General features: G+C 39.5%; 8 protein-coding genes across 15 annotated transcripts; 3 read left to right on the forward strand and 5 right to left on the reverse strand.

The window, feature by feature from the left end:
* The first annotated feature begins 4,555 nt into the window (after positions 1-4,555).
* On the forward strand, positions 4,556-41,187 carry slc44a5b (solute carrier family 44 member 5b). Of its 6 annotated transcripts, none has more exons than XM_044361468.1 (23): positions 4,556-4,886; positions 19,055-19,103; positions 24,965-25,038; positions 26,880-26,964; positions 27,319-27,403; positions 27,537-27,650; positions 28,906-28,966; positions 29,070-29,193; positions 29,369-29,413; positions 31,037-31,120; positions 31,499-31,611; positions 31,818-31,949; positions 32,320-32,419; positions 32,529-32,621; positions 32,842-32,929; positions 33,472-33,734; positions 34,197-34,291; positions 34,388-34,491; positions 34,637-34,710; positions 35,147-35,217; positions 35,921-36,009; positions 37,154-37,238; positions 37,537-38,186. In XM_044361468.1, the coding sequence occupies exons 1-23, from the start codon at positions 4,850-4,852 to the stop codon at positions 37,650-37,652; spliced, it is 2,181 nt and encodes a 726-aa protein (XP_044217403.1). In that variant the 5' UTR covers positions 4,556-4,849; the 3' UTR covers positions 37,653-38,186. The 6 variants fall into 6 exon arrangements, with proteins under 6 accessions (XP_044217403.1, XP_044217404.1, XP_044217405.1 ...); XM_044361469.1 differs by lacking the exon at positions 29,369-29,413 and adding an exon at positions 29,738-29,770 and having other exon boundaries at positions 4,557-4,886; XM_044361470.1 differs by lacking the exon at positions 37,537-38,186 and adding an exon at positions 38,997-41,187 and having other exon boundaries at positions 4,559-4,886.
* A 413-nt stretch (positions 41,188-41,600) lies between these two features.
* LOC122989120 (LIM/homeobox protein Lhx8) lies at positions 41,601-49,323 on the reverse strand. Of its 2 annotated transcripts, XM_044361799.1 has the most exons (9): positions 49,154-49,323; positions 48,408-48,485; positions 47,802-47,927; positions 47,468-47,589; positions 46,645-46,865; positions 46,021-46,124; positions 44,929-45,024; positions 43,277-43,466; positions 41,601-42,136 (listed from the first exon to the last, which is right to left on the reverse strand). In XM_044361799.1, exons 1-9 carry the CDS (start codon positions 49,232-49,234, stop codon positions 42,060-42,062), a joined length of 1,095 nt encoding a protein of 364 aa, XP_044217734.1. In that variant the 5' UTR covers positions 49,235-49,323; the 3' UTR covers positions 41,601-42,059. The 2 variants fall into 2 exon arrangements, with proteins under 2 accessions (XP_044217734.1, XP_044217733.1); XM_044361798.1 differs by having other exon boundaries at positions 48,408-49,323.
* An 8,887-nt stretch (positions 49,324-58,210) lies between these two features.
* erich3 (glutamate-rich 3) lies at positions 58,211-73,505 on the forward strand. The gene is made up of 14 exons (XM_044361117.1): positions 58,211-58,430; positions 60,231-60,324; positions 61,476-61,601; positions 61,715-61,786; positions 62,078-62,206; positions 63,932-64,090; positions 64,277-64,486; positions 65,076-65,256; positions 65,481-65,667; positions 66,182-66,414; positions 66,547-66,693; positions 66,929-67,300; positions 68,593-68,727; positions 68,836-73,505. The coding sequence occupies exons 1-14, from the start codon at positions 58,411-58,413 to the stop codon at positions 72,357-72,359; spliced, it is 5,589 nt and encodes a 1,862-aa protein (XP_044217052.1). The 5' UTR covers positions 58,211-58,410; the 3' UTR covers positions 72,360-73,505.
* tnni3k (TNNI3 interacting kinase) lies at positions 73,279-86,180 on the reverse strand. The gene is made up of 25 exons (XM_044361118.1): positions 85,785-86,180; positions 85,356-85,464; positions 85,166-85,251; positions 84,759-84,856; positions 84,333-84,443; positions 84,127-84,225; positions 83,851-83,989; positions 83,487-83,631; positions 83,302-83,406; positions 83,062-83,156; positions 82,805-82,954; positions 82,635-82,718; positions 82,483-82,539; positions 81,830-81,922; positions 81,692-81,749; positions 81,385-81,579; positions 79,973-80,077; positions 79,828-79,880; positions 78,834-78,886; positions 78,289-78,421; positions 77,882-77,991; positions 76,489-76,548; positions 76,218-76,387; positions 74,018-74,097; positions 73,279-73,802 (listed from the first exon to the last, which is right to left on the reverse strand). Exons 1-25 carry the CDS (start codon positions 85,822-85,824, stop codon positions 73,723-73,725), a joined length of 2,508 nt encoding a protein of 835 aa, XP_044217053.1. The 5' UTR covers positions 85,825-86,180; the 3' UTR covers positions 73,279-73,722.
* Positions 86,181-86,850: 670 nt separating this feature from the next.
* Positions 86,851-90,233, reverse strand: fpgt (fucose-1-phosphate guanylyltransferase). The gene is made up of 4 exons (XM_044361119.1): positions 90,046-90,233; positions 89,739-89,906; positions 89,238-89,330; positions 86,851-88,509 (listed from the first exon to the last, which is right to left on the reverse strand). Exons 1-4 carry the CDS (start codon positions 90,116-90,118, stop codon positions 87,104-87,106), a joined length of 1,740 nt encoding a protein of 579 aa, XP_044217054.1. The 5' UTR covers positions 90,119-90,233; the 3' UTR covers positions 86,851-87,103.
* A 1,425-nt stretch (positions 90,234-91,658) lies between these two features.
* On the reverse strand, positions 91,659-102,121 carry acot11b (acyl-CoA thioesterase 11b). Its single transcript, XM_044361564.1, has 16 exons — positions 101,904-102,121; positions 100,190-100,388; positions 99,397-99,466; positions 98,938-98,998; positions 98,744-98,845; positions 98,522-98,657; positions 98,278-98,431; positions 97,893-98,012; positions 97,587-97,725; positions 97,393-97,448; positions 96,607-96,673; positions 96,421-96,504; positions 95,911-96,044; positions 94,971-95,102; positions 94,639-94,765; positions 91,659-94,484 (listed from the first exon to the last, which is right to left on the reverse strand). The coding sequence occupies exons 2-16, from the start codon at positions 100,377-100,379 to the stop codon at positions 94,284-94,286; spliced, it is 1,773 nt and encodes a 590-aa protein (XP_044217499.1). The 5' UTR covers positions 100,380-100,388; positions 101,904-102,121; the 3' UTR covers positions 91,659-94,283.
* A 1,691-nt stretch (positions 102,122-103,812) lies between these two features.
* ssbp3b (single stranded DNA binding protein 3b) lies at positions 103,813-117,827 on the forward strand. Of its 2 annotated transcripts, XM_044362207.1 has the most exons (18): positions 103,813-103,997; positions 104,704-104,776; positions 104,947-105,008; positions 105,097-105,181; positions 111,484-111,573; positions 112,708-112,782; positions 113,023-113,085; positions 113,183-113,246; positions 113,341-113,414; positions 113,673-113,737; positions 113,836-113,884; positions 114,168-114,203; positions 114,314-114,368; positions 114,454-114,518; positions 115,668-115,746; positions 115,913-115,941; positions 116,039-116,140; positions 116,362-117,827. In XM_044362207.1, exons 1-18 carry the CDS (start codon positions 103,942-103,944, stop codon positions 116,389-116,391), a joined length of 1,152 nt encoding a protein of 383 aa, XP_044218142.1. In that variant the 5' UTR covers positions 103,813-103,941; the 3' UTR covers positions 116,392-117,827. The 2 variants fall into 2 exon arrangements, with proteins under 2 accessions (XP_044218142.1, XP_044218143.1); XM_044362208.1 differs by lacking the exon at positions 112,708-112,782.
* Positions 117,828-121,104: 3,277 nt separating this feature from the next.
* On the reverse strand, positions 121,105-132,471 carry dio1 (iodothyronine deiodinase 1). Its single transcript, XM_044361508.1, has 4 exons — positions 132,027-132,471; positions 131,803-131,946; positions 122,413-122,612; positions 121,105-122,023 (listed from the first exon to the last, which is right to left on the reverse strand). Exons 1-4 carry the CDS (start codon positions 132,361-132,363, stop codon positions 121,958-121,960), a joined length of 747 nt encoding a protein of 248 aa, XP_044217443.1. The 5' UTR covers positions 132,364-132,471; the 3' UTR covers positions 121,105-121,957.
* Positions 132,472-133,251: the final 780 nt, after the last annotated feature.

Raw genomic sequence — 133,251 nt, forward strand, 5'->3', positions numbered from 1 at the left:
TCCTCCTACACACTTCAACTAGTTCCCCACAGGGCTGTGTCCTCTCACCCCTGCTCTTCATCCTCCACGCTGATGACTGCAGGTCCATCCAGCCAAACTGTCACATGGCCAAGTTTGCTGACAACACAGTCCTCCTACCTTTGCGTTCAGGCCCCTCACATCACCACAGCTCAGCTCTTGAGTTTGTGGAGTGGTGTGACAACTCCTGCCTGGAACTCTATGTGAATAAGACCATGGTAGTGACCTTCTCCAACAAGCAGAGGGGACTGGCTGTGGCAGTCATCACCACTATCCATGGGAAGCCCATTCAGGAGTACAAGATTAGGGCAAATTTCAACAGGTTATCGAAGATTGTGTACAGGTACTTATACCTGGGCACAACCTTCAACAACAACACAGAGGAGATCCTCAGGCAGTGCTAACAGCTGCAGTATCTTCTGAGGAAGCTCAACTCCTTTGGGGTCAGCAAATCCTCACAACATCCTCACAACATTTTACTACTCCTTCATTGAGAGCGTCATGACATTATCCTTCACCTGCTGGTTCCACTCCATCAGAACAGAAACCGCCTGCAGAGCACAGTCAAAGTCTGCTCCAAAATTATTGGACTCCCTGTCAGAACCCTCTCCACCCTATGCGAGCAGTAGATGCTAAAATAAGCTGGTAGGATCCTACAGGACTCTTCACACGTCCTGTTCCCTGCATTTTATTGGCTCCCCTCAGGACGCCAGCTTCACTGCCCAAGCTGCAGGACACTGCTACCAATGCCTATATATTATAGAACTACATATCAATACCTATACCGTATATACTATACTATACTATTTTGCACTATTATTAATATTATATTAGTATCATAATGTTTATAGCTTATTTTTGCACTGTATGCCATACAATGCATAACTCTAAATCAGCACTGTTGCATTGTATGTTATGTGTTTTTTTTTTAATGTATTTTTTCAATTTTTAATTTTTTCCTGTATTGTATTACTTGTTAATTGTACTGCTCTGCGTGCCTTTGCAATTGCCCCTCGGAGACAAATAAAGTGATTTGAATTGAATTGAACTGAATAATGCTGTAGAGTTCAGCCCTGCTCATGTAAAACAATAGAAATGAGATGTCTATGTTGAAAAAAGAACATAGCACAAGACAGTATGTTATCAACTGGGCTATAAAAATCTAGGGTCCATCTGGCTGTGGTATCAGTCTATTTATAGCATCAAAACCCAACTGCATCAGGCATGGATGAACAGACGTTCAAAAGATACATTATAAATTCACAGAAAAACATAGGACTGAGAAATAATCTCTTTAATTGCTGTGTCTACTGCCCATATATGTTTTTATTGCAGTGCCCCTTTCTCTATTATTGTATAATTCATCTGACTGCTTTTTGAATCAGACACAGCAGTGCCTCTCAAACCTGGCAGCTAAGATCTCTGTGTTATTTGTTTTTAACAGTTCTGGGCCATAAGAATTTGAAAACCACTGTCCTAGGCCATTGTCTCTGAGCCAAATTGTTCTTTACCATGTTGCACTTGGCAATAATGTGATTCTGATTCTCCCAGTGTGTAACTGGCAGCATTCCTGTCATATCAACATATGATCTGTCTCAGGGAAGTCAATCTCTTCTTAATGACTGGCCTTTGGCAACCTGAGCTCTCATTACTCTCATCCACAAAGCAGTAAGATAGACATCACTTTAGATGTCAGTGTTTAATACAAATTACCTGTCCCATTCCTAATCCAATCATACATTAAAGGCATGAAATATTAATGTAATAGATATTCTCTCATTAAAAAGAGATAATATGGCAAGTGTAATTCTGGTAACATACCCGGTTGAATGCCTTTGGCTGCAGCTGTCACAGATAAAACATGCTTCTTACTTGATCTTACTTTGTCACTGCTTCAAAAAAAACCCACCCTGCAGCTCTTGGATCTCCCTGTTATTGTACATGATCTCTAGCCTCTGCTGCCACTTTCTGGTCATAGTCACTGCAGTGGACTCTCAAAACCCCAAATCAATGTGTGTCTGTGTGTGTGAGTGCAAATATAAATATGGTACATACAGAAGTGCCGTATTTAGGCACGATTTAGTTCTCATCTTGAGTATTTTCATTGGGATTCAATAGTTGTACTCTTCTTCAAGTGGGAAATATTGCACATTTTACTCATCTACATTTATCTACATTTACTTTGCAGAACAATATTTTCCCTGCATAACATATGAACTCATACAATGGGATTTGAACTACTCAACAGAGGAGAAAATTAATTAGATTCACCTGGATCACCCACAACAAATTGTGTTATCTTTACATGACATAATAATGAATCAAGAGGGCCCATTTCTCAAATATACACTCAAGTTTTCACGTATACATATTTCCTTTATCTGTACTTAAAGACCCATGGAGCACCAAACAGGAGTTTTCACTTATTTTTGCCTAATTTAGCACTTAAAGACAGTGCTTCTGGCCCTTTTATTAGTTCTGTTGCTCTTGTGTGATGACTTTAGACTGAACCTGACAGATGTTTTTTAAAAAGATTACCTGTAAGTTCAACATTAAGGAGTCATGATGACTTAACTTGCATATGAGCCCTTTTCCTTGAAAACATTTATGTCATGGTTCAAACCAGTGATGGAAGGTAACTAAGAACATTTACTCAAGTACTGTACTTATGTACAATTTTGGTGTATGTGTACTTTACTTGAGTATTTTCATTTAATGCTACTTTATACTCCCACTCCATTACATTTCAGAGGGAAATATTGTACTTTCTACTCCACTACATTTATTTGACAGCTTTAGTTACTTTTCAGATGAATATTTGACACAATGGATAATATAACAAGCTTTTAAAATACAACACATTGTTAAAGATGAAACCAGTGGGTTCCAACCTTTTTGGCTTTTGACATCTCACAAAAAGCACTATGTAGTCAGGGTCACATTTCAGATGTATATGAGTTGTTAACAGCTCCACCAAATTGTGATTTTTCCCTGTAAACTTCTCACATGGTTTCTTTTCAATAAATGTTCAAATGATCCAATATTTCACCCCCAAAAAATAATGGATTAGAGAAAACGTCCAAAAACTAAAAACATATTTGTCTATCATCAACTTTGTTTTTTCTTCTTTTCTCTCCAATTAATCATCTCACGATCCCTCAGATTTATCTGATGACTCTTTGGAGGGGCCCAACCCTGAGGTTGGGAACCACTGGACTAAACTTGCTAACTGTATATAAAGTAGTTCAAACTAGCTCCACCTCCAGCAGCTACAACAGTAACATGCTGCTTACACACTGATGCTTCAGTATTAATAATCTAATGATGAGGGAGGGACGTAATGAATACTTTCACTTTAATGCTTCAAGTACATTTTGCTGCTAATACTGTACTGTAATGTACTTTTACTTAAGTAGGGTTTTTCATGGAGTATGTTTGCATTGCTGTACTGGTACTTTTACTTAACTGAATACTTCCTCTACCACTGGTTCAAACTGAAGACGCAGAGAGAGCAAGAGAGAGAGAGAGAGACAATGTGGCAGAATATCTGACCACAGTGATTGACACTAAACAAAGAAATACCTTGACAAAGTGAAGACTCAGTGAGCACAGCCTGACCATTGAGACAGGCCGATACGAAAAAACATGGCTCCCCAAAGAGGAGCGGTTCTGCCAGCCGTGCAAGGAAGACAAAGTTGAGACAGAGCTGCACTTTCTAACAGAATACACAAAACTCCGGCCAGTCCAATCAAATACAAACATCCTGAATTTGACCACATAACCAACATAAAGAAAATACCAATCCTATTAGGAGAGGATGCTTCAATCTAGCAGCAGAGTATGTCTTTACCTGCCACACTTTAAATATATATATAAACTATTATTATTATTATTATTATTATTATTATTATTATTATTATTATTATTATTATTATTATTATTTTCATTGTTGCTGATATCCATTGGTTAAGTCCAGCTTTCTGCTTTGGCCACACTTTTTTCTCCTTCAAGCACGATTAATGTAATTTGCATTACATTACAAACTATTGTTGACATGGTTGTTGTATTCAATAAGGTTAACATAATGTTTAATTGTTTGTATGTTAAAACCTGTACTTTTCCCTGTTTGTACTACCTTGTACAATGTGCTTTGGCAATACTGTACCTCTATGTGGTCATGCCAATAAAGCCTCTGTGAATTGTACTGGATTGAACTGAAATTGAGAGAGAGGGTAAGGGAGAGATAGAGAGAAAGATCGGCAATGTCACAGAAATTCCAGCTGGGGTCAGTGTTTCTCCACTGACGCCTCAGTGTGGACAGATAAAAATACTAGCTGCAATATTGGCTGTATTATTAATCATCCAAAAAAAAAAAGCTACTCGGAAATCACCACTATTCTTGCAGACACAGCCATTATACTAATCCCTGTGTTCTTTAACATCGCTGATTTAAATCCTACACATGTTCATGTCAGCTGACAAACTTGCATATAAGCAGTGTGCGTTCGTGCTTTAAATCACATCCTAACAAAGGGAAACAGGACACCCAGCTCAGCAGCAGCAGCAGCAGCAGCAGCGCACGGTACTCAGCGTCCCCTTTAAGACCGTTTTGGAATAATTAATGACGTCGCGCTGTAAACACGACTGACGCTCAGCTGCGTGGCCGAAGCATCCTCAGACTAAAAGAAGACCGAGACCTCTGAACGCTGCTGTGTTTATTTCTCGACAGGACCGCGGAAAGGCACTACAATAACTGCGGTTCACCTCGACTCTCATATGCGGTCTCCAATTCCAAGACGACAGCGCTGCATTATTTGTCCTACTAAGTGCCATGGCTAGAAAGACGGACATCCCCTCCTCTTACTATGGTGAGTCGGGTTCGTCTTTGTTGTAAACGGCAGGATATATTTTTCCCCCTCTGTAACGTTATGACAACACAGGATACAACGTTATCATCTGTAGTCCGAATGATATTTGACCCCTTGCTGTGCTTTACAGGACGGTTAGCTAGCTTACATTGTCAGTTGCTAACTAGAGGCTATTTAACGGTTGGTATCAAATACGCAGTAACCTAACGGCAAGTTACTCTAACGGTTTTTTAAAACGGCTGTTATACGTTACATTAGAAGAATTAGCCTACTTCTCACCCTACACTGTCTCAAAAATCAAAACACCCTTTGTTAACTCCTGTTATATAATTTATTTATTTATTTACCCTTAACTGTTTACCTTTTATTACAAGTGTATAAAAACAATTTCTTATCTCCACATTCCCCTTTGTCACCTCGTCACTACTGTAACGTTAAATGCCAGTATCTTTCCTCTGTACTGTTCTCTGCCTGTTTTTTCCGATTAATTGATTGATTTTAAGGTCATGAAGCCTAAAAATGTCATGAAATTGCTTTTCTCCTAACGCCAAGATATTCAGTTTATTAGCCACCATAGAAAGGCAGATAACTTCTAATCATTATGAAGCTGAAATTAGGGAATGTTTGTCATTTTTTGCTCAAAATAGTTTTCAGTGATTTATTAATTATCAAAAATAGTTTACAGATTAATATTCTGTTCACGGACCAGTCGACTAATCGTTTCAGTTCTAACGCTAATTAATCTTTAGCCTGAATGTGTTAATGCTAGCTAACTTACAGTTGCTAATTAAGTTAATAAATGACTTCAAATACGCTTTAACAGTAGAATAACGTTTTTTAAACGTTAATTATGTTGAAATAAATAGCGTAATGATTTTTTTCTTATTTCTACCCCTGCATTACCTCAAAAATGATCTGTATCCTTAGTTAACCCCAGTGATATTAACTTATTATCCTTGTATTATTTACCAGGTGTATACTGTAAAAAGTGCTCATAATAGGAGACTGTTAACAGCAATACATTTTATCTCCACTTTCCTTCCTCACTTCATCCCCACATTGAGGATAATTACAACATTGTAACAATAGCAGTGCAAGTGTGCAGGTGGTAATTAAGGTTAAAAGCAATGTCCTCTCTTAATGGTTTTAGTAACCAGGGATTTGTTTTTGCCTCTAAGTGACATTTTTGATTCTCCAGGCGTATGGATATATTTAATCTGTGGGCAGATTTTTTGTCCATTATCCTGCCTGAGTAATCATGTTGTTTATCAAAGCACTGTAATCCTTTATCACTGCCAGATGCCACACAGTCAGCAGACAGTGTCTTTCTTCTGAAACAAAAAGTTACTTACACTGGTGATTTTAACCAGACAACTAATCAGGCTACAACCAGAATATCATGGGAAACAAACGATCCATTGAAACCCAGACGCTGACAGGGCAACTCAGGGTTGCTTTCAATGAAACACTCTTTTACAAAAACATTGCTGAACAAAATCAAAAACATTAAGCTCCACAAAGGATGAGGTTTCAGGCTTTACTAGTTGTTGTTGTGTGGCTGTACTCATGGTGTAACTTCAGTCATATATACACTGATCCAGTGCACTCACCAAAAGGAGACTAAAAATGTAGATCTATAAGCTAATCAGTGCAACCCCAGCTATAATACAGAACTTAATGTCATTGTCATTTTGTCTACATTTCTTCACTGCACTGCATTTCTTCAAGTTGCAAGATGACAGTGTACCGCAACATCAAGCTTATCAGTTCAACATCATTATCAGTCCACACTCGAGATGACTATGAGGGAGGCTTGAACCTTAAAGGACAGTAGCTGTACTGTCTCAGAGTGACATTGGCATGGTCAAGTCTCTCGGTGGGGAAAGCTACTCTTATTTCCCCACATGCTGAACCCGTGTGTCCCTCAGATCTCATGACTCCAGCACTCTGCCAATCATGACTGCAGCTTGTCAGCTGTAGTTGATTCTCACTGCTCTCCGCAGACATGCAGCGCACCACCGGGGCCTTCAAACCCTATGACTCCCCATTCACAAGTTCAAACTGGTGCATTACAATGTACCATGAACCTGACGTTAGAGATTATCTGTAAAGTGTTGTAAGTAAACAGCTCAGTGCAGGTTTGGAGTGAAACACAATGTAGAGCCTATGTGTCATTATTATTATTATTATTACCATTATTATTATTATTATATACATTATTTAGATACAGCATGTGCATCATTATCCTGCCTGATACATACATTTACTTGCATTATCGTCTATTGCTTCAACTCAAGTGCTATTCTCCGGAGAATAGCATATAATATAGTGAGACTGCTTAATTAAGGAACATAATTTTGTCCTAACAGCGTTCTATGATGGCTCATGAACTGAATATCTTTGGGTTTCAGGCTGGTGTTAGAACAAAACAAGCAATTTCATGGCATTATTGGGCTTTACGAAATTGTGATGGGCATTTTTCACTATCTTCTGACCATATAATCTACCAATTAATTGAAAAAATCATCAGATTACAGCATAGAGGAAAGATATAGTTATGGTGCCTCCTTGTGTTTAGGTCAGCTGCTTTATGTTATATGCTCCCTGGTGCTTTCGTTCCATCAGCTAGCTTGGCAAAAGAGTAATTCAGAGATTGTCTTTGTTTTTTGTTTTTTTGGTCTCACAACTGAGCAAAGAGCAAGATAAATTCTACACCAGGTCCCTCTACCCCATAGTGTTGTCAAAATTATGTTGACAACCAGGCTAATGTTTCACAAAGTGATTTGTAAATGTAGAGTGTAAAGAGTCACTGGTAATGTACTCTGTTTTTTTCCCCCTCTAATTTCAAAAGATGTCCATGATACCGTTACATGTAGATACTTATTTCTAGTTATGCTAGTTGACTCATCACATTACAGTAACATCGATTCACTCAAGAAGAAATAGAAAAAGCAAGAGACAACCATTTTTTTTACGAACAATGACCACAGGGCATGTTTTGTGGAAGGAGTTCTAGTCCTACTTTTTTTCTCAACTGGAAATCCTCCCACTATCTTTAAACTTATCATATTTCTGGGAAATGTATAGTGATATTTGTATAGCAAAGTGCTTTACCAGATACTAAAATAAAAGTTGTTAGATGATAACTTTTAATTGAATTTTTCCTAGCCCTAACATGTGGTATGTAAATAGCATATCCTGTAATGAAAAGCAGCAAAAACATGTGAGGAAGCCTAAGTGAACTAATGTTTTTAGCAGCTAGTCAAACTACCTTCCTTCCCATCATTTACGGTCAACAGATTTCCACCTGCACTACATCCCAGATTGAAGTGTACTTTTGAGGCTAGTACATTATATAATGTTTCTAACTATGTAGCAAGTGTTCATTGGGTTTATGCTGTCCTGCAGAAATGTTCAGTCAGTCAGAAAAGTAGAAAAATAGCTCATAATCATTCTGTGACAGGTTTGTAAGTAACAATTTAGATATGAGTTCCATTCACCACAGAAAGTGTTGAGTCGGGCACACAGTTAATTAACAAATTTCTCGCATGGGCAGCTTCCCTAAACGCTGCATTTTTATACAGAGTCAATGCAAAAGGCCTGACAGAAAGTGGAGAGCTTTGGTTTAAAATCAAACGTTCACAGCCTTTTCCTGTGAAATTGCAGTCAGAGAAGGTTGTGGATCAAATGGCTCATTTTGCACCCAAGACTAAGTGCTATTATGGGCTTTTTATGTGTCACTGTCCTCTGCAAGTACTCGTTTCAAATGAAGACTGATGCTCACTCTGTAGTGCTCCTACACATTTTGTTAGTCTTTATGGCATTTCTGCTCATTATTTTCAACAAGGTTATGTTCCTTTGCTGCTAATTTCATGTGTCTTCCCTCAAGGGATAGCTGTGTAAGTATCAGTGAAAGTATAAAGTATATTAGTCACACTAATACTAGGGTGAGTCAGTAAATAATTTCGGAGATTCACTTCTGCACAGAGGCAAGCATTGGATGGTTATTTGTTCGAGTCTATGAAAATAGGACATTTAACTCTGAACTGGCTTTTTAGGCAACAGCAAGCATTTGTACGGCAAATTTCCAATTTGCCTTACAAATGTAGTCCGTGTTTGTTTATGTCCAGAGGACTAAGTGACATTGACAGTGACATATTAAAGACAACCTAAAGATACACTGAAAAATGAGCAAGAGATGCAGCTACATTCATGCTAGACACGTAGGTGTCGAACAGTGAGATTTGAAATGACATCTGATAGGTCTAATATGCTAAACGAGGCAGCTAGCTTTATCGAAACAAATTAATCATTACCCTAAGAACACAAAGAGACATGATGTTCTGGTGTTGTAAACATGCTTTGTTGCACAGGAGGTAAGGAGCCTTGCATTGTACCTTGCAGGTTTGCTTAGATATATCAGTATTTCAGTGGCTTTGAGGCTGATCTGAGTTTGATGTGCGCAGATTGCTGAGTGGCAGAGGTTAAGAGGATCCCCTGTTGGAGAACACAGGCAGTAAAGTGATATAATATCATTGGCCAAATAGGGACATAGGGCCTCCCTCAGGGTGTAGAAACAAATTGTACTTATAATTAAAGGAGAATGTCACATGGTTTAGGACCACATCACTGACATTCACTGACTTACTGAATTTGTAGACTTTCACTTGTCATTTGAATATGATGTTACATCCACACAACATTCAGCTGTTTAGTAGCCTTTGTCATAGCAAAGTGCAACCAGTTCAAAAAATATACAATTAAACAAACAGCAGGGTTGTGGTAGTGAAAACATGTTTGAAATGTTTAGCAGCAAAGTTTCATCATTCTTACCATGGGAAATCTGGGCCCAGTTGCATCCTGACTAACATAAAACTTGTTCAACTTTGATATGCAAAGTGAGATGAAGATTTCTCTGTGAACATACACGGCAAAAGATGCCATCTTAATTAGTAATTTAGTCCATTACATAGTTTTCCTAAAACATGCAAATAAGTCTGCCTACAGGGTGAGATTATTTACAGTATTCTGTTTCCAGTGCAGATCGACTTGTACATAATTTAAGGATACTAATGGAGTGATCTACTGTATTCTGTCTTGATTTTTCAAGATACCGACACTAATTTGTAAACCATAGCAGACTGAGAGGAAACTGTAGGAAAGTACAGAATAAGTGGAATCTTCTTGTTTCAAGCAAACAAGTCTTGAATACTGATTATGAAATGAAAGGACACTGTGTGCACTCGTAAAGGTGTGTAGATGTGTTTAAGTGTAGTTGTAGATATCTGTGTTTCATCACTTCGGTGTGTGTATTGCATATTTGGATATCAAGATGTAGCCTATCCTTTTATGTTCAAGTCCTAAATCCTGGCCAAAGCCAGTTGCGTCTGTCACGGATCCACAGTAGCTGTACCGAGTCTTGCTTCACAGGAACACAGGGCTGCCACTGGCTTGCCTGGAAGCTCCCAGAGAAGTAACCAAGGTCACAAAGGTCCAGCAACAATACTGCTGCTTCTCCGCTCAGAGCAGCAGGCTAGCTGTCAGCGTCTGACACTCTCAGATGCTAACTCCCCTCCTGGGGGTCGAATCTCAACTCTGAGCTCACTATTCTTGGATTTTGAGAGGATGTCAGCTAGCACTGTGTTTTTGCTTTTCTCTGAAAATATGCACAGTACATACTGTTTATGTACTGTTAGGAGTTAACCAAGAGGGCTAGAAAGCCAGATATGCCAAGTATACTGTCCTCTATCATCTGCTAATAGTTGAGAGGTTCCCAAGGGACACTGCTAAGTAAACCTAAACCAGAGATCTGGATGTTGTTGTCTTGTTTCAATAAGGAGGCAAGCACTTTAAAGATTGTACTGTTCTCCAGAGAGGGAAAATAAGAGCGAAGCTCTAAGGATGTGTCTGGATACAGAAGGGCGATAGAAAAAAGGCAGTGAAAAAGAGTGATAGTGTTTCTGTGTAATATGTTTCCACTTTAAAATTATGAAAAAAGTGAGCCATTTGTAGCTTTTTAACTGCGTTGATTCTTTCCAAGATGGACTCCCAATCTATTTTTTTATAGGGAAGTGTGGGAGAACTGTGTGATTATGATGCTGTTTCCAATTCATCTGTGCGTGTGTGTGTGTGTGTGAGTGAGAGAGAGAAAGAGCAAACGCAAATAGCAACACAGAGCACGTGACCACATTGAACATACCCAACATATGTCTAGAGGTAATAAATCTCAGTCCTCAGAGAAGCGATATAGGCTATTCAAAGCCAATCAGAGCGTTTCTGTGACCACGGTAGTAAACAAACATGGTGTTTGTGGAGGAATGTGTACTGCTGTACCTACTGCACAGAAGACAGAAAGAAAAAACAGAGAAGATGCGATGTGGAGGAAGGATGGAGACTTCCTGTCTGAATGACGAGGTGACAAAGGTCAGCTAGAGCTTCGACAGACTGGTCAGCATGATTGTTTTGAGAGGGAGTGAACCCAAACGAAAGGGGTCAGCTTTCCCTTGTTGTTTCATGCTATAGCAACTCTAGCTGCAACGCTCAGACTGAAAAATTTTCTATCATATGTGAGAGAGTGTTGCCTGTGTGTGTGTGTGGGTGTGTTTTGGGAAAGATGATGATGTGAGAGTGCTGTCTGATTCAGCTGTGAAACTTTGACCTCCTCCTAGTCTCTTATCCTGCTCCAGCTTTTCTGACCCCTTTATCTTTATGGTAGTGATCCACCCAAGCAGCTTTGTTACTAATGTGCCATGCAACCCTCACTATTGTTGCAGGAGAAACCTGAACACTGCTTGTTTTTAAATAGAGACCTGAGGAAAACACAAAGCTTAAAAAATGTGTTTCTGCTGTTGCTTTCCTCAGTGAATTGGCTGAAGCCAGTACTGTTATCAAATATGAATGAATATACAGTACTGTAAACAGCATTCAGCATTACACTCTGTGCCCATCCCGTTGAGCAACATTATTATGCTGAATTTTTAACATTTCTGTTTTCTCCTTTTTTTTACTTGTAGCTGGATTTTACACTCCTCTAGCCCAACATAGCTTTGACAGAAGTGCAGTCTTACAGCACTTCACTCCCTCCAGGACTTGGAACTGTTTATGAATCAGCAGAGTGAAAACAACAAAAAAGTCCTTCCCAAATGGCCCCTCTGACCCAACCCATGTAGAGCACCTGCAGTGTTCGAGCTGTTTGCCTGACCACGGTATGAAAGAGGCCTGTGTTGGACAGTGGAGCCTGGGCACACTGGTGCCTGTGTCTGCCCATGTTGATGTGTCTGTGTACTGGATGTGTTTACAGAGACTAGCTGAGAAATGCAGGGAAGGGGGGCTGTGGAAACGAGAGAGAGAGAAAGTGAAGAAAGTTTTATTCTGGAGGGTGTGTTGACAACACTGTGCTCCATATGGTTAATAATCCTAACCATTTTATATTTGGTAATTATGTGCTTTTGCAGACCCTCAATTTCTTGATTTAGATTTAAAGATTTCTGGTACGGGTATAGGCTGATGCCCTTTCATTTACTGGTGATCTTTTCTATCACATGAGCAATCTCATCTCAGAGTATCTGCAGTAATATTTGCCACATAAAGTCTATGTGACTCAGTAGATGTGCACATAATCCCTGAGCAGTCTAACCTTGTGATAAAGTGAGCCACAGGAGATAAGTGTGCAATTTTTTCTCATCACAAATTGTGAAATACAAAGCGATGAACTGCTTCTGTGACTTTCCCGTGAAGCTTTATCACTCCAGGCTGGGTTGTTACATCTGGCTGTCTTCCAGCACAGGCACTCTGAAGTTGATTCTCAGCAGTCAATCTCTGCACATACTTCAGATTCTGTCTGACAGCAGGTACAGACTTCAAATTGAGGCATTGTCACAGTGCCTTTCAGTCTTTTTTGAGAGCTTTTATTAAACCTCTTTTGGTAGTAGGCTTTTTAACACATTTTTATGTGTCACAGACTTAGTTTATGATGTTAGCTCCTCACTACTGTAAATTGATCCATAGATCTTGTTGCTATGGCAGACTAGCTGCAAATGCAAATGGTATTGCGGAGCAAAGATTACTGCCAAAGCCTTTGTCTGATCCCGATGTGTAAATCCTCACCCCATCCAGCCTCATTGCCTCAGAGCCCTTGATTACCACTATGATTGTTATGTTATGCGTAAATCTTTCAGTCACAGCAGTACACGGCGGCATTATCTAACACTATGTCAATTGAAGAGACGAGCAGTTAGTGGAGCTAACAGCAACTCTAGCTGTCCCAGTGTAGCATGCCTGCCAGGCTTTTTCCAAATGTTGTTGACTACAGACCCTCATTCAGCCTGACCACAGCCAGCAGCACACATCCAGTCCACCAGCCTCATCTCCTGCACTGGCATACTGCAGTGCAGTCTAAACAGCCGTCATCTAATGCAGAGTCTGCTGGTGGCCCGGCATCACTGATGATTTTCAGTACTCTTTTTAACCCTTCATTAAAATCTGTTTTGTGGGCCAGAGTAAAGTACACTGGTCTGGTAAAAGTAATCAAGCTGATAAAGTGAGTAGGAACTGCAGCTAAAGCTAAATTTAGCTTAGCTGAATAAGCACACGCTTCGTCACCTGAATGTTTTTGGTTTTAGTTTGCTGTACACTATATTATAAAATGTTTTTTGTTTTTGGAGAGTACACATGCACAGTCACATGTTGTGTATTTAAGTTCCCTTTGTCATATTGTATTGACATTCTTGTGTTATGGGTTTTGATCAGCGTAATGACTGCCCTCATTTTTCATCAGTCGGCAGGGGAACTACTATACTGGCAGACTTCACAACACTAAACAGTAGGCTCATCAAGAAACCACTGACATGATTCTGAAAAAATCTCCACTCTCTGACACTTGCTGCCCCACAATCTGTCCTCTCACCACTGGCTCTCCTTGATCTCTGTGTGATTCAGCTTGCTCTTGCCATATGGACTAACCTATTTTTTTTACCACAATTGCCCCTGCACTGTGGGGATCTGCATTTGTTTTGAATATTCACACAACCTAGGAAGATCAATTAAAGCATTTTAAAATCTATGTATATGCAGCTTGCATAAGGCCCAGACTAGTAGCTAGCTACATATATATTGCTCACCCCCTACGGCTGTACATCTAATTAGCTCTAATGTGAGTTAATGTGATGCAGCCTGCTAGCCACAAAGGTGTAGCAACACTCACTGGGATATAAAAGCAATTGGATGTAACTTAAGGCACAACATAGAGGTGCAGTTCAACTCTGCCAGTACATTGTGAACAGTTGTTGACTTTAAGATGCCCAGTTTATGATCTGAGTGGTATGGAGCTATCTTCAGTTCATTTGCTTAAACTGAATGTAATTTGGGATGCTTGACCCTGGTTCTTGGCATTTGACCCACCTCAGGTGTCCAGTGGTAGTTGGTCAGTTTGCAACATGGTTCAAAGTCCCATATTGTATGAAGCTATTGGGGAAAAAATCAGCTTATCAGTCATGAATGTCTTAATCTGTATCATTATACAGGAATGTGTTTACAGTACACTACTTAGTAGAAATACAGAGTAGCATCCTCTTACATTCAATGCCATTGCTCTGCAAATGCCGCAGTGAGCACCTGGTCCGGTGACACTGTGTCCTTGGCTGAGGAATTCACACACTTAACCCAGAACATCTCCCATTTTTAGACCTGCAACACAACTCAAGTGAGTGACTTTCACTGACAGTCAAACCATGGCTGTAAATTAAGGTTTTTAACCGCAAGGACAAAAGAAAAAGGGACTTTGAGCCCCTCTTATCAAATACCTTAAAAGAAAGGTGAGTCATACTGCTTCGATTACAAAGAAGCTGAAATGGTCATAATCATAGCTACAGTGAATGTAAGGAATGTCCGCATGATTCAGTAGGTGCACATAGTCCCATGTAGTCATGAGACCAGCTAGTGGTTTGAAGTCCACTGTAACCTTTGCAGTCCTCCATCTGCCACAGTTCACACCCCTATTCAATATACACTTGACTTTGTAAAAATGGATAGGAACAGAAATTTGACAATGCCAACTCTCCCAGATTCAAGTATATTTCTGGTCTTGTGCATTTTTTTCTGCTGACTGCAGCTCAAGAACATCTCTTGGGTTGTTTGTGAGTGGAAATGTTGCATTGTTGCTTTCCCTGATATTATTTTACTGTTAGCCTAGAGATTTGGCATCTATATCCTTCAGAATACCACTGTTGTAGTAGAGAAACTACAGCAGGGAAATGCAGGCATGTTTGAGGGCCAGAGCACATTGGAGATGTAAGAGGAGATTGTGAAAAGATTTGAAGGTGAAAAAAAAGAGTTAAGAAACATGATTTTCCAGGTAACAAGTAAGCCGCCAGGACTTGGAGTGTCTGTGGACCTTGTTAATGTACTCACAACTAAGAGGTTCTTTCTCCATCATTCTCCATGAATATACACCAATCAGCCAAAACATTAAAACCACCTGCCTAATATTCCATAGGTCCCCCTTGTGCCACCAAAACAGCTCTGACCCGTCAAGGCATAGACTCCACAAGACCTCTGAATCTGGCACCAAGACGTTAGCAGCAGATCCTTTAAGTTCTGTAAGGTGTGAGGTAGGGCCTCCATGGATTGGACTTGTTTTACCAACACATCCCACAGATGCTTGATTGGTTTGAGATCTGGGGAATTTGGAAGCTAAGGCTCTCTTTGTCATGTTCCTCAAACCATTCCTGAACAAACTTTGCAGTGTGGCAGGGCATATTATCCTGCTGAAAGATTGCCATCAGGGGATAATGTTGCCATGAAGGGGTGTACTTGGTCTGTAACAATGTCTAGATAGGTGGTAACATCCACATGAATGCCAGGGCCCAAGGTCTCAGCAGAACATTGCCCAGAGCATCACATTGCCTCTGCCGGCTTGCCTTCTTCCCATGGTGCATCCTGGTACCATCTCTTCCCCAGGAAAATAATGCACACGCACCCGGCTGTCCACATGATGTAAAAGAAAACATGACTCATCAGACCAGGCCACCTTCCTCCATTTCTCCATGGTCCACTTCTGATTCTGGACAGAGGTCAGCTTGGGCACTCTGACTGGTCTGTGGCTACGTAACCTCATAGTGCCCCACAGTGAGCTGTTATGCACTGTGTGTTCTGACACCTGTCTATCATAGCCAGCATTGACCTTTTCAGCAATTTGTGCTACAGTAGCTCTTCTGAGGGTTCGAACCACATGGACTAGTCTTCACTCCCCAGGTGCATCAATGAGCCTTGGGTGCCCATGACCCTGTCGGCAGTTTACTGGTTGTCCTTCCTTGGACTACTCTTGGTTGATACTGACCACTGCATACCGAAACACCCCACAAGACCTGCCATTTTGGAGATGGTCTGACCCAGTCGTCTAGCCATCACAATTGTTTGGCTCTTTTCAAAGTCGCTCAGATCCTTATTCTTTTTCCTTTTTCCAACACATCAACTTCAAGAACTGGCAGCTCACTTGCTACCTTATATATCCCACCCCTTGATAGGTGCCTTTGTAATGAGATAATGGATGTTGCGGCTAGTTGGTGGACATGCATTCACATATGGAAGTTTGGGAAACATCCTGACTTTTCAATACATTATTTTCATGCAGAAATATTAGATTTAGAAACCTTTTTTGCCATTGCTGGTAAGAATTACCCCATGATCAGATAATTGCTTGCTTTATTGTGCTGAATCAGTTATATTTCCAGCCAGAGAAGGGAATTTTTTTGCAGCTATGTGTTTTACTACAGGCAAATAAACTTAACTAATAAACCAAACACAAAATAAGTCCTGGCAGCTAAAGCAAGCCCCTCAAGAGCTACAAGTAGTGCGGTAGCTAAAAGTCTTCCCTCCTAAATAGTGATTTGAAAATGAATGACGTCTGTTCGTGGCAGCAGTTTCCTTGACCTGGGGCATGCAATGTTTGTTGACAAGTCTGCCAGCTCTACCTAGTGTATTTGCATATCGAGATCCAATAAAAAAAACCCCCAAAAAACACATTTTAATACGAGGTGTAAATTTGGTCTTGGTACAAGTACAATCACAATAAATATTTTGCCATGTTTTCTGTGGAAAAATTAAGACAGATGAATAGTGATGGTTTGTGTGAATGTGACCAGCACAGGCAAGAGCAAAACTCGGTAGAGACTCAGCAGCCAGACATTTCTCCATTCTCTGTTTAAGAGTGGCTGAGATTGATACTAAAATGAGAATAGCTGGTCCACCTTAAAGGTCAGTCCACCCTAAGTGAGCCTGGTCAGGTTGGGCTAACCCATTGTAGCCCCCAACTTTGGGGCTAACCCCCATCACTTTTCCAGCCATTGGGAAAACAATAGACGAGACTTTTCTTGGTCCTGAGAAGCTGCAGCATTTATTAAATGACACACTGTAGCCTGTACTGTACATTTACTGCCGGATCGACTGCCCTATTCCTTAACGGAGCTACACTACTCTACCTTTCATAATAGATGTCCTTTGAAGAATGAGGAGAGGGAGCATGACTCAAAACAATTCCATGGAAACCAGGGTGTGTGAGTGAAAATCATTAGTAGCCCATTGATGTTAATGATCATGTGAAATTTTAGCAGTGGCGCTCATAATTTTGCAGTGGCGGTGTGCCGCTGCAAAATTAACAAAGGGGAAACATTCTATGGGACATTCTCTATGGTAAACTTACTGTATATCCAATGAATCATCATGTTCACTATTTCCAACAAAATAGATAATCAGCTATGTGATGCAGCTTTTATATGTTGTCACTACTGGTTGTGTGTGTGTGCGTGTGTGTGTGTGTGTGTGTGTGTGTGTGTGAGAAAGAGAGAGGATAAGGTGTGTTTGATTTAATTTCTGTGTTTACCAAATTTTCTCAACCAAGCACTTAATTGTTGTCTACAACATTTGTAGTTAATGAAAATTACCATGGCCATCTACTTTATTACTTACTGTTCACAGAACTGCATTACTGAGCATGCTCATTGACATCTGCACAACACACAGCTACTCTCCACAGACCAAAAATGCTGTTGTGAAGTTGTTACAAAATAAACTACACTCACCATGTTCATTGTAATGAAAAATGATATCACCCATTGCAACATTATGGGTTTTTAATGTGTCTTTAATCGTTTTTGGATGACTGTGGAGCTCCCTGGGTGGAGGCATGAGCTAAATCAGACACAGACCATGCATGTTATTAGGATACATTTGTTTTGGTTTTGGTCTTTTTTTTTCAACTTAAATTCGGGAGTTATGCAATTTAATAGTACATTCAGAACCCAGACCCACCAGATTTACAAGTGCGTAGTAGACTGTACTCATTCCTCACTCGCTGGCTTGTACACCTCTTGACAGGATCGGTATGGGAAATGGACAGATGGGAGATAGGCCCACTCATGCTGCCCCTAAGTCTGCCCCAGCTGCTTGGAGATATTACGCTCCATGTGTGATGATTAATAGGTCCTCAGAAACACGTCATACTTAGTTTCAACTGGGGTAGAGACTACATGGGCACCAAAAAAGCAGCCAATGATGATGAATGCACATGTGCATTTGCATTCATCATTCATCATGTATGCACCTTCACACCTACATGTGCACATTGTTGGAGTTAGCCCCTTGGGTGACTGATGGTTCCTGCAACTGTGGTTCAGTATTTACTCTGCTGGATCAAATGGGGTTTCCTTACTGTGACCCAGATAAACAATTTGGCTTATGAGTTGTTAAAATGATTTATTATATTTCTGTATTAGCTACATTGTTTTGGCTTTTACAGCTCTCGCTTAGTATGATCATCCCTCTTCATCCCAGTCCCGCTAGGAGAACTGCAAAGTGAAATGGCCTAGTTACTGTAGTTTGTCCTGGCCAGTTGAACGACACAACACAACATGTGATATGGGACTTTTCTGTGGTGTCAGTGTTTTAAATGCTGCTCATAACTGTTTTGATATTCTTATTTTCTGTTTCTCTCTCTGTTTTCTTTTGTTCAATCTTTTATCCTCCTACTCTGCTAATGAACCAGACATTGGTTTTCTGTAGTGTCATCTACTGTATACACTGAATTTTGATTGAATCTTGAATTTTAATTCTGTTCCTTTTGACTTTTCCAAACTCTTGTTAACTAACCTCACCATGCTCTGCTTGTCTTATAGGTGAGCCGCGCAAGTTTGACCCAAACTTCAGAGGGCCTGTTCATAACAGGTATTACATATATTCACTATCACCACCTTTTGCTTTATACTGTAGTTGTTTCATCTAATAATGTATGTTCACAAACACATTTGAAAGACATTTTGTCAACACTGAAGAAACTGAATTGTATTTACCTGCATTTTGCAATCACTGATACCAATAGGACTTCGTAAGGAAATATGTATTTTTTTGATTTGGGTGAACTGACCTTTGACGAGTCACTATCTTCCAACATCTGATTCTTTGATGTGTATCGAACTAGCCTGTTGTATAATCTTTTTGGCACACACCCCTGTCCAAGCGCTGATAGATTGATCATTTGTCATGCTACGTTAATAAAGATTGAAGGCTGAGTGCTGGTAGCTCTATTCCACTCCACCACACAGATCAATGGCCATAAGTCAAGCTGGTGGCTGGAGTTAGCCCGATGACACACATTATTAACCAGCCAGATACACCCAAAATGGATGTAATCCACAGATCACTGGGGCTATTGCAAGGAGATAGTGAAATGTGTCTGTTTTTTCAAGCACTCCTCATGATAAACTGCAGTCTGATATTTGCCTCATGAGGGCTACATTTCTATACATGACAGATAGTGAGTTTTTGCTATTGATTTGATTTGACATGTTTGTTACAACATAGTGTTTGAAAAGCAGTGTGTTTAAAATGTCATTGATAGAACCAAACTAAAACACATAAAAGTGTTTGTTTTTTTTAACTTAGGAAATTCACATGAAATTGTCAAGTTTTAGGATAATTTGGGGACTTAAAAATGTGGTCACATTCCAAAAAAATGATGGTGCTTAACATATGTGATCCACTACATTTAGAAATACAGAACTAAAAACTTCAGGAGTTTTTCCCTCCAAAATATATAATAATAATATTCAGCTCAAAGTGCTCGAAGTATATGGGATTTTTCAAATGAAGTCTACATTCAGTCTACCTGATTTCTTTAGCGCAATGAAGAGCAGAATTTTGCAATAAAGCAAAAAACCCCCAAGGGTGCCACCACAGGCTTTTCTTGATGATTTAGTCATTTTCTGAGGTAATGTAGGCTCTTATCTCTTTTATGTTCAGTGTCGGTTTGGCAGGCTGCTGTGAAGGCATGTTTCAGTCCTCCTGTGTCTCTTTATCCCACCCTCTCCAGCCCATTTCACTGCTACAGCTGGGTGAAGGCACCAAGGATACTTTGATGTTTCTGTGGCTCAGAGGCTTTTTCTTAATGAGAACTGGGAGAGAACTGACTCTGTGGTCGTCTTGTTTTCATGCAAGCTCAATGTCTAACTGAAGTAACTGTATCTGTGATAATTGAGTAGTCCTCTAAAGGCCGGACAGAAGAGGACACTGTGTAGTGTTAATTTAACCTGGCTCCAGCTATAAACAATATAATGTCACAGATATAATCAGTGTCAAAAATATACACAGAGCCAGAACTGCACAAGCTTGTTACAATATAATAATGCCTTTTATAGTGTGGTTTACTATAAATGTGCACTTACAACACAGTCTACCAATAAATCAGATGTTTGCTCACATCAAAACATATTAGGGCTGGACAATATGGACAAAATCAAATCTTACAGTATTTTTTAACAAATACCTCAATATCGATATTGCGACAGTATTGTAGGGATGACTATTGATGTGTCCACAAAATATTTACACAATGAGATTTTTGATAAATAATCATCAGTAATGTGGCTATAATGACTAAGACAAATAATAGAACAGCTGGAACAGTCACTTACTTCTGGTAAGTTCAGAAAATCACATCACTTTACTGTAAGTCACCCTTTAAAACCAGGAAAAGACAACACATTACGCCATATCACAATATTACGATATCCAAAATCTAAGATGATATCTAGTCTCATATCACTATATCGATATAATATTGATATCTTGCCCAGTCCTGGACATATGTATACCTAAAGGAGCGTGATATTTATTGGGAAAGGAAACATGGTCTCAGTTGCTGTTCACTCTAAGCTCTTATGTCCCTCTTAGCTCTTGTGACCATGAGAAATATCCCTTTTGTGTGCAAATCTGGTCCTCCAAATATCTCTTCCTGTTAATGTCTGTTACAAAGCAGGGACAGTCTGGCAGATTCACACCACAGTGGCACCCACGCTATTCTGTGGCACTGCTGCCATCTGTGTCACCTTGGCTCCTGCAGAATATCAGCCTTGCAAATAAAGCACTGACACAAAAGTTTCCCATCAACAGAGATTTTTTTTTCTTTCAAAGCACCACTGCCTGCCAGCACAGTACACATGCAGGGCAATGCTTTGGTCCCTATATGTATGTGCAAGTGACATCTGAGGAGAGCTGACGTTTTGGAGTGACGCCAGTTTGATCATATTTTGGATCTGACTTACAGTCCATGGCCCTGTTCACACCTGGCATTAACATGCGTCTTGGGTGATCCAATCACAAGTGGACAGCTCTAAGTACATTGGCATTAGAGTGCGTCTCCACTTGCATCTCGAGTGACCACTTGTGAGTGGATCTCACTTCCTCGCTCTATATACAAATAAACATATACATCATTTCCGTCTGCAAAGACCAAATGCATTGTTGTCTGTAACTGGCAGGAGGCAGCAATGCACTTCCTGTGCCTAGTATGCCGGAAAAGAAGATGTTTGCAAAGACCTTGGCACATGGGCAAAATCAAAACTCTTCAGCTCAAATGGAAATCAGACAGCATGTTTCATGTGTACTCCATCCACGAGAATCCATTTTGCCTGTTGTTGTGGCCTCTTCTTATTGTTTCGCACCTTAATATGATGCTATTGGCGCGTGAATGAGTACGTACGCTTATACAGAGGACATCAGTTGAGTAGGCGGTCCTTCACTGTGGCCCAGAACACATTCAATTGTGGCCATATGCGACCCAGACCACCTCAGAATATGGTGTGAGTGATTGGATCTCAGTGCACCCTCAGTGCGTCTTGGGTGTATTCACACCTGTACTTAGAACTATCCACTTGTGATCACATCACCCAAGACACATTTTAATGCCAGGTGTGAACGGGGCCTATGTGGCCTGCTTTCCTGATATAAGAGAACAAAGCAGAATTGTTCTCACTCTCCTCACATTGTCAGCTTCCCTTCAACACTCACCTTTGCAGGCTTCAAAGGTGACTTTGTATTAGTACTGTGGTGCTGTGTTTGCACTTTGTCTTAATAATGCAGGGTCTATACGAGGGAGTTGAGATAAAAGACAGTAACAGTCACATGACGGTGGAAAGGGCAACGTTGGCTTTACAGTCCCACCCCTCAGATCTCCACCTGCTCTAATTACAGATGATGTGTGTCTGAGTGACAGCTAACTTATCTACTAGCTAAAGGATGAAGAGGGATTCAAAGACCAGGAATGCAACCATCTCCATGGCAACCCAGACAGCTCTTCCCTTTCTTCTTTTTGAATGAAATGAAATCATACTCCCTTGTCTCCCTTTGTTAATAATATGCACAATATTAACAACAGCTTTGCTGGTGGTGTTGCAGGTTGTCTTCATATTTATTGTCAGTGTAAAACTGTGGCTGTCTTCACCAGGCAGAGATGTTTCCACTTTAGCTTCTTTTGTTTCTTTATCTCCAAAAAATAATTGCTGTGCTTTCAGAAAAATGCAGCTTGATATGTGTCACAAGTCCCTAAGCCTTATCTCCAACTGCTCTTTTAGTCTTTTGTCATCAAATGTCATCTAACAGAGGCTCCAGCTGATGTTTGGATGTTTGCCTGAAGATACAGAGCAGATGGTCTTTGGGTCAATTATTATCAGCCCCACATGTGCTGACCAGGCTATGAGAGAAGATATCACATTTTGAATTTGCAGGTTTCTACATTCTTAATTTGTTATTCAGATAAGAGTGGTGATAGTAGAAACATCTTATTCTGAAATGAGAAACAAGCAATATTAGCTGCCCTGCTGGGACAGGAAAGATTTCCAGTCCTCTGTATTGCTCATTTCAGCAAACCAATCTACCAAAGCAGCCCATTAACATAGATTGCAAGCTTGCAGCAGTTATTAATGCAGGCCCATAAAAATTAGCTCATAATTCCAGCTGCACTTGCAAACATTCCAGGATAATTTATGATGCAAGCCTAAATTACACAGCTGACCCTTAATCTAAGAGGCTACACTAAGCATATATTTTAAATAGTTATATGTGTGTCATAAAAGTGCATTCAATAAACTTATTTGCACCTATTTAAGGACTTTATTATAGTATGGTTTGCTCCTCAGCTGATATCTTCTGTGTGCATCTATGCTCTTGTCTTTCTTGATTGTCTGCTAGTTAATAATGAAATGATATTTGGAGGCTGAAAAGCAGCACATATGTGGTGTATGTATGGAACCATGTGGTTAGAACCCTGTAACCATGCTGCATACAATACAAGGACATTTCTCTTTTCAAAGAACTGCAAACGTGTTGCATATTTGAGCACAGGCCTCCTTTTGACCTTGGCTTTGCTCTTCTGGGTGAAAGAGGAGAAGGGTTGAAATGGAGGAGATGAGGGCCAAGTCAATTTGCGTAGCATATGGTGTTTGGCGGGCTACATATGTCTCTTGTATGGCACTACTGTGCACAGTGTATTGAACTTGGCTTTATTCAAAGGCTGGGCTTAATGCACATCGTCTGAATAGTTTTGAAACTAAGGACTGAGAAGGGGCTGGACTGGCAGCTTTTCTCAGGGTGGAAAGGATGGGAAGAAAGCTTGTTAAGGGAGGGAGACAGTGAAGAAAGATTCAGAGAGGGAGAGACTCAGAGACGCTGCTTTAAACCAGCAGACTGAGGCTCCTGTGGAGAGAGAAGCAACCTTCAAATAGCTGTCTGTGTGCCTGTGGGACAGTTAACTCTGGGGGGATCCAGAGCCTCATTAGAAAGTCCGGGGAGCTCTACCACAGTTTCTCTGAGAACATAGTGTAAAGTTGACACCTTGTCATGCCTGGTAGCAAGTACCCAGATATAGAGCTCAAACTCACTTGCCATACAGCAGCTATGCAATGATTACTTTGTGAGGCAGCTTGATTCACAAGATCGTGAGATTACAACATCACGTGAGAATCTATTTTGTCAGGCTTCAAGTTATGCGCTTGTGTCAAGTTATGCTTCAAGTTACGCTGATTGGTCCGAACCACCGGTGGTAAGGACCAATCAGCAATGTGAACCCAGCTGCCTCGTAAGGGGAGACAGTGATAGACAGTGATGGACAGATGGTTCATCCAATCACCTGCCATGTATTTTTTGAAAGTACCTGCCCTTTTCTAAAATGGTTCAGTGTAACAATCCATCTGGCACGTCAGGTTAATGTTATGATTACCAGCAATAAAATGGTTAAACCCACAGCATTTTTTTTCTCCTTTAGACAAGAAATGTATTGTTAACTTTTACATTCTACCACTTACTTGATGAAGTTTTCATAACAACACTTGATGAGCTGTGTGCCTTGAAACCACATCAAATCTAAATCTGAGGTTAGAGACAACCATAATGCCATCTCAAGCACTGAGGAAGCAAACAGCAAATAAAAGGCAGTGCCTGTGTCCACTGTAATCTTAATAATAAACACTCAAAACTGTATACATGGAGTTTTTGGAGTTTATACACGAGGTCACACAAGCACGGACAAATAATATATCTAAAACAAATCCATTACTTAATGTCTTTCTGCCCCCCCTTCTGTAAATGAATTCAATTCCCCCTGGAGACGCATCACTAAATGATACTGGTTTGGACAAAGGCATTAAATAACCAACCATCCATTCAATAAATCACCTTATTTTTCTCACGTAATCTTGGTTTCCTATGTCATTGATCTACTACTTGTACTCACATCTTTTTTTTTTCTTTCCCAGGAGCTGCACTGATGTGGTTTGCTGTATTATTTTCATTATTGTCATCCTTGGCTACATCGCCCTGGGTACTGTGGGTGAGTCTGACACATTGCCACAAAGTCTCATAATGACACAAAAAAACGTGCACATGCACAACGGTGGTGATATGTACTGGTCTGGTTGTGGTCTGGAAGTTGTAGAAAGTAATAACAACTAGCTGGTGAATTGGATGGAAAGGTGAATGGAAAGTGTGTGCTTTGTTTGTAAGTTTTTGTCTGACAATAATTACCACAAACAAAACAGGACAGATCCTCTCCACAGGATGCACCAACACTTAAGGAGAAAACAAGCTGTTTTCTTTGTTTGACTTATTTATCATTTCATGGTGGGTTATTCAACAAAATGTCTGATTGTGAAAAGTGTGTGGGAGTTGAAAAATGCAGCTCCCCCAGAGAATGGGTTATTCTTTTAATAAACGAGAGTTACGCTACAACATACAGCTTGTATGGCTCACTCTGCTGTATATTGACATGAGGTGATCGTGCTACTAAAGCTGTTTTTGATGTCCCTGTCGAGTTTTTGACTGGGTGACCATTGATTACATTTGTCTCCCAATTCATTCAATTTTTCTTGAAGCCATTCAGTTCAAACAAGTGTGAAAGAGTGTCTACTTTGTTTGCAACTGACTGAGGCCAAGTGAATCTTTACATCAGCTCTCCCTTTCTTTCTTTTTTCTTTCTTTCTTTCTTTCTTTCTTTCTTTCTTTCTTTCTTTCTTTCTTTCTTTCTTTCTTTCTTTCTTTACCCTTTTATCTTTCTCTCTTCTCTTAATTAATTTTCTCTTTACACTTTTATTTTTTTCTTTTACTTTTTTGCTTTCTGACACTTTTCTTTACCCCTTTCTTATACAAATACACCTCCTTTTACAGCCAGCACAAATGATGATACATTTCTTTCTTCCTTTTTCACACATGTATAATGTACATCACAAATTATTCCCAATACTGTCACTACAAGTGCCATCCCTGGCCATCTTGTTGTCAGTGGAGTCACATCTCAATCTTTGTATGGGAAAGACTTCTGTTTCCCAATAATTTGATAGAGCAGGAGCCTTGACAATAGATGTGACTTCAAATAGATACTGACATGTCAGCAATCAGCTGGAGAACTTTGTGTTCTTTCTGCATAATTTTTCAGTTTCATCATCCTTGTCGTGTCAAAGACTTGTAGACTGCCTTTGTTGTGCTGTTTCACATTCAGCACAATCCTTCATTGACTGGCAAGGTGAAAGGCCCTAACACTTGTGTTGTTCAGGTTGGGCAAACAGTTGAAACACAAGAATTGCTTAGTAAATTGAATTTTAGGGTTACTGCTACTCCTATCTTGAGAAACAGAACAAATTAAACTGGATTGATTTTTTTGTTGTTGTTTTTTTTCAGTGTAGATGTTTCTTCTCAATTAATATGCATACATGCAGCCCTCCAAATAGATTTCCATTGTGGTCTAGTGTTTTTAATTTTGTTGGTTATTTGTTCTCCTCAGTTAGTCCACAGAGAGACACACATAACCTTGGTCTGATGCACTCACAGCATTCAGGAGTCTTCTTGATTTATACAGGACCCTCTTTGATCTAAGAGATCCAGCTGTTTAATAATGATGATGATGGCTTAATAATGATGCAATGCTTGTCCTTAGGTAGCAAGTAATTCCTCTGTTATATAGAAAACTAGACAGGCTCTCAGATTCACACACCCTAATACTGATAGCATATGTCATTTAGGACCTCAGAGAGACTGAAAAGGAGGGTAATGAGTTGACCAGTGGCCTCTTATACCTCAGTAGGTGGAACCTGGCAGTAATGCAGCCAGTTTTAGGAGTATGTGTCTACTATGTAAAAGTATATATAATTCAAATGGAAAAATGTGATATGTTTTCAGCCTGGATCCACGGCGACCCCAGGAAGGTCGTCTATCCGACCAACAGCCACGGTCAGTTCTGTGGCCAGCAGGGGACCCTTAATGCGTGAGTGGAAAAATATCAGCCTCTTAAATTCTTGTACACTGGAATAATTATGTTCCCCAAATTTGTCCGTCAGCTTTTCACAGTTATCTTTATACTAGCAGGAGGCTTTGACCACAAATCATGGAGATGGTTTGTGATTAATTATGGCAAACTTTAACGCACCGTATACTGTGTGTGTGAGTGTGTGTGTGTGAGTATGAGTGTGTGTGTGTGCGTGTGCATGTGTGTGTGCGTGTGTATGCATGTGTGTAAATGCTTTCTGATAAAACATTGCACAGTAATGGGCTGATTTCTCAGTCTTTTAAATCCTTCTAATCTGACTCCTCTCTTTGTCTTCATCATTTGTCTCCACAGAAACAAAACCAAATTATTCTACTTCAACATGTTGAAATGTGCCAATCCTGCAGTTTTAATTAACCTCCAGTGCCCTACAACCCAGGTAAGACATTGAATGAAGCCCCTTCTAGCAGCACATTTCACAAGGTTTTATGTTCCTCTCCAACTTCTCCTCCACGCTTGATTATGCAAGATTGATGGGCTTTCTCATTAAGAGAATGTGTTGCCTCCTCCAGCTCTGTGTCTCCAAGTGCCCTGACAGATTTGCCACTCTCCTGGATGCGCAGAATACCAAAAACTGGGAATATTACAAGCAATTCTGCAAACCGGGCTTTGAGATTGGCAGTAAGGTGAGAGATAGTGGTTAGTGGTCTGTTTTGTTGTTTTGTGAACTGGCTGAGTCTTTGAACACAATGCCTTCTGTGTAAAGAAAGACCATACATACCACACATGTTGGACAATGCATGTACATAGATTGTCACCAAAGATACAGTACAGTATATTAAATCAAAATTGTTTGAGAAATTGACATTTGTGTCTTTTGTTGTATGTTAACAACTCAATAGTGAAATATTGGTGAGTTCAACTTTTTCTAGACAAGAGTTCGCTTGCTGTTGTTTCAGAGACGATTTGTAGTTCCAGATGTCACTTCTTTAGGTCTGAGAAGTGTGTATATTTATTTCCAGAATTTTATTGCAAAAAAGGGATACTACGAGGTCTAAATTACGAGAGTTTAGATCCTCTTCTCTTGTTGTAAACACATCAAATATAATTTTACAAGAAAATAATACCTAATATAGCTTTCAAATATCAAAAGTAATAAATCCTCAGATTTCATCAATTTTATCTCTACTGTCATTTTAATGGAGAGTTTATTAGAATGCGTCTTGAAAGATAGGCGGAAGTGAGCTAGCAGCCACTGATGCACATCACAACCCTGTTCTGTCAGCTGGCAGCAGTTCAGTGACGATGACGTTGGCATGATGGTGTGTAAGATCCAGAAAGTGAGATTGTGTGTGGGAGCACCTAACAACTCAGTCATACTGTTTGAACCGAATCATCGATTCCTCTTCCCACATCATCTCAAGTATGACAGTGTTACATCAGACAGGATTTAGTCCATCACTGTCACCACTGATTATTGGTCTTTTTCAGGAAAAGCAATATTAATACTTTTAATGCTACTATCACTGAAAATTAGATGTTGCTAAAGTACTATCTGTAAATAAGATTGTTATTATTCTGATCACAGTTTTAATTTTTGGAAAAAATACTGATTGTACTTGCCACTGTTATTAACTATCTGATTCATTGGTTTAAACTTTGTATTCATCTAAAATCTAACAGTGTTTAATCATTATGTTGAATCCTTCTCACGTTACAGTTTTAATCACTGTTGTCCCTAACAAGAAATACTGTATAAACAGCAGGCAGGCACACAAGTCCACATAAATACAGAAACCCACACAACTGATTTAAACAATAGAAAGATCAGTTGATTTAATGGGAAACGGGTCTCCACTCCAAAACTGTGGTGAATAAATGGTCCGTGATAAATCTTGTTTTCTCTTGTTTAGATCATTGTCCCCTTTATTTCCCTTTCAGTCAGTTGCAGAAGTCTTACGAGATGAAGACTGCCCATCTATGATCGTGCCAAGCAGACCTTGTAAGTGAATCTGAAACACTGTAAACACAGCAACACAGCAGCGGCAGCTCATTATTTGTTTGCCGAACCACTTAAGACAAACATTTTTAAAAATGTCTTTCAGTTCTTCAGCGGTGCTTCCCTGATTTCATTACAAGAAATGGAATTTTAACTGTAGCCAATCAGACCATCTTCAATGACGGTGTCAATAAACAGAGAAGTGTCAATGACCTCAAAGACGCTGCCAAGTAAGTCCTGCTTCACTGCAAAGCAAATCTTTGTCTTTTTGTTGTTTAACCAGTTAAGCTATGCATATAAAAAAGTCACAAACATTAGATTGAGAATTCTTGCTGAGGTAAAATAATATGTATGATAATATATCCTGTATATGAAAGTGTTTTAAAACTGTTATACCATCAATAGGGCTGCCGCCTCTGCACCCAGAGAGCTCTGGACAGATATTACAGGGTAGGATAAGTGGGCATGTCACTAATGCCCAGGAATGTGTCCAAACACATTCACAGTCATTTGCATGTTTATTGCATGAACATGCAGCTTACCTACAAGTTCAACAGTAGAACTTCAGGGGTTCCTACAAGCTTATAACAGCTGCTTTGTAAACATATGCTATCAACATGTTAATGGGCTGATATAGGATAAGCAGAGAAATCATGTATTTAACCAGTGAGCTGATGACATAAACATACATGATTCGGTGTTTGCTGTGATTAAATGTCATTTGTCCTGAATTACCTGGTAATGTAATATGTTTTAATGCTTTTCTTTTTGTAGCCAAGTAACCGCCATACAGCAAGGAGTGGAAAGGTCTCAAAAATGATTTATTTCAGCTTTTTAACCTTGCCTCCGCTGTAGTCAGTGGCTTTGTGTAGACTAACCCTCCCACATGTGCTATTCATCACCAAGAAAAATCTGTTTCTGTTTCATACCTCCATCTGCAACAGTGGAGGGAAATTAGGACAGATTAATAACTGTTCATGGCATATATCTGCCACTTAACATGAAGTCAATCCACTTCTTTATGAATTGCTGTGCACCGTCTGTTTCAAATACAATAGAGAGTGATGTGGTGCCCCCTGGTGGTCAATATGTTTGCTTCCTTCATCTAGATATGAATACAAGTTTACATAACAGTGCTGGATATGATCCAGACTCTTCTCCATGGACAGGGTTGCATTGACCTTTAGGCAACTCAGTTAGAGCTCTTGATCATGCAGCTGGTTTTTAGAACTGCTTTCAGTGTTTTTTCCATAGAAATGTTAGCTTGTCCTCCATCTCTCCTCTGTCTGTACTTGAGAGATTTAACTGAGTCATAGGGCAGCATGTCTGGGACCTCAGTCTGCAGTCAGTCCTATGCAGTAGTCATGTTCTGACATTGCTACCAGTCTTGTAGTTAGTTAAATAACACTTGAATTAGTTAATCCCAAAGAAGTTTATAGTGTGTGATGTTTACAATTCATATTACCAGAGTTATTTAAATACACTCTTTGAATTCAACAAATTAATAATTATATTTTATGCTGAATAATTTGTCTTATTTGATATTTATGTCTTAAAAAATTAAAACACAGTTTTTTAATTAGAGATTAATTCAGGCAACAAGTAAAACAGTTTTGTTTTGTTTTTTGTTTTTGTTTTTTTAAAAAAACAATCTTATGTTGTGTATTTGTTCCCATTGGTTATTACACACTTACCTGTATGGTGCTCCTCTGTATCACATTTAGTTACATGCTACTCTACCATTCACTGCCATACTGTAGAACTATTGCTTAATAGCGCTTCAGTAACACTAATGCTGTTTTTTGGCTCAATGATATTAAACTTTTTTTTTTCCTCCACAAGCTCATAACCTGAGATTATGAGGTTGCATTTCAAAGCATTTTGAAACTGTATTCATTTTTGTTTCCCTGTGGGAGAATTAAAGATAAAGTGTCAAAATGTTTTTGAAAAAGTCTAATAAACTGTGAGAGGAAATAACACAAGCCTGCCACAGTCCCTATCTGTGTTCTTATTAAATCTCTTTTTTGTCACCTCCTCTATTTCCCACCTTCCCACTTTTCACCTGTGTCACAGAGGTATCGCCAATCTGCTGAATGCCAAAGAAGTTGGCATTAAGATCTTTGAGGATTATGCAAATTCCTGGGACTGGATCCTCATGTAAGAATGGCTGTGGCTTTTGGTGATTTTCATGTCTTCATTTCTCTTTATAGATTATGTGCTCCTCTGTGGGCAGAGAAACTTCTCTGACCCATCAGTGAAATTAATGATGAAAATTTTATATGCAAATACCTCTTACTGTTGCACCTGCTTGAGGCCGTAAATTGGTGGGGTTTAGCAGGTAGGCGATTTAAATATCACCAGATTAGCTGCTATTTACTAAATTAAAAGTCTAGATTAATTTCTTTGTGGTAAAACATACATATGTGGGACACACACACAGGCCTCAACAAATTCTTTGAACTGTATATGTATTTGTCAAATTTTACTTGCGAATGGTGGTCAGTTCCCAGTATGTATGTGTTTGGGTTGTTGCAGTGGTCTGGTGATAACCATGGTGGTCAGTCTGCTCTTCATCCTGCTGCTGCGCTACACTGCTGATGTGCTCCTGTGGTTCATTGTCTTTGTTGTCATCGCTGTGGTTGGCTACGGTGAGTATGCACCATTGCTGGTGGCTACTGCGTTACGTAGCACTGTGTACACAGGTTGGAGTTGCTGCCCACATATTTTACATTTGATTTTTTCAACTATCTCGCTGTGAACAGTTCTGTTGTCATGGCAAACTGTATGAGATTTATATTTGTCTTACTTTGTTGCATCTTTTCCTAGCTTTCATTCATTTCTCTGTGTCTTTCAGGTATCTGGCACTGCTACTGGGAGTACAGTATGCTGAGTGGGAAGCCAGGTGCTAATGTCACCATTTCTGATATCGGCTTCCAGACAGATTTCAGCATTTACCTTCAGCTCAGCCAGACGTGGCTCATCTTCAGTATGTTGTCATCCACTAATATAGCTTTACTTCACACTTTGTATTTTATTATGTGAGCTTTATGTTACATAACAAATGTCAGTTGGCTGTTCCTGCTCTGTGTGCCTTGTGGTACCATGTATTTTTATCTCAGGTTATTTCAACAGACGTTAGACCCCAAACACATATTGCTTTGCAGAACCAAAATTATAGCAAATGCGTCTTCTATCTCTGTAGATTCTTCTGTAGTGATACAGTGATTTAAATGATTATTATTTACTAACTTGGGTTAAACTTTCATATGATTAAGTGTCATGTTAAAACATATCAATGTACAACAATGGACAACAAGTGCGTTGACTAATAATAAAATGTGTCATCTGTTTTGTAGTGATCTCACTTGCTGTGATTGAGTTCATCATTGTGATTATGCTGATATTTCTGAGGACGAGGCTGCGAATCGCTATTGCATTACTGAAGGAGGGAAGCAGGTAAGTATGAATAAAAAGTCAGTTGATGCCCTAAAATCAAATGGTATGTTTGACATTTTTCATGCATAGAACACAATTCAAAACGATGTTTAATCTTTTTTGTTTCTAGGGCCATCAGTTACATCATGTCCGCTCTTTTCTATCCTATCATCACCTTTTTCCTTCTGGCCATCTGCATTGCTTACTGGGCCGTCACAGCAGTGTATCCTTCCAACCTCAGGCGTATTGATTAACTGTTTTATCTGTTCAGAAACACTGTATCAAGTTAATTAAGATTGTCCACAAGATTATATATAAGAACCAATCAATGTGTAAGTGAAGTATTCAAACTAAATTGACTACATTTTATTAAGTAGTTGGTGATTGTTGTATTGAGCACATTTTGTTGGACTTTGTGTTGCCCTTAACTAGTTTGCCCTCAGCTTCTTAGCATCATCTGGTCATGCAGTCTACAAGGTCATGTCTGCTGACGATAAATGCATGTATGCCAACCTCACATGCAGCCCAAAGGTTAGCGTCACCCTCTCTTACACAGTGAAGTGCATTTACTGAAGAAATATCTGGTTCTTTGTTCTTGTAACAGTTTACTTTCTCTGCAACTTCTTCCTCTTCGAAATATTTCTTAGTCAGATTCTTTCATCACACTCAACTATAATCAATCAAAGTGAATGTAAGTAAAGTAACAAGTAAAATTTGATAGCTAGAAGTGAGTTCTGTGTTAGAACCATTGAAATCAATCTGCTGTGACGTAAATAGTGATCACATTAGTGGTTGACAGCTATGAACACTTATGTGACAGATATTATTTATCAGCCTGCCTGCCCTCCCCGGTTTGTGTATCTTAAAGCATTTATAGGCTATGTGGTTACACAAACCTGGAATAAATGCAGGATTTCCTCAAATCCCATAGATATCATTAAGTGTTAGTCTGTGATTAGTAGTGTACTTTCACTCGTTTCAAATTAAGTGTAACAGAAATATTTAAGCAAATGTTAAATCACAATACTACCATCCAACTACACATCAAGATCAAATTTATGTCTTTCTCTCAGAATTTCAGTCAGACCAATATCACCAAAGTGTGCCCCGGATCACAATGCATGTTTGCCTTCTATGGTGGGGAGAGCATGTACCACCGCTACATCTTAGTCCTCCATCTTTGCAACCTGTTTGTGTTCCTCTGGCTGGTCAACTTTACCATCGCCCTGGGCCAGTGCACCCTGGCCGGGGCCTTCGCATCCTACTACTGGGCCCTGAAGAAGCCAAAAGACATCCCTGAATGCCCCCTCTACTCTTCATTTAGCAGAGCCATACGGTAGGTAGCTGCATGGACAGAGACGCTGGATGTGAAAAGTGAAAAAAAAAAAAAAAAATCTGGATGGATTTACACATAAACTTGAAACACACAGATCGATGAATAGCTTTTCTCCAAACCAAACATAGTTCACAAATCTGTTGTGTCTGTTATAATCTGTTATAAATTCATGCTGTTTTCTTGTGCTCTGTTCTTTCTTTACAATTTTGATTTGCCATTTATTTTACCTCTATAAAATTAAGTATGAACAAAAGTCACATTTGGGACTCATGAATAGCAGAAATCAAATAAAGTGATTTTCCAGTATGAGCATGTATTGAATCTACTAAGATGTTGGTGGGATTTTCATTAGTTTACTTGTAATATATAAAATAAATTTAGTTTTTACAGATAACAAGGAGGACATGCTGCCTACACAAATGTTCAAATATTCATTATTCCACTTGGTTTCTTGTGTCACAGTTATCACACAGGTTCCCTCGCCTTCGGTTCTCTGATCCTCGCTGTGGTGCAGATGGTCCGACTTGTTCTCGAGTACCTGGATCAAAAACTGAAAGGTAACCCGTAACTCTTTAAGACTCTGATCTTCCCACTCTCACACAAGTTAATGATCATTTCAAATGGGATGTTGAGGATTGATGATATTTTCCCAGGTTCTCAAAATGCATGCACTCGATTCATGCTTTGCTGCCTCAAATGCTGCTTCTGGTGCCTGGAACATTTCATCAAGTTTCTAAACAGAAATGCGTACATTATGGTGAGTGAAGGAACATCTGTTTTGCCAATAATTTGGACTGATTTATTATTAAGTATCTGTTAGCAGTTGAGCTGTTAATTGACCTGGCTTGTACATCAGTGCTTAATTACCCTCTACCAAGCACTTTCTACTTTTTTCTCAACAGATAGCAATATATGGAAAGAACTTCTGCACCTCTTCCAAGGACGCTTTCTTCCTCTTGATGAGGAATATTATTCGGTAAGACCTTTCTTATATGTCTCTGTCAGATCTACACGTCTGAAAAGGGTCAGAGTACAGATGACTTGCAGCTGAGAGACACTCTCAGTGCTTCTTAGCATAACATTAAGTTAAATTTGACCATTTTAATGGGTAGAATTACATCAGGAAGAGTCTGTTAATATGCTAGAAAAAAAAATTTAAATGTTAGATTCTGTCTCAAAGAAAAGTTAAAAATATGTGGATTTACTGCATACAAATCGGTGAAACAATCAATCAGTGTGTCAAGCAGTTGAGCATTTCTCCTAATTAACCTACTCACCATCATGTATTTTATGGTGTGTGCTCTTTCACAGATATTTCTTGAGTTGGTGTCTCAGTGCATGACAGTGCCTTCTCTGTTTCTCTGGTGTCTGTGTTTGTCCTTCACTGTGACTTCTCTCTGCCTGCTCTGTAGGGTGACTGTCCTGGACAAGGTGACAGATTTTGTGCTCTTCTTGGGAAAACTGGTTATTTCAGGAAGTGTTGGTGAGTTTAATGTCACCGGCATTCTATCAAATGGCATAAATAGGGGTACAGACAAAAAACTGCATAAGAAACAGGATTAAAAATTCTCCTGAATATTAGGAAGATGATAAATTGACTCACTTCCAGTTAGTTTTGCCACACATATACTCTATTTCCACTCAGTTTGCAAAATTTACTTTAGCACAGGTTGTCTGCAGGTCTTAAAGATCTTAATTTAAACCTAAACATTTATTATTTGTTTTTGCACTGCCTAATCACTTACAGTATTTGGGATTTGTCCTTAGGTTTCACTAATATAAGATTTGTTGAACTGAATGTATCAGAGTAGGTATGTTTGTAAGCCCTTGACTATTCCCCTTTAACAAATTATAGCTTCCTGGAGCCCCATATTTAAAAATTTTAGAGTTACTTGTGCTGCCTTTTGACTTAAACCCTCCTGGTTGATTTGTCCAAAATGTTCTTAAATACGTTTAGTCATAAAAGGTTTATAAAGTATTGCATTTAACTCTCTAATATCAGTTGTTTTTCACAAGAACCAATACTCACTGTTTTTAAACAGACAGAATAATGACAGAATAATGTTTGAAGAGAATTCTTTCCCTTTTTTCATGACAGTACTTTTTAATTTTTTAAAAAGTACTGTTCACAACGTTTTATTATATAAATTTGTATATGTTGTTTAAATATATTTTATGTTTTCCAGGTGTTCTTGCATTTTTCTTCTTCACACGTAAAATACCAGTCATTCAAGAGGAGGTGCCATCCCTAAATTACTACTGGGTCCCCCTTCTGGTAAGGAATTCAAATGTGGGCTATTTAATAAGTAATTGTTACAGCAATAACAACTGAGATTGAATCAAGTTGCTTTGGCAGATTGAGATATGTTTCTATTCTGACTTGGACTATTCACTGTGCATACAAAGGATTTTATCCAGACTCTCCTCGCTCCTTTAATTGTGTTTTGATAAAATAACAAAAGATTAAAATACAGTTGGAGAATTAGTTGGACAAATATATTATATGAAAATTCTTTCACTTTTCTCCTGTAATATACCACTAAAATATTTTATATGATAATTAAGTATTTTTTAGGGACAACTGCTTTCTCCTCAGCTTGTCTTATGCCTTTACTTTTCACACATTTTTGCAAAAGATTAATTAATGAAATTTAAAGAGCATTTATGTAAAAAAAAAAAAATAGAGGTAATTTAGTATAAAGCCAGTGCTACTTGGTGACTTGCTGCTCATTTCCACAAGGAGGTAGATGCAGGTCCAGGCAGTGGGATCTGATTAATTCATATCCTCATAACACCATGTCCCCTCACCATAACACCTCACCTGTCTCCAGGATAGAAAGAACATGTGGTGTGAAGGATGCAGTTTGGCTCTGCAAATGTGTAGCAGCGATCAGTGATCAAAGTACACCCCACGGACAAGTGTACACTTAAGTTTCATACTTTCTTCTTAGTTCACAAGCAAGGCCCATAACCTCAATGAAACGTGAATGATCGTTTAATGATCATCAACTTGGGAATGGTGATGACAATGATGGAACAGGAAGAATGACTGCTGTGTGGGGAAGGGTTTGTCAGGATCCACTGCAACTCCTGGGCTTGGTGGACCCCCTGGTGACCTATGAGAAAGAGTGAGACAGATAAGGGCAGGGAGGGCGGGGCACGGAAAGAGAGGTACGACTAGGTATGCTGGGCAGGGAGACGTTAATAGGCCTACAGTATGTGTTTGAGGTGCGGTCCTGCTCCTGAACTTCAGCTAAGATTATCTCCAATTGTGGAATAGCTGCATTTAACACCAATTTGTGTTTCACAAGCTGATCAGTTTTGTTGAAGGATTTATGAATCAGAAGTTCATATTCTTTTTTGATGTCGCAGAGTAAATGTTGACAATATAGCTGAGTGTGACCTGTTGATTCTTTCAGACGGTGATATTTGGATCCTACATGATCGCACATGGCTTTTTTAACGTCTATTCCATGTGTGTGGACACACTGTTCCTGTGCTTTTGTAAGTACTTTACACAACACATTGTGAAAATATGACTACTTGTACTGAACATTGCTGTGATGGTTACAGATAAAACGTGAAGTATCATGTCAGCAGTTCAATATAACACTTTCACTCTAATTTATAACCAAAACTGATTCCTGCTCATTCACTGTTTCGTCTTTCTTTAATTCTTGCATGACCTTTATTGATGATTTCTCTCTACTAAGCCTTTGCTTTCCTTTCTCTTAATGCCTGTCACTCTGTGCGCTGTCTGATATTCCCGCTCCTCCTTTCCTGTGCTGGGACCTGGTCTCAGGTGAAGACCTGGAGAGGAATGACGGTTCTTCCTCCAGGCCCTACTACATGTCTCCTGGCCTGCACAAGATCCTGCGTAAAGGAGAGGAGGGTGCCAAATTATGTGCTGCCTCCTGAGCAATGCGCAGCGGCTATTTTACTAAACTGATGATTCACTTCTTCATATCTACTCTACGTTTGGGGGGGTCTGGACATTTGAGAGCGAGCACTGTAGGGCTAAACATCAAACTGGATGCATCCCAGCCTGGTCAGGGATGACCTGGACATGAAAGGACATGCTTTTACTTCAGTTCCTCACAGAAAAGGCACGGGGTACTTACTAAAACGACTTATGATCACTTCCTATCTTGAGCCAACTCAGATACTTGCCTTTTTTTGCCACACTTGTGTTCTTTTTTTTTTCTTCTCTGTATTCTCTGCTGACCTCTGCCTTACTGAGAGGGTATGTGTCAAATCGCAGGACGGATGCACAGGCTGAGACGAATATGATACAAGCATTTTTACCCAAACAAACATGAGGACCTTAAAATGTACAGATGCCACTGATGGACTATGGCATAAGGCATCACCATATAAAACGTGGTGGACTTATGGGGCACCCTCTTGTCGCACTTTGGTCTTCTAGTGTAAAATCATGTTTTGTATGCACTTTCACATATGGGAAAAGAACCATGTGATTTATTTTGTCTGTCTAGCATGATTATTTTTGCTGGCTGTTGATGTTTACCATTGGTTTTATAGGTTGCTTTGATCCACCGTATTTATACTAACACAAGCACACAGATCCAAAAATGGTGTGTATTCTGCACTTAGCAAAACAGGTTTCTCTTACTTTACTCAATTACACAATCATTTCATAGTTTCCATCATGCTCATAGATGTACTGTAAACCAGACTTTGTGGGAGGTCAAGACTTTAAAAGAAATTTTATGGTTTTTGCTTAAAATTTGAACAGGACATGACAGTTTTCAGGAAACTTGTGAATGCAGCCACTAGTTTATGTGCCTAGTTGTGAAAAAAGTAAAAAAAAAAGAAAAAAAAAGAAAAAAAAAAGTTCCTCTTATTCTGCAGTTTTAGACCTAACACCAGGAACCTTTGCGATACAGTTTATAAAAGGATGTCAAAGCCATTTTTGGTACATTTTTTAATGGGTGGTTCAGATGTAGTGCTGTTTTAATACTAAGTATAATACATGCATCTGTCTGGAGGTTATTCAGTGTTCTTTTTGTATAGGAGAATTTTTTTTATCAATGAAATTCAATGAAAATGTGAATAATTTTTTTGAATAAACATAAATGGTTTAACTATTGTCCTCTGCATTTTCAAGGTGACTTGCTTCTCGGTTTAATTGGAAAGTTCAAGATGATCAGAAATATCATAATTTAACTTTGATGTCCTGTTGTAAGTGATTCTCTCAACTGTGATCTCAGTTTTTAACATACTGCTACTGCTGCCTCCTAGTGTGGGATCTGGAGGTAAATGACGGCTCTGCTGAACGGCCTTACCACATGAACAGAACCTTGCGGAAGATCCTCTCCAAGAAGAACGTCTAGAGAAATGAAGAAAGGAAGGAGAAAGGCTGAAAGGTCATTTACCAAAGCATGGTATGAGTCTGAGTGACAATAAGCATTTTGCCAAATGTAATCCAAGTATACACAAATTGTAACTGTACACTATAATAGACAAATTGTTGAGCAACTATTTTCATTCATCCACATGGTCATAATTTAAGCAATTCTTTGGTATTTATAACTAACTAGAGGAGCCAGCGTGTCCAAGAAAAAAAATGTTTTGTGTTTTTATTGGTTGGTGTACAAAATTGCACCACATTCTTGTAAATATTTTGTAGAATTTTATAATTATAACTGAAATATGATTTGTTCTTACAACCACAATCATACCACACACTAAGTTCCTGTTGGAACAAGTGATTTCTTTCTTTCTTTAGATTGTGGTGAACTTCTGCAGTTTTTGTCCTTATTTTCATGTAGTTACCAGTTTTTGCCACTTGGTGGCGCCAGTCTAATGTGTACTGATGTAGAGGCATGAACAAGTTTTTCCATGAAATGGTCAAACGTTACCTCATCCGTACATTGTGTTTTTGTTTTTTTATTTTTTTTATTTTTTTTACTTCAAATTGTCTCACATTGAGAAATATATTTGCCACTAACTGTCCTCTGTTTTCATATTTAAATGTCAAGGACATAATGGCATAGCAGTTCAAAGTACTCCACTCTTAAGTGCCTTTTCTCAGAGAATTGCCACATCGAGTGTCTAATTGCTTCTTGCAGCTACATAGTTTACATTTTTTGAACTCATAAAAAGTGACAGTCCTCAATGTTCATGGTAGGAATGAAAGGGGGAGCAAATTGATGTTAAGTGTTTATGGTTTGGACTAAAGTTACAGGTGTGTCCAACCAGTAACAAACACAGACCCTACACCTACATACAGTATGTGCTGTTTCTTTGCTCTGATGTGTGACTCAGAGGGTGATGTGATGAGACTGATTGCATTGATAACAATTACAATGTGTGTTTGAAAGTTTCACAGGGAACAGTGGCTGCAGTCAAATGAACTCATGTCAATCACAATGTTCTCTAATAAGTTTAATAATAATAAGTTATATAATACATTATCACAGCATAAAGCTGAAGCTTCACCAGCAGCATAACTCACTTCTCTGCCGTCCATCTTTATGCTTGCTATGTTTCAACCACATTGAAATCTGGCTTGATATGTGGCTTTTTTCCACAGTATGAACTTTTTACTGTTTCAGGCTGATCACAACCACTGTTCTCTGTGATAAAGAAACTTTTTTCTCCTTTTCCCTTCCAAGCCTAGAGTGAGTGAGTCCTAATGAATCTTCATAGATTTCATTCATAATATTCTCAAGACCAAAATTTCTTGTTGGAGTTATGAGTCTCTATGAATAGAAACAGTTTTTGTTTTTGTTTCCATTGGTCTTGTCAGTCCAGTGTCATGCTGGTCCCACGCAGTATAATTGAGTTATTAGGATTTAAGTCAAGCAAAACCTTTGTTGCAGGAAGATGCAGTTGTTTTGTCTTTGTAAGGAGACTGACGAAATAAATCAGTGAAAGTACAGCATCATTTCCAGTAACACAGCTGTTGGCAGTTTCCCACAGTGTCCTTGTACCTTGTATGATGATCACCTTTAGATCTTTGAGATGTGACTCATCCTCGTGAGTCTTTGTGTTTGTCAAACCTGAGAACTTGCCCTCATGTTGCCTCAGAGTGACAGCACTGCCAGACTTACACACCCTCTGCCCCCGTTTGAGCTGAACACGCTGGGACATGCACAACGTAACCATTCAATAAAAGGAAAACAACTCTGATGGCGTATCTGAAAGGAGAGAAATGATGCATGTAGTGCTCGGCATAAAACACACAGCATATTGTTGTTCCTTTTTATCATACTGAATAACTCAAGGTATTACTGTACTACCAGTTGTATTTTGTGTCTTTATGTGCATGCAACTCGTTCTCTTTCCCACGAGGCTGAGTACCAAAGATCTGATAAGTGAAGTAAACAGTGTTTTTATATACCTCTTCCTTCCTTCCACGTCTGGAAATTAGATTTTGGTCAACAAGTAGACGCTGTCTTTGTTAGAATGCGCGTCAGTTTTCTTATCACAAACTCTGAAAAAACAGATCTCTCACCTGTTGATAAGCAGAAAGATGAGCAATACTTGGAACTGTGTTTTATTTATTGTGTCTCATTTGTGAAAGTGGCAGCATCTATATCTGCCATATTTCTATTTATAGTACAGAACATGTTGCATGTATTTTTATAACAGAATATATTGTCTGTGTGAATGTGCATCCGTAATACGGATGTTTTTGTTCTGTTTTACAATAAATTGTTTTTTATACAGCACACACTTCTGTTATTTTCCTCCTTTATTCTAAATATCTGTATTCATTCATTCATTCATTCATTCATTCATTCGCTCATCTCCCAGGATTGTGAAATTAGACATTTATTTTCAAAACAGACAATTCACATACAATAAATAAATTAAATTGCAAATATTCAAACACTGCTATACAAACAATTTCAAGTTCATCTTCATAATGAGTTGACATTTGAGGTCTGGGTGGGTTTCACGTGGAGTAGCACGGTCAAACTGTGTCACCAACTACACAGACAAATATAAATCTATAATTTCATGTCACAATCCTATGAGGTACACTGAAACCTTTCCATTTCCACATTATACAGCACACTTAGGACTGTAAATTATAATCATCCATAATATGCTCAACAGTGAAATAAGTGTTTTAGAATATAAACGTGATGAATTACTGGAGGTTCAAGGAAAAGTAAAGTTTTTATGTTTATCTGAAAATGAAATATTTTATATTTACCATGGAGATCTGAATACTGTGGCTGTCAATGACAGATATTGTGCGTGTGTGTGTTATAGTGTGTGTGTGTGTGTGTGTGTGTGTGTGTGTGTGTGTGAGAGAGAGAGAGAGAGAGAGAGAAAGAGAGAGCGAGCAGCTCAGGCGTGAGACACAGGCAGGGAGGTCATGGCGTGGGCTGGCAGCAGTGGTTGAAACATGGATGGAGGGGCGTGAACTGCAGGGAGACACACAAACAGCACCAGAGTCATTACAGTATTTCACACGTTAACACAGAATTCCTCTGTTCATTTTGTAAAAGTCAAATTTATTGATTTGATTTATTGAACAGGACAGTGTGCAGTATTAAGCATAAATGATGCACTGCACCGGAGTTAGCTTGAAGCTAATTTGCATCCGTGGTCCACCACAATTAAAACATACAACAGCACAACAACAAACAATACAAAGCAAAACAAACAAACAAACAAACAAAAAAACACACAGAACACACCATACAAAATATGAAGCTACACACAACAGCACATCACATACACCCACAATGTCGATTAAAAATTAATAATGTAAACTAGGCTCAGTGGTCACACAGCTAATTTGTCTTTAGTTGATTTTTTAATTTGGCCTTGAATGTATTGATTGAACCACAGTTCTTCATATAATCAGTTAGGGCATTCCACTGAGTGGTGGCTTTCACAGAGAAAGCTGAATGCCCAAATGCAGTGCGACGAAATGGTATGGTACAATCTTGTATAGAGGATATTCTGGAGGATCTAATAGAACTTATTGATCGCATGTACACAAAGTCACATAGTGGAGGAGGGGCCAAACCATTTAAAATTTCATAAACTAGGCACAAATTTGAGAATAATCTAATATATCATATATATATAATATATAAAAAATCTCCATATAAAAATGTTTAATTAAGACATTCAGAAAGATAATACGTATCTATAATACGTATATGTTTGATAAAGATTATTTAACATTCTTGACTGTCTCAATGTTGCCTCATTAAAAAAAAAAAAAATCATATTTTCATGTTGGACATGCAGCAGGGATTATATCCAGATTATGAAAGCTTGCACTTCCTACTCTAAACTGGTTCTTAAACTTCCTCTTTTAAAAGTGATTTGTTTGGAATAAATACAAAAATTGGGTAGATTTCATTAGAAATGACAGCCTGAGGAAATAATGCCACCAACAAGCAAAAAAGTACGTGGATTCATCACATGATGCACATTTTACATGTGATGACTTTACATGCAATGTGGAAACTTCAGGTTCATTTAGTTTTCAGATAATTCAATTCATCAAAATCAATGAGATAATAATTCATAGAGAATCTGGCGCTCACTGTCTATGAAGGAGTGTAGTGCGGAGAGCATGGATCCCTCTGGGCCTCCGTACGCTGTGTACTGCAGCTCCTCGGGGGTCGGGGTGGGCTGGGACAGGCGGCTGGGCTGCAGGGAGGTCATGGGGGTGCTGGAGGTGTGGTTGGGGCTCACGTGCTTCTTGTGGCGTGCTCGGCAGTTCTGGAACCAGACCTGAGTTGACAGGATAAAACATCTTTTGTAGGGCTGTGTCTTAAAGGAGTTGCACTCGGTCTCTCCCTTTCAGTGGTTAATATTCAGTGGGAAAGACTGACCAAACAATGACCAAATGTATCAGATTGGAGCTTTGTTGTTACAACTTGCATGAGACAAGTATGAAAGTAACATGTCATGAAAGTAGCATTCATCTTCACAGCTTGTACGTTTTTCTGTTTGCCAAACATCCCATGTGTTTGTCCATTTTTTGTGGAGTTTCAACTGAGGAACCACTTTTGCAGCTGGTGAGTATAAAACAGCTGTAGTTGTATTTTTCAATAATCATGATATGCTAGAAATGCAGTGTTTCCACTCCACATTAATTCAATCATACATTTGTTCCTTGATGTTTCCATCCAAGAGACACTAGTTAGGCTGAAGTAGCAACAGTCAGTGCAGAGATAAATCAACCGTGAGGTGTCAAACTATCAAACTGTGGCACTGAGTTATGTTGTCTCAACCATTGTTATAAAGCTCGTGTGACTGGAATCACATCTCTGGAAGCAGTTTGTCATTAGTAATACTGAAACACTCCCAGTAATCATCACTCTATCTGTCAAACATTACACACTTGTTCATTTGGGCCAAACACATTTACAGCCGTAAATCCAACTGTCTTTGATAGAAGAACAATACTTATATATAATACTTCTGTCTTTGCACCATTGCCAGTGGTGAAAAGTCACTATTTACTTAAGCACTGTACATAAGTATCATTTGGAGTTACTTGTTCTTTGTACTTTGGGTATTTCCATTTCATGTAGTACTTTATACTTCTACTCCACTATATTTCAGAGGGAAATATTATTCTCCATTACATTTACCTAACAGCTGAAGTTACTGATTACTTTGTCATTTATATTTTATATACAGCTAACATGATCAGTTTATAAAATGTGATGAATCGTAAACTATTAAACTATGCAGTCGTCTATAAAGTATTTAAAAGTAGCCTTACCTCAACCAGCTACACCATTAAAATGTGTTTAAACCAGCATTACAATATATATGTAGTATGAATGATGCACAAAATACTGAACTGACTATTCATGTAACAAATATATGTTAAAGAATAGACAGTATATAGAAGTGCATTTAATGTTATAATTTATCTCTTTTTTTTAGTTTTGTACACCATCACATCCATATTATATTTTTATGATTGATATACAGAGGTGTTGTGTAATCCCACGTGGGATGGGTCACATGTTTTACTTTTGATACTTTAACTACATTTTGCTGATAACACCTCTGAACTTTTACTTAAGAACAATTTTTAATACAAGACTTTTACTTGTAATTAAGTATTTTTACACTGTGGAATTGCTACTTTTATTTAAGGATCTTAAAAAAAACCTTTTAACTCGTGCCTCTCTCTAATCATGCAGTATATTCCATCATGCAGCTATCCTTCACTGACCTGTATGACTCTTCGACTGAGACCCGTCTGCTCTGCCAGTTTCTGCAGCGTTTGGGCATCTGGGTTGTTGTCCTGGGCAAACTGAGCCTGCATCACCTGCATGTGCCGAGGTAAAAGATAATCAGCTCAATACCAAACAACTTTACTTGTTGTTATTGAAAAACACGACCCACATTTGGTTTGTCTGTGTTAAAAAAACATTGCAATGATCAAATCACATTTGGCAGGAATGAAGACTGTGATAAAGACAGAAACGCATTTTTAGTAATTATGGACATCTATCATTCTTTACATGGCCCTTATGCTGTTCATGTATAATGGCATAATACCCTATATCATTATTATCCTTAGTAAGTCAGAAAAAAACAGAATCCTTGTTAGAGGTTTTCTACCTGTTATATTCAATAAAAGCTTTACTTAATTCATCTACTTTATTAAAATCAACATCTTGTATCATGTGCAGTGTACAATCAGTTCTCAAACTGGTTGAAAGTGCACCAGCATATTACTACATATCACCACTTAACAAGTAACTATACACACATTGTCAGTATTTAAGTTATAAGGCTTGAATCCTTCCTTTTCCTGCCAAAATAAATTAAGACATGAATGTGTTGCTGCTTTTCTGCTGTCTGAAACCTGTCCTCAGAACCAACTGCTGCATTTTGTTTGTCTGTTGATGACATGGAAGATAAATCAATCTGAGCTCGCTTAACTCAACTTGTGCTACATCTTTATCACGCAAATTTGTAATAATATAATTTTAAAGGCTGCAGGCCAATGTTTTCAGGCTTAATATATTCAGATTGGACGTTTTTAGGCCATAAATTAATTCATTCTGATGGATTTTTTTCCAGGTATGTGCAGACTACGTTCAGACCATAGCAGCTGTCTTTTGAAATTTTAGAATTTAAGACAATATAGAGGCCTTGTTTAAATACATATTTATATTAAAAAATTATAATTCAAGTGAGTCCCAGCTCTACTCTTTGCCCTCCTCCCTTACATAGAAGTCACACAATATTTTATCCAAAATGATCCAATAACACTGTTTAATTTCTGTCTGTCTAAAACGTGATGATGGAGGCTCACCTGCAGCTGGTCTGCAGTGAAGCTGGTCCGTGCTCTCTTGGAGGGTTTTGGCTGGTTAATCTCCTGTTCAGTGGGCACAGCTCCGTCCATGTTAACACTGTTTCCTGCAACAAGCACAGGAACATTAGCACTGAAATAGAAACACTCTATGTTACACTGAAATGCAGTTTTGAAGATATACATTTGAAAGAGCAGCATGCAATAAACATATGTTAACCGAGTCAATAAAAAATGAGCTCAATTTCAAATAGATTATTATTCTCATGTTTTATCTGGTATATGTTCAGTTTAGGCCTATTAAGTAATTTCCATGTAGGTACTAGATGATTTACTATCAATAAAAGAGAGGACAAACAGCATCTTCAGTAGCTTAAAGTGCAAAGAAATAAATATTAACTTTACAAATCAGGTTTATGTGATAAATACAATGTAATAAATATTAGATTTTTTTTAGATAATCCAATCTCTGTCACAACCTGTTAAAAAAAACATATCTAGAAACCTCTAGAAAAGCATCATAAGTTACTGCTATGGGCTTAAAATAAAAACAATATTCCAGGTATTTTTGTGTGTATATAAGGAAGGACTCAGTGTCCTCCAGTGGACCCCGGTCGGCTGGCTCACCTTTCTCCACGGCCCGCTTGAGGTTGTCCAGCATGCAGTCGTAGTGGACCCTGCAGAGCACCTTCTCCTCCACCAGGGCGAACTCCTCCCCGGTGGACAGCTGCCTCTTGCAGGAGAAGCAGGCGAAACAGGCCAGGTGATACACGTTCCCCTTCGCCCGGCGCACCCAGTCTGTGGAGTGGATGTTCCGGCCGCAGCACGCACACCAGGTGCCGTATCTTCTGCAGGTGGAGGTCAGGATGAGCAAATCAGACACCCAGATACCATTTAAAGACTTCAGCATTTAAGAGTGATTTTAAAAGCCGGTGCCAATTTGTTTTTAATCGGTATATTTACATTTGACTGTTTTTTTAGGCCCAAAGTGAAAAGAAAATCGGTGTTTTATCAGCAGATTCCTGTCATGTGGACACATTTAGCTCAGATCACTGCAGGAAACCTCTCAGACATATCAAATTTTAAGATCATAAAAAAAGATTTACCTAATGATCCAATACTCATAAAAGCTTCTATATCCATTAATCAACCTATCAAACTATTTGATTGAGAATTACCTGAAGGCTAAAATGTGGCGAGACAAAAACCGACTAAACCTCAGTGTGGAGTGATTTATTAATAATGTCTCTACTGGCATCTGGGCATAAATAAATAGGCCATATTTTTAGTTAAATGCTGTGCCTATATTATTGTTATTTTATTGCGTATATAACCCTCCATTAAATAATTAAAGGAATCATATCATGGCAAGCTTATTTTCCGCAACAATTTCGTTTGGTTCGTTTCAAATTTTCGTTTCATCAGCACTAATAAAAATCGATGCACATACCTAAAGTAATCCAGTTTACAGAAAACCGCTTTTTCTTTGATGTAACAGCTCGTGTGGCTGCCAAGTGAAGTCTGGCACACGCTGCAGGAGAGACATCGCACATGCCAGCACAAGTCGTTAACCTAAAGCAAAGATAGGATCAATTAACAAAAGTCAATCAAGTTCTCAGGTAGGCCTACACAGTATACACGCGCGGATACCCGCGGGAGCCTGAAAACCACAGAAATCCAAACGAGAAGGGGAGGAAAAAACACAACTGGTAATCCAAAGTTAAATGAAAGACAGTCCTCATAAAAATTGAATCGACAAAAAAAAGCGTGCGTGCAGCGTTTACCTTTAATAAATATTTATCCACAATTTCTCCGTTGCAGCTCGCACATACAGCTCTGCCTAAAAGAGGCGCAGAGGCCATCGCCTGCAGCGACGACGCGTCTTCATCCAAAACTTCCACCGGCGCGCCCTGTGGGATCAGACCTGCGGTTAGAAAATTACGCACAGGAACGCATCCACCTCCATTACCTGCTGCAAATCACATAAAAAAACTCATGAACTCAGCTCACCTGTCGCTGCCACCGATGATAAACTGCAAAAACAACATCATCACTCATTTTGACGATCTCTGTCTTTCCAAATGACCAGTTTATTGCTTTGTGTTTTTTTTTTTTGCACGACTTCATTTGCTCGTTAATATCTTAAAACAACACAGAATAAGTTTACAGGATTTGTGTTAGCAGCCATTAGTATTTACAGAATTGTGTAATAAAATATTTTAGAGAGACTTGAATAGAATTATACAACCTAATTTAATGATTTGAAGAGAAGCTTCCAGATTAAATAACTTTTTTCAGATGGTTATTTGAAGCTTTTCCCCAAAATGTGCCAACTCATATTAAAAACTTTATCCTTTAAAAAAATATCCTCAGGTTAATTCTCAGCCTACCATTATGTCTCTCCTGTCCTCAGTGCATTTGCCTAGCAGCTCTTCGTCTCCTTTGCAATCTTCACACATGTCGAGAAACTCTACGGCGGGAAGAGGATGTCGGTTGTGTCAGACTGTCGCAGCTGCCTTAAATGCCCCCCGCTCCTTCTTCCCATAAATATCATGCCTTTCACTTTTCACCATGACAACGCCGGCGATTACCAAAATGACATTTAAAGGAGAAGGATAGTCATTACTTACAAAAACAGACAACACTTGAACTAATACTTATCCTATGTGCATTATGTTCTTGAGATCTGCATTTGGGATTCAAGCAACGGCTCGCTGCGTGTGCGCGCGCGTGCTGGTTTACACCCCAACACGTCAATTTCACGTGTCAATCAAAAAACACCCAGCGCGAGGTCTCGAGGAAAGGGGATTGATTTATTTAATAACAGCAATTAAAAGGGCTAAATTCGCCACAAACGTCTACCCGGGACAACCAAAAGGTGAAGAGGTCTCATTAACTACTTGAGTTTTAATTGCAGAATTCGGGGAGGGTAATTTTCTTCGACATTTCTTCAAATTGTGAAAATACCGAGCTGTCAGCGTGTGGACGGACTGTTTTAATGGCAGCCTGAAGCCCACTCTGATTTAATTGGCGAAGCAATTTCGACCGATATTTAATCTCCGTCGCTGTCTACGTCGGCTCACACTATAACCAGCTGATAAGCAAAACACGTCTGCCTTTAATTTCCTTTACTCACCTCATCGTTGGTCAACAGAGATCCGCTTTCACTCTCGCTAACCATGCAGCACTCTACTTTTACTTCACTTTTCCAGCGCATGTCTGTGTCCAGCGGTAAAGAAGCTTTTCCCCCCACTGTCAAAGTTGTATTCAAGAAAAAGTGCTGCTATTCTTTCTTTCTCCTCCAGGATTCCTCTGTGTGTCCTGAGCTGTTTCCAGAGGGCGGATCATAATTCATATTTTTTCCTGTCCTCTTTGGCCGCGCCTCCCTTTGAGAATAAGCTTGTTGGGTGGTTTTATGCGAGATTTGAGAACAAAAAAAAAAAAACCGTAAAGACTATCAGAGTTGTATTAGAAATATTTTTCAGGTTCACTCTCGATTGAATTCCCTCAATTTGCCTGCTCATAACTCCTGAATTGACAGTGACACATAATGTATATTAATGGGTATTTACTCCATAATGATCCTACTGTATCTTTGAACTGAAGTCAGCAGTTTGTTGTCACTGAATGTTTGTGACCCCTAAAAGCGAAGCAACCCCTCATCACCTCCTTTTTACCTGATTGTGACCAGTTCAACATGCATTTCCTCCCTTTTACACTCGGCCCTTGTTTTATCTGACTTTTTTCATTTTTAGAGTCGATAAAAAATATTCTTTAATTCACAAGAGGAAAACAAAACTGAAAAAGTAAACATACTTTTGTGCAGCAGAAATACGTTTTTTTGTTTTGTTTTGTTTTTACTGCTTTCCTGTTATTCATATTGCCACCCATAAGATTTATCTTGTGACCCTAGTAGGGTCCCCACCCCCAGGTTGGGAACCGCTGTGTTAGGGGTCCCTAAGCCAAAAATTGTTGCTGTTGGGCCCTTACTGACACTTCACCTGATGTCCTCTGTGTGATGTCTGTAAACTGTAGCCACCAGGTTCCATTTCATTTCAATGCAACCAGAACTCCTGGAATAAATATTTAATTTGTGTTTACTTTGTGTTGATTGAATTAAACAGCTTGATTAGAAATATGCATCATGTGCACCTTACATTATCTGAAGGATAAAAATAATAAAACTAGGTTTTGACACACGTTACTCTAGAAGCCACAAAATTAACACATAATGCAGGACTTGTCTTAGTTGATACTGTACTTTAGTGCAAATTCCCTCAGAAATTTGCAACAAAAAAATCACCAAAACCAATAGACATGCAGTAAACCTGAGGTTTTAGGGCCCCCTCTGGATCTGGGGCCCTTGGGTGGTTGCCTGCTTTGGTAATTCAGTCTTGTTCAAGACTTGCTAATATGGCCAGTATTCACAAGAATCACTGTTGGTTCATCATACAGTATATATACAGTATATACACTCAGTTGCCAGTTATTTAGGTACACTGAGATAAAACTAACAGTCAAATACAACAAATGTGCTAAAACTTCTATATTCATGTAGATTATAATGTTCTGTTATTGTTGAAACTATTTTAAAGAGATGTTGATTTATCTGTGGTGCTGTTGGTTTGTATTGTCTTATACTAAGAGATACATACAGCACATTTGTAATATCTAGTCTCCCCTCATTGATAAACGAAGTGGATTTATGGCTGTTGTATTAACACTTCATTAGTTTAAGCAATGTGTACTTACACTTACTTATAAACTGGCAACTTTTTCAGCTGCTTTTCTCTAGATGCTTCCCCCTGTCAAAATCAGAGAATGTAATGCTGTACAATTAGTGACGTTGTCTTCACTTAATCTAAAAAAAGAAAATGAGAACAAAAGCTGCTCTCAAATAAACATATATTTACACAGTGGAAGATTTAGACCTTCAAACAGCGTCCTTTCAACAGAAGTTAATATTACAGCTGTTACCTGTTCTGTGTGAGACAGCAGTGGAAGGATTCAGATCTTTTACTCGGGTTACTATTAAGTAACAGTAGAAATACCACGATGTAAAAATACTTCAAGTAAAACTGATGCATTTATAATTTTGCTTAAGTAAAAGTACAGTGTTGTCAGCAAAATGTACTTCAGGTGTCAAAATTTAAAGTATCCATTATGCAGAATTGCTCCTCTCAGAGTGTTATATTATTATATACAGTATATCACATTATTGTATTACTATTATTGGTGCATTAACATGTGAGCAGCATAACTATTTTACATAAAACAATACTATATATTTTTATATGATCATGTATTTTTATGTAAAATCCTAATCTGGAAAGTAAATATAGCTGTCAGATAAATGTAGTGCAATAAAAATTCATTCAACCTTTTTTATATACAGGGTGGTCACTTTGCATGAATGCCTTATAAAACAAGTAAGCAAAAGCAAAAATCCAACATGCAGACAGACTTAAAACTTACAAAACTGCAAATATGAGATAAGGATTAAATGGTGAAGTGTAAAAGAAGATTATCAAACCAACATTAAATACAATTTGAGCACAAAAAATTACTAAAAATTTCAAGACATCAATATGAGATAATAGTCTAACTTTAACTTTTCACCAGATCTAACCACTGCAAGTAGGAACAGTCAGTAGTTTCTTCTGAAACTTAGTACAGTAGAAATATAAAGTAGCATAAAATGGAAATACTCAAGTAAAGTACCTCAAAAAAGTAATTGTACCTAGTTACATCCCACCTCCCTCTTCTCTTTCAAGTGTAAGCATCTTCAGCTGCAGCCCATCTGCTTACAGTCTGCAGTCTGACGGGGGAAACTGCTTTTTTGGTTGTTTTTTTTTAAGTACAGCAGATACTTTACAAGGATTAGAGGGACAGGATGACATGAGTCTCATAAACAAACTCCTCGGATCGCTGAGTGGCTGACTCTCATTTCTCTCTATCTTTTTTTCACTCACTCATCCCACTCAACCCAGTCGCTCACGCAATCCCCCCACCCCACCCAACACACACACACATACTCACCCCTCCACCCCACACCCCAACCACCCGAAACACAAACAGCAAAAAAAGGATATTTTCTGTCCCCCGGCTGTTGGAGCTGACGGAATAACAGTCTGACCTGCACTGGCATGAGTCTGAGTCCGTATCGCACCATCGCAGGGGGATAAAGGAGCTAGCGTGCCTCCATCGAGATGTGTCCTGTTCCACCTGGTGGAGATGAATGCTCTTTATCAGATAACACATCTCAAACACAGCACAGCAGAGCAGACGTTTCGCCAAAGCAGCCTGTGAGGCAACCACACCACCCAGAATCCTTATGACTGAAGGAGTCTTTGGAGGTTCTGTAACACTTCAAAGCCCCGAAAAAATGCTTTATTTTGACCTCAATGATGAGTTCAGATAAAAAGGTCAAACGTGAAAGGACAGTATGATATCAAAACAAATAATAAACTGAAATCCCAAGCGTGAGCAGAAGCTATCGAGTGTGTTTTATCATAAAAAGACAAATCATTTCTCAGACATTAAACTCTTTATCACTCCAAGCACCATCTGCAGAATACCTGATATGACCACAGATGTTGGGAAAGACGTAAATCTGAGTGTGCAACTGTTGCTTGTTTTCATTTTCAGCGTTGCATGGCTGAGTTCTTAAATGTTTTGCGTGACGTGGACCAGACCAAAACCATTTCTGATCTGTCAACATACTTATAAACTTGTTCTGCTGCTTCGCTGTTTGACGTCTCACTCTGTGAAGCTGCTGCAGTATATTTACTGTCCTGTATGATCTGAAACTAGTCCATCAGTTGGTATGAGAGGAAGAAGGAAGGTCAGTGATTACAATGACATGTAAGATGACAGCCAAATGAGTTATTGGTTATAATTTGGGGCGAAGCTTTAGAGCTTTATCTAACTAATCATTAGTGAACTAGTGAGCTGCACAGATACATGTACAGACTTCATAATTAACATAATGGAAGTGGCATTAATACTGAATTTTATTAGTATTTTCCTCCATTATTGGAATTAACATTTGTCTTTTATTCACTATGGAAGTGAATATGATAATAATGTGATTATAATAATAATACTAACTGATGTTTGTAGCACTTTTCTCGACCCTGGTGTTCTTTAACAGCTCAAAAAACATACTTGACACCATACTTAATTTGTTTTATCACCTTTACACTTCATGACATTTTTATGAGAATTGCTTTTGAACATGTTTTTAAACTGATGACATGTGTGACAAGTCCGTTACAAAAAATTATGAATCATCTCTCTTTATGCTTGCAGAGACTTGGCTACAAAACATGGTGAAATACAATGGATGATCCTCTGCTCTTTATCTGTGATCGGTGTACTGTTTGCACGGCAACACTCCTCCCAAATCCCCCCAAAAAAGTCTATTTGGATTTGTGCTATTGGATAAATGTCTGACAGGAAGTCAGACCTTTGTGGGGTCTAATTGACTCCAAACGTCACTATGTAGGAGAACCTAAGGTACATTTCTTTTTCTGTGAATATTTTTTTTGCAATATTTTTTTATATATTAAATAACAATAAAAACACATAATGAATTCATTATTTGATGTAATAGCATTTATTGTCATATCACCAAAGTGAAGAGCTTATAACTTGAATACTTGCCTACATTCTGGGTTATAAAAGGTCAGTAGAAAACATCATAGAAAAAATATATTTAAAGGGGAAAAATTTGAAATCATTAAACAATTATTGTTATTGTTTGCTTCACACATACAGCAGTGGGGTCTGAGAATGTAAAGCCAGTGTCAGTAAAACACAATGGTTAACACAGTAACATAAGTGCTTAAACAAAGATCATGACAGCAAGTACTGAAATTACACAGTGAAACTGAAAAACTGTTTCTTTGACAAACAGAATCAGCCACCACTAACCCACAAAGCCTCTAAGAGACATAAAGCTGACCTCCAAACAAGAAATGTTGTAGGAATGGATACTGAAAATATTGAAACTCAGCAGTAGTAAATTTCTTTGGTTCTTTGACCAGAATCAAAATATTCCACGAGAGATTTTTCATCATTTATATAATGCAAAATTGTGGCACATTTTATACTGTAAAGGTTTCATTTGAGAAGATGCACAGGATACCCAAATACAGTAAGAACAAGGAATGTGGGAGACTCTCGCTAAGAGCAGCAATGAGCATTTGGCCCTTGCGAGCCTCCGAGAAAATCTCCTAATTTGCTACTTCCACATAGACCTTTGCTTTCTTTGGGGCTGCAACTACTCATTTATTTCATTGAAATCAGTCCGAATTGGGGTGGTTTACAATTGACACAACGAGTTTGGCATGACCTTTTCTCCTTGCTGTAAACGGGTACTCATTGAATCTGAAGGGGAGGGCTGCTAGAGGAAGGGTTGAAGGGGGTGGGGGGTTGCGTTTGCCGGGGGGCCGATAGGGGGATTGGGTGGAAATCACAGCAGTGAAAATGGCAGTGCAGTGAAAGAGGGGCCTGATTGCATTGGGACAGCATGCGAGAGGGAGCAGCATGCTCAGCCCAATCAGAGCGACATAAGGAAAAAGTGCTCTTATCAAGGAGTAATGGCCCACTTGACAATCACACAGGCACAAAACTGCTCTATTTAACGCTGATTGCAAAAACTGCTGCCCCCCCCCCCCCATCACCAAACCGCATGACTCCCCGAGATCTCCCTGCCACCTCCCAGCTTACAGCCAAGGCCCTTTCCTGAATGGAATTTATAATCACCCCTCTTCTATTTCCACGCTAATTGTTATTTTAAGACTTAACGTTGTATTAGGCATTTAGTGCTGGTGAAATGTCTGCCTTGATTACTGTGTTTATTGTGAGTATTGAAGGCAGATCCATCTCAATTCCACCAGCCTGACTGGTAGTGAATGTTTAAACAGGTATCTCTCTGTCTGATCTACCTGGTTGTTCATCTTAGTTCATGTCGGCCGCTTAGTGTGAGACAGAAACCTGCTGCAGCTCACATCTGTACATGTGAAGGTATATTCTCTTATAATCAATAGCTTTTTCAGTTTCTTTTTGAGAGAAAAATAAACATTTTTTGAGATTTTAAAATATCTCAGGACATTTCACAAGAGCTTGAAAACACATATTTGGAATTTGCACACACTACATGCATGTGTGTCTTGGTTTTGGCAGCACTTACTAACACTGATGCCACAATAATAACAGAAGCAGCAGCATCAGTAGCTGTTGAGAAATATTTCCTTTTTATTTGATCCAGAATAGTTTTGTTTGATCTTTGTTAGATGAAATTTCGATAACTTTTTGCAGTGTGTGTTATTTTGTTCTTTGACTATTTTACTTTATAAGAGTAAGACAATTGTTAAGCTCATGTCCGAAAAGACTTTAATGAGCATTTGAGCAGTGATTTCTAAGGTTCTCAACATGAATAAATGTCTTATGTGACTAAAACGTCTGTGACTAAACAAACACACACAGATTGATTCAAATACACACAGAGACACGTGTTATCACTTCATTTGTGTATATGTTCTTCTTTACTTTCAATTATCTTTGTGGCGCCTGGTTGTAACCTTGAAGCAGGGGAGTGTTAACAGATTTACTTCTCTCTTATTGTTATTATCATTAGCATAGCAGTCAGCTGTATTGCTGTTTACATGCCGTTCACTGTACTTTAAGTACTGTAAGGTGATGAGTCACAGTCAACATTAGTGTTGATTGACAAGTTCATCTCAGATACAGGGTTTTTTTCTAGAGACGTATCTCAACATTTATGTGCTCTATACGTCACTGCATGTTGACTCACATTGTTCAAGGAAAACTTTTGTTCCTTGTTTCTAGTCTTTTTGTAAAATAAGCATCTGATCATTTTAATATATCAGAGGATGTTTGAAGATGCTAATTGGCACAACTTGATGAGGAATACATTCCTGTAATACCTCTGCATTTCAGATTGACATGTACACATATGCACATATTGTACACACACACACATGCGCGCACACACACACACCATACACAGTGTAGATGACATGGACTGATAGGAGTTTGAAATGTGGTTTGATGTTGCATGCTATAAACTTCTGCTTTGTTTTGCTTTTTATCTTCCTGCACACATTTTCATATTATTACATGACCATTTCAAAATGATGATTGCATCTCTTGTTTGATAATTGAAAGAAGACAGTTGGCCACCAAAAGGCAAGAGCAGAGACAAACACTTCACACACAGTGTGCCTCCAGTAGGCTACAAAGACTGAAGAGACTCCTTGTAGCGTCTTGAGAGAGAAACATGGCTCCCCTTACTGGTCAACTCTGGTATCGACTGCTGTTGGTTGTGAAAATAAGCAAAGTTTGGGCACCAAAATTCAAATGATATCTAATAAATATTGTGTGATAATTCAGAACTGCACCAAAGGCAGTGAGATACTGGAAGACAACAGCATGAAAAGTCACCACACTGATTTGTAGATAAATGTTTGACCAAATATACAATTTACTACTGTGTAGTGTTTGTAAGTGTGGCCGTCAGTTTTTTATGAGAGGTGCTATGTGTAGGTGACATCATTCTAAAAGATATTATGCTATAAATTAATGAGTGTCATGGAAAAAGTATTTGTTTAACATTTCCACCAGAGGGCCACAGAGGACCTGCAGCCTGCACAGTTCATCCTGTGAACACAGTATATCTGAGGTTTCAACTGTGGGATTTACTACAGATTTAGTGATGTTTAGATTGTGCTGCATGATCTACAGTATGGTTCACATATTTTATAACATTCAAAATCAGCAGAGCAGTGATTTGCTGCCAGTCAGTGAAAGCAAAAAAAATATTGTATATTTTTTAAAATGCATCTTCTCTTTGGTAGATTAGTTGTTTCAAGATCAAACAGTTTTATATTTAACCTGATGGATACCATATGGTGGCAATATATATTATTAACATTACTGTGAGTACTCCCACACCAGAGGTACACACACACACACACACACACACACACACACACACACACACACACACACAAACACACACACACAATATCTGTTGCATTAGTCAGCAGTCCTGTGCGAGGCCATTACAGATCTCCAGGGATATTACAGTAGTCACTATTCTGCCTGTTTTCATCGTGCTTTTTGCTCACAATGTCTCAGGTAGTGACTAATAATTCATGTTTAATGTCACAATATATTTATATCATTATGGAGATAAAGTTAAAGTCCGCCTCCACTCAAAAAAGTGTTTTGCTTCAGTTGGATGTTCACTGTTCAGAATGATGTAGTTTGAACCCAGAAGACTGTTTACATGATCATCTGCTGAAGGTGGAAAGTGTTTCTGTGATCACCTGAAATCTGAGATTAAGACGCGCACCTACATATGAGCATGATTAGTGACATCACATCTAGTCTGAAAGTCAGTTGTGGTCCAATATGCAACTTGTGTGATGTGAACACCTGAAACCTTCAGTGCACATACAATTATTGGTGATTGAACATCTTTGTGGAAAAGTAGAATTGCCTATTTTATATGTCTTTATACAATGTCTGGATGATATCTTTACATTTTATTTACAGTTTATTAGTTTGTATCACTTAGCCTGTAAACAGTTATAAGTCATCAATAAAAAAATGTAATTGATCAACAGTGAATCTAGACAAGTTGACTTGGTAGTATGAGGTTAGCAGTGGTGGGAATTAGCTAAATGCGTTTACTCATGTCACGTACGTTTCTCGTGTCAAGATTTTACATACAAATATGATCAGATTTTATATAGGTTTTATAAAGCAGTTCAACAGTAAAGCTGCTCAGACATTAATGCAACTACTACAATTATCATTTTATATTAAAAAAAAAACAAAACTACTACTTTTGATACTTAAAGTACATTTTGGCTAATATTTGTGTACTTTTACTGAAGTAAGATTTGAATTCATGACTTTTACTTTTAATGGAATATTTTCAGATCGTTTCATTTCTATCCTACTTTTAAGATCTCAACACTTTTTCCACCACTGCAGGTTAGAAATGAATAAAATGAAATAAACGGAGACAGAGCTGATAAAATTAGTACTAGATGTTATAAAACAAGTAGTTTTAGAGTGTATTTGTGTGTGTATCCATGTGTGTCTGGTTCAGATGTTAGTGGGACTCTCTGTGTAAGTGGAAACCAGCCTCCTTGGCAGCGTTGTCACGTGATCTCCCATGGCAACCAGCGACTGTCATCAGTTCCGCTCCTGGAGGAGTGCAACCTCAATCCGGCTCAGCAGCAAAATTCACTGCCCCACTTTAGGACAACTCTGCGGGTTAATTTGCTCTCACCGTGACCTAAAGTCGTCTTCCAGCGAGGACCGAGCCTGAAACACAGGAGGGAGCTGAAAATCATGAGTCACCTCAGCCCAGGGTAGGTGCAATTTCATTTTTTATATCCAAGAGTGGAGGGAAATGAGATCCAGGGTATGATTTTATGTGGAAAAAAAGCTGTTTTATCAAGTTTTTAGTCACTTGAGAAACCCTGAGATGAATTTATTAGCATAATATAAATATATTGTTGTAGTACAATGTCTCACAATCTAGTTACTATGAAGGAATTAACAACTTTTGCATACTCAAATGGTACTTAATTAAGTACAAGAAGTACAAGATTCTTTACTTGAGTAAAAGTATTACAAGTCAAAGTAAAAAGCACAGATGAATTATCAGCAAAATGTACTAATATATTAAAGGTAAAATACTTTCTGCTCCTGTATGTAATATGGCCTACTGCAATTTGCAAATCGCAGGAGGCAAAATGTTTGTCAAAATAGCATTTTAAATTAAATATTGTGCAGCAGAGATGTCCAGGCCTACACATCATGTTCTACTGATTTAAGAAAATATCTTTGTTTGGTACAGATCAGCACAAAAATCACACTATAATCATTTTAATATGTTTTTCAATGAAAGTGAGAACAATGATGTAAAAATGTTCTCTAATATCACAAACAGCTGCTCGAGGTGGAGCTGATTTACTACTTAGCTATGTATTAGCCTGTCTGCAACTACTCTATATACAGTTTGGTAGTTTACTACAGTAGTTCCCAACCGGGGGGTCGTGCCCCGTTAAAAAGGTCACAAGACAAATCAGAGGGCCTGTGAGATGATTATTAAGGTAGGAAAAAGGAAACAATTTGTTCTGCTACATGCATTTGTATTCATATTTTCTCTATTTTTTGGTTTCATTGTGAATATAAATATGACCTCTTGGGGCCTCAAACAATCCTTTAAATGACATTATCTGAGAAGTTTAGAGTGGAAATGTCTCTTTGGTGGAACTGCAAACAACTTCATCTAAAATGTGACACAGAGGCCCCGAGTAGACACAAGTCGAAAAGGTTGGGAACAGCTGATTTAATCTTTAACAAGGTCTTCTATTCTTTAAGCTAATAGTTTGTTTTTATGTAAAATCTTAATATAAAAAGTAACTAATGTAGTGGAGTTAATAGAAGTATAATAAGTACAATTTGAATAAGTAAGTAAAGTACAAGTACCTTAAAACTGTACTCTAGAACAGTACTTGAGTAGTTTCATATAGAATAAGTATAAAACAAAGAACTGCACCGTCAACACAAACGACCCACATGACAAGAACCAGACGCAGACACACAAAAATAGTGTCAGTCTGTTTGTGTTAGCCGCTTTCACACGTTAACATGATATATTTCTGAGTCACATGCTCCCTCAAAGCAGCACTAGCTCAGAGAAAGTCACTCCAAAAATGACCGACGATAGTTTAACCACCATACACATGAACATGAGTGACAACAGTCCAAAGAGAAAACTGAGCTGGAGAGACAACAATGCCAGGTGCACGGAGAGGAGGCAGACAGGGTTAAGTGTGCCGTCCCCTCTAATTCCTGCGTGTAATCAGACACCGGTAACAGACCCTATAGTTGTAAGATCCTGTTGTCTCGTACACAAATGCTGGAGGAAATCAAATCTGTGTTGGAAGAAAAAGAGGCTGAGCTGTGGAAGACCTAATGTCTCGTTAATGAGGTCAAGACTAACAAACACGGTGTAGTGTCCCAGTAAACAGACTGATTAAGAATGAGACTCTAGTGGCAGACAAAGTTTCAAATCCTGATCTGCTTCATAAAGCGATGACATTTGGGCTAACATGCAAATTCAGTGTTTCTTTGTGCTCTGACTGCTCTTGTTTCTGTAGACTTATTTCAGCCTACAACAGTCTCACAGACAAACATCTCGCTGGATACTTCAGCAACACTCGGATCAGGAGACACCTGCAGAGAGCAGGACTGGTACGTCAACATGATGACGGTGATGATAAGAGCTGTAGCTACAACTGAGTACACCGAGGTCATGTCCTCAGTGTTGTGTGTTCTGGATGGAGGAATTTACAGTCTGCAGTTACACACAAATGACATGCTGTATATTTTAAAAGGAGATTTTTATATTTATTTAGACTGAATAGGGTAAAAAAAAAAAAAAAAAAGAATATTGAAACAAATTAAATTCAGAAACAGATTCAGGGAGACAGCATTTAGTTCTGCATTAATGATTATTTTCATTATTGATTGATCTGCTGATTATTTTCTCGATTAATGGTTTTGTCTACATAATATAATATAATAATATAATATATAATATTAAGGTGATGTCTTCCGATGTCTTAGTTTGTCTGACCAACAGTCTGAAATCCAAAAATATTCAGTTTACTGTACATGTACAAAGAAAAGAAGCAGATTTTGGGCATTTTTGCTTAGAAAATGACTAAAACAACTATTAAATTATCAATAGTTGTAGATTATTTTTCTGTTGATCGACTAATTGATGAATTGACTAATCCTTGCAGCTCTAACAGCATGTACAGAAAATATAGTTCCAATACTTAAATGGATGAAAAAAATCTGAAAAAATCTTCAGGAAGTTAAGTTGGTGCTTGGCAGACATAGATTTATATCTTAGCATTTATAAAATCCTGGCCATGGCCCTGATGATGATGATGAAGATAATGATGATGACGACAACTACAAATTTCATCCATCCCACCACTGAGAGTAACAAATTTGCAGATCTGATACTCGACAAACTTGCTGGTTTTGGTCTTTTCATGTAATTTGTTGACAATAAGACAAATATAGAATTTTACCAGCTTAAGAAAAAAATACCAAACAGAAAACAAAAAAGCATCAGATGCTCAGATTTGAGAAGCCAGATCCAGTTATTGTAAGTTGAAACTTTTGTTGTTGTGCACTGTTGTTCAGACAAAACAAGCAATTTGAAAAATGTCACGTTGGGCTCGGGGAAAATGTGATAAATATTTGTCACAATTTTTAACACATTAAATGATCAATTGAAAAAAAAATCAACCAATTAAGTCAGTCAGAGTTATCTCTGTGTAAAAAGACCCATATTGATTGAATGCTGCTCAGACTGTTGTTGCTGTTAGATCACCAGGAGTGGGCGTATTGTTCCAGACAAGGAGTACAGACACAAGCTGATCCAGAGAGCCCACCAGAGACACGTTAGAGAATGCCTGGCCCAGGCCATTTTCCACAAGGTGCTGGAGATGGAGGTGGGAGGAACACAGTGTACCAGAGACAAAAACAGTTAAAACCCTGTCAGCTCATCTCTGCTTCTCCTCGCATAGTAAATTATGCTAATTTGCTCTTTGCCCCTCTCTTACAGCGTCTCCATCAAATAGAGATCAAAAGAAAACTGGAGGAGTTTGCAAGGAGGGAAAGAGTGCATAAGATCAAGGTACGTCATTTACATTTAAATACCGAACTGTTTTCCAAACTGATGACTCTTGAATGATATGAAACAAAATACTGTTCGTGACGTCAGTCTGTTAGAAAGAGTTCATTTCCAAGTGATTGTTGATCAGTTTATGAATAATCTTAAGTATCTTGAAGGATAACGAGGAGGTCTGTTTTAGTCGTCAAGGATTTGCTATTATCAATTTTAGTAGCATAAATTATTTTGTGTTAATATATCTCAATTGGGAACAAAACTCTTCATATAAAGCAACGAGTGCTCTTTTTTTCGAAGGTGGAGCGCTCTAAAAGGTATGAAGAAGAAATCATCCGCATCCTGTCTCCTCGCCCACCCACGGGTGCAAGGGGTGTCCGAAAACAGCACTCTGGGCCAGAGGGGGAGCACTCTGAATCCTCTGAGTCTGTGAGTCATAATGCTAGTCTTGGTGCATGTTACCATTAAATATGTTGTGTCACCTGTGGTCCCTCAAGAGCAAGATCAACCACTAATCAGAAGTTCCAGCTAAACTTTTCCAACTTTTGATCCACTTTCTTTGTCCCTTGTTTAAAATGTTGGCCTTTAATTATAGCCTCTCCATCAGGTAAAGGTTTTTAAATGCCATGTCACAGTTAAAAAATGACTCTAACCTTTAGTTAAGTAGCCTTTAAAAAGCCAATCAGTATAAACTGGTCAATCAGACCTGTGTTTTATAAGATTAAAAACATATTTTGATTTGATTTTAATTGTAGTGTACTCATTAGTAAAATGAACTAAGTATCAAGACTTCATTGAATTGGACAGTAAATAAAGATGTATTTTAATCACATAAAGCCAGTCACAGTCAAGTGGTGTCTAAATCCAACACATAATGAATGTCTGTCTGTAATGGAAGTAATGATCTGTGCTTGCTGATAGTAACGTGTTTACACTGACTTTAGTTTGAAGCCGCTCTGTGCCGCTGTTTGCTCTGTATACAGACGAGAGTGTTTTAAGTGAAGTAGTGGGATTAGCTGAATGTTTTCTTTGAAACATAAAAAGCCACAGACCTTGATGCCAGAATAAATGGAGCTGGTAATCCTGGTCTTAATCTTTGGGAAATCCCATTTATCAAGTCTGCAAACATGAGCTGTTTTTTGAAAGATATCAACCGTGATATGTTGGAATAATGTCAAGGTGCTTCTGTGAAGATTTGTAATATGGATTTATCACACACCTGTTGTGTCATTTATCATGAATTAATTTAAAAAATGTACCTTTAATGATCCCTGCTTGGAAATGAAGGTTATAGTGTTACACTTTCGCAGCAAATTATGACAAAATCTAGCAAAGAAAAAATGTGAATAGAGCAGATGGAGTGTTGTTTGTGTATGTGTGCACATTCCTTGCTTAAGTTGAAAAGCACTTTATAAGTTTATTTCATAGAACTCAACCCAAAATTAAAACACCACAATATATAGTATTTAAAATGATGCTGCAGTATGCATACATGACAAAAAAAGACAAAAAAGTAGTAGTTAACCACAAAAATACCCAGGAAAAAGATCAATTATGCACATTATGAACCAAATCAGGAAAATATATAAAATATACAATGAAAATATGTAATACGCATTAATATTGTTGGGATAAGAAGTACTTCCCTCAGTAATGTCTGACTCAAACATGTTCTTTATTTTGCATTGTCTGCATCTTTATAAGTTTAGTCTGCAGTTACATTATACTGAAGCAAATTATCTATTTGACTTTGTGCACAAACATGGAGGCTCATTGGCTAAAACTCCTCTGAATACTGTAAAATACATTTTGCAAGCACACAGGGCACCTTGGTGGCCCAGGGTTAAGGTGCTGATCATGAACCACTAGGTGCATGGTTAATATTCAGCTGGGGAAAATCCCCATCTCTTCCCTCTTATTTTACTATCATCTGTCTACTGTTGCTGTCCAATAAAGGCACAAGAAATGACAAAAATATAGACTGCCACATTGATAAATATTTGTCTTTATGCAGTTTTTTTGTATTCATTCACTGTACTGTATGTATTTCACACTGAGAAACAGGTGAATTTATGTTATTATTATTATGCTATCAGTAGCGTCTGTGATTAGCAGAATGCTGATTGTACAGTATGTGTATTATGTGTGCTGCAGCCGAGCTCGTCTCGACCCAACACGGCTCCAGGGAAGATGCAGAGGCCGGTGCGTCTGAAGCCGATCCAAAGCAACGGCAACACAGCTTCACTCAGACGCAGCTCCCCTTACAGACTCCACGAGTCCTCCAATGAGAATGACCAGCCATTCAACTGCACTGTGAGACCGTGACACACGAGACACGCGCTCACTTTTTCATTCACCCCATTCATGTGGCCACTTGTACGCAGGACGTGGAAACTACATTTTAGAGATGTAGAAACTTAATTAGTGCACTAAAGGTAACTGTTGGTTGACGCACACTGACGTCTTTTCAAAATGTTATTTCATTAACTTCTCTCCTAGATGGACAAGGAGTCCCGGAGACGTTTTAACATGACGGATGCCTCTCGTGGTATCTCACCCTACTGCCTCCCAGTCATCAATAACTTTGTCACCCCAGTGCCTCCGGCCACGAAGAGGAAAGAGAGGGGCATGAAGGTCACTCCCAGCGGCACTGTCAGAGGCCGCCGACTGCGCCCCACCACCGCCTCCAGTGGAGCTGACGTCCATGAGGTCTTTTTCTCTCTTTGTTCTCCCTGGCAACTGAACTTTCCACAACAAACTTAGAAGCTTTGAATTGATTTTTGCAAGAACTAGACAGAGTAGGTCATATTATATTCTTTGTGTTTTTTTATAATTTCGTATGTCTAAACTACAAACTTTGAGCAACAAGTTCTGCCAAAATGAAAATTCAGCGCCGCATAGAGGGATCCCAAGCATTTTCTATTACTTAATCTATAGTCACAGGTTAATGTTTAATGCAGTATATTTGCTTAACTCTAGCTGGACAATAAAACAAATCAAAGAACTAAACAATGGATTTGAATGTCTTACAGAACTAAATTTACTAAAGTCGTAATTGTCAATAATTTGTCTGAATCCCATAAAGTTCAATCAACCAACCAGCAAAGTCCAGAATAACTGGTCATACTGTAAATAATCAGGACAAATATCAACAAATATCAGACACAACATGAAAATATCATGCACTTATATATATATATATATTTAAAGAATAATATGCATTATATATTATCATTATGCAGATAAATATCATCCAATTTAGTCATTTCCTGAACATCCTGCCCTTTTTTCCACCCAGGAGCCGCCCATGCTGAGGAGCTCTGTGCTCCAGAGCAGAGTGTGTGTGAACATGGTGTACTTTGGCAAAACAGTGCATCTCTCCCACGACCTGAGTGACATGCGGGATGAAGTCAAGGTGTTTCAGCAACACTGTGGAGGAGAAAACCTGTGTGTGTACAAGGGCAAGCTCCGTGAGGGAGGTCAGTGTGAGGATCTGGTAATGGTTCTAGTAAAGGGTTTCTTAGTTTATAAGTAAACATTAGCTGGAGTTGTGTATTATTATTGCGAATAGCCATATGTAAAGATGAGTAAAGGTGCCTCACAGGATTTAGGATGTCTGCTCTGCAACGACAATGTCGCAGTTTGACAAACTGCTCTTGAAAACATTCCCACCTCTCACCTACATCCTTAATCTTTACCTCAGAGATGTTCCAGTTCATTTCACGGCGACACCGAGGTTTCCCCTTCAGCTTGACCTTCTTCCTGAACGGGCTGCAGGTGGAACGGCTGAGCTCCTGCTGTGAGTTCAAACACAGGAAGGGCTCCAGACTCGGCGGCAGGCACGGACACTTTGGCTTCTCTGGCATAGAGGGGGCCTCACCCTGCTACAAGTAAGGTTGCCCTTTAAAGGCACACCTTTTGTCTAATGAAAGAAAACAACTGTTGAAAATAAACACAGCTGAGAGAAGAAAACAGAGATAAAATTACAATAAAAAGCAGAAATGTTTGAGTTTTCTATGAGTTATTTGCTTTCTTTCTAAAAGTTTTATGAGAAGACCAATACCACTCTGACCGGAGAGAATGGTATCAATCTTCTCATCCAACTCTCAGCAAGAAAACAAGTATGTGTCTATATTCTCCAGAACAAAAAAGGCAGCGCTCATCCTTTAGATGAATTTATTACAATAAAGGCAGACAACAGCCATATTTTAAGTATTGAGCGCCATTTTTTCCCTGATTTTGTTACAGAGAATATAGACACTTTTTTTAAAGGCAGACCACCAGGCATATTGTCAGTGAGGGAGAAGTGCACCTGTTTTCTCTTAAAAACATATCTTAAAAAAGTATTTCCCAAAGTGTCAACCTATTCCTGAGTTCTTACAGTACATTATTATTGTTTTTCAGGTGCATCATAGCAATGGGACTAGACAAGAAGCCCACTCCTCCACCGAAAAGGGTCAAAGATGATGGAGGAAGAGAGGAGACTGTCTCCAGCCCAAAGACTACTGCTGAGATGGAGATGGAGAGGACTGTGGAGGACGCTGGCTCCCACTCCGAGTGTGAAACCAGCCAGCCGCAGGACATGGCGACTCAAGTCAAAGAAGAAACAGCTCCTGAGGAAGACAAACTCCGAGACGGTATAATGATTGAAACACCAGAGTACATAAAACATGACTGCATCAATTAGAAATTAATACAGGTAACAGACTTCACAGATTTTTTTCCATAACGTGTCTCAATTAAATTCTCTGTATGTTGTCCTTGTTTAGATTATGAAGAGGACTTTGAAGCAGATGATGAAGGTCCCGTAGAAGACGCTGAGGAAAAGGAAAAGAAATCCCCATCTCCATCCATAGAAACTGAAAAGCAAGTTCGAGAGAGAGATGCCTCTGAGACTGAAGACGACGAGAAGGATGGTGGGTGAATCTCCTTCTTTGAAAACATGGGTGACAAATTATGCCTGATGAAAGGTGACATTTCATCAGGCATAATTTATTTATTTGACACCTGCTTTTAATCACTTAGTATCTATTTGCGGACATTCAAGCACTCATTCCTGATCTATCAGGCCTAGATCCCAGTGAGTGAATTTGTTTTACAGGCTGAAAAAGTTTGTTGAATGACTTAAAATTCTCCATCTGTCTTGCACAGAAGACGCAAAGTCTCACTCAGGCTCCAGCTGCTCAGGCAGCGACAGGGAGGAGAGCGATACTGAAGCCCCCAAAGACTCCACAGAGAACGAAAAAGTAGAGCAACCTACAGAAGTCGATCAAGAAGAAACCGCTGCTCCATCAGATGAAAAAGATGAACCAAATCCAGAAGAAGCTGCTGCCACTGTGGCAGAGCCTGCTGCTGCTAAGGACTCAGATATACAGGACAGCGCCGGGGACAGCACAGAGATCGACATCTCCGATGCCAGCGTCCCCTCTGGGAATGAGAATAAACAGAGTGATGACACCTCCGAAGACAAAGAGGATGAAAAAACAGTAGATGAGAGCAAACAGGAGGAGGAACAGGAGAGGGGTGAGTATTAACCAAAAAATACAGTTATGGAGTTTTCACATCCATGAAAAGATGTATCAGTCCATCTTTTATGGAGGTTTTTCCACTATTATCACAACCAGGGCTGCAGCCAAGATGAGTCATAGTCAGTGCTATGTGTCCAAATGTGTGCAGATATGTGTAATACAACCCAGACAACAACTAGATAATTCTCAATGTACTACAGTATTGTCAGATTGTGATATTTAAAGTATTATGACTGTAATACATTTTAATAGTGGAAAAATTACTTGTGTGTCATTGTACTTTCTTTTCTTATGTATGTGTGATGATTTTCTCTTTGTTTAATGTCAAAGATCAGTTTTATTCAAAATGTGTTCAGACATATTTGAATACTGATAATACATTTTCACCCATAACAATATTTTAATTGTATTTTAATCACTCTTGATAATATTTTCAGGCTTAAAAAAAGCTTCTTTTTTAACATATGTTTGCTTTTTATATGTTTTATTTGTCTTAAAGCTGCACTATATAGTTTTGGTTAAAGTAAAAAAAACAAACGATGTGAAACAAATAAAGATTTCAGAAATATTACACTGAAAACAAAGGTTTCAAAGCCCCTTGGGGGGTGAAAATGCAATCAGAAAAGGAGGAGGAAGTCTCCACTGATGTATGAATTTGCATACTGTACACATTTGAAGTCCTAGTATTTCAAAAAACACAAAGTGTGAGCTGTGATGATCTCCTGTATATTCAGATATGTAGTGTACCCAAACAAATCTACTCCTGCATTACTAGCAGCTTACTTACAGTACTGCACTTCTTTTAATATCTGTAGATGTCTAACTTACATGTCCATATTTTTAAATTGCAAATGAAGTAGAACCAAAATTATTTACATATTCAAACTGTGTTTCTGGGATTAATTTGCCAAAACACTGAAGTGCCAAAGGTGTGTGATTTTCTGTCTTTCTTTTCTTTTTTTTTCTTTTAGTTTCATATTAACTTCATTAAACCATGTAGCACAGGTTTAAAACATGACATTTCTGAAGTGTGTTTCTGTTTTGGTTATGTACTCAATCATGGTTTTTTTTGTGTTTTTTTGTGTGTGTGCATGTTAATTATTATTTTGCATGTTGTGTTGCTCCTTTGAACCTTCAAAGATTAAAGTCATATTGTTGTTTGTGGATTCATGCTTCTTTATTGGGTCGCTTCTTTTTCAAACATTGCCTCCTGCATCACCACGCCAAGCTTGTGGCGACATGAACTTATACCATTGCATGTGCCGTGTCTCCTTCTCTTTCCCCAAGCCAAATCTGTACAGGAGAAGCTGGCAGAGGCCATACTGAAGGAGTCCCAGTGCAGCTCTGAGCCAGAACTGAGCGACACCAGTACTGAGGAGGAGGAGGAGGCCACAGATAAAGGACATAAACAAGACAACGAGGGTACCAAATCATTAAATTGAACATATCACACTCAGCAAGCTGGACAAAACAATAGTGGCTGAAAAAAAGCTTTTCCTATACACAACATTTTCTCATTTGTATTTGCAGATGCCGTTCTAGAGAAAAGTGCTGTTGAAGCTGAAGTGGTAGAGGGTCACGAAGAGATGTCTGAACCAAAAGAACAGAAGGATGAAACTGAACAAGAGCCCCACGAGAGTAGTGAGAACTACCAAGATGAGATGGTTAAAAAGGATGAGGATGTTGAAAAGGCTGCATCAGAAGAGGACAAAGATGAAGCTGCAGCAAAGAAGGATGAATCAGAGGTGACAGGGGATGCAGATGCAGCCCCGATTCCTGTACCTGAAGAGAAAATGGCAGAAGATGACAAGGCCTCAGAATCTCAAGATAACACAACAGCTAAATCCGCTGAGACAGAGGCTGCAGATAAAGATGAAGAAAACGAGCAGAAAACAGCAGACGAGCCTGAGACGCTGCCCGACGAGACGGGGAAAGTGGCAAAAAGCAGCGGAGAGGATGAGTCATCAGTATCCGAGCTGTATAAAAAGACTGATGAGACAGAAGTGCCAGATAATGCAGAGGCGGAGGCGACGACAGCGAGCGAGACAATGGAGATGAAAGCAGAGCCCTCGGAGGAGCGAGAGGCCCTCAGCTGTGAAGAGGCACCTGTAACCAACACAGAGAGGCAGCAGGAAGACGGCGTGGACAGAACTGCAGGATCAGAAACAGAAGTCACGGCAGATAATTCGAGCAGCTCTTCGGAGGGGAGCAGAGACACCACAGTTCATGCCGAACAGACAGCAGACACAAGTGGGGACAATGCAAAGGATGAGAGCAGTAAAGATGATGTTAAAGAGGAGGAGGCAGAGGAGGCGTCAAGAGAAGAGGCTTGTAAGGATGACAGTGAAAAGCAGGTGTGTGATGCAGGAGAGGAAACAGAAAAGTCTGTGAAAATAAACGATAAGGTAGAGGAGGAGGAGAAATCTGAAGAGGAAAGTAAAGAGGAAGAAAAACAAACAACTCCAGAAGAGATACCAGAAGGTGAAAGCACTGAGGAAAGAGAAAAGAATGAAACAGATAAAACAGAAGAAGAGAATGACGAAAGTAAGGCAGAAGAAAGGATAGAAAATGAGGAAAACACTACAGAAGGGACTAAAACTGAATCAAACACTGAAGGAAAGTCAAACGAAGAACAAGCTGAAAAAACCCTCAGTGAGGAAGATAAAGTTGCAAATGAGGAGAAGGCAGATGAATCAGAAAAGACAGAGAACGACGAGGATGACAGTAATAATGTGGATAGTGAATGTGTCAAGAGTAAAGATGGAGAGGAAGAATCTGAAGGAAAGGGAGCCGCAGCTGATAAAACTAACGAAGGTGAAGAAATAAATGAAACAAATGCAGATGAAGAAAAGGGTGATGGGGCGGAGGAGACAGAGAAAGGTGAGAATGGCAATGAAGCTGAGGAAAGTAAGGTAGCGAATAAAGATGAGGAAGAATCTGAAGAGAAGAAAATCATAACTGATAGCGATAAGACGGTAGAGGGAGAAGAAGTATCTGAGATTACAGAAGAACCTGAGAAAAGTTTACACAAAGACTTGGACAAAGATAATGTGAAAATATCTGATGAAAATGTTGTTGAGTCAGAGGATGTAGGTGAAAGTGAAGCAGCAGATGCTAATCGAACTAAAACGACTGAAGAGACGCTAGACAACATGATGGAGGCTGAAAACGTTGAGGAAGAAGCTGAAAAAGAAAGTGAGAATGGTGAAAGTGGAGAAGTCGGTGTTGAAAATAGGGAGAAGTCTACCGGAGCAGAGAGCAACACAAATGAGGATGAGGCAGAGGCTCTGACTGAGGACAAAAATGATGTTAAAGCGGTGGAGCAAGTTGAAGAAGAGAGAAAAACAGAGGAACCAACAGAAAATGAGAGTATAGAGGAAGAGAAAGTAACTGTGGAGTCCGGAGACGGTGCTGAAAAACATGAAGATGACAGAACTGATCAGGCTCCCGCCACTGATAAAGTGGAAAGTGAGGCTGAGGAAGGGGAGGCCGGTGTGGAAAACCCAGATGAATCTAATAAAGAAGACTTTGAGCCAGTGATATCTGGTGCTGAGATAAAAGTGGAAACTAAATCTGATGATCTAAATACAGACAAAAAGGACAGTGAGACCGAGGAGATAAAAGAAGATCCTGATGATAAAGACAGCGATTCAAAAAACGATAACACCCAGAACCAAGTCAGTGAGGTGATAGTTGCTTCTTCAGGGGATGGGGCACCATCTTCAACAGCTGTAGCTATTGATTTAGACAGTACAGATAACAAAGAGAATGAGGAGTCTGACTCGAACACTGACAAACACCCACACATTGATGAAAACGCTGCTGCCGCTGACCTCTCTGCAGCCGATGGAGAGAATGGTAGAGCAGACACGGAGGAGGCGAGCAAGGCCTCGGAGGAAGGAGCGAGTGTGCTGCTCAAACCTCAAGTGCAGTCAACAGAGCTTCCACACAACAATGCCGATAACACAGAAGAGAAGACTGCAGTAGGTAAAGAAACTCCGGAGGCCTTGGCAGAAGAAGACAACTCCGATCTGGTCACAAACTGGGTGACCATGCATCAAACGTCCAAGTATTTTGAGAAGTTCGTTGAACCTTTAGAAGACTTGAGGGATTCAGATGCTCAAACATCCAACTCCAACACTGAAGCAACACAATCTACAGAGCTGCTGAGATCAGTAAGTCCACTTAAGACAGTGAAGATGTCTGATGGAGAAGCTGCTGATAGTGTTGAAAATGCAGAAGAGGGGAACACGCAAAAAGATGTAAACGAGGCAGAGGGCAAAACCGAAGTGGAAGTCGTACAGTCGGACCTCGAGAGCAATGAGTCTGAAGATGATGAACCTGGCAAAGATACGCTGCAAGTGGACGAGACTGAGGTGAAAAACTTAACACCAAACACAGAGACTGAACATAATGTTCAAGATTCAGGAACTGAGCTGTCGAGGGAAGACCTTAGGTCAGACGAATGCAAAGGAAGCAGGGGATCTCTTGAAGAAGACAGGACTCAAGATGGACCAGTGCAGAGGAACACCGAAGAGACCGATATTTCCAAAACTGAAGTAGAAAGCATTGCAGGTACTAATCATTCAGGAGCCAGTGGCAAACCTGAGAGTGTCACAGAGAACCAAACTGAGGAGAAAATGACTGAGAATGAGAAACAAACAGCACCTGAAGAGAGGAAAGATCTTCTGTCTTTGCCTAAAACTGAGGAGCATCAGCAGTGCTCAGAGAGTCCAGAATTGGCTTCTGCTGACACGATAGCAGATGAACAGAATTCTACCAAAGAAACGCAGCAAAAAACAGATGAAGAAAGTCAAGAAGTTACAGAAATAACTGATTTTACAATGGCCAAGTCAGACGATGGAAGCCAAGAGGTTGAACCCAAACCGTCTGACGGCAGCATCAACGGAGACAGAAGAGACACGCAGCTGATCCAAGACATCAAACACACTCTCAGTAAAGACCGGTTGAGCATGTTCTCAGTGGACGAAACACTGTTTGGTCGCGGTTCATATCCTTTGCTGACGACAACGAGGACTGAGAGTGGACATTAGAGCTGCACAAGTCAAAGTGACACTAAGGTACAGTGATGCTTTGCTTAACTAAAAACTTGCAGAAATTTAAGAGCGTTTCGACAATCAAGATGGCTTCTTTGTGTATTAGTGGTCAGCAAATGTGGTTTTATCGATTGGTCAAACCATAATCAGTTACATCGAATACAAGATAATTTCAGTTTTGACGAAGGCCTTCAAGTGTCATTTGGTTTCTATGTTTACGACTTCTTAAATGGTCTTCATCCTTCAATCACCAAAAAGAAGCCGTGTAATGAGTTCTGACCGCTGTAGAGAATGTTTACAATAGACCATCTCTTCCTATTGTCAGAGACATAGTTAGTATGAGGTATCAAGTAGGCTACAGCTGCTATCGCCCATTACCTGTAAACAGATACTCTGCCACTCTTGCTCACAAATGATTGAATAATTCATAGTTGTTGTCGGACTCCTACAGCTTAGTTTGCCCTGATGGACCCCAGCACACTTACATTTCCACTGACTGACTCTCCATGTAGAAGCACGATGCTACAGTAGATAAGCTTTAATCTGTAATTGCACTGTCTGTGTTAATGACAATTTTAGTCAGTGCTTTGACATAATTGTTTAGATGACAGTATGTAGACATGTTAGGAAATGATAAGCTAAACCAACATGGATAATTAAATCATCATTAAGCTGATAATTAGTTAGATAAAACAGTGACAACATAGTGACATGTCAAAGCTAGGCACTATTTGTGTCATTATTGCTGCTAACACTACCTCTTTTTGACAAAAAATATACTAAATATTTATTTGTATTGCCTTTTCATCTGGTTCGTATGGCTAGTATGAGTTTATGAGGCTTCTTTTCATTAGATATCTGTCAGTGACTGGATGCTTGTGTGATTTGGCCATTCAAAAATAAAAACAGTGAGATGGACAGTGGACTTTCTGTTTTTTTTTTCTTCTGGACAAACAAAAAGATTAAGATGTGTATACACTGAACATCAGGATCATTGCATACATTAACTGGGCTTCTCAAAGCTTGCATTTCAGATTTATGCAAAGCATGTACACAAAAACAAAATCTGCTTGTCACGTATTTACAAGAACTGAATAATGCACAAATTTTACACATTGTTTGTATCAAATGAACTTAAAGTAACACAGGGCAAAAAATATTGGGAGGTAAGGTGTAAATTCACAAACCACTCGTCTTTATACATTATGCTACAACTAAATACTCATCTTAGTTAGCAAGTTAGTCGGCAATATCTACTACATCTACCACCTGCATATATATACAGTGAAAACTCAATAACAGTGACAAATGTCTGAATTAGTTAGCACATAATAAAAAGTGCTCGGAGCTCTTGGAAGAGTTAGTTACTGTCTTCGAAGCTGCCGCTGCTGCTGTAGGAAGAGCAGAATCGCATAGTGCTCATGGGATCAGACACATACCCTGAAACAGACACAAAGGAATGACAACTGTGACACTTGATTTTTTAACATTGACAATAACCACAAAACTACTATTGACACCTACTGTATATTACTATGTATTACCTAGAAGCAGAGGGTGCAATGTTTTAGCAAATAGTTTTAAAAAATAAATGAGCAACACTGCAGCAGCCTCACTTTCAAAAATCATTAGTAGACATGCATTTGCAGACAAACCGTTTCGATCAATAGGAGAAAACTGCATGTTCCTTCTTAGTTCCTCCAGTGAAAGGCCTCCAGATGCACGTCTCCGCTCACTGAAAATTAAAAATAAAAGTAGTAAACTCAGCCTTGACTCATGAATCCACTGCAGCACTAGTTGAGAAAGTAATATAATACAATACAATACAGAAGTAATACAATATCTAATGTCCAACCTACAGCCAGGCCATTCTTACTTTCTCTGCAGGAGTACAGTATACAAAATTGATGACAAGTTTGATAAGGCGACTGCAGACACAGTCGGCACACTGCTACGTAAAATGAAAAAACTCATATTTACTAATGATGAGTGATATTTAGTGATATTTATTTATGGGGAATATGAACATTATATATTTATGACTTGTGAAAGTTAAACTCCATGTGCTTGAATTGGAGAAGTCGTGTCTAACTTTTTAGGAGCACCAGGGAATTATTGGCAGGTCGACACCACACCATAATAACCCCACCTCCTATTACTGGATTCATAGTGACTGTTACCAGGCTCCGACTCTTCTCTCTCACACACACACACAAACACACACACACAAACTGCAGAGGCTCCAAGCCAGGCGTCTAACAGAGACCTTCCTCCTCGGTCAGAATGCCATGCATGTTTTATTGCATTTGCTTTCCTTTGTTTCCTGTTCGGTATCCGAGCAACTCCAATCCTCACTGTTGCAGTAAGTATCTTAATTGGTCTACATGTTACTGGCACAACATCGGTTCAGAGGGAGCTGTTTCTACAAAGTGTGCCCGAATGAGAACAAGCCTAGACATGATGTTTGTGAAATTCCTGTTTGCAAAGTCTTAAACCAAACACTCTGGATGGAATTTCTCATGGTAAAAACACACAAACTCCTTGGTTCAAGTTGTTTTCGGCAACATGTTTTAAGCCTTATCCACATAAACTATGAAGATAATTAACTATATCAGTAATTTAAGTCAACTGGAGTTTTTATGACTACCAGTATAAAACAACAACTAGATTTTTAGTTTGATCTTAGATTTTTGAGGGTAAAGAGACAACACACAGCATGTTCAACCAATGCAGGCTCACTGAAGTCAACTGTGGTATTTTTTTCAAACATAGTGTTGTACTGTCACTGGAGCAACGATGACTCATTATGGCTAAAAGCCAACTGTTCCAGTGGCAGGATAAATTGCCAGATAAGACTGTTTAACTTCTCACTCCGCCACATTATCTTTTCAATGCAGCTTCACTGAAAGGGAAAAAAAAAGAAAGAGAGACTCCGCTTCTGAAACCTCTGTGTTACCTGTTAGTAATGGTTTTAGTTCTCATTGTAAATGTCAATGGGCCTTTAAATAACAAGACAACAGCTTAACAACAGTTTTTGGATAACAAATACACATATCATAACTTGAAGTGATCTTGATATGATTATGAAAAACACAAGTGAGATGCCATTTTATTTCAAGATTGACTGGGTGACTGTATAAAAACCTTGCTGCTTTCAGATTTCACACAAACTCAAATTTACACAGTATTATGTGAACATCCGGATGTCAACAAAACAGCAAATGTTATGACAGCTGTTAATATTGGGTTCATTGCATAAGATAGCAAACACATGTTTTTCATCCATTTTAGCTTGAGAAAGATCTAATTTCTGGGCTGTTGTGAGAATATTGACAAATTCCTCCAAAACTAACTATAAAAATTTTAAATAAACTTCAGAGAGCTGAGAGGCCAGATAGTTGCTCCATTTTATGCCTGCAATGACTAGTTTTACTTGTTGTTAATGAGGTTTGGTTGTTTTATCATCAAATCATTAGTCTAGCAGATTATATTCTTGAATGGTTGTTTCCCAACTTACATGTCATGGGATAAACTGCCTGGTTGCACAAGGCTAAAGTAGCTATGAATTTTGATAACACTTATGTAAAAAAAGCCTAAACTGTTGTGTAATTGTGTTCAAACCAAAAACACAAATTATGTTTTTTTGTTCAATCAAAAATATGTTTTTTGTCATCGCAAAAGAAAGACTCATCGGCAAAGCCCCATTTAAACAATGTAAGCTTATTAAGCCCCCAACCACAGGCAGTGACGGTCAATAGTTGATGACTGGGTGCATGTGAACATGGCCATTGTGCATTAAATTATTCTCACCCTCTCGACCCTCACCTGTCTGAGGAGATACTTGAGTTCTCTTACCTCTGAGTCCAGAAGGCGTAGGCGCGAGTGTTGAGAGCATACTCCAGCTCAAACCTGGAGCGCAGGGCGGCCACGTGGCTCCGGCCAGGTCCTCCACGCCCGAGCAGACAGTCCGAGGAGGGGGAGGGTGACAGGGAGCCGCTGCTGTTACTGGAGGCTGGAGACATCAGCTGTGACACACACACACACACACACACACACATACTCTACATCAGCAGGTGCACAAATGTCATAGCCTACTTATCCATTAATAATGTGAAATATTTTATACCTCAACATTGCACAAGCATTCCTCTAGGTTGGTAACCACTTCAGAGAACTCAGGCCTGTCCTGAAAAGGGAAAAACAAACTACAAATATTTCTGTTTCAAGGCTAAACACAAAAATCCAGAAGATACAGTATAACCCAAAAGTGACAAACACACAGCTGTACTCTCTCTAACACACTGTATGTTCTGCTCATTTTAGTCCACCCACGCATGAAGCAAAGGTGAACTCTGCTTCAAAAGCCATCCTCAGATCTCCCGCCTCACTGTAAAAGATAAAACGCCGCCACCCCGGAGCTGTTCAATAAGTTATACATCAAATCCTCACACAGCTGCCAAAAGATCTGCCTGCATGCTGCTTTTAAATGAAACTAAACCGAAAGAAATACAATGAAGACTCCTGTAAACTTTTCGTAATTTGATTTCTCTAAATGCTTTTCATACATTATTGTGTTCATGTAGTTTCTGACTATGAACAAATGATTATTGTTCAATAGAAAAATCACCTAACTGCATTTATTTTGCCTCAAATGTTTGTATGATGGTGTATGTGGTGATTTTCATAAGCCGGTTAAGAACAACATTTTACAATTTCAAATTACATGGATGTCAAAGCGGTATTGTAAAATCTGCTTACACCGCACATTCAGTCAGTCACTACAGGCTTAAACAATTCAAGTGATGGGAAACTGGTCTCAGGCTTTTGGACCACACTGTATATTTTTCAGTACAAAGCCTGTAAACACAGAGAGTTCTACTTCTAAACCCCTCGAGAGCTAGTGTACAGTACAGAAGCATGCACATGAAACCTTGATCACACTCTTGTTAAAAGAAGTATCTTGATGAGGTGGCACTGGGGCGAGACGATCACCGTGGGAGGCACTTCCAACGATATCTAAACAGCCTTAACTAGGAAAACAAAGGAGATATATACCACAGAGGGAGAGATGTGCCAACACGCTCCGCTGTGTAATAATGTGTCTTAATGAGGACGAGGAAAAACATGCGTGGCCAATTATGAACATGGCAGCACTTAGGGAAGATCATCTAGATCATGTGTGCTTCTAAATATGAACAGCCAATAATATATCATCTGGGGACACGACTGTCATATTCATTACCGCTGCATGCGCTTGCAGTAGCAGCTGACTCAGCATTGTTTGCCTCGCAGAGCCTCAGTGTGTCTAAATAGCTGAAGACATGAGAGGATTTTGTTGGTGAGATGATTTTACAGTTTGAAACTATGAAGAAATCCTTGGTTCAGCATCTACAACACATAGTGGATATAAACTACATTATATAAAATGTATATTAACTGAGAACAGGTTATTCTTGGAGTGATTGTTGCTCATAATCAGGACTCAAATGAAATATTAGATGTGAAACCAGGTCATTTACCTCTGGGCAGGCGTTCCAGCCTCTCATCAGTAGTGCAGAGATGGGTTTGGGGATGGAGTAGCCCACAGGAGGCCGGATGTGATGGTAGGCCATGTCTGCTGCTGCAGCAGCTGAGGACAGGAAAACATTGTAAAATTCTTAAAAGTCTTAAAATGTTTTCTTGAGAGCTCAGCATTGATTTAATATCCAAATGATGGTATTGATCCTCAGTATCTGAGCTCTCAGATGCTTTGATGTGTCAATTTTAAGGCTCCTCTCCATGCAAAAATGTGTTTGCTTTCTTTTTTAATCGTTATTCAAGGCAAATTAAATACATGCATTGTTGTTTGAGTGATATCAAGATGCCCTCAGTTTGAACTCTGGTATGCAAACCATTTAAGTCCGTGACTGACGTGAGGAAAAATTACCAGGTTTCAGGTGAGCGAAGGGAATTTCTCCAGTAAGCAGCTCCCACAGACAGAGGGCGTAGCTGAACATATCTGCTTTCACTGAGTAGCGAGTACACTGGGTGAAGACCTCGGGAGCCATCCAGCGCAGGTTCTGCAAACGCAGACACACAGCTATATGCACACAGGCCATTTCAAAGACACACACTCACACACACACACAGGCCCAATTACTGACATAAACAGTATGTCCCAGCAAGGGCAAGTAGTTCATCACAACAGGCATTTCTCAAGAGATGTAACACACTTAACACCAAACTGCAGGCCAAGCACTCTTGGTAGTGATGAATCAGCACATTCAGACAAAATCTGCATGAAGGCAGTTTTCCTCGCTGGTAGATAATTGATGGCAGGTGCCAGCAGAAGCTCTGGCTTAAACTCCAACAAAAAGATTCAAGATACACTTTGTTTCTAATGTGGAAAAATGGGTGCTGTAGGAGGTGTGTTTTACTTAGCTGAATATGTCATCAAATCACCCAAAATCAGAAAGAGGAGACAGCACTGACCCCTGGCTGCTTGGTCATGTTGTCCTCTTCCACAGATTGTAGAAATCTGGATTCTGCAGAGTGGTGGAAGGACACGCAGTGGTCAAACGTTTGCATTTTAGTCATTTAGCTGTACTCTCATCCAGAGTCACTTACAAGGAGATGAGCCAGCAAACAAACTCTTGTCAGCTGATTGTCAGTATTACAAGAAACTTTAGATTTGTAGTAATTCATATCAAATTGTCATGTTTCCATTGATTGTAAGGATCGGTGATAGCAAAGATACCTTAAAATATTCAAAAATCTTAGTCTAAATCAGCACCCAAAAGTAAATCAATTCAATCATTTAGACATGGGAATTAATTATTATGATATTCGAATATCTCAGCTTCATCATTATATCATTAGTATATAAAATATGCTAATATTGAATAATCACCTAGCTTTGCTTATAATAAAGAAGCACTTTTTTATTTTATACTTTATTTTCTAAGTGATATACAGTATGTACATTGCTTTAAAGTGACATTGCGCAGTTTGACCACCTGTGGGCAGAACAATGTTAACACAAACTCAGAGCAATGAGTTCATAGCTTTTCTGGTTGTTATATCATGAATGTATTAAACTGTAAATCCAAACATGGCGCTCCAGTCATTCAAATGAAAGCTCCTCATCCAGCACCTACTGTATGTTGCTCCTGATCAACTTCTGGTCCTCATGACCTGATGTTTGAAAATGTTTAACTTTCATCACTACTTATTTTATTTCTCCAACATTTTGCATTGGTAGAGTACCACCAACATTATACACATACACACATTGTTTTGGTTTTGTCTGTCTGGTGAACAAAACCATTGTGGTACAAGTGGCTGCATTAATCAGCTGGAGTGCCATTGTTCGACAGTCCCGTCACAGTCCTGGGAGTCATTTGATTCAATGTTACTATAAAATAATTGGTTAATGCAGCTTGAATTTTCTTGTGCAGCACAGTAAACACTGCAAAAAGTCTCTTACCTCCAAAATCAGCCACCACAGCATGTCCATCCTCATAAAGCAGAATATTGTGACTGGAAGGAACACATGTATTATTTGAGATGACAACAGTTATTACAGACTGCCAATATCGTCTCACCACATGTGTCATTACTGCGGCGCCCACCTGTTGAGGTCGCGGTGGATGATAGGCTGGGTGAGGTTGTGCAGGTACTCCATGCCCTTGGCCACGTCGATGGCAATGATGAGCTTGGACTGCAGGTCAATAAGCCTGTCCATTGACACATCATTAAAGCAGCAGCCACTTAGTGCTAAATCAATGGTCCCTGCCAATCACACACAGCACTTTACACAGATCAATAGGACAGTCTATGAAGACAGCACCTGGGCACACAGTTAGCGGAACACTTCATCTGGATCAATGATGATCCCGGCAAAGGAGGGGAGGGGGGGTTGGTGAGGGGCCACTTCCCAGGAGGATAATGAGACCTGAGACGGACTGCTCTGCTGTGCAAACATGCACTTGTTTAGTTTGTTAAAACATCATTATAATTAACAATAACTGAGCCGTGCAATGAAGAATATTCTATTTAAAATGTTGATTTATTGATGGTCCTGAGACTGTAACTGTAACTAGAGCCTGACCGATATCAATAAGTGAGAGTTCTGATAACAATATATCAGAAATCTGATAACAATATACCTGCAATTATCCATTTTTGATAAAGATTTGTAAACATTTCACATTTGCCCACCTTGGGGTTGGATGGATGGAGAGTGTTTTTATTTATAATATAATACATATTCTAAGCTGAATGTACTTGTATAATAATGTTACTCTTTTCAGTCATTTCATTGTTATCATTTTTGATGATATTTTGAAGATAAAATCCCAGTGACGATATACTTCTAGGAATGGCCAAAAAGAAAGACAAGATTTTCTTGATAAAGAACCCATAACATTTTTTTAAAATTGTGACCAAGATACAGTTTGTACTGAACAGGGCATTTTGAATTTGAAAAATAAAGCTGTGCTCTCTGGTTTATGTAATAGTGACAATGTCTTTGGCATTACATACTGAAATGTGGTCTTATTATTTTGTCCACCTCATTTAAATATATGAAGGAACAAAAATATCAGAAAAACCTACCAGTATGTACAATATTCAGTCAAAATCACCCAACTACAGTATCAACAACTACCATAGAGTTGAATTAACACCTTTCGAACACACAGGAACATTTATTACTAAGACTAAGACCAATAAGACTGTTGTGTTGGATTGCATAACTGTGTACTGGGGTTTTTATTTCCTTGGTCAATTAGTTTAAATCTGATGTTAGCCATCCATGATTTTAACAATGCGAAGTCAAAAAATATTGTTGCTGTCTCTGTTATAAGTGTAAATGTAGTTAGAATTACCAACTCCATAATGCTAGTGGGTTTAAATAAAGGAAACACGATAAGGAAGTTCTAACGTTTAGTAGCTTGTGTGTGTCACTGGCCTCTATACGAGGATTTATATTGACAGTATAATATACAGATGATGCTGCGGTGTATAATGTTTACTTCCTCACCTCTTCTGCTCGTGAAGCAGAGAGAACAGTGAGCCTCCAGAGACGTACTGGGTGACGATGGCAAACTGACTGGGGTCGTCCAGACACGCTCCCACAAACTGGATGATACAGGGGTGATTGAGGCGACAGAGGATGGACACCTCTCTGCAGAACATATCCACGTCTGACTTTGAGCAGTATGTGCTGGCTCGATAGCTACAGAGGAGAGTGACGATTGAGGGACTCATCAGTTTTTCTGTTGGTTTCAACTGACAGTGAAAAAAGCTGCAAAATGGCACCTTCAGCTGTGTCTTAAACGGACATTTACCGTTTTATGGCAACAACTTTGTTTCGGCACTTTCCTTTGTAAACCCTTCCAAAGGAGCCTGTGTGAGAAACAGATTTGATGCTCAAGAATATTTTCAGATTAGGAAAACAGAGACAGAGAAAGTATGAATGGAGTTACCTGATCCAATAATTTCATTAAACTCCAGCTCAGACAGTTGAAGGTGGAAATGAGATGGGAGGCTGGCTCTGAGCAGGAGAACTTCTGCTTTCTCTGAGAACAAAGAGTGACACAACACAGTTTGCCATTATAATTCCAGGTAAATCTGCACTTGGCACATGTGAGAATCACTGTATTTTCAGTTTGGTGTGTCATTTCGAACACATGGCAAATACTCATTTCAGATAATACTCATATAATGGTGACTATATAATGTACAAACAATGGTGTGCACATATGGACAAATTATAGTATACCTCAGCAGCTGATGCTGGTTACTGATTCCCCATCTATGCTTTAAAAAAGGGTGTATTTTTGTTCAGTTTCAGTGACTGATATAGTGCCCTCTTTAGGCCAATTAGTGTGTTTAATTATGTTTAACCCTAAAGGCTTCAAACCTGGGTTTCATCAAACTCAGACCAATACTTCCTCAGATATTAAACATATGGACAGATCCATACTTCCTAATTTCGCTGGGGAGCACAGCAGCCAAGTGTTATCATCAGCAGCTGAGTCCCTTCACTTGGCAACAGACACAGTGTTGCTGTCATGTCAGCTGACAGCAGTGTGAACTGTGGGGAAAAAATCTTCTGCGCTTCACTCCACCTCACTACCTTTAGTCATGCTTTTGATCTTTCCCAGAGGAGACGGGACAGAAACGTAGGACCCATCTGGAAGAGAGTCAACATGAACAGACAGTTTAAGGGGAGGATGTGTGTGCTTTTATTCCAGATAATAACTTTTAGTGGTGGTAAGGTTGACTCACCACCTCCTGGCTGGGAGTACTCATTGCAGGGGGAGTCATCTGGACGTTTGTAGTGTTTCAATAAGGTGACGATGGCATCGTGACCTGAGGTAGAAAAAACACAAGAGCAGCAGCATTTGGGTTTTGTTTTATGTTTCCGAGCAGCTAATCTCCTAGGCATACAAACAGACCTTTTTCATAAGCCCACATCAGGCAGGTTTGCTCGTCCTTCTCCCCGCTGGACCTGCTGGGGTCGCAGGCAACCAGGTTCATGTCTGCACCACTGTCCAGCAAGAACTGCACCAGGCGGATGTGGCCATGGAAACAGGCACTGTGCAGGGCTGAACAGTGTCACAGCAGCAGACACACAATAAAAATGAAAATCATCTGCTAACCGCACAAGTGAACAGAAAGAGTTGTGCTAGTTTTGGAGGAGGTAGAAAGTCACCTGTGTGTCCATCTCTGCCCTGATGGTTGATGCTCATAGCACTCTGGCTCAACAAAAACTTCACCATCTCCAGGTCTTTACCATAGGTGCATGCACTGTGAGACAAGATCATTATCACATCTGAGCGACAGGAGTCACAAGGTAAAGGTGAAGGAGTTTAACTTTGCTAAACAACATGTATTTAGTGCATTTGTGCAGTATGTGTGTGATTTGTCTTTCTGTTTCGCAGACTATAAATACCTGTGAAGGGCTGTTTCGCTGAAGATGTTCTCCTTTGTAAGACTGTCTGTGCCAGAAAACTGTATAATCTCCTTAACTGTTGCAAATTTGCCATTATAGCAGGCCCTGATGAAACACAGCATTACAATACATTACAATACATAACACTTCACATTATCTGACAAAAAGTATGGAAATCGAGTTACAAGTGTAGTGGTGTGTCTCCGTAGATGTTGACAGAGTGAGGCTGTACGTCAAAGTTGCCCTGCAGAAAGAAGCGCACAATCTCATGGTGACCAAAACGGGCGCAGAAGTGGAGAGGAACGTGATCCTCATTGTCCTGGGCGTTCACTAAAGAGAGGAGCATAAAAGACAGTTTAAACAATCAATCCAGCAATTATCTCCAATTACTGACTGCCAGCTTAATTTATGAGCATCGATGTTAATTAGCTTCTCTAGGGCTGAACAATGGATCTATTGAAGTGGTTTTAGTATATTTTATGTCACACATCACTGACTTACAATGAGGTCTTTTATGAAAGCGCTCTTGTCTTGAGTCTCAAGTCTCACCGTCAACTTTGCTCCCCTCTCCCATCAGCAGTCTAATGATGCTGAGGAAACCCTTAGCTGCAGCCAGGTGCAGCGGCCGGTCCCCCACCTCGCCGCTTGAATTCACATCTGCCCCAAACTTCAGCAGCAACTTTGCCACCTGGGATGCAGAGACAGAAAGGCAGAAAGAAGTGTCAGTTTCTGAACAGTTTTGAATGTATGCAAAAGTCAGTGATTCATCAGTGTTATTTGTGTCAATTAAGAATGCACACAGACGATTAACATGAGTAAATGTACCTGCCCGTGGCCGTTATAGGAAGCAATATGGAGTGGGGTAAAAAACACAGCATCCTGGACGTTCACATAAGCTCCATGCTGTAGGAGAATATCTGCTGCCTGGTGGGGAAAATGGAAAATCATCAAAAGCAATGAAAAGACCATAGCTTTTGATATTACTCCTCATATAAATTGATAAGAAAAAAAGGCCCAGGTTCATTTCTGACCTCCTGGTGTCCAGCCAGTGTGGCGACATGCAGGGCAGTGAGGGCCCCGTACCCAACCTGCTGCACGTCTGACCCTCCATGAAGTAGTGCAGTGACCAGCTCAGCATCATCCTGTGATGTGGAAACAGAACAGGAATACACTCACACGCCTTTGGGTGAAACTAGTCAACTACTGAATTCTTATTAAACACTGATTTCAACATTATTAGCCATGATTGTGTACTGTATTTACATCTTGGCCATTATATCACTATTTATCATACTGGCTTTGTGTGTACTTGCACTCCACCATGTGGTAAAAGTTAGAAATCTGTTGAGCAGATGACAAAAAAAAAAACAAGAAAGCCAAAGATACAGATTGCACCAAAAGAGACTTATTTTGAAAATATGTTAAATTTAGTTTTATTGTGCTACATTTCTTTTCACCTTGTAAGCAGCCAGGTGGAGCGCAGTGAATCCATTCCTGCTCAGTCTGGAAGGACGCAGGCCTTTGAGCATTAGGGTGCGGATACGGGCTTTACTACCTGGACATACAGGTGTAATATGATGTACTGGGAAAATATTTCACTCAACAAAACATCATGCTTATTGTGAATGACCCAACAACCTGGAATAATAATCTGAATGTGGGAACAAAAGCAAGCTGTTGTAGCTGTAAGCCGAATTTATTTATTGAACCTTTATGTACAGTATATTTAGAATCTGTTTACTTCCATGTGGTCAACACCAGAGGTCATCTTCAGACAACAACGTCAGTCAGTCTGCACTAATCCTTCCTTCCACTGTTGCATTTTGTCAAGGAGTTATTAATAGAGTCTAGTAGTCATGCATACCTCCCACAACGCAGCAGAGATGCAGCAGGGACAGCCCCTTCTCTGTTCGGTAGCTCAAGTTCACCTTCTGAAAAGCTTCATCACAGCTGAGGCAACAGAAAAAAAACATCGCCTGCTTCTGAAAACTGAAAACCCACTGACCCAGAAAAATTCGTTAAACACTTTTAAAAACAGGAAAGGTTTCTGTCACCTGAAAGCAAGTTTGAGCTCCACAACCTCACTATCTTTGAGCCGGAGGTCATCTTCCAACCTCTCGATGATTGCAGAGTACGACTCGCTCACCTTCTTCTTCCACTCATCTTCACAGCCCCATCAAACACATCAACAACGAATCCATTGTTGATTACTCACATAATTAACTTGATATATACATGTGTAAATGTATGATTCAGAAATATTGATCATAATTGTGTCCAAACTGTACATTGCATTACATATGAACACTATCATAAATCATTGTTAGTCACTAACAGTGTTTAAAATGTTTTTTTCAACACGTCAGTATTTGTGATAGAGATTAAGGGCAGCTAAAAGTAAAACTCACACTTCTACGCATCTTCAATGTAGGCATTGTTGTTAGTCATCTGAAATGAACCACAAACACAGCAAGCTATATTACCTGTACACGTCTGAGATGGTCTTGATTTGTAATTTCCCATTGATAAAGGTCCGTTTTCTTTGAATGTGTGCTGTATAGTTTGGTGAACAAGCAGTAACACAATCTCTCTCTCTGCCACAATTGCACAGGTCCAGATAAAGGGGGATCATGTCTGTGGGGCTAAAAATAAACACCTTTGAGTGGAATGCCTAACAACTACGACAACTGATCTCCCTCGAGCAAACGTGGATCAGTGTGACAGTGTTTGCGACGTGTGTATACAGTATAAAACAAAGCAGGCGATCAGTGCACTGTCCCAGATACCCCGAGATGTCTGATGTAGAAAAGTAAGTTGGAAATGTGTATATTGTTACAGATGTGTCTGGCAAATACTGGTCTTGTTAGGTGGTTCCCAAACTTTTTTCTGTTAGGCCTTTCACAGCAGACATTTTGTTAAAGCAAGAAAAGCACAGGTGGAAGGAATAACATTAATAATCATTAACACTCCAGCAACAGACCCTTTTCAGACATTTTGATGTGTCAAAAGGTGGAATTAATAACATTAATGAGGACGATTAATGGGACGGAGCTATCGTTAGTGTTATAATTAACACCTATGCCTTTCCTGCTTTGACAAGTCAAAACGTCTGCTGTGAAAGGGTCTATAATTGCAATGCAAAGCAGCAATTAATAATGTTACACGTGCGTTTGATGAGTCAGAATGTGTGCTGTGAAATAGATCTGATCAACTTTAGTCCCTCTCTCACCCTCGCAATGGCTCTGCAGCCCTCAGAGGGACCTGCCCCTAGTTCAACTGACAAAATAATATCACTACAGCTGTACAAGTACAAAAAGTAAAGTGAAAGTGCCACCTGCCTTGCACAGTGATAAGACAACAGATATGTCAATGTAGAAGAGCCCATCAGAAACCCCATAATCTCATCATAAACCAAACTGGTTTCTCTACATCTGCTGACATACTCTTCTTCTTATACCTTTGATATCCTCTTGTCCTGAACAAATCATTATTACTGCCACTTAAATGTTACAACTGTGCAATGTGGATGAAGTAAAAACATAAAGGCTATGAGAGGGCATCAAAATTTATCTAATTTTCAATAAGAAAAATTTACAGATGTATAAAAGATTTAAGGACACATTTTATAAATGGTTACACCATAATAAATCAAAGAAATAAAAATCTCATAGTCCTGACTGTGAAAACATTAGTTGATCATCAAATGATCATAAAGTATATCAATAATTTATGGTACAATTAATGTTTTCTTGTACTTACACTGACAACATAAAACACAAAATCTAAATTAAACACAGCGGCTTTAATTGCTACATCTTCTCTGTGTGATGTCATGATGTAGTCCCTTCCTGAACTTCAACATCTCCTCCAGGTTCTTACACTGCAGGGACTCTTGCATAGACATCAGCTGTGTGTCTTTGGGTAGCGTGAATGTAGAGCCACTGAGGACGGCCTGCGCCATCTTGAGAGACATTGAGAATGAGCTTTGTGGGTCGGAGCAAACGGGAAACAGACGAGCGTTCCATAAACTACAGCTGGACACGTCACCGGAGAACCTTAAGACTTCATTTCCCAACCCCCAGCGGGACACGCAGTCTGCCAGGGTGACTCCAAAAAGCTCCAGTGCTTCCATAGATGCAGGAGCTTCCACGCTACGCTTCAGGTTGTCGTTAATCCCGAAGGCGGCAGTTACAAACCTGGTTCGGTTCTGGTGCTTCACACACAGTGAATGCATGAAGACTCCATCAGGCACTGAGAGGCCTGGACTGACCCAGCAGCTGCTGACAATGGAGCTGCTGCCTACAGATGTTCCTGCTCCCAGTCTGGAGTACTCCACCACTGATCCAGCTCCCACAGAACAACTGGAATCGAGGATGCTGCACATAACACAGCAGCCTTCTGTGTTTTCATTTGAATGTACACTGAAAGCAGACGACAGGAGGCCCAGCTCACTCCTTAGCACCGTGTCCTCAGTGAGGTGAAAGAGGTATTCTGACGTGGTTCCAATGTGGTAAAACTTGGAATCGTTGAGGAGGATGACATTCAGGGGAGTTCCTCTAAGGAGATGGAAGATCTTCTGGCGGATTTCCACCAGACTGCGCTCCTCTTTGGTGACATTAGCAGTGTTGCGGGTGTACTCTATCGTGGCTCGGGGGCCCAGTGCTTGGAGAAAATCCCCGTATGCGTCTATCTCGCATTCTAAAGGTCCAACTTCTTTCAGCAAATCAAGGAGAGACTGTGCGGTATCAAAGTCGACGTAATAGGTGCTGTCTGTGTAGACAAACTCGGTGTCAGATAGAGAAAAACAACCACTCCTCCTCTGACAAACAGCACCACTGTCTCGCATCTTATCAACGCTTGGTTTGTGAAGAAAACGCAAGCAGGAAATGTTCTCCATTTGCGAGTGCGTGGACGGTTCATACGAATCCAGGACAAACACGCCGTGGGTTGTTCCGATAGACAGCGAGGACGGGTGAGCTAAAGCTGTAAAACCCGGTTTGTCAAACTTAACACTCTCATCCTCCGCAATACTGTAGAGCTCTATGTCATCTGCGCAGGTCACCAACACGCCGGGCTTCATATGAGCTGGGAAATCCACATACATGGCCAGTTTGAGCTCCAGCATCTGGTAGAGAGGGTCACCCAGAGGTACAGCGGTGAAGATCTTCCCCAGGGCGCTGGCACTGGGCAAACGCTGACTCGACCCTCCTGGAAGAATGAGAGGAGAAACGTTAAAGTCTGAAACATCACACACAGTAGGTGCATTAACTAAGTTGACTGAGCATTTGCAATCAACCCCTTAACTCTGGAGTAAACTGCTTCAATGAAAATATTTAGTAAACTACCTGAAAAGTCTTTTTTTTGACACTTACCTTTGAAATGATAAAACTAATTCAATTAAGATAATTAAGTACACCACTCATGGGGGCTCCATAGCACAATAAAATACAAATAGAGGGAAGAAAGAATAAATAAATACACAATATCTAAAAAAGACGAGAACTTGGCGGAGCTCAGTTCAGGGTTGGTTAAGGCTAAAATAATACCGTTTGCAGAATCAGATACAATCTATACATACATCTATATAGAAGATTTTATATTATAGCAGAGCAGGTGGCTACACCAACATTTACAAACATTTGGCTCGTGTTGCAGCTTCTCTGAGCTTTAAGCAGCAGCCTCATTATACTGTCATTAAGCCCTAATTTATACCATCATAATCATTAGATACTATAATTACATACAAACTGTAATGGACACTTTTCACTGTTTCTTTTTTTCTGGTAGATTTTATAGACCAAATGCTTACTTTATTAATCACCAAAGTATTCAGCAGATTAATCAATAATGAAAATAGTGGCTAGTTGAAGTCTGACCAGCATTCAGTGGAAGAAATGATCTATTTCTCTAATTTATTTTAAAAAAATGTCTCAAACCTGCATGGATGAGGATGACTCTCAGTCTGCTCAGAGTCTTCCCGTAGACGTCCTTCAGCTGCTGCAGTGCATACAGAGTGGAGCCCCCATTCCCTTCAAAACACAAGGTCATCATAACTATATTGCAGTGCTTTGTTGTTGAGCTGCAACGATTAGTCGATTAATCGATTTGTAAATGAATCAGCAACTATTTTGATTGAATAATCGTTTTAGTCATTTTTTAAGCAAATATGTTGGTTTCAGCTTCTCAAATGTGATGATGTCATGCTTTGCTTTGTCACTCATGATAGCAAACTGAATATCTCTGGGTTTTGGGCTGTTGATTGGATAAAGAAACTTAGAGTCTGGGAAATTAAAAGGGTAATTTTCACTATTTTCTGACCAAATGATAAATCGATTAATAATTATTATTGTTAGTTGAAGCGCTACTTTGTTGACACCCTTCAGCAGCAAACAGGGGACAGTAACATGAGACTGGGGAGTGCTGTCTGACTCACTTACCTATTTTGGATCCAGGCGGATCTGAGAAGACCTTGTACTGGATTCCGAGGGGAAGCTCTTTTCTGTCAACTTTCTCACTGATCTGCAGCTCATATGCTTCTTTCTGGATCTCATCCACAGCGGTCACAACCACCACATCCCAAAACTCATCCGGCTGCACCTCTGCACCTTCAGGCGAAGCAAGAAGCAGTTTATTATAACATATTTAGTTTATACAGACGCTAAAATGAAGCCATGGTTTGCAGATAAACACAGGAGGAGCTAAATATTAGGGGGGAAACATTCAAGAGTCAAAAATGAAACTTACCACGCAAAGAGTTAAATCTCCTGATTTTTTCTCTTGTTGCAATTTTTAACTTTACTATACATTCTTGATTCATACTGTCGTTTTCAAATATATTCGCTCTAAGTCTCTGTTACTGTAGCAGACTGCTGTCTCCTTCACTACCGGGTGTTGTCACGTGGTTATGTTTACAACGTGGGCGGGGAAAAAGGAGCACGTGGTGAGGGTGAACTGCCAAAGCCACAAGCAACCAACCTGCAACCATGACAAATGCACCATAAAGTTTGTAAAATATATATTTATTTTCTCTCCATTTCCTTTATTAATTTATCTGTATATTCATGTTTTTATTTGATTCTTTTTTTAAATATTATTTTATTTATTAATTCTATCCGCCTTAGTGATGGTCTAAAACATTGGTTACCAACCTGGGGGTCGGGATCCCCACAAGGGGTCGCTGGATTATTCAAAGGGGTCGTGAGACGATAGGACAGGACAAGATACAGACAAAAAAAACAAAAACAAAAAAACCCCAACATATTTTGGACACACAAAACTGTGATTTTCTTCATGTTTTCTTTTAATTTCTGCTTTATTTCTTGTGGATTTCAGTTTTTCTCCTCAAGCCTCTAAAAGTTATTCAAATAAAACAAAATAAAATTAGTCATTAAACCATTAGTTGGTTGGCAGAAGATTGATCAGCAAGTATTTTGATAATTTTTAGTCTTTTTAGTCATTTTTTAAGCAAAAATGTAAAAAAAAAAAAAAAAAAAAAAAAAAAAACAGCTTCTCAAACGTGATGATTTGTTGCTTTTCATTGTCGAACATGATGATAAACTGGGTATCTTTGAGTTTTGGACTGTTAATCAGACAAAACTAGACATTTGAAAATGTAACCTTGAACTGTGGGGAACTTTAAACGACTAACCGATGAACCAAGACAATAACCCGTAATTTAACTGGTAGATAATGCAACATGTGACGAGGGGTCTCAGGTAGACTTTGCTTTACTTTGAGGGGTCACAGGCCAAAAAGGTTGGGGAACACTGGTCTAAAAGACTGTTTAAAAGCCTTCTCCACATAACAGTTCTGGTGAATAAATACATAGAGCTGAAACAATTAGTCAGTTAATCAATTAGTTGATCGCCTGAAAATTAATTTTAAACAATTTTGATAATCAATCAATCAGCCAAGTAATTTTTCAAGGAAAAATACCAAAGTCTGGCCAGTTCCAACCTCTCAAATACAAAGATTTCCTGCTTTTCTTTGTTTCATATCACAGCAGACTGAAAATCTTTGGGCATTATCACTATTTTCTGACATTTTAATGTAATTGAATTTGTTTGTTTTACCTAAAAAATGTCAAATTTAGATATACTGAGTCTAAAATAAGATGTAAAGAACCAATGAAGTTTAATTTAATATAATGTAAACTCTTCCTCAGGTCCTTAAAACCCTCCAATTCCCAGATACAATACTAACAACATGACCTCAGTGTCCTAAACAGTAACTACAACCCAGTGAACTACCCCTACAAGTGCTCTACATATTGATTTTGTGATTATAGTTACCTTTATTAACAATTAAATTTAGCTCACAAACACACTGATGTCCATAAATCAAGTCTAGTCAGCAAATGAGTCAAAAAAAAACATTTTATTTTTTTAAACACTGCCTAACTGGTTGATCAGAGATAGCTGAATATTGTTTTAAGGAGACACAACCTGCTATTGTTCCCATGTCACTATGGCAACAGATGCTAGAAAGGCTAGACTTCATGTTTGTTTGTTTTTTTTGTTTTTGTTTTTTTGCATGACATAAAATTGCACATTGTAGTAAATTTCATTATCTTTCACATAATCCACACTCCTGGAGCTGTGTTTTAGGAACAGCAGATGCTACAGTTCCTGAATCTCCATGACAACGATATGTAGAAATGTCCAGGGATTGGTTGTCTGCCACAGACCCTTTTACATCTCAATGGTACTACATGAGAAGCAACCAATGCAGCATCAATAATGTCACTTCTATAAAGTTGAGTCATTGTCTCATGCATTAAGTCAGACAGAAACAAGAAACATGATTAGTACAAAGTCATTGAAGCAAGATTTAAGTATCTGTGATAATCCATGGACCTATGTTCTTTGGTTATCTAAATAGAAAAAGTCACATGATATCAAAGAAATTAATTCATCCTATATTTTCAAGTATTTTTTTGGCTCTCTGACTAAATACATTTTTCATCTGTCCAGACTGACAAATCAAAATTAATCCATGGCACATTTGATGATTGAATAATTGTGTATTATTTACCAAGTAAAAATAACACTGGTTACAGCTTCTCAATTGCAAACATTTTTCTCTGTTATCTCTCTGCCATTACTGTCAACTGAATGCTTGAACTTTCTTTCACCATTCGAGACATTTTAAGTTGACACAAAAGCCCAAAGTGAAAATCACAACTGATGAAACAGATAATTCTTTATCCATTATTCAACATTCAGTACCTACTGCTTCAGGTATTTTATTAAATTTTTTTATATTTACTAAGATTTTGAGGATTACAGTGTTTTGGGTGAACACAAATAACAGTTTCTTTTTTAGATTTCTGCCACTTTCAACCACATCATCCATCCACTAATGCTGAGATGAACCTCATACAGCTGGTTGCTCAGGTTCCCGTCAACAAGTCTGCCTCCCAGATGACTGCCGACAAGTTGCAGGCAGATCATGAGTAAAAAGTAAATAGAGTTGGTAAACTTATCTACAGAGGCAGAGAATCAAGAACCGCAGGGAGAGGAAGCACGTGGTAAGAGCCAGTGGAGACAGGCTGTTGCAGGATGCCAGGCAAAAGCATTTTACATTTCTAAAATAAGAGCAGTGGGAGGAGGATGGCTTGAGAGTGGGCACTGATGACGACCATGGTGGGGGGGGGCAGCTTGCCTCACTGACCGGGCCCTTTAACAAGAATAGCACACATCAGACACTGTTCAGTGACTTGCAGAGCAGTGTGAACTGGCAGCGAGCGACAAGCTGCAGGCCAAACCACACAAGACTCTCATCTATGTTTTCTTTGGACAGATTTATTCTGCAGGATTACTGAGTGGCTTGTGTCTGCCAGTGTTTCACCTAAAATTCATGAAGCCAAGGAGAAATTAGGAGGGGATTACATACTTTTTTTCAATTTTTTTTTTTAAATGCAGCTGCATTCGCTTATGCTGTTGCTCTAAAACCAGGAAACGTTGTGAGCATAACAGGATGATCATGGAACAAACACAATACCTGGAAAGCAAGCAGAGCTACCTTCTCCTATAAGCCCCAGTCAGAGGCTCCCAGAAGAGGATTAAGCCTGACTGTTTCACTCAGACTCTATTAAACTCCTCAGCTGGCTTGCACCTATTACAACACTAACATCACAAGTTACAGTGGGATACAATTGCAAGCTGTGTTTGTTTTGGTTTTTTTGTACATAAAAATTGGTTCAGGAATGGTAGGAATGCAGGGGGAAGGGAGGTGACAACCAAAACAACAGCTCAAATGAGCAAAATCCACAGGTCTGTTGTGCTTAATGTTTCAGTTAAATCAAGACAGATACTTGGCCACTTAAGGTCCACATATTACAATCAGTGCAAGTTCATTTCTCTAAAACTATACATTGTTGTCTAAAGCAGCAGCATCATACACTAAATGTACATCTTGACTTATATTTTAAAACTTAAATAGTTTAAAAACTTGACTCTGACAGGAGGTAGAAAACAATAAACTATTAAAAAAGGCTGATTGAAACATCTCAGTTTAGACTAGTTTCATCCTCATGTTATTTTCTCTTAATACTGGTCATACCATTAAAAACATGGTTGTCTCAAGGTAACAGATCGTTAAATATTTAAAATGATGTACCAAAATGTGATTTATGTATAAATTAGTATTGCACAGAAAGAAATTTAACCATACTATATTGGCTCTAATAAAACCTAAGAGGCTTAAAATCCAAGAGAAACATTTTGCACTCTTGCTTCATACCTATTAATCTGGCTGAGAACAAGCAGCACGTTCTTAAAAAGTATACACCGTATTTCTTCAGCCTTTTTAGAGAGTATGTCTCTCATTTTCAGAACGGATAAAGTCACACAGTATGAACTGAGGTTTAAAAAAACCCTACAAATCCATTGCAAAGACAGTTACATTCAACTGCGGCTTCTGTAAGAGCACACAGCACTTCCACAACAGAGGTGAAATGGGATAAAGACAGAGAGAGGATACTATTGCTCCTTTTGGAGAGAGAGCATGGTATCACTGTTGTGTTGCAGTGCAGAGGGCGGCAGAGCAGCAAGGCTGTCCTTGTTGGTCTCCAGGAAGTGGCTACAGGCGGAAAAAGCACTGTAAAAGCTAGAGGAGAGTCCAGCGATGTCTGTGGAGATGTAGGGAAGGACGCCCGGTGTGGCCTGGTTGTAGTAGGTGATCTGAAACAAAACACAGGTCAATTGTGGTGCAGTAGAACATTGCGTCTTGTCATTTTGTTCTGCACTTGTGAACTGTTGTGAGTTATGCGAGTGATGAAGTCATGTGCTAACTGTAACTGTAGGAAGAATGCATGCCCTCTCTCATTTGGCCAACCTTGGTGACAGTACTGGACTCTTCCCAGATTGTGAAGCCGGCACAGAGCACCTCTCCCCTCGTGTAGTCCTCAGTGGGAGGGTGAGTGGGCAAAGTGACAGAACGCAGAGCGATCAGATATGGGTCCCTGAGAGGGACAAAAAAGGATAGTATCATGAGACTTTATGAAACAGCAAGCGGCAGGCAGTAATGCAATAACCCTGTTGCATAACAGATATTATGAGGTGGAATAGGAAATCAGGAAATGATGGGGTATTATCAAAATGGTGTGCAGTGCAGAGGTGAGCAAGGTCATCTCCATATGTCTATTATTATGTGGTATGTTATCACACCTCGAATCACATGGCTTCCTCCTAGATGCCAGCAGGATGAAGTCCTTGCCTTTGCCCCCTTTACTGACAGAGGGTGTGGTTACACGATAAAGGGTGTCATCATCATCCGCCTGGGTGATCACCTCACAGTCCCTGCAGTTGACAAGATTAAATCCGCTTTATCTCACACTGTTGTCACTATCACTTTAAACAAGTAAGTAAATAAGTCACTGAATAAAGTTTTGTTTGCAATGTCCAGTTAATGTAATCACTGCAGCATCACAGTGAGAGCTTTCGATACGTGCCAATAGTTCCTTTGTCATGAAATGCACCATTAGAGGAAAACAGAAGAAATAACACTATAACTTTTCCTTTGTGTTCCTCTTGTTGGTTGCTGTAATAGTATATTAAGACTGAGGAATCCCAGGTGAAAAGAAATCTTATGAAAAGACCAAAAACCAACAATGAATCGGTCTTACAAACAAGTAACTGCCTATGTAGCCAAAGCCTGATCTAGCTTATTCCTCTGTGCCACAGAGCTCCATTGTTCTTCAAAAAAAATACTAATAACATAAATGAGCCACGATGTTGCACTGACTGGGTGACTTTATGACCATGAACCTGGACATTTTGAGTCAATCCCACATACCGTCCTGCGGCCGATACTTGCTATAACACCAAAAGTATAATAATCCACCGCTGAAAATAGTCCCAAGAAACACTCCATTTACTCCTGTTTGAGTAATAATTTCTAAAAACTACAGTACTCAGCTTTTATAGGAAATTACTGAGTCTTTTTTTTTAAATGTAACTGTATATTTGTGACCTGTTCAGTAGAAAACAAACAGGCTTTGGGACTCTTGGAGCTACTGAGCGACAGAATTACTTATTGTTGGTTTTTATCTTGTCGTGTGATCAGAAAAATCTATATTAACTGCTGAATGTCAAAGATGTTACTGACTCATAATGCTGGTCCCACTCCTTTCTCCTCCTCAGGTCCGACAGCAGGTGGAACGTCTGCTCTGCTGGGACGCTGACATGCATCTCCACCTTGAAGCACAGCACCTGGTTTTCCTCCAGTGTGTACAGTCTGACCTAAGGAATGGAGCACATCGACAAAGAGGAGGTGGGCTTATCGTCTATGAACAGGATTCAATCCAGATGTGTTATGTGTACACATCAAGTTTGATTTCAAAACTGCTACAGTAATTGTTGGGTTAATGAGTGATTGTAAATACATGGACTTCTATTGAGAACAACTATTTTTTTTTAGGTCTTATCCTCTAAAACTTTGAAAACTTGCAGTATTCCTCAATTTAATTGAAGCCATGTGGGCCTACTTTAAGCAGTCACCATGACTGAGCGTTTTCAGTTTGTCCATAATAATACAGATCAGAAAGCACAGTGGAATCACAACAGCTGTAACTGTTTAACAAGCTATATCCTGGACAATAATGTACGCTGTACTGACCTTATTTTTCTCAGAGGTTAATACCCAGTTGTTTCTGGTATTCATCAGTTTCAGTGCTGACACATTATTGTAGCTCAGGTACATCTGAAAAAGGACAAAAGGCTGTCTGAACTCTGAAGCTTGAATATGGTGGCAATATCTTACAAAAGGATGCCTGCATCTGTTTGCCTGAAATAATTGCAATACCTGGTTACTTGGATCCCAGGGTACAGACAGAGGCACCTCAGTTTGCTTGCAAGTGATAATGTATTTCCTGTAAACATGTAGGGCAGCAATGATTTACATTCAAGAGAAAGACCAAGAACCTGACCGATGTGAACACTTTCATTCTAGGCATGATCCCACATGTTTAGTTATCAAATAGTCGAAAAAAGATTATACTGGAGGCAGGGTACTTTACAACTGAACAATGAGCGTATTATGCTTGACAGACTCTGCACCAAAGTGTGCTCAGCTGTGATATGCTGCCCTGCCATGTCATGTGCTGCTGCAGAGTATTGTAACCAGTGGATTCTGTAGCACACTGGACAAACTATTAAATGATAACGCTGTTTCAGTTTTACCTCCAGAGCTTTATACTGCATCATTATCTACAGTTGCGATTTTCCTATATTTGTTTATGTATACATTATGTCAATGTATTGATACCTTATGTATGCAATGTTGTTTAGTGATATACTATAGGTACTATAGTATTTTGATCCTATACTACTGCTATACTAACACACCTGAGACAGTTTCTTTGAGCCAATATGGGCTCAAAACATACTTTTCCTGATTGTAATAAAGAAACATTTTTAAAAAAGAGCAGATGATAGTATAACTGGTACTTTGGGAAATAGAAATCTTTTTTGTTTACAGGCCAATCTTTACACTGAAAACTATAATCAGTATGTTCCTGCAATAAACCAATGTTTGCCCTCAGTCAGTCTACAAACCATGAAACCTGGAAATGAACCAGGAGATACTAACCTATCAAGCCGAATCTTCTTTCTTGCAATTGCTTCTTTATAACGTCTTTTTCCATCCTGTGAAACATCAGAAAACATAATAGTGAGGTCCTCACACAAGGATATTATTTACATAAACTTTGTACTGATTTTTTTCTTTCTTTGCTGCACATTATGACCTCTCTAAGGCAGCAACAGGACACCTGGAAAACTCACCACGGGCTCAGGTCGTATCCGTGGCAGCGTGCATGGTTTCCTATCACTGTCCAGCACCTCAAAGGTCATAAAGGCACTATTTATATGACGCAGAGGTTCTCTACCCTGGTAGGCCTCCGCACACACACCCACCTCCATACTAGAGCATGTATGCAGACACATGGGTTCACAAAAAGATACACACAAATAAGTACAGTATAAATACACATGTAAATGGCTTATAGAGTTATAGAGATAGGTTGAAAACATTAATTAGATGAGCTGAGAATTATTCTCCCTTGTGATGCTTTCACTGCGGAGACTCACCTGTGCTTGAAGGCGTTGTTAACAATCGCTTTCAGTACCAGTCGGTCGCCAATGTGAGACGGGCCACGAAAATGAAACATGTCTATGGTCCTCAAGGTTGGATGAGCGTTACATAAGCGACTAGATTGAGATAAAAGAGAAAAAAAAAAGAAGAAGGCGATTGTAGTTTGTCTTGAGTGTTTCTGTTTTGGACCTTGGCCTCGTCACAAAAAGCCTCCAAACTAGGAATTCAAGGAACAGTTTGCTATTTTTCAGAAATACACTTATTCACTTCGTTGTTGAGCATTAGATGAGAAGATTGATACCAAATAACGTTGAACTATTCCTTTGAAGCTAGATTAACTCTTATTGAAAATTAACTATGAAAACAACAGTAGATACACACCTTGCTGCAATCGTAGCCACATTCTCCATCCAGGCCATGATTTGCCCCCCAAAGGTGCTGACTTGGTGGTTGGCATGGGGTGGTAGCACCAGCTCCACACTTTCCACTCGCGTGCGCTCAGCTGGCACGGCATCCTCATATTCCTGACATTCTCCTAGTTAGAGTGCAAAAACAAAGAGCTTTAATCTATCAGATTTTCAGTGGCGTAGACGTCTGGCCCAGTGTTATGAAACCTTATGTGTACCCAGTTGAGCCGTGCTGCTGCTCAGTAGGTCTGTAATGATCTCAGCGTGGATGAGCCTCATCCTCCTTCGCTCTGCTGCCAGGCTGTACTCCATCTGCTCCGTTTGTGTGTGAGGAATCACCTGCTTCAGCTGTACCTGTGTGCACATACGCAGGCCCTGGAGATGTTAAACAAGCTTTAGAAAAATGCCTCTGTGTCGATGTCTTGCTTCATCACTCTTACCTTCCCAGCTTCAGTTCGTCTGGCAACAAAGGTGGCGAAGGCATGGCAAACCTTCCACTGCCTGGCAGTGTAGAGGTCTTCACAAGTCACCAATATGCCTACCTGAAGTGTAAAGAATCAGCACATTAATTTCATTTTTTCTAAAATATTATGAATGTTCACTGTACTGTAATTAAAAAACAATGTCCACCCACCTCCATACTGGATGTGAAGGCTCTGTTGACCTTTGCTATTATGTTGACAACCTTTCCCACCCTGGAGTAGACAGATACACACACCTCTCTTTACTATCAACATGGAGCTGTGATTATACCATCAACACAATCTGAACCTCACTACTGTGAGATAAAATGTTCAGTTACATCAAGGCAAGTTTGGTCATCAATGTCCACCTTTTTCTTGTCAATTTATTTGTTTAAATAATGCATTTATTTCAATTAATAGATATTTTTAATATGATTTATATGAATTAAGTCCGGTTGGTTTTGAATTTCTTATGATAGTATCATTATCAGTGTTATTTAACAGAAAAACAGCCCTTTTTAGTAGCATTTGACCTTTTTTCTCACTTATAAGCAATGCATGCAATATGATTGTCTGCGACTAAGGTGCAGATACACCTTGGCAGAGCAGCATTAAGGTTAATACCTTACCCTATAGTGTGCTCAAAATGGATGTCGTCCACAGAGGCTGTGATACAGGAACAACCTGCATGTCTCTCAGCTGGGAGAGGAGAGATTACACAAACATATAGGTAGTGCAGCACAAAGCATCTGCAAGCAGGGGAAAGAGAAAGCTAACCTGTAAATATGTGCATCTATATGGGAATAAGAAAGTAATCACATTAAAAGACTTAAGTCCTGTTTTACTTGCTTAACAAAGGGAATGCAATGTATAAAAGGTAAATATGTTAAAAAATCTTCCCTGTGGTTATGGGCCATATATGCTGTGAAATATGGTTGGCCGATGTGATGATATGTTGTTGTTATGATATGAGACAATATATATATTGTGAGATTTTTCTGTGTGGTTTATACGGTGGAAGAAACCCCTTTAATATCTCTGGATGTATTACGCAATATTGCAAATAAATAGACAGGACTGCTTTATGAAATTATTGGATTTTTTCATGATTTTTGTGTTTGATAAATAACTTTTATTCTCAGGTGTTTTGCTTGTTTGCTGGATTAATCAAAAACAGACATTCTTTCATGATTATCTTATAGACCAGAACAAATCAAGGTCAGGTCAAAAACTAAAACAGGCAAACAACTGTAATAACTTGACATATATATAAAAGCACAATAACATTAAATTCTTAGGTGCATTTTAAGAGTTTATATATGCCTTGAAACTACTGGGAGTTTAAAAATAATAATTACGCTTTTGTATATGGTTTTATCAGCCATTGTTGTGAGTTGTTGAGGTCTTCTGATCCTTGCTTACCAGACAGACAGGCTGTGGAGTCCATCCACTTCAACAGCTGTCCAACACTCAGCTCCCCACAGTGGTTGGCGTGACATGGCAGCACTATCTGACTCATCTTCACTTCAGTGGGGTTTCTATACACTTCCCCAGTCTCAAGAATGAAAAGTTGGTCCTGCATGGTGTCAGCATCTTTCCCCTCAGATGTCATAATGCACAACTACTCAGACAGGAAACACATGACAGTGCGTTACAGTAGAACCAGTTCAACACTTTCCACTTTGTGTTTTTGTCTCAGGTACTGAAGAAAAAATATAATTACAAGTACAGTGTGTGATCCAAATGTAAACAAAATGGTTGCCACATCAGCAAAATTCAAAAGCTGACTGAAACCTGCATCACAACAAGTGTTTTAATATGGCTAAATATAAGTTATTAGTTTTCTGATGTTGTCAAGTGTGTGTACATGAGTAATATTTTAAACTCACAAGCATTTTTAAAGAGGCAGGTTTACTGATTCATTGATATAACCTGATGTAAAAACACTCATTCCAGGTTTAATTCAGCAATACTGATAATAACTCAGTAAAGATGCTTCTTTGAACAAGCCCCAGACCTCCAGTTTTAATTATGATGGTCAATAGAAGCAGAAGTAAATTCTTGATTTTGGTTTCTTAAAACACATCATAATCCAAAAAAAAAAAAAACTTAACTCAAGCTCCTTAATTTTTTCTTGAGCCAATAAGTGTTGGCTCAATAAGTTCCTTTCATGCACTACACAATATAATTGACTGACTTGTGAATTTAATACTCCAATATGTGCTTTTTATTACAGTTTGCATATATAATACATGTCAGGATACCTCAATATCAAGACTATGTGAAAATTACAATGTTAATTGTAATTTTGCTGTCAAGGTCCATCCCCATGTCAAATATATGACCTAAGAAATCACTGACTGGGCATTCAGTAAGGCATTTTTTTGCAATATAAAATTAAAACTACATTAGTTGTGATGGAGTAACTAACAAAACAAAAGAGGTTACTGAAGGTCAGAGCTGTTTGACAGTCACTCAGTGACTCACTTTCATCTGACATAAACAATTCATTTTTTGTTAGTCAACATCAACTTTTTTTAATATTGACATATTTAGTTTTTGTTCACAACTTAATCAAAAACACTCAGTTTGGTCCAGTGCTCCAACGTAAGACGCTTGTCTACTGAGAAATTGCTCAACATTTCCCCACCACCCGGATTAGGATAAACCTGAAATGCCTCTTTAAATCTAACATCATTTGATGACACTGCTCCTCAGCTATGAATGCAAGTATAAACAATATGCTTTTCAAAAATGCGGGCTGGAATTTGTCTTTTTAGAGAAGTTGCAGTCAAACTGACTCACAAACTATTTCAAGCCGTATGCCACTGAATGGTATTATTGGAAACAGTTTGTTGGGAAGTGTTTGCCCGTAACTTTTGCTCCAATGGGGTGTCCATGTAGTGGTCACCTGTCTTTCCTGTTATCGCTGACAGCTGTAGTGACCTTAACATTGACTTCACGAGAAAAGAGGCAGACCAAAACATCCAGCATGAACTTCTGTGGCAACTTGCAATAGAGAAACAAAATATCAAGTGGACTACAGCTGATTTTAGCTAGTTATTTATGCTGTAAAACACTGTAAGTCGTCACCAGTAAATACTCACTAAAAAAAAAAAAACATAAAAATGCTTACCCATGCAGTTTAAGAGTTACTGCTCAAGTTGAAGACGACTTAAAGTCCTTCGAGTGCGGATGAATGTCGGCTACAAACCATAAAACCAGCTATAAATGAGCAGTCTGCGACCCGGACCGTGGCTCTTTTCATTTCACCCATTCCTCAAAAACACACACACACACCGCAGTCTTAAAAAGTGTGTGTGTGTGTGTGTGTGTGTGTGTGTGTGTGTGTGTGTGTGTGTTTGTTTGTGTGTGTGTGTGTGAGTGAGTGAGAGAGAGAGAGAGAGAGAGAGAGAGAGAGAGAGAGAGAGAGAGAGAGAAAGAGAGAGACCATCCCCCGTGGTGGGCGTTATTTTTTCCCCAAACCTGCATTCTGCGAAGACCCGCCCTACTCTGCCTCTGATTGGCTCTCACTCCCCATACCTAAATCTAACCAATCTAACCAACGGAGGTAACGAGTATTAGCCAATCAGAGGCAGAGTAGGGCGGGTCTTCGCAGAATGCAGGTGGGGAAAAAACATTCATGGAAAAAAATAACGACTGTGGTGGTTCTTCTTCTTCTTATTGTTTTTTTTTGGCGGTTGGCATCCAAAATGTTGCATTGCCGCCATCTACTGGATTTAAATTAAAATCTCCACTGACTAAATAAAATAATAATAACCCCTTTTCCCACCCATTTCCCACTCTGCCATAACTTTTCTATTTTTCAGGTGTTTGAGAAGAAACTAAAAGCTTTTCTCAACAGCTGCTGCACATCTTCTCGAGAAACTCCCACAACACCCAGAAATCTCCTTTCTGTATCTACAATTATGTCAATTTTCTCAGATTTTCTCCCTGTAGTGGTTACAGCTACTCCTACATTTTTAAGGTGGAACCATATTTGGCTTGCAGCCGCCATTCAAGACAATCAATTAGAAACAATATTTGAGTAAGAAACATGTTATTCTCTTCCTTAAATATTTTGTCTCATAGCTACTAAATTAATTTAATTAAACTGTGTGTTTTGATAAAGGTGTTCCATGTATACTGTATATATATATATATATATATTTATCTGGCTTCAGCATTTTGGCAAATGTTTAATCTTCTCACAAGTGACTTGTGAAAAGTTAATTAAACCTTTGAACCAAAAGAATATTCAGTTGAACTAAGTTAAACACTCTTAAAAAAACACCTCAACTTGCTAAGACTTGCTAAGACTTTTACCTCGCTCATTTTAAAGCTTATTTTAATCCCAGGTCATTCATGACAGGCATTATCTGGCTCTGACGTGGCAAAACTCGTTTTTCCTATCGTTGCTGATATAAATACTGCACTTACGAACTCCTGGAATTTAGAAATGTGGGGGCTTTTTTATATGGAGCCTCCAAATGGCAGTAAAAGCTTATCAGAGGAGTCAAAAAAACAACTGGCATCAACAACATAATGTTAAAGAATTACAACTGTGAGCAATATAAAACTTTCCACTTGGTTAAAAAAAAAAAAAAAAAAAAAAACATTTCCAGGGCTTTGGAGATGATATACATCTTATGTATTTTGTTTAATTTTTGGAAATCTCATATACATTTGTTATATTGAAAAAAATATATTGGCAAAAGAAAAAATATCACATTTCGGTTAATTACCAGGGTAGTGCATTTACACTACATAGGTAAGAGTCAAGTCAAAGAAATAATGACAGGGGAACTGTCAATTTCTTCATTAAGTTATTATAATTTTTATTTTGCTTTTCAACAGCTTTATTGAAACAAGAACACAATAAGTTTATACCTTCATGAAATTACACTCATTGATATCGCAGCTATCAGCGTCAGAGCAGCAAACTGAAAGCACAAAAAAGGCAGACCTTAAACCGAATGGCGCACGATCATTGGCCCGTGTGAGCATCCGTCAGGCCCTTACCCCGCCCCTTCCCCCCGGACCAAGCTCGGTTGTCGGGTTGAGGAGGAGTGCGGTTGGAGTGCGAGAGGGTCGCGGCCGCGATGATCTGACAGATGAAATAGCGATTTAAAAAAAAAAACAGAAAGACGGCGGGCGTCCTCCCACACAAAACAATGTTCCCCAAAGGCAAAGGCACCCCGGTGCCGTCGGACGGCCAAGCGCGAGAAAAGTAAGCTCAGAAACGTTTATTATTGTGTATTTTTTCGCCCCGTAAGTTGCTCTCTTGTTGTTCGCTGGACAGGCTAGCAAGAGGCGATTTCCTCCTGCCGAGAACTGAATTGAATGAACCGCCTTGTCTGCTCGCCATTCCTCCCCTGAGCTGCGTTTCTGCTACCTTTTTGGCTTATTGCTGCCTCTTTACACACCTCTCCGACCGATTCCGTGTGCAGTTTGGTTGTGTTTTAACCGGCGGTTGGTTGTGTCATTTTTTTGTTGCGGTTATTCAGTCGCGATCTCGGAGAGGAGAAAACAATAACATCGCCTTGCTGCACAGTACATTGTTTTCTCTGTTGAGCTCTGATAGGCTCCGTTTTTATTTCCCTCAGCCCCATCAGTGCCACCAGGATACTACTATACCTAGCTATAATACATAGCAGGCTGGTGGTGTGTTTTTATGTTTTACATCACGACGTTAAATTATATTGTTGCTTTAGCACTTTCTCCTCACCTCCTCATTGTAGTGAATCTTTACAAGGCTTGGCTCCCCATTTATTTCTTTTATGCATAGGCTATTTGGCAGCCATTGTTCAGAGGGCCTGTACCCTACTCTAGTCACATATATTGTGCCAGTAGAAGATGTTTGACATTTATTTATGTTTTATATAGTTGGACATGTTTGTTGAATCAACCCTAATATTATGTTTTGTTTTACACAGGTTGGCTCTGTACGTCTATGAGTATTTGTTACACATAGGAGCACAGAAGTCTGCACAGACCTTTTTATCAGAGGTATGTGGAATTTTGGGCAAAAGCTCAACCATAGTACCCCCCCCCCCCCCTTTTTTTTTTAAACAGTAAATGGTTAATATTTTCTGTAAATCTGCTCCACCTGCTCACATACTGTATTATTTTAGCAGCAACAATATTAGAATGTAATATTGAAATCCCTCTCTTCCTAGATACGATGGGAGAAAAACATAACACTCGGAGAACCCCCTGGATTCCTGCATTCCTGGTGGTGGTAAGTGATAATGCTCTCATCTCCCTGTAAACATGTCCAGGGGTTGTTTGTGTGGTTTTGTTTGCTTCATGACCTGTCTTGTCCACAGTGTATTCTGGGACTTGTATTGTGCTGCGCCAGAGAGGAGAGAGACATGTGACCACTCCAGTGAAGCGAAAGCCTTCCATGACTATGTGAGTAATGCTTACAAGGGGACTGTTGCACATAGAGCTCTGTCTTCCGATAAAGAAGACAACAACTTTCCTATCGAGGCTAAGACGTAGTTTAAATAGTACGCTTGGGATTGTGCAATGAGTCAGATTTTTTTTGGTGGGGGGCGGGAGCTATTACACCAAAGTGCTCATAATCTCTGTTCGTAAACACTCAAGTTCCAACCAAATGGTCCACATTCCCCATCAAGAATAATACAGATGCTGTACTTCTGGTTGTTGTGATTCCCTTTCGGCTTTGAGATCTATTGCTATTCACCCTAAAATTATGTTTGTCTGATTTCTGCTTTTTTTTTAATATGCTTTCTTCGGTGAGTTTTGCACTTTGTTTTAGAGATGCAAGTCAGTTGGAGTTCCCCCAGCACCTTTTGTAGCTGTATTTAACTACAAAATGCTATTTTTATTTTTCTTCTTCTGAATTTACGACCGGTCATCTTGCCCAGTTGGTGGGTTGAATGATGCATCCAACAAGGAGCTTTATAGGCTTCTGGGAAACTGATGCTGATGTCAGCATGTCCTGAGTTAGACCTGTCAAGTGCTCACCCCCTTAGCCACGCTGAAGCACCCTGCTGTAGTTGTAAAGATGATAAAGAACCTGCTGTGTCCCTTTTTTACTAACTCTGCGACTTTAAACATACATCTTGATTTTTTCCAGCTGACCTGATCTGTTGAAGCTCAGGTACATGTTGAAACATATTACCTTCAATGACATAATCCTAAAGGATTTGAAACTGAAAAACTGTAGAGGCAGGTCTCAGATCCAGAATTAATGAGATGACGCTCAGGACAAATGCATTGCTTATCTTATAATAGCGCTTCCATATTTGCATGTCATGGGTGTTTTGCATCTTGATAATTATGCAGCTTTGGAGATGGTGGTGTCTTCATGTGCTGCATTGTGTCCCCCTTTGAGTCAGCATTCAAACAGAACATCAAATAGATCCTGCTGTGGATCAAAGAAAGTGTGAACTGCTTGTCAGTGGCTTTTGTTGTTCCCATCCTTATGTCCCTCTGGCCTTATCTGAAAAGATTTATTAGATGAGCACTATGTAGCTGCTGTAAATAAAAATAAAAAAAAAATACTTTTCAGGTTTTGCTGTATCAGCAGAACCAAAGAAAGACAAAGTTCAGGTATCCTCTCAGGCGCACTGACACTCAGCCCAGTTTGCAGGGAGGACGGTGATGTATCAGGCAGGAAGGGGTTAAAATGGAGATGTTGGTCCTGCTCTTGGCAGATAGGGTTGTCAGGGTAACAGGCCTCCTGATCTGGCAGGTGACCTGGGAGCCAGGAGTGAGGCTACAGCGTGGCTCTGCCCTTTCAATAACCACATTCCTTATTATTCCAACTCGTACGGACAAAGGAGGAGTGCAGTTTACTTGAAAAAAGCCTTTATTCAGCCAGACACTTGATGGTAATTGAATGCAATATCTTTAATTGCCCTGGCTTGCTTGTTTGGGTAGAATTTGCGTTTTGTATTGTGTGACTGTACCTTAAATCTGTGGAATAAAATATATCTCAGAATGCTTCATCTGTTTTCGGGGTGGAAATATCGTGTTTTCAGACATAAAATGCAGAATATTGTACTCTTAAAATTTTCTGTGTTATAAGAAAAGCTGTAAGAACAACTGAGCTAAAATCATTTTGCAGTTTCCCTCAAATTATAATGGACCAGACCAGTTTTGAAAGAATGAACGACACAAAATAAGCTGTTAGATTGCAACCCTTGGCTTGACTGAGGCCATTTTCATAACATGGAAAGCATTAAGCAAATGAGGGAACAGTGAAACGTCAGTCTGGGCAGTGGGCTGCTGTGGTGTGGAGCTTTGAGAGTTTCTGTGCGGTTGCTTCTCCCCGACATCTTGTGGTTGCCCTTCGCTCTGATGTTGTTCTCCTTGTGTTCATTTGTGGATATTGGGGGGTCAGGCAAGTGTGTGTGTGTGTGTGTGGACAGTACTAGTCCTTGGACCCTAGCCTTTGTCTAGGTGTGGGGGAGGTGAGTGCTGCTCTGTTAGCCGGCAGCGCTCGTAAAGCCCTGGTGTATTCACGCTGGGCCTGACGAACGCTCCCCTAGGGGCCCGGTCGCCATGGCGTCAGCGGCTGATTGATGGCTGTCACGGAGCTGAGGGGCAGATTGGAAAAGGAAAGGGGAGTGGCACTGTGGCATATGCCCAGCATCCACCGCGCAGGAGCTGAGGGAATAAAAAGAGGGGGTTGGGGAGGAAGAGAGGAGGGAGATGAGAAGTGGAAAGGGACCTGCTACGGTAGAAGTAGCTCGAGAGGCAGAGAGAAAGAGCGTCCAGTCGGGATCCAGAGTGGGTTTTATGATGTTGATTAATGGTTAAACATTTACAAGCTAAACATAAGGGCTGGTTTCTTTTTGAGCGTTGGTTCCAGTGGAAGAAGTGAGGCTGTTAAGAGCAGGCTGGGTCAGGAGCCGGTAGTTGGGTGGTCTGTGCTGGAGACCAACCCGCCCCCCCTAGATGCTTGGATGCTTGCGTGCTTTTAAGTACACACATGTACACACTGAATCATGGTGGATGAGTGTGTGGATGGAGGGGGCGGGGGGGTAGTCTGTCTTAAAGGAGGTCCCCTGGGTAGTTGTAAGGAAGGCCCCAGACAAGAGCTTCATAGCCCGGGGCAGGGCTGACACATCTGCCCTTTCCTGTACCGGGGAGTCTGTGGAGAGACGTGGCTCGTTTTAGATGGAAAGCAGCATCGGACTGTTTGGGACAGTCCAGCAAGCACAGCTGTGTGCTTAAGTGGGACATGATAAGGATCTAACATAACATGCCTGGGAACCTGCCGTGCGCGTTGCTTTTCAGTCTAGCAAACAGTTTTTTACAGAGCTAGGTAGATTGTTGACATTGTTTTATTACTTCTTGGTCAATACCGTTTAAATACAGCTTTGTTTTACTTGATTACGTCTTTGCAGGCCTCATTCCAGGAATGAGTGACTTATGGTTAGAGGAACTAAACAAAGTGCAGTTTCACTGTTCAGAGGCCAGACAGTGAGATTGTGTGAGCTTAGACTACCTGAGTCATACGCCATGAGCCATAAACTGTAGATTCATCTTTATCTATTCTAAAGAGAGTAACATCTGCCTTCATCTTTCAGTAAAAATGAAACACAACACGCATGTCTGGAGAAGTGATTACTGCACTTTATTTAAAAAAAAAAAAAAGTTTAAATACCGGGAGTATTGGCAATTTATATGCCAATCAAATCTACCAGAATGAGGATGAATATTCTTAAAAGACGAGCTTTAATTAGTTCATGTATTGAGGATAATATCACAGCCTGTTCTGAAGTTACTGTGGCCTTCAGTGCAGATATTTCTGACACTAATTCATGTTTGCAAGACAAGTTAAACAAGTTTGTAGCGATAATGACTTTAACCGATTCTGTAAAATACTGTTGGCTGCGTGTTAACAGTTCTACAAATATAAAGCCTGGGACACAGCTTATCTGATGCACATGTTTTTGTGGTTAACATGGAGATCTATTACAGGAAGGCTACCACAGACCATATAGTTGTTGCTATGACTCTAAATATCAAGCCAGGCACATTGACTTTTGATGAGCATAAAACTTCCTTTGTACTAACTTATGTAAAGACGTAAACTTAAAAAAAAAAAGCACAAAAAAGGATAAATTCTGTTCCTGTGACACTTTCAAATATCATATGATGACAAGTGAGACCATATAAATGTAAAAACAAAGCGTATAATATTAAACTCGGCTTTATGACAGATCTTTACGATGTTTAAGAAGGATTAAGTTAGAAACCAGCCCTTATTTGAGCTTAAAAAATGTACAAAGGCTATATTTAAATAAATTCTGTGCTCTGCTAAAAGAAATAGGAATACTACAATGGGTTGATTCTGTTGCCAGGAAGTCGCAAAGTACAAGTTATCATGAATTCGCAAAAGAGGTCAGAGCTATGAATAACTGTATAACCCCTTTACCATTTAATTTAAACAGGGCGAGTGACTCAGATGTGATTGTAAGGCTGTGGTAGAAGCATTATGGTTGGTTCAACTGTGTGCAGAGCAAAATGATTACTGTTGATGATGTTGACTGAACTTAACCATGCAGGTTAGATGAGGAATTACTGTATTATTTCTTCCTGGTCTGTAATGGTGTCTGGCAGTCTGCAGGATGGGATCTTACTTCCATTCTTGTTCAAATTGCACATGAATGACTTGTCTGGGCAGTTCAGTTCTTGCAAAACAGGTTGTGTTTTATACATGCAGATGATTTGGTTATTTTCTTCACGCACTGTTGCTCTTCAACAGTTCAGTATACAATCCCAATATGGTGTAGACTTTGAGATCAGTTTCAATGCCAAAAAGAACAATTTAATCATAAGTAGATGAAGAAGCGGTAGGAAATATTTCTGTATTCTGTGAAGATGCTCTTAAAGTAAGCACTGTGGTAGGTTTAAAAAAAACCCATTAGTATTCAAAGACTTACTGACGCTTGCAGTGATGTCATGATAACGTGTGTGTGTGTCAAGATTTTAGATTTGAGCCATGTGATCGTCAGCAGGAATGTTCCCACATGTTGGGCAGAGATAAGAAAAGTAATCAATAAATGTATACGTGCAGATTGGATCAGGTAGAGACAGCGTAATTGATCCATTAGTAAAAAGCTGAAAGTTATGCTTGAGTGATGTGGTGACTCTGGTGGTGCAGAAGTATTTGTACATTTTGAGGATGTGCAATAAGTTTAATATGCAATGCTTTGTTTGTTTGTTTGTTTGTTTATTTTTTTGGCCTTGAGATGGTGATGCTCCTTCTGTCCATCACATCAACACAGTGCTTTTTTTGTGACCATGTGTATGTATGCGCTTTGTGTGTTGTTTATCATATTTAAGTGTGTGATTTGATTGTTTAAAATGTGTCCTGAAATAAAGTTACAAAGTGGGACTTGAATAATGCCCAGTAGATTCACCAGTATAAAATTCTGGTGCTGATTGTGGACATGTCTCCCCTCACAAGAGGTGATAAAATCAAAGTGAAAAGTACAAAGTGTCATCAGTGAGTGAGCACAGTGTTTCTCGCGCCTTTGGTAAAAAAGCATCATAAACCAGCCAGGTCACCAAACATGTACATGCTGCATTTAGCAGGATCAAGTTTTATGGTTTCTGGGTATGTGAGCTAATTTTTTTTTTAAAAGTAGGTACAAGAAAACCCAGACACTTGGCCTTTTTTTTTTTTTAAAGGATTTCTCTCTCTTGAGATCCACCTCTTACATCTTGCTGATTTTTCTACACAGTCCAAGACGAGACGTGACTTCTCCCTCTGGCCTCACTTCTCTCCTTGCTGAGGTATTTCACAGCGGCAGCCTGAGGAGATATTATTAGGGAAGGTGCAGTCGATACCAGGGAGTGTGTTGGCTATTGACCAGTGATGTCTGTAGAGCTTTAGGGCTCCGGACAGAGACAAGGAATGTTTGTGTATATTCCTTGTTTGTGTACATCTACACTATAACCTGAGTGAGCTTCGCATTAACAAGATGGGACTGAAGGGAGCTTCTCTCGTTCTGTTGCTATTCTTTGGGAGCTAAACCCCACAGCTCTGAAGACATTAGCTCATCTCATATTGCTTCAGCTACAGGGAAGAAAAACTCAGTCAATTAGGAGCGTGAGACCGAAGCAAATGGCACATTAGTGAATTAGGGCTGCGGTTTGAGCAGGAAATCGGCCCAGCGAGCCCCTGCTGTGCAACAGCACTTTAGAGCCACTGACTCAGTGAATCCTTCTGATGCTTATCTGATCAACTAGATCCTGGATCAGCAGAGCTTAGAACCCTCAGTAACGACCCCATCAATACCCACAAATGATGTGGTTCCACTGACCAACTCCCTGACTCAGGGGTTAAATGACTGTTAAACAGTAATTACATGGCATTCAATTCAAATTCCTAATTGGAACAAAAGCTTGTTCTCCAAGTAATGTTCAATCCCGGTCTGGACGAGGGTCATGAAGTCAGGTCAGATGTTGCTCATGAACACATTTAGATCAACTGCCAAAAGAGGTTTAACCTGCGTCACTGTGTTTGTCTAAAAGGGTATTAAATTCCTCACATGTGCCTCTCTAGTAGAGCTTTTTCAAGAACCTCGTTCACAAATGAATGAAATAAAAAATTCCTCCATGTTCCATGTGTTTTCTGTGATTGCAGTTTGTGATCTAAAAAAGATCAAATATTACCAGTCAGCGTATGTTGTGCAGCACAGTGACAGGTCTCATCTTTTTTTTCTTAGAGTGCAGCAGCAGCCCCCAGTCCTGTGATGGGAGGGATGCCCCCTGGTGACGGCATGCCAGGAGGACCAATGCCACCTGGCTTTTTCCAGGTCAGTTCATCACCACACTGATACTATGTGTTACTGTTAGGAATACTTGAGCCCACCCCCATGTTAAGTATTTTCATTTGCTAATTCGCTTCGACAATGAACAATTATCAAAATCGTCATTAATTAAATTCCCTGCGGTGGGACAAATTAATTAATCGACTGATCGTTCCTCTAGCTGCTGCACCGCTGCAGTTTTGTAAAATCAGGGTTTTGTAACTGTAGTCTCTACGTTGGTGTCTGTACTGCTTTTATCTTGTGTTTTGCTTCACTCTGCTCAGTGAACTTGTAGTACACATCATAAATGTTCTGTCTGCCTGGGCCCCTCCAGTGCTGTAAACACGCAGGCGTGGTCAGGCCGTTTTTCCTAATGGAGAAATCGAAAGGTGCAGCACCTACTGTAAATCAATATCTCATGAGGATAAACTCTTGGTAGCAACTGTATGGAACTGGCTCTAAGAGGTGACATTAAATCGCAATGTTTCTCCGCCTCCTCTAGACCAAACTATCCACTTTAATTAATTAATAATTAATATTAAGTTAATATTAGGAGAGACATTTTGACATTGATATATGAGCGTACGCACACTCATACTTTCCATACCAGAATCCATTGGAGGAGGCTCAATTAGACCCCTCACTCTCTGTTAGATCAGCAACATTAGCTACACAGTGCCGGTGTTTAGTGTCATTATAAAGCTAATTGCATAGAGCTTAATTGATGCTGTTAATTCAGGGAAATTAGCACTGATAACATGCTGCATGCAGCAGGCTTCTTAATGTCTTGACTGACAGGCAAAAGAGCCCACATCCTCTCCATATCTCTGTCTCTTTTCTCTCATTCAAGGCTCAGTCATTTGCTTGCTCTTCTCTGCGCAGTCTCTCTCTTTGTCTGTGTTTGGTACATGAAAATGAACATCTTATGTTTGTACATTTGTACGTTTTTTTGTTTTTTTTTTGCGCCACACTTTGGTTCTCGCACTCCAACTGTCCTCTGCCCTGCAGTAACCCTGCTTCTCTCTCTGCCCCTCTTTTGTCACTTCTGTTTCTCACTCCCCCTTTCTCTCTTCATCTCATCCTCCCCTCTCTCCCTCCTCTATCTTCCTCCTTGCCTCTTCATTTTGTGCGATGCCACAGGGTCCTCCTGGTCCCCAGGGCTCTCCTCACCCTCAGCCTCCTCCCCCTAACAGTATGATGGGACCTCACAGTCAGGTAACGCTCCCTCTCCCTCTTTCTCTCTCTTTTTCTCTGTTTTGCTATCCGCGGTCATTTGGGAACGCTGGTTCTCAGTGCTGATGCTTCATGCTTTGGCATTCGTCTCAGCTTAATGCTTTATGCTGCTTTCAGTATTCACACAACATGCAGATGAGAAATTAGTATAGCGCTACATTTTGAGAGATGTGTGCAATTTTTTAATTGAAATCTCATGGAGCAATGTTGTTTCTGTTGTAGTCCTTTATGTCGCCTCGCTTTGCCGGAGGCCCAAGAGGTCCCCCCATCAGGATGGCGAACCAGGTGGAGCTCGCACACACACACACATTATGGAAGCAGAATATTTAATATGTATATAGAACTGCAGTGTCATTGAGTCTTTGTGTTTTATCCCCTGTAGCCACCAGGCGGAGGACCGGGCCCTCATCCCATGTTGCCTAATATGGACCCTACGCGACCACAAGGTGTGAATCAGTACTGTTTTCACTGTAGTACATCTGTAGTATAGACGTTATTTCCTGGCTACTCTCTTCATATAAACTGCCTTTATCCTCCCAGGCCATCCTAACTTGGGGCCAATGCAGAGAATGAGCGGCCCCCGAGGCATGGGCCCTATGGGGCCTGGCCCTCAGGTAGGCTACTCACATATATTACCACTGCTTTGATGATCCAATAGTCACTGGTCTTTACTAGATGATCAGGGAGCCTCATTTGTAATGTTTTAGTAAATTTTGTACCAAACAAATCCAAAGAAATGTTATCTCAGAAATCACCATACCAGCTGTTTGTATGGATGTTTCTCCTATTAATGTGGTTTGAATCCTTTAATTCAACTTAGAAATGCTGATTAATCATTCACAGATATTTTTTTGTTGTTGTTGCCTTCTCAGAGCTTCGGTGGTGGGATGAGGCCCCCACACAACACCATGGGTCCTGGTATGCCAGGAGTGAACATGTGAGCCTTCAGTTTATTACTATTATATGTATTCTCACACAAGTGTTTCAACTTTAATGCGATGTCTTACTAAGTTTTATATTGGTCTTACCATCTAGGGGCCCAGGGACCGGTCGGCCATGGCCCAATCCCAACAATGCCAACTCTGTGAGTGCTAATGTGTACACACACACACACACACACACACACACACACACACACCCAGAGAAATGCTGGTTCAGATTGCAGTCAGATCTCTTCTCAGAGATGCGGAGGTCTAATGTGTTCCAAAGTTCTAGTCTGGGATGTAATTGTAGTATTATGTGTCATGGTTTCCACAGACAGCTATAATAGTATTAGGATGATCAAATGATGAATGATGACATTTTGAGGTATAGAAAATGGTTTGCATTCCCATTTCTGGTCTGTAACGTTTGTGTTTTTCTTCCAGATGCCTTACTCATCACCCTCTCCTGGTGCATATGGGGTGAGGACACATCTTAACTCAAACATACTAAAGATATCTCACCACATAATTTCAGGACAAATAACATTTTCTATGAGCTTTGACATGTACATTTGTAATAATCTTTACAGGGAGCATCTGGAGGAGGAGGACCCCCAGGAACTCCTATCATGCCCAGCCCTGCAGGTGAGTACATCCCTGACTGAAGCATTTAATCACCATCCTTTTCATGTACTACAGAGTATTATACGTATGATTGCACTTTTTCCAGACTCAAACAACTCGGGTGATAACTTGTACACCATGATCAACACTGGACCCGGCAACCGAAATAATGTAAGTTCCTTTTTATTCCTCTGTTCATTCGGGTACTTTTTTAGTCGTATGTTGTGACTGTATGAACCTTTTGCACCAAGCCCACCATATTGGTGTTGTCCTGTGTCAAGCAACCTGTTTTAATGACACACTTAAAGGTCAGGGTCAGACCTGAGGATTTAAAGTGGGTCACTTAGTAAAAGGGGGAGGACACAGGAAAACAATGAAGTGACTGAGGTATACAGTGTGTGTTGTTAGCATCACTGGTCATTATTTAAAGCTTCAACCATTAAACTAACACCTGGCTATGGTTTTCATTTTAGCAGTTTGTTGAATATTGATACCCTCTATATACACTTTTCTGTCTAATCAGTGCCTAGCGATGGTAGGATGGTGAGGTTATCCATGCAGCAATATAAAATATATACAAGCCATACATATATAGCATCACAGTAAGGTGTAAAAGGGCTTGCATGACCTTTTTGAAACTGAACTTTTAATATTCTTGTATCCATTCTGACGTCTGCCATGTGATTAAGTTACTGACTCTGATCAGGACTGAAATTAATTTAACTTACAAGTGTCCTATACCATCAAATAACTCACAGTGTATGCTTTAGTTATGTATCTTTCTCACAATTAGACATAAGCTATAAGATGAGATCCATCAGAACTCAGACACATAAACTCAAGCCCCTGTTTACTGCTGCTTGATGGGAAAAGCTTATAATGGGAAACACTGGATATTTTTTAAAGAACTTGGCTTATTTAAACACTCATTTGTTTGTTAAAGTGTTGATAAAGCACATTTTACTTCCTTGTACACTGAATCATTTTCACTATTCCTGGGTTGCACGATCCACCCAGGTATGTACAGAATAGATTTTAATAGAAACAAAACAAATGTACTTGTTATACTGGTGCCATTTGTGTATTATTTGGTACTGTCACTCTCTCTGAGCTGAAATGAAATGAAAGTTTTCTTCCCAATTAAAAAAAAAAGTGACTGAAGTTCACAATGGCAGAAATAAATAAATGCACTGTTGTATAGAAACTTCTTTCCAGGGTACGTTTGATCACTCAGTAGTGAATGTTACTGATGACTTCCAGTTGTATGCTAACTGTGCTGTGGAGATGTGGTAAGTCCGTGCTTTCTTGTTTCCCCTTCAGTTCCCTATGGGCCCCGGCTCTGACGGACCCCTGGGAGCCATGGCTGGGATGGAACCACACCACATGAATGGGTCACTAGGTAACACCACCCGCTATGATACACTTTACTAACACAACACAGAAAGGTTTTGGTTGCATTCTCACTCTTGAAAAAAGGATTTTAGAGTGTACTTTTGTCCTCCATACTAACTTTGTTATGGTCATGGAATATAAACCTTGTGTTTTTTGTATTGTTTCATTCTTAGGCTCTGGTGATATGGATGGAATGAACAAGGTAATTATTGTACATAGTAAGGGTCTTAAGTGAAATAGTATGTAAAATGAAGTATTGAACATTTACAAAAAAATGATTGTGTACTCTTCGTTTCCAGAATTCCCCAAACAATTTAAGTGGCATTAGCAATCCTCCTGGGACCCCAAGGGATGACGGGGAGCTGAGTGGAAACTTCCTCCACTCCTTTCAGAGCGAGAACGTAAGTCTCTTCAGCCAACGTCCCTGGATTGTTGGTGACTGTAACAGTACTGTGATGAAGCCAGAGGTGGAGCTCTGTTGACCACGCAGTGAAGCCTCATTCACAGCATATTAGCATCACTGAGTATAGTAGCACTGTAGAGAGTAAACTGGGTGTTTGATCAAGGACTGTTTAGTAGAGAAAAGGTGTGTTTTAACCCTCTCTTCTCTGTGCCACTATAGTACTCTCCAACCATGACGATGAGTGTGTGACCCACCTCCACCCTGCCCAACATTATTTGCCATCATTCCGAGGATTTGAACTCACTATAGGACACGGCCAAACACATCAGCACCGAATCAGGGACAGGCGCCATTTTGGTTCCACACTAACGTCAGAATGCTGATCGGAGAAAAATCAATACGGCTGGCGACTACTGCTCCTTGCTCAAAATGAAGGACAATTTCTCCATTTATCACAACCCCAAGTGTGACAAAACCAGCTACTGAAAATGCATACATGACACGTTTTATGTTCTTTGCAGAGCCCCCCTCCCCCCCCGCCCCTCCTCCCACCTCGCCCATCCAACCTCCTCAGCCCTAGAGCGAAGAGGGGGAAAAAAATGGTTGAAGTTTACCTCTTGTACTTTTTAATTATTGCTTTGTGGTGCAAGATGTGCAGGAAATGTCTCCGCTTTTCGTCACTTAAAACACTGGAGAGTGTGCATATGCATTGTGAGCTTGGAAAGTCTTTGTCTTGTCATTTTACTTATCGCCATGCATACTGTGTCACAAAAGTCAGTTGACATAGGACTCAGAATTTGCCTTTTACTGTGTGGCCACCTTTATGAAATGTAATATTCTTCCCGATGCCCACCCTTCTATTTAAGGAGGTTTTTAAGAGGACAAGATGTGAAAGAATACAGCTTTTTATTGTGACGACCTTTCACAGTATGTAAGTGCTCAGATGGTTCTTACAATGTCCAATTGATTGATCCCATTCGATCAATTTCAGTCTCTTACTGCTGACAGCGATGCTACTCTCCGCTCTTTGCTGTTTCGTTTAAACAGCCCGGGTTGCTGTTGCGTTCTGTCAAGGGAAACCAGACTTCGGCATAAGAAGAAGTGAGTGCATGAATGCTGAGAATCTGTGTACAACATACTACCTAGTGCTGCTCTTCTCTATGTGGACACCTGCTTTAAGATGTGGTGTATATCTCTTTACCTGCCTGTGCTTAACACTCTGTGCTCTTCATCATTGTAGCCTTCTGTGTTCTTTCCAGTTCGGTTGATTATGATGAAACGGCTATGAATGAGCTGCCCATTTTAATCTCTCATACATATTGGTTGTTCATACTTTCCTTCTGTATCACCGGTCGTCCCATTGGCCCTGCCCCCCCTCCCGCCCCTTCTTGCCCACCCACGCATTTTTTTATATTTTGATACAATCTTTGACTACGTATATTGCCCCAGTTATTCAGAGTTAGTCAAAGCTTTCTAAACTGATTCTAGTAGGCATCATTATAAACTTAGCAGCAGTCTTGTAAATGTGTTGCTAATTTTTTGGTTTCTTTTTTTTTTTTTTTTTTTTTTTTCCTGTGAACATTACGCATTATACACATCTGTCCTATGTTGCCTTTATTTGCTGATATTTTTTTATTTCAAATTGAGGAAAGATTGCTTGTTAATATAATTTTACAATAACTTAACTTCCTGTGTGGGTTGCTTTATTTTGCCTGAATGTTGATCCATGACATATTAGATTTGCTGATGCTGTATACATAACTAGTGTTTATTGAACAGTTAACACATACACACATAGCATTCAGCTGATGCATGAAACGGTGATTTACTGAATGTTTTTTTTTATGTAAAAGACCACAAGGGATCCATCTTCATCTTATATGTAGTACACAGTAGTACACTAGTAGTCCCTCTTTACTACTACTCCACTCACCAGATCACTGATCTCCTCATATATTAGTGCCTATAGTAGAGCCAGGGGGTGCTGCAATCCACAAGACCAATAAGAGGAAATCCTGGAGGCTTTGTGGTAGTGGAAATGCTCTGGAGGTCACACTGACCCTGCTGGGGTATTAGGCAAGAGTGTTTAAGTTGTCAATACTTGCCTTTGTACAGCTGTCAGTGGATATGTCAAGGGTGATTTTGCTATACCTACTAATTTACTATAACCTTTTGTGAGACTTTCCTCACTTAACATTCTTAGATGACAACAAATCTCAACATAGCAGGTGCTGTATCAAAAGTACACAGAATCATTTTTGGTTGCATAGTCCCTTTATCAAGACTGTAAGAAAGACAGTAGGTCATGAAAGACCTTTATTCCCACATTCCCCAAGCAACATCATCAGTACCATATATGCAGATCATACAAGAGAAAATATTCATTTTTCACAGGGTAAGCTGAATAGTGTTTGTAAGCACGCATGTACGTCATCAGGGTAGTGAGAATGCTTGGGAGCTTGGATCCTTCAAGCTGCAGGACGGAGCCACAGAGTTTTTGAGGTAAACAAACAACTTCCTGTCTTACATTTACTGAATCAAAAGTGGATTTAAAAATGAAAGAATCTGGCTTGCAAGCTAAATGCAAACAGCCTCACTCACCTTGCCGCTAATCTCCTGACTGTCTCAACGAGGAAACTGGTTTGCTATTTGGATTTGATATATCAAAATACAAATCTGACATGCCATTTACAACCAAAAAGAAAAAAAACATATCACAGTAATAGAGTTCTTTGACCTTTACAAATGTACATCTGGTCAGTAGTCTCAGGAACTAGTAGTTTTCAGGTTGTCTCTTACTCCCCATCACACCTGAGTCCGTAGGTGTGACTGTAAGTGGTTATGGGGGGTCTCCATGTAGATTTATTTAGAAGCCTTAAATAATATAGTCTGACCTATTCACATCTGGCCTCTGATCCTGTTGAACTATTGATGGACTGTTCAGACTGGTGAGTGGAAACTTCCAAGAGCTGATTATTATTATTTGTGTGTTGTGAGCATCTTATAATTCCCATTTTTGTCTTTGATCATGTCAAGATTCTTAATCTTAACAGGACAACCAGTCTAAAAGGTAAAAAACGGGCTGTGATTAGCCAAGAACTTGGTACCAGTAAGCCCCCCTCAAAGAGCTTAATTTCACTATTAAAGGTCCACTTCCGTTGGATAATTTGTCTTTATTATCTTTTGGGATTAATGAAGTAGTTTATCTATGTTTATGTAAAGGTTGGTCTGGTCAAGATAATCAAGACTCATAAATTTGCACCTCAAACAAGTTATGTTTATTACATTAAAGGAAGTAAATACATTTTTAAGGCAAATGATTTTGAAGATGATACACATTCAGCCAGTTGGATCTTTCCAAAGTCTAGTAGTCAAAATAAACACAGCCTGTGTTTTTCATGTCTGTTGCTCTCCTGTTGGAGAAAAAAAATGACTTCATATTGCCCTCTGCTGGGCTTGAATGGACTCTCATGCTTCACAGAGACCTATGGCCTGGACACGTTATTTACTCTCTCTGAGGGACTGAACATACTGTACATGCAGGATTTGTTTTCACCTTTAAGATTCACACGTGATTCTTAGCATGTTTTAGTCCATGGTTGAGAGGATCTGACAGAGTGCTGGTTCCCGTTTAACAATAGGAAACCAGGCAGAGCTGCTGGCGAGAGCTCCACAGGATGTGACCTGGCTGGACAGGAGCCAAACCTCTTACTTCAGAGCCACATATTATGAAATGTTATGAAAGCTGTGGTAACACAAAACTGCTTTGTTCACTACCTTAGTCTAATAGAAGACATGTAACCATAATGTATGGCCCTGTAGTTTCCAAATTTATTTCATTTATATCACAGGGTTCCTTTAAAAACTTTCACCATGACTTTCACACATCAGCAAAGATGCAGCTCTTTTATTTCTTAGATCATGAAAAATATTACAGGAGAACATCAAAGTGTACTCAAATATACTGTATGAGCAGGATATTAGTTTAGTGTTGGTGTGGAAAAGAAGCAGCAAAAACTAAGACATGTGGAAAACCAATTGTAGAAATACTCTTTAACAGTTGGGTGTCTAATTATTCTAGAGGGAAATTAAAAACTCTGATTGTTGCATCTAAATCCCATTATGAAAATAGATAAGCCATGTTCACCACATGCAAAGACTTTCATCAAAACATACTTTAAAAAGAAACAGACCTCACATTTGATAAATGGTTATCTGACACTGATAGAGAATTGTGTTTTTGAGTAAGAAGGGACTTTTCCTCAAATGATATAATGATACACATTATATGTAGACACTGATCGATATATGAAGATAAGACAGTTAGGTATTAACTCGTTTCAGGGTATTAATGCCACACTCCTCAACTCACATGTCTGTATGTGATCTGGTGGACTTGTAATCTTGCATGACCCACATACAGTACAGTACGTTTACCATTTATCACTTCCAGACAAGACAGCAAACAACTGCCAGATTCTCATGTGGTGGAGGACTGCTGCGTGCGTCAACATTAAAGCCCCGCAGCTATCTTCTCTGAGGAGACATGATGTGAAAATGAAGACCTCTGTAGATTTGCAGACAGTCTTATTTTGTCTTAATTGGTTGGGGGGGAACTTGGCACAAAACTCAGAGAGGCGATAATACAAGTACAGATGTGGCAAACAATGGTTTACATACAGTTCTGACACTTCTCATTTTGATCATTTACTGTGTGAGTAATAATGTTAATCATCATGTCTTTTGAGTAAAAAAAAAAAAAGTGATTTAATTTTTTCTATTCTAAATTTCTGTTTGCTTGCAGTAGGAATATGGAAAAACACTGATCATTTGGTGACAATCATCTGATCATGATCATACAAACAGAAATAATAAATGGATTTCAACATACTTTAGATCATGACATGTATAAATCTTCTCAGGTTATGTGTTTTACTGTAATGAAAACATTTAGGCCCAACATTCCTTCATGAAACAAATTTATTCTTTTACAAGAATACTCAAGGAAAATGCATATTGTTTCACAAGATGGTTAATACACTTATACAAATATGTTAAGTCATAAATGCACCTGCGTAATTCTGAGAAGGGTCTACTTTTAAGTTTAATGTCATCAAATTACAGTTACCAGAGGTTTGCACTGTAATCGTCATGTAAAAAAGCAGCCTTCTGTGAAATCACTTAGGAGCATTCATAGACAATGGAAAACCTTAGTTATTCATGCAGTATATAGTGGTATAATGATACTGAGATTACACTTAATGATTACCGAACCTGTCTTTCAAACTTTATAAATAACACATGGACACACTTAACATCCCTTGTACATTTTGTGATACCTCAAACACAACCTCTGGACTGGTCCGTCTCTCTGTTTTTCACTTTATCTGGCTACAGAGTCCAACGGTTTAATCTGCAGCCGTCACTAAGAAACACTGAGAGGTGAGATCAAGCTCAGAGGTTGTCAGTTGAGATCACTCCTTCTTTCTTTTTTTTTTTTTTTTTTTTTTTTTAAATTACAGGGGAGCCTGAAAGAAACATGAATGCATGTTTGGAGGGGTTACAATATTTCTATTCATGCTATGCTATGCTTGATGAAAGAGATGCTGAACAGCAGCTATAGAACTACATGTAGACGTGGTAGTGTATTGATAGTGTGCCTGATTACAAAAAGCGAGAAAGTATGTAGTATTGTGATATATAAGTAATATATGTTGATTACAAAGTGGGCAGCCCCTATCCCCCACTGAACACAGAGACCCCCTAAGACTGGTCGGATGGCAAGTACACAGCTTGACTTGAGTTAACAACCTTCTTATTTCATCTTCTCCAGGAACGAACGCACCTCCAGTGGACTGTAGCCCCAAGGTCCCATCCCTCCCTAGGAAACACAGAGTGAAGAATGTTAATATGACAAATAACATTTTGATTTAGATCTACCACTGTCATTAGAATCAGAAAGAACATATCAATTGAAGAAATCAGAGACAAGTCTCTGCCATGTAATAATGTGTAATTCTACATTTCTGGCATGACTAACGCGAGCCTGGCTCCATGCCAAGAATCCCAGTGTTTCTTTCAGGGCTCCTCCCCACGCGGTTTTACACCCATAATGCTGGCATTATTTCGAATCACGCGATTGCATGAGAGGAGCAGTGAGTGTGGGGTGAAAGAAAATTTCCCTCTGTCTTTCTAGAAACTTTTCAATCAGGATCAGATGAAATGAAAGTACAGACATTTGTCTTGGTGTCAGGATTGCACAAATCTCACCTTGTAGACAACTTTCCCAGCCTGCAGCACATAAAGCCTCTCAGGCAGAGCGCCATACTTTATTGCGGTGATATCATTCATTTCATCCACAACCACTGGACACAGTGGTTCCTTTTGAACGACGATCTGTGCTGCGGACAGCCTTTCCTCCAAACTCCGGTGCTGGTTGATGTCAAAGTTGTTGGTAAAGGCCCAACCATCTGAAATAGAGACACAGTGTGTGATTTCACTGGAATGAATGAATGACACTAAATGCTGCAAAATACCATCTAAGTTAAGATACATAAAATAAATCACATTTTATGGTTGTTGTGTAAGTGCATGATGGTGTCAAGAGTTTTATCAAAGTGAACACAGAGTGTTACTACCCGATCTCTAACCACAGAGCTACATCGCATGTGTTCTAACACTGAAGACTTTTCTATAGTAACTTGTTTTGTTAAACTAAAAGACTCAACATCAGACTGTTTGGTAAGATTTGACAGTCAAAAGAAAACACCATAGCCAGTTTATCAGTTTTTAACTCATGTACCAAATGAGATAATCAATCAAAAACCCTTAACTACTGCATTTAACATTTAGTTCTCTACTGCAGGGGTTTTTCATCAGGATGTTAAGAGATCCAGAAAAATGAAGGTCATTAATATATATAAAGTATCCTGCATATGTAAGAGTAGATGAAAGTACTTTCAAGGTACACATTAATTTTTAAAACTTTATTAGAGCTGTAACAATTAGTCGATCAACAGAAAATTAATCGCCATCTATTTTGACAATTAATTACTTGGTTTTTTTTTTAAGTTATTTAAGAATAGGAAAAAAAGTGAAAATTCTCTGTTTCCAGCTTCTTAAATGTGGATATTTTCTGTTTTTTTTACTTCTCCATGATAATTTAATGTCTTTGGGCTGTGGACTCTTCAGTCAGGAAAAAAACAAAGACATTTTAGGTTGCATGACCTGAGGTAAATGTGAGGAAAACCACAGAGGAAGATTTAGGAGATTATTATAACTGTTTTAGATATGCTGATGTAAATATTTAAACATGTAAATACAGTGCTGCTTGAAAGTTTGTGAACCCTTTAGAATTTTCTCTATTTCTGCATAAATATGACCTAAAATGTGATCAGATTTTTACAGGAGTCCTAAAACTAGATAAAGTGAACCCAATTAAACAAATGAGACAAAAATCATGAAACTTATTCATTTATTTATTGAGGAAAAATATCCAATCTTACATATTTGTGTGAGGCAGAAGTATGTGAGCCCTTGCTTTCAGTAACTGGTGTGACCCACTTTTGCAGCAACAACTTCAACTAAACATTTCCGGTAACTGTTTATTAGCCCTGCACATTGGCTTGGAGGAAATTTAGTCCATTCCTCTGAACAGAACAGTTTCAACTTAGGGATGTTGGTGAGCTTCCTGCACAAACTGCCTGCTTCAGGTCCTTCCAAAGCATTTCTTTTGGCTTAAGGTCAGGACTTTGACTCAGCCATTCCAAAACATTATCTTTCTTTTGCTTTAACCTTTCTTTGGTAGAACGACTTCTGTGTTTAGGGTCGTTGTCTTACTGCATGACCCACTTTCTGTTGAGCTTCAGGTCACGGACGGATACCTTCACATTTTCCTGTAGAATTGGCTGGTACAACTCAGAACTCATAGCTCCATCAATGATTACAAGCTGTCCTGGTTCAGAGGCAGCAAAGCAGCCCAAAACCATGATACTACCACCACCATGTTTCACAGATGAGTTAAGGTTCTTATGCTGGAATGCAGTGTTTGCTCATCATCAAACATAATGCTTCTCATTCAAGCCAAAAAGTTTGATTTTGATCTCCTCCATCCACAGGACATTTTTCCAATCACCTTCTGGATTATCCATGTGGTCTTGAGCAAATCAACGAAGGCAGCAATGTTCTTTTTGGAGAGTAGTGGGTTTCTCTTTGCAACTCTGCCATGCACACCATTGATGTTCAATGTTCTCTTGATGGTGGACTCATTAACATCGACTGTAGCCACTGCATGAGAGACCTTTAGTTTCCTAGATGTTACCCTGGGGTCCCTTGTGGCCTCCCAAAGTATTACACGCCTTGCTCTTGGTGTGATCTTAGTTGGTTGACCACTCCTGGGGAGGGTAACAATGGTGTTGGATGTCCATTTGTACACGATCTGCCTGACAGCAACAGCAATTTCTTGAGAAATGGTTTTGTAACCCTTTCCATCCTGGTGAGCATCAATAACTCTTCTTCTAAAGTCCTTAGGAATCTCATTTGTTTGAGCAATGATGCACTTCCACAAACCTGTGTTGTGAAGCTCAGACTTTGATAGTTAGGACCAAGATTTCTCTTCTTTAAATAAGGCAGGGCCTCTCAGACTCACACTTGATTGTCATCCCATTGATTGAAACACCCAACTCTAATTTCCCCTTCAAATGAATTGATAATCCTTGAGGTTCAAATACTTTTGCCATGCATAAATATGTAACAGATCATTTTCCTCAATAAATAAATGAACAAGCGTTAGGTTTTTGTCTCATTTGTGTAACTGATGTCTCTTTATCTAGTTTTAGGACTTGCATGGAAATCTGATCATGTTTTAGGTCACATTTATACAGAAATAGAGTGAATTCATATGGGTTCACAAACTCTCAAGAAGCACTGTATGTAAATAATTACTTTATAAACATAAATATGTAAACAGTTAACTGTGAAAACATTGTAAATATATTTTTAGTAAATTAACTCAAATATATGAATTAACTTTTAAACCTTACATTTCCTCCCTCTCTCACAAAAGAAACGTCCTTGTTTCACATAAGCAAACAAAACAATAAACTGCTACTAGAGAGAACAAAACAACAGTCTCACTTAAGAACATAGTCCAGGTCTAACTTGACGTCTGCTGGGGCACAGTGTAGAACCAGAGCCTTGCCCAGAAGGGGCAGAGGGAACATTGGGAGACTGCCTAACCATGACTTGGCCAGAGGGGGGAGCAGTCAAACACTGAGTCCACGGAGTAGGGGATGGGTGAGAACAGGATTGGGGCTGTGGCTGGCAGAGCCGAGGGGCCAATGAGGGGACCTTGCTGCAGTCAGATACATTGTAGCTCTTTGTTGCTGTAGACTTTGAAGGTTTGTGTGCAGCATTTCTGGAATGCCATGTTCACAGATGAAGTTTTCAAACAAACATTTTGCAACTGTTGGAGCGCTGGTCTGGAATGGCATAGAGGTTGACATACTTGGAGAAATAATCTTGAACAACAAACACAAACCAGTTGCCATGACTTGTGATGGGAAGCTCAACTATGTCAGCTGTGACCTTTTGGCATGGCTCAGTAGCAACAATTGTTTTCACTGGTGCTCTCTGGTGAGGTATGGGACTGGGCATTGCATACATTGCTTGTTTCAGGACTTTATCTGCAGACAGATGACCAGATACTGGATTTCCATGCAGCTGCTTTAGAACAGTGTCTTTTAAGGCATGAGGGACAACTTGGTGCAGCACTGACTTAGTGGATGAACTGAAAACTTTATGACAGAGCGAACAATTATGAAAGGAAAGTCTGTGGTGACCTCTGACAGTATAGAATCTTGCTGCTGTTCCTTTTTAAGATCTTCTTAAGGGAGTTGAAGCACAATTGTGGAGGAAACAGATTGTGTAGCACACTGTAAGTCTGGACCAGGAGGCTGTGGTAAAGTCTGGTTACAGGAAACAGGCTTTCGATCAGTACTGCAGGAGCTGTGGTGATGTACAGAACTGATAGAACAAGATAGACTTACAGGACTTGAGTGTCTCTTGTCAGGGTGTGGACTGGCAGGAGCAGTGTAGGAGGTGCTCTGTTCCGTAGGTCTGGTGTCAGCAGGGTAATGTGACATTGCATCTGCATTAAGGTTGCTGCGGCCATCTTTGTGAATTACAGTCCACTCAAAAGGATCAAGTTCAAGAGCCCAGCTTGCATGACAACCAGTTCTGTTATTGTAAGAGAGACAGATGAGAGGTTTGTGGTCTATGACAATAACAAAGGGCTGCTTGTAGAGGTAGTGGTGAAAATGACGTACCGCCCAGACAATAGCCTGGAGTTCTCCATCATGGATTGACCACTTCCTTTCTGCTTTTGTTAAAACATGGCTAGCATATGCAATTACTTTCTCCTAATGTCCCTGTCTCTGAGCTAGCACAGCACCGATAGCAGAGCATGAAGCATCCGTGTAGAGGGAGAATGGCAATGTGAAATCAGGGAATGCAACCACTGGAGGGCTTGGGAGGGCATGTTTCAGGTAAGTGAATGCATCCTGACATCGAGAAGTCCATTGGAAGAGTGCATTTTTCTCAGTGAGTGCATGTAGCGGAACACTGATGTGCAAAGTTCCTGATGAACTTGCAGCAATACGAACAAAGTCTTAGGAATGCTCTTACTTCTATTGTGCAGTGTGGAGTAGGCCAGTCTTGAGCACTTTTCATATTTCGTGAGTCTGGTTGAATGTCATTCTTGGATACAACATGGCTGAAATATTTAACTTGATCTCTGGCAAGACAGAATTTGATAGATTTAACTTGAGGCCACTTGACTGAAATAGGGAGAGGATTTCTTCCACATGCTGGAGATGTTTGCTGAGGGAGCGGCTTTAAATGAGGACATCATCCAAATAGACTAGGCAGGTTTCGCAAGGGAGGCCACGAAGTACCATCTCCTTAAAGTGTTGGCATGGTGCTAGAGTGTTGATGACTCACATTGGCATAACTTTAAAGTGATAAAGTCCACTGCCTGTTGTGAATCCTGTTTTTCATGGTCTTTCTGTTCCAGCTTAACTTGCCAATATCCATGCAGGAGGTCCAATGTAGAGAACCAGGCAGACCCTGACAGAGCATCCATTGCATCATCAACTCTGGGAAGAGGGTGTGAATCTTTGATTGTCAGTGCATTGAGTTTCCTATAGTCCAGGGAGAAACGCCATGTGACATTTTTCTTTTGCATCAAAACCACTAGTGCAGCCCAGGGACTGTAGCTTTCTTCAATGACATGCTTTCAACAGGTTTCAACTTGAGTCTGTATTTCAGCTCTGTTCTGGTGTTTACTCTGTAGACTTGCTGTTAAGTTGGTGTAGCATCACCAGTGCGAATATGATTGCTTGATTATGCCTGTTCAACCTCTGTCCTCTGAGAGTTTACTGAATACTGTTGAGTATTTATGAAGCAGTGATTTCAGAGACTGAACCTGAGAAGTTGACAGGTTTACTTCATCTATCTGTACAGGTGGAGCTGCATCATATACAGGTATGGTCATTCAACATGTCTCCTCAACTGGTATGATGTCTACAGATGAAGCAGAATGAAACTCATAGAGTTGTTGTCCAGAATGCAGCTCAATATCATCTCTGGAGGGATTTACGAGTTGAACAACAGTTGTGTCATTTTGAACTTCACTGAGAGAGTGTGCCACGATGATGTCACAGGCTGGGTTGGGCATGAGAGCAACACAGTTGTCAGTTGATATAGGAGAAGCAGGTGTAGCTGCTGACACACAGGGTGTGATGAGGGTTTCACTCATAGCTGGGATCCTAGTGGGTGCTAGCTCAGACACATTACAGCAAGCAGCAAATTCATGTCCTTTGGGCAATAGGGGAATTTTCATGTCCCACAGTTGCAGTACTTTGTTTTTGAGATCATGGAGGGCATGGCGTTTTTCCAGAAAATCCCAATCTAATATGACTGGTTAGTAAGCACCTCTGAGAATTTAAAATTCCAGCTGCCATACCTGTTTTTCAAGTCTGATTCCAATGGTTAACTTGCCTAAGAGGTCCAGGCCCTGTCCATTGAATGACCTGGCACCGAGGAGGTTGTCATGTGTGGAGTCAGATCAGGCTCAGTATTAATGAATGCACACAGAAGGATTCACAAATGTATTTTGGGATTTATATATAAATGACTCTCTCCACATAAATATTTTTCAATGCATACACAAATAGTTATCATTGTATATTGATGTAAAACAAATCCGCATATAAAAAACAGTAAGGTTCACAAATGTATTTCAGATGCACACATAAATATGCCTTGTTTTAAATAAATATAGTAGAAATCCACAAATGTATTTGCAATTTTCATCAAAAACATATTTGGATGTTACATTTATATACAAACTGTTGAACCATTTGAAAACTATTTGTCATTTGTGAACTTCACTGCATTTGTGTGTGGCTCCTTCTGTTTAAGCCAATCATGTAAGCATATATTCAAGGGTATCATTTTAATTTGATCATGTAGTGTTACATCTACCCACAGGTCAACCTCAACATGGAGTCTGGTAACTGCTCTCCACAGGTAAGTGATAACTCTCCTGTTGTGCATGATTAAATATGTTTGAGTTATGGATGCTTGCTAAGTTAGTGATGTGAGAATTAACACTAGCGTTAACTAATAATAATAATAATAATAATAATAATAATAATAATAATAGTAGTAATAATAATAATAATAATAATAATAATAATAATAATAATAACTTTTTAATTTTCATGCAAAGATACAGTATAATGCTGATAGACAACCTAGGATCATCCATTAGCTGGCTACCTAACGCATTCATAACTCAAATATATTTAATCATGCACGACAGGAGAGTTATCACTTACCTGTAGAGAGCGGCCACCAGACGCTGGGCAACTGCTTGACGTTCTCTCCTTGTGTTTGAATTCATAATCGCAGACTGTGCAGATGTAACACTATGTGATCACATTAAATCACACCCTCAAATCTACGCTCATGTGATTAGCTGAAAAATAAGAAGCCATCTGATTGGCTACAGATAATTCCCTGTTGAAAAAAATGCATTTGTGAAACGAGACGCGCCAGGGGAGTCTCAAAAAACCCACCAACAAATGCAGTGAAGTTCACAAATGACAAGCAGTTTGTAAATGAGGTTATATAAACGTAACAACATCGAAATATGTTTTTGTTGAAAATATGTTGTGCCCATGCTACCGTACTTGGAGTACTGGTAGGATGGGCATGATGGAGAGTGACCCCAGTCACAGTTGTCATTGTTGTTCCATTCATTGCATCTCTGGTGAACAAGGGGTGAAGGACAACATTCGTAGTGAGACTCTAAATCATGACTATAACACTGCTCAGATGAGTAATGGTCTCTGGGGTGTTGTCTGGTATGGTAGGGTGAAGGAGAGAAACTGCGTGCACTGTATCGAGCTTCACAGGAGGAGGATCTGTAAGGTCTGGAGTGCAAACGCTGAGCAAAGTGACTGTATTTCTCTTGTAAATGCTGTACTTCATATTTCAAGCTGGTCACAGTAAGAGTCGGCTGCTCAACTGCATGAAAGAGTCTGTCATCAGTAGACTGCGGATGAACCATAGCTACCTGTTCTGAAGGTAGAGTGTATGGGGATTCTGCAGTGGTCAGCTGCAGCGCTGCACGTACTTTCTCACAGTGGCTGGCAATGCGCACAGCTTCCTCGAATTTCTCTGCACCCATCTCATGAATTTTTGACTGTAAGGCTGGATCCAAGCCGGCAACAAAGCGGATGAATTTTTCACCCTCTCGTGCATTGTGGTCATAGTTGGGAAAGGCTTCTAGCACAAGATAAGTAATGTCTGCACTATACATATTCAAACTTCCACCTGGTTTACGAGGGCCAGCAGTTACATTTGTTTAGAAGAATGGCAGGGAGTATTTTGGCCCATAAACGTCCTTGAGTTTGTCCTTTGCTAAATCATAGTTTCTCTTTGTTAAAGGAGGCAGGTTATCCCAGTATAGAAATGCAGCATCAGCCCAGTGAGTAGGGAGGATGGAGACCATCACTGTAGATAAATCTGTATCAGGTTAAGTCATATCCTGCAATGCCTCTTCAAAGTGTTGAGACCAACTCGTGAAAGATTCTGTCCCATCTCCTTTAAAAGCAGGCAGACAATCAATTTCCAGGGATAGTATGTGGGGCTAAAAAGGCACAACTGGTCCTTCCACTGACCTTTGTCATTGTGTGGGAGCAGGTTGCAGCTCATGCACAGATTCACTTTCATGATCAGACATAGTGGGAGAAAAATGCCCTGTTCAAAAATCACAAAAAGCATGAAAATAGGGAAAAAACTGCTAAAATCCATAATATTTCTAAAATATAGTTTTCAGTTCAATAGCTGCTCTCAGAGAGTGAAAAAAATCCTGGTAGCACAAAAAGTGACAATATTCACAGCTCAGGGGAATAACAACAACTCAACAAATGCATAAAACCACCAAATAAATACCACCACAGCCACCAAATGTAACGTGAGGGTTCTAAATGTGGTAACTGGATCACTCTTAATGAGAAGAAACAGCAAGATGGAGACAAATAACTTTTTTAAGCAGCACTTTACTGTTCTCTGCACTTCATCAGCGTCACAACGACAACACTTCCTGGTTTCTAGGGGGGAAGTCAGATAATTTGGGACATCAGGTAAAATGGGACTAATAAGGTTTTACATCTTGGGCTCTTTAAATATTAGCAGCCAATCATCAAACATGTTATTGTGTTGTTGCTACAAATGTCCTTTACATGAAACAATCATTTTGATTGGTCTGAGATAACTAGGATGGACAGAGTAAATATTAAACAAAAAAAGGTAGGGGTTTGTGATGTGTTTGAAGGTCCAAAGTTTCTGAAGTATTTTACTTGGCAACATATTTTCTTTATAGAAATATAGCAGAGAGCCATAGCAAGTTCTAAAAGTTACATTTAAGGTAGTCCTCAGAATTTTAGGTGATTTTCTCTCTCTCTATCTACCAAAAAGTGTCCCAAATTACCTGACTTCACCCTACATAATAGAGCCCGACCAATATATCAGTTGGACAATATTGGCCTATCCCACATATATCGGTATTAGTCTATATGTTGTCCAATTTTAAGTTATATAGGCAGCCTTTTATGTATATTTGATCCTTTTTCTTAATTCAAGTTAAATATATATATAATAGAGAGAGAGAAATAAATAGATATTTTGCTTTATTTGTGTTGTTTTATTTATAGTTATAGTTATTAAATTAAGTTTACTGTTTCAGTGCACTGATGTAATTTTGAACTATATAGTTTATTGTTAAACTATAAAATATCCAGCCTCTATAAGACATCTTTGTCACAAGTGTTTGATATTTGAGGGATTATTGCAAAAAATGTGTGTTATAAAAATAAAGAATATCAGCCAATATATCGATATATATAATATATCGAACTTTTATGCTCCCTAATATCAGTATTGGCCCCAAAATCCAGTATTGGTCGGGCTCTACAACATGAAGTTTGCTTTTACTGCCTTCACTTCATCGATTTTGAAAGCATACTATCTCCTCTACCAGTAAAGGTCATGCTGATAAAGACTTCACTTGTCACTTTGGCGACTTCCACTCACCTGTTGAATGCGCCTCGGCGATGTAGATGACAAGAAAGTCAGCCACATCGCTGAAGTCCTTGATGAGTTGCTTGAACTCCTCAAGTTTGTACATAAACGGTGGTCAGGTGCAACTTCCAAAACTCAGCACCAACGGTCTATTATCTGCAGAAAACAGCTCAGACTTTAGGAACAGAGAGATACAACTGAACCATAACCTGAAAGCTTTAATCTCCGTAACGCACCTTTAAAGAACTTGAAGATGCTTGTTTTCTCTCCCTCCATGGTGACCACGGGTGAGTCGGGAGCCTCTCCGCCCACAAACGCCTCTTGCCCGAGAGACAGCCACATGTGCTGAGAGACGGTTTTGATGAAGCTTAAAGATGTAAATGTCAGACCCCAATCCTCGTATCTGAACTTTGGGTTCTGGGTCATGGTGGTCTTTTCGCCCATTCTGAGGATTTGCTTCTTGGTGAGGCTTGGTGAAATAAAATGCATGATGCTGAGCATGAAATTAAGCGCTACCGCAAAGCAAAACAAGCATGCTGCCGAAAGGTAGACCATCAGTTTTTGCAAAAGCATGCTTGCTCCTTGAGGGTGAACTCCGGCTTTCACTGCGTCTCTTGCCAAGCTGTCATCTGATTGTTGGACATGTCGGTTTCCGCCTACTCCGCTCAAGTTTGATAAAAGCTGCCTTCAAGGCCTCTTTGTGAGGTCGTAATTTCCAGAACTTGAATAGCAAATACTTGCTCGTACGAAAACTACTGGTGGGATGGCTGGGAAATTGAGGGTGTGCTCCGTTTCACTTTCCTTTCTCTCCTAATTCACATACCCTCATTTCCTTTGTAATCCGTTAATTGATATTAGTTTAATTACCAGACCTCTAGCAGACACAGAGTGATATAGGCATCACATGAGTCCCCTTTCTCACCATTTGATGAATGTAAGTAAAATTTAAATTCCATGGTTTCTTTTGCTGGCTAGCTTAATTCAAATGTTTCTTCACCACTCCTTTGGTCTGCTGTTTTGTTGTTCTGTCGTTTTCTCACAAATTAAGGATGATAAGAACAATCTGGATCCCTTAATATCCCTGAATAGATATGGAACAATTGACTTTTTCTCTGAGACATGCCACTGAAAAATGTGAAAAATACTAGAAAAACTGGATATGATGATTTCTTTACTATGTGTTTATTTAGTTTGGGAATTTTGTTTTGTTTCTTTCTGTAGTAGAGCCGACAAAATGGACTTTTTGGTTATAACTGAGAGGAAGATCCTACCTTCTTCAAAAGTATTTTAGCTGTGTGTGAGTCAAAGTAATGGATCATAAGGACCTCTCTGACTTTAAAGAACAATCATGGACATAAAAGACCGGGATACCATAATGTAACCCATTTTCTTTTCATTTCCTGTCTTTTACATGATATTAAGCATTTCACTTTACCAATGATGACCCTATTTGTTATCCTT

The sequence above is a fragment of the Thunnus albacares genome, chromosome 9 (genome assembly GCF_914725855.1).
Source record: "Thunnus albacares chromosome 9, fThuAlb1.1, whole genome shotgun sequence".
Taxonomy (NCBI): Eukaryota; Metazoa; Chordata; class Actinopteri; order Scombriformes; family Scombridae; genus Thunnus; species Thunnus albacares.

Bases quoted from the DNA above. Each gene is read 5' to 3' on its own strand.
- slc44a5b (XM_044361468.1), top strand. From the start codon at position 4,850: ATGGCTAGAAAGACGGACATCCCCTCCTCTTACTATG. The intron at 27,404-27,536 runs GTAAGACATTGA...TGCCTCCTCCAG, and splicing joins TCCAGTGCCCTACAACCCAG to CTCTGTGTCTCCAAGTGCCC. The intron at 29,414-31,036 runs GTAGGATAAGTG...CCTGTGTCACAG, and splicing joins CTCTGGACAGATATTACAGG to AGGTATCGCCAATCTGCTGA.
- tnni3k (XM_044361118.1), bottom strand. From the start codon at position 85,824: ATGGGAAATTACAAATCAAGACCATCTCAGACGTGTACAG. The intron at 80,078-81,384 runs GTGAGGAAGTAA...GTCAATGGACAG, and splicing joins CTGCTTCACGAGCAGAAGAG to GCTTATTGACCTGCAGTCCA. The intron at 79,881-79,972 runs GTGGGCGCCGCA...TGTTCCTTCCAG, and splicing joins ATCCACCGCGACCTCAACAG to TCACAATATTCTGCTTTATG.
- erich3 (XM_044361117.1), top strand. From the start codon at position 58,411: ATGAGTCACCTCAGCCCAGG. The intron at 60,325-61,475 runs GTACGTCAACAT...TGTTGCTGTTAG, and splicing joins ACCTGCAGAGAGCAGGACTG to ATCACCAGGAGTGGGCGTAT. The intron at 65,668-66,181 runs GTAAGGTTGCCC...ATTGTTTTTCAG, and splicing joins GGGGCCTCACCCTGCTACAA to GTGCATCATAGCAATGGGAC.
- ssbp3b (XM_044362207.1), top strand. From the start codon at position 103,942: ATGTTCCCCAAAGGCAAAGGCACCCCGGTGCCGTCGGACGGCCAAGCG. The intron at 113,247-113,340 runs GTGTGAATCAGT...TTATCCTCCCAG, and splicing joins GGACCCTACGCGACCACAAG to GCCATCCTAACTTGGGGCCA. The intron at 114,519-115,667 runs GTAAGTTCCTTT...TTTCCCCTTCAG, and splicing joins GACCCGGCAACCGAAATAAT to TTCCCTATGGGCCCCGGCTC.
- acot11b (XM_044361564.1), bottom strand. From the start codon at position 100,379: ATGACATCTGAGGGGAAAGATGCTGACACCATGCAGGACCAACTTTTC. The intron at 98,846-98,937 runs GTGGGTGGACAT...TTTACACTTCAG, and splicing joins CCTTCACATCCAGTATGGAG to GTAGGCATATTGGTGACTTG. The intron at 98,658-98,743 runs GTAAGAGTGATG...ATGTGCACACAG, and splicing joins GACGAACTGAAGCTGGGAAG to GTACAGCTGAAGCAGGTGAT.
- LOC122989120 (XM_044361799.1), bottom strand. From the start codon at position 49,234: ATGCGCTGGAAAAGTGAAGTAAAAGTAGAGTGCTGCATGGTTAGCGAG. The intron at 48,486-49,153 runs GTGAGTAAAGGA...CCCGCCGTAGAG, and splicing joins CTCTGTTGACCAACGATGAG to TTTCTCGACATGTGTGAAGA. The intron at 42,137-43,276 runs GTGAGCGCCAGA...GTCTCCCTGCAG, and splicing joins ACTACACTCCTTCATAGACA to TTCACGCCCCTCCATCCATG.
- fpgt (XM_044361119.1), bottom strand. From the start codon at position 90,118: ATGAATCAAGAATGTATAGTAAAGTTAAAAATTGCAACAAGAGAAAAA. The intron at 89,331-89,738 runs GTAAGTGAGTCA...TGTGTTTTGAAG, and splicing joins TCCGCCTGGATCCAAAATAG to GGAATGGGGGCTCCACTCTG. The intron at 88,510-89,237 runs GTTTGAGACATT...TCATTCTTCCAG, and splicing joins AGTCATCCTCATCCATGCAG to GAGGGTCGAGTCAGCGTTTG.